This window comes from Corvus cornix, chromosome 1, assembly GCF_000738735.6.
Source record: "Corvus cornix cornix isolate S_Up_H32 chromosome 1, ASM73873v5, whole genome shotgun sequence".
In the NCBI taxonomy this organism is placed as follows: domain Eukaryota; kingdom Metazoa; phylum Chordata; class Aves; order Passeriformes; family Corvidae; genus Corvus; species Corvus cornix.
The window spans coordinates 22309350-22428436 of record NC_046332.1 but is presented as its reverse complement, the minus strand read 5'-3'; the positions used below and the strand labels follow the sequence as shown (position 1 = coordinate 22428436).

General features: G+C 44.3%; 2 protein-coding genes across 7 annotated transcripts; both read left to right on the top strand.

The window, feature by feature from the left end:
- Positions 1–13248: 13248 nt before the first annotated feature.
- Positions 13249–62218, top strand: SLC22A15 (solute carrier family 22 member 15). Of its 5 annotated transcripts, XM_039558676.1 has the most exons (14): positions 13490–13550; positions 15508–15611; positions 26164–26376; positions 29468–29600; positions 30648–30812; positions 31839–31968; positions 33679–33894; positions 35175–35315; positions 36055–36140; positions 37594–37714; positions 38592–38664; positions 41226–41414; positions 44384–44466; positions 44599–53467. In XM_039558676.1, exons 2-14 carry the CDS (start codon positions 15600–15602, stop codon positions 44609–44611), a joined length of 1575 nt encoding a protein of 524 aa, XP_039414610.1. In that variant the 5' UTR covers positions 13490–13550; positions 15508–15599; the 3' UTR covers positions 44612–53467. The 5 variants fall into 5 exon arrangements, with proteins under 5 accessions (XP_039414618.1, XP_010394262.2, XP_019139307.2 ...); XM_010395960.3 differs by lacking the exons at positions 15508–15611; positions 44599–53467 and adding an exon at positions 62194–62218 and having other exon boundaries at positions 13250–13550; XM_019283762.3 differs by lacking the exon at positions 15508–15611 and having other exon boundaries at positions 13250–13550.
- Positions 44626–86579, top strand: MAB21L3 (mab-21 like 3). Of its 2 annotated transcripts, XM_010395963.4 has the most exons (8): positions 44626–44713; positions 62119–62302; positions 66970–67110; positions 69179–69250; positions 71811–72102; positions 74426–74607; positions 75376–75570; positions 78356–86579. In XM_010395963.4, exons 2-8 carry the CDS (start codon positions 62255–62257, stop codon positions 78587–78589), a joined length of 1164 nt encoding a protein of 387 aa, XP_010394265.1. In that variant the 5' UTR covers positions 44626–44713; positions 62119–62254; the 3' UTR covers positions 78590–86579. The 2 variants fall into 2 exon arrangements, with proteins under 2 accessions (XP_010394265.1, XP_010394266.1); XM_010395964.4 differs by lacking the exon at positions 69179–69250.
- Positions 86580–119087: the final 32508 nt, after the last annotated feature.

Sequence of the window (119087 nt, the reverse complement as noted above, 5' to 3'; positions counted from 1 at the left end):
AAGAGGTAAACCCTTATAGCCTGGGAGACACCGAAGAAGCATTGCAGGATTTCTCTGTCTGGCAGGATTCCTTTCCAGAATTAACTAGTGCTGGATCTTCACCACAGAAAGATTCCTGTCAGGGTCTTATGCACTAAACAGAGACCTCAGCAGATCACTGTTAAACCAAACAGGACCGAAAAGGCCAGAAGCGCCTCCACGCTGTTTCCCTGCCTCAGCACTGATGAATGGCAAAAGCCGACAACCATTCATCAACACAGCTAAATGAATGCAAGGAGTTTAGACAATGCTAAAAGAAGGAGCAGAGTCATGGGGCCAATCTGCAGAGCTATTCTTGCTCCTGTGAAGTTTGGGTCAGTTCCCTGCCTGTGCTACCGATTCATTAGATAAATCTGAGCGCTTCTGAGGCTAACGGGAGGTTTCCTGTTGTCTGATGGGAGTTTGGCTTTAAACTGTCATTGCCTTCCCTGCTTAGGAAATATGGATACTTCTGCTCGCTAGGGAAGCTCTCTTTCGGCTTGCACTGCCTAGGATGTAACAAAAAGCTAAATCTCCCCGCCTGGATGCAATGCAGCTTGTCTATCAAGAAATATCCCTGAGAATAAACACTTCTGTTGAGTTGCTGCACTTCATTCCTAACAAAGCAGAACAATTTGCATTACAACTCAGTTGTTTTAGAAGACAATGGGTGAAATCTGGAGCTTGACACTTGGCTTTCACTCAGTCTGTCTTCTGTGGGACTATCGCCAGCTAAAGAAGGGATGGAAGACAGTGTAAGATGCAGTGGTACCAACAGTGCATTTTTACAGTGCTATTTGTCCAAAGGCTTCAGAGTGAGTATATTTATAAAGTAAGGTAAAGCTCAGGGAAATCAGTTGAAATCTTTGCATTGACCTTAAGTAGCTTTTGGGTCAGTGACAAAATAACAAAATATGCAGGTTCCAGAAAATCCTGGCATGTAGGCAAGAAGAATACTCTGTTTCGTCTTGGAGGATAGGGGGAGGAATGGAGGCACAGAGATGAAATGGCTTGTCTGGTGCTGCTTGGATAATCTGAGACTGACACTAGGTAAATGCATATATCTTAGAAGTACTGAGCATGGCATGAGGCTGTTCAGTTGATGTGAAATGAGATAAACTTCAAAGTGCAAATTCAAATTGCTTCAAGAAACTTTTCAATCTAAAAAATTCCCAAAGTCTCATATGGATTTGGTATAGCATGAATTAAGGAAAAACTTCTTTTAATTGAATCTAAAAAGCTCTCTTGACTATTCTCTCTTCCATTTCTGCCTTTCCCTTCCTTTGGTGTCTTTGTAGCTGTTATGTTTTATTTACAGATAATTGGGAATGGAACATAAATGAGCCCAACTGGAACTCCAAAGAAATCAGCAATTAATGAATGTATTTGAAATAGTCTTGCTTAGAGGCATTAATGATGGATGGGTGGATGGATGGATGGATGGATGGATGGACAGGGTGGTAAAAGGTACATTCTGACATGTAGGGTGAAAATATTTTAGATTATCCAGATCTGGCCCCAGATTTTCCTGGCTTAGAGAAAAACTAAATCCCCAGGCCTAAAATCTAGGAACTGACTTCCTCAAGTGTTTTAGTTTCTGCATAAGATTGACCTGCCTCTGATCACAGCTCTCAATTGACTCAATTGACAAGTCTTTACTGACTTTCAAATAGCTGAAAATATAGATCCTTGCCTGAATTATGGAGTGTGGTTCCTTCTTTTGGTATTAGGAATATAACTTAACTGATCATGTATAATGTAACTGGTAATATAATTAAAGTGGTCATGATGGGCCAGAACATGACAGAGGAGAACATAGGACTCTGGTCAGATGACTAAAGTCACAGAAAGTTTTGAAGAAGGGGGTGTTCCATTTTACCTCAAGTGTTGCATTCCCTTTCCTGGGAGGTGTTTCATCCATGCTGGCTGATAGCTAGTTTTCCTCTCCTTCCCGTGGGCAAATCCGTGGCTCTCACCTCTTGACTATTTGCTTGTAAGTTTAGCAGTGCATCTCTGCCAAAAAAAGACTCTCAATTTCCATTTTCGCCTTTTCCCTTTCAGTCTACATAGACATAGATGTAACTTTTCTCACCTAACTTCTTTCTGTTGATTTCTTTATTAGCAAGTATTAAACTATAGAGAAGTTTGTATTGAGGTCCATATGGCACATATGATAAAGTTGTTTCAAGTGGCACTGTGGACTAATCACTTCCCAACTGTTCTCCACTCACAAAGAGAAAAAGCAGCTCTGCCTGTATTCTTAGCAAATCTTTCCTTGCTTTTATTGGCAATGCTTCTGTTTTGGCAGCAACCTGTCAAGTTTAGAGCTGGCAACCACAGTTTTTTCGCATTCTCAGATGAAACGTAGGCAACATGTTTTCTATGAAAACACCCTTCCTACTCTTCATTAGTGCTTCCAACATTATTGTTCTTGGTACAGAAAGCAAACATTGGTAGCTTTCCCTCTCCCAGCACTGTAACTTGAATGGAACAGGGCTGAACTGACATGAAGTTTTTGAGTAAGAAAAAATGTTCAGTGAAGTAACAACAAGCAAAGTCCCCCTTAGCAAGCCCAGAATGGCTGAGTCTGTTATGCAAGTGCATATCAAGTCTAAGAGTTGTAAGCTGGTTTTGAATGAACTGCCAGGTCCACACTCTGCTGTGCAGAGATACTCAGTTCAGAGTACTGGAAATGTTATGATGTGTTAGCTTCACTGCACCATGTTCCATTCATGTCCCACGCATCTCTTTCAGCTCCACAAACTGATCCTTAAAAACACATTACACAGGAAGCAAAGCAAGTCAAGTCCAAGAAGTTGGGTTTCTTTTTCCACTTGGTATAAAAAACGTGGCACAACAGGCTCAGGATACTTTTTGATTGAGAAATGAGCTTGTCCCTACAATCTTTGTTTAAAACCCATCTGGCTTCCTGTGCATCTCGCAAATTACTTAAAATCCAAATCCCTGTAGGGATTTTATCCTCCTAGATCTCTGCCATCCTACTGTGTCTGTGCTTATTGTGAGTTTTCTACCTTTGGTCCCCTTCTTGCAGGAAGGTTGCCAGCCCAGACTTTGCAAAAAGACCTGGGATAGTGACAGTCCACAGCTGTATCTGGAAAAAGACCTCATAACATCTTTCAGTACTGCTGCTGACTCCCTGTGCATCTCACAGAGCTTACAAAAATCAGCTTTGCTCATGGCCTCCATTTCCCTAAGACTCCTAAAACTGACTTTTAGGTACTTGCACCACTCTAGCCCCTAGGACATCTGGTAATTTAGGGTGGGATTCAGTTCCCCATACTCACACATGAGGGTTTTAAAAATAAACTGTGAGGCAGTGAGGAAGTTAATCTCTGCTGAGAAGCTTGGAGCCCTTTCTCTTGCCCATCCTGGGGTTAGGATGTATATCCCAGCCCCAGTGAGGAGTAACGCAGCTGTTCACACTTGTGCTTCCTTTATCTGTCCAAATGGAGCCTTTGCCCCCTTGACACAATGCACTTCAGTGGCTGCAATCATTAAAGGCGTTGGAAATAGGGTCTGAGACTTATGCAAACTCCTGCCTCAGGTGTCATGACCAACGAACCGATCAAAAATGCCAGCTCCTCTTAGAATGCCATCCCTGAATTCATACCCCACGGCAGATCTGTCACACAGTAGCCAAACATGTTAATACAACTGAAGCCTTTAGGTACACTTGTACCCTCAAAACTCAGTGGAGTTGCTGCCATTCTCCAACTGTTCAGTGGCCTAGATGAAATTAGTTAGAAGTCTAAGTGCAGCTGCTAATAAAGACACTGTATTTCCACCTCAGAAAAAGCACCAGCTCCCTTTGCTACCAGATGTCCTCTTTGGCAGTTTGAGTCAATGAGGAGCTAAGTGATGGAGAATGAACCCAGTTTCCAAGAGGAGGCCTCAGGCCCTGAATGTCAGTCATGGAAACTGAAGAAGGGAATTTCTCTATTGCTGCTCCCTACTGGGGCTTGGAGTTGATGTCAGTGCCTACTGATGCTGTTCGTCACCAGAATCTAATATAGTTGCTTGTGTGAACTGTCCCCTTCCCAGGAAACTTCTTGCCTTGGCTCCACACAGGTCTCCTGGAAATCGGTCTGGGCGTGAATCAGCAGAGCAAAACCATCAAGAATTGCAGGGTCTGAGGCCAGCTGACAAGTACATTTTGTGGATAACGAGATTTTGGGGAGGACTAATGTGTATCCTACCTTCTCTGCCTGCTTGTTACTACCAGAATTAGACTGGTAAACCAGACTCAGCTGGATGGACTGTTCTCACAGTCCAGAGCTCCCACAGAGGGAGGAAATCGAGCAGGAGCATTGCCTGCAACCTTTTCTGAGAAGTCTGTACATATGAAGGCTCTGAATTCAGCACCACCACCACCACCTTTGGCAGCAAAACTGCTCTCCAGCTTTTACTTCATTTACATCAACAGTCCTAAATCAGATTGCTCCAAATGGCCAGCTGTGGACTGAAAGAAGTGCTTTGGGAGCTGGTTACAGAAAATCACACATCCTAGAACATTTTATACACTTTCTCCCTGCATTTCTAGCTGAGGAGCTTTCCCAGATAATTCTTCCTTGGTGCACTGTCCCAGAAGAATAGCAGGACATCTAACAAAGTAGACGATCTCAGAGGGTTGGGGCTGTTCAGCCTGGAGAAGAAAATGCTTTGGGGAGACCTTAGAGCACTTTCCAGTACCTGATGAAGGGGGCCTAAAAGACAGCTGGAGAGGGACTTTTCACCAGGGCAGGTAGTGAAAGGCCAAGGGAGAATGGCTTCAGACTGAAAGAGGAGAGATTTAGATTGGATATTAGGAAGAAATTCTTTACTGTCAGGGTGGTGAGGCACAGGAACAAACAGGTTGCCTAGAGAAGGGTGGATGCCCCATCCCTGGAAGTTTTCAGTATCAGGCTGGGTGAAGCTCTGAGAACCCTGGTCTGCTGGAAGACCATGGTGGGGTGATCTTTAAGGTCCTTTCCAACCCAAACCATTCTATGATTCTGTGAAAGTTTACAGAACTACAAGTGGTATGGAAGATGCAAACTCTCATCCATTTCACCAAATGAAGAACAAGGCATTGGCAGGTGATGGGCGTCAGGACAACCACAGGAGGTCTTCTTTCAAAGAACATTGAGTTACACAGTGGAAATCCTTGCTACAAGACACAGTGAATGAAAGAGTGAGCAGCACTTCCCAAGGGGACTGGACAATGGAAGAGAACCTCTCCAGACCTACTAAGCATGAAGGCATCAGCTAGGGCTGAACCAGCCACACATTGCAAGAAGCCTGGGAAAGGGGCCTGGGAAATCTTGGGGTATACTCTCCACCTTCACTATAGTCTTCCCTTGATATCTGCAACTCGACAGTCGTAGAGACCTTACTGATTTTTGTTGAGACACACTACAGTTACTTCTATATGAGGTGCATACTAATGATACTGGCAAGGGTTAATGGGACTAGTCAGGTGTTAGAATGAGCTCATTTCAAAGTCAGACAGCCCACCCTGGCCAGCATAGGTAGAGTGGGCTTTCCCTGTGGCCATAAGACACTTACAGGAACTGAAGTGCAGGCACTCATGGCCTTTGACTCTGGATTGAGGAAGACATCCAAACCCACCCCCACAGAGCTGTGCAATAACTTTTACTGAAATCCACCCAGAACAGCAACATGAAGTTTTGGAGAGACATCCACATTTCCAGCAGATCTACAGAATACAGAATCTGTCTTGGAATGAGTGCATCAGAGTCACCAAGTTTGTTCACGGAATCACCCACAATTTTCCAGGATAGAAATATTAGTGGAAATAAGATCTCTCTTTCCTTTATCATACAAATCCAGAAAGACCAGAAATGTGGTTGCCTGTTGCTGAATGTATTTTAAATTCCTCTAGAATGCATTGATTCAGAAGATCATGTATTTTTAACGTGGAGAAATCCTTCTCTATTTGGAGGACAAGGATGACTCTCAGATTTTAACATCATCCAGATTTTCTAAAAAGTCTTTGAATTTGCTGCATAAGACTTGGATCCTTCCCTTTCAGTTTTCTAAAAGGATTTCTCCCATTCAGCCTATGCTAACTCAAGACAAATTTGCTTCTGTGCAGTAACCCAGAGACTTAAAAACATATAAAACTGCCACACGCATTTACCTCCAGGAATTCAACTATGTGATTTAGACTTGGGAATGGTCTCATTCTGCCCTTCTCCCAGGTTTTGCCAACATACACAAATTTTGCAGCTACTCTGTACCTGTTATGGCAATTTAAAACTCCCCAGCAGTCTGGAAAATGTGACCATCATGGCCAAATGACAATATACTGGTAAGACTGGTACTTATCATTGCCATGTTGAGGAAGTCAATCTTTTGTAGAGCAGCTGCTGCTCCCACCTCTGGTAGAAAAATGTTCTTTGGCTTTTGTCGTATATTACAGCTCCATGCTGGTATAGAGTGATGTAGTGATGGGCACAGTGACTAATAGTCAGAGCAATTAAGAACTAGATCTTTACAAGTCTGAATGGCAAATTTGCATATCTTTTGCCAGAAACATCCGACGAGACTGCTTTCATATTCTGACAAAGATTAATCCCGGCTATAGCATCCAACCCCAGATTTCAGCCGTGCCTTATTTAAATAGCACATTTAAGCAGCAAGATGTGCAAGTTGCTGTCATGCCCTATGCTTCAGGAGACACGCCAAGAGGGCTGCTGCTCGAGTGCCGCCCTGGATAAGCGCCTTGCACGGACCGCGGAACTAATTAGCAGCGGTTCAAGGCCCCGCGCAGCGGATCGCGGCCCCTCCGCGCCTCTCCGCCGCTTCCCCCGGCGCGGCAGCGCTCGGCCGCCCCCTGCGGGCCCCCGCCGGCGCCGCAGCCGCTCTTTGTTCCCGGCGCGGAGGGAACCTCCGCCAGCTGTTCATTTATTGATGGGTTTTGTCCCGTCCTGAAAAGAGATTTAGGCATCTTCCTCGGTTCCTGCCTTCTGTTGGTGGAAGGGTTCCGCCCTCCCGTTTGTTTCACCCGCGTCGAGCCAGCGCTGGGGGCCGGGAGGGAGCCTCTGACCACAGAGGGGCTCGCCTTTGCCTTCTTCCTACCCTGCTTTTTTTCCCTAAGTGCCAGTTGCTGGGGGTGCCGAGCAGAAACATGAGAAACGTGGCACCAGGGCAGGTTTAGATTGGATATTAGGAAAAAATTCTTCACTGAAGGGATGGTCAGGCATTGGAACAGGCTGCCCAGGGACCTGGAAGTGTTCCTAACCATCTAGAAGTGGCACTTAGGGACATGGCCTTGTGGTGAAGATGGCGGTGCTGAGCTAACAGTTTGACTCAATGATCTTAGAGGTCTTTTCCAACCTTAACAATTCTATGATTCTATGAAACTGTGCCCTGTGTGTCTTTTTTCTACCCATAAATGAACGGGGATGTCGGAACACAAGGATAACTTGAAACCTCCTTTTTCCTTGGGTAATGGGAAGCATCTGGGATTCTCTTTTTCCACAGCCTAGCTGCACAAGTTTCAAAAGTGTTCTTTGCTGCAAAACATGGATTGTGTCACTGTCCCTTCCTGGTACTATTGAGTGAGGGTCTTCCCTTGCAGACATCTTTTGTAGATGCTCTACAGGATTCCAAGATCACTTTGAGAACTACAGATCCTTGGAGAAATAAAGTCCACAAGACCTTTGTGTCTTTGGAGCTCTCCCAAGGTGCAAATCTGTTTGCTGGAGAAATGCACTACTACTACCTATAAAAAACCTCTTTGTGGAATTCTGGTTATTCACGTAACGAGTATCCCCTACCTCCCATGTCTAGGGCTAAATATACGGAATCCCATCATCCATGGATGCTTCCTCTGTTTTGTGCAGAAGCCTAAGGTACGTCTACATGGTTCATTAGATCATACTTAGCATAGCCCTGAGCTAGTGCCAGTCAGAGCCTGGCAGTCCATATGGCACAGTCTGTGCCTGCCCATCAGGTCCCACAAGTAGGGCCTCATGAGAATTTCCATGGTCCTGCCACAGTGCTCCTAGATCTCCAAACTTCTGATAATTTTGACTATGTGCTTCTGCCTTATACTCAGCAGCACTTGCCTGGTGTCTGGCTGTCTTTACACCTTCCTTTTTGAGGGGGTGTTCCTAAGTTATCGCACTTCTTTTGCAAGAGCAGGACAGGAACAAACGCCTTATTTTTCAGTTTGGAGTTGCTGTTGAAGGACAAAATTCTCCTGTGATAACCTGCAGCAGTGGTGATTAAGAAATTTAATGGGGGGTCAAACATACTGAGCAGAATACCAGTACTGCATTACATGGCAGACCTGGGATAGAAATAGCTGCTGAAATAGATGAGGTTGTCCTTATTTTTTGTATTTTGAGGGAATTGTGAAAAAACTATCAGTTGCCAAATGCCCTCTCTGCCTCCAAATCCAGAGTGCTGTTGCCTCTGCCAGACAAACCACCTGTAAGGGCTTCTGCTTACTTCTGTGGGATCTTCATCAGTCTCCAGAGCAAGAGACATGGTCCAAAAAGTCTTTTGTATGCTGGTGATATGGCAGAGAATGAATGGTATAAATGTCAAGATTATGAGCAGTACTCCAGCCAAATGATGACTGCTTGGAAAGAAAAGAGCCTACAGAGAACACATGGGTTCTCTCAAAGGCAGTGTGGCTCAACTGCTCAAGAGAGCCATTTTGAGTTAAAAGCACTCACCTTTATGTTCAATATTGTTATCCCTGTCCCAGTCACTGCTGGGAGGCCACAGAGGCCAATCCTGCTTCTTAAGACTACACTAGGTTCTTTTTAATGTCTAAGATTTTAGTATGTTTAAGCACAGAGGTGTGCTTCATAAACTCCTTTGCTCAACCTGAAACCCCTGACAGTGTTTGTGATGAAAGCAGAGCTCCCACCCCAGGATGGACACTGCAGGCAATGTCTAAGTGATGGGAGATTGAGCAGGATTGAGAGTTACAGAGGCTGTTGGCCAAGAAGGTGTTGGCCACAGATGTGCACTTTGGGGTGTGACCAGGGGAGACATCCTGAGAGAAACTATTCACTGCCACAGATACATGGTATGTGAGCAAGCTCAGATTTCTCAGGAACCTGAACTGGATCTGTTTTGAAACAGACAACTGTCCATCTAGGAAGGGATAGGGAATCAGCTTTTCACACCATTCACGGTTCAGACAGAAATTCAGTATCCCCAAGCCTCATCTAAAATTGAAAAGCGCCTCCAAAGGAATTGTTTGTTGCTTTGTTTGCAGAAAGTGCAAACAACACATCAGAGAAGCAAAAATGCCTTGGTGGATTGTTTGGCTGCATACTTAGTCAGGGTATATTGTAATGAGCCATATGCTAGCTTTGCATAGTATTATGGGGTAAGCCAGCTGCAACGTGCAGCTGATTAGTCTGGTTGGAAAAAATCTTCATTTTCCATAACAGGGGGCCAGCAAAGGCAAGCATTGTGGCAGATACTGTCAACCCTCTGCTCCTGTCATCTTGCTGTGGACCAGATGAAGATAAGAGGTCAAGAGAACCTCTGCTTTATTTTCATCCTAGAGGAGGGACCTCCTCTTAGCCCTGGGCTTGTTTAATAGTAATGGGTTTCATGAACCATAACCCTTTAATATTATTGTGAAAGAGATATCCACCACTCTTCCCACAGCTGCCATTCTCACTGCCGCAGTCAGAGCTCAGTCTTTTACCATTCAGTGTTCAGCATTCAGCTCAGCTGACGTGGTGGAAACCTCCTGTAAGGTAGGGGGATGGAGGCCACGAGGGGATGGGAACCTGATGAAGTGCAAGATCACAAAAGTGACTGTGCAACAGGACAGCCAATGTCCTTTCTGGCCCAAATGCCATCTCTTGCTGTGGCCAAAAGCTAATGCCTACACAGGAGTATCACAACAGAGGGTAAGTATTTCCTTCAGATATCAGCTTTGCACATTTTGTGTCCTGGGGACTCTTCAGAGACAGAGGTGTTTCCTCTTTTAGATAAACCTCAGAGGAATTTTGTACTTGTTGGTACTTGTTGATCCTTCACTTGAACCCACTTATCTTCTGTCATCCACAGCAGCCTCGGCTACAGAGTTTCATATCTAACTCAAAATATCCACTCATGGATGACCTGAAATTTCCTCCATCAGGAACAGAACTTCTTTAGATCTCATCTGTGCTAACTGCTGAATCAACAATTTGTGTGGACACCCTTTGAATGGATAAGAAATCCCCAGCCAGAAGGTGGGAACATCAAAAGTCCTTTTAAGGTCTTTTCTGAAACTACTATGGCTCATGTTTCCAAAGAAAAATTACCAGCTGTTGTCAGAATCTACTACTAATGAATATAGAAAATCTGGAAAGACAATGTCAATGAACTAGAATGAGTTTTTAGCTCTAAGATATCCAATTTCCTCTTTTTTTTTTTTTTGCTTTTTTCCCCAGAGAGGAACATAGCTTAGGATTATCCCTTTGCATTTACATATATCTAGTACTTTGAATGCTCTGGGTAATCATTACATACAGACAGAAAAGGCAGAATGTATCTGGAACAGTTATTTCAGAAAGGCTGAAAAAGAAGCCATACAGCTGTCTCAGTTTTGGGGTGCCCAGATGAATTTGATGTGTAAGCCTCTAATGGCAACAAACCCATGAAGCAGCAGTAACAGAGAGGGGGTTGGGAGCGACGTGGAAAAACCTAGGGGGCACTGTGTTTCTGGCTGAGTAAGAAGCCTGATTTGCTCTCTTTAAAAGAAAAATTCCCCACAGACAGGATTATTAAGAGTATTCTTATTTGACATGGTTATTAATGAGGAGGAGGAGGGAGCAAATTGTACATTAATGAACTTCACAGACAATAATACTCTGAGAAGATCTGAGGGCTCCAGCAAGGACAGATCATTGGCCAAGTGGAGTGCTGTTGTTACGTTGACTGAAACCTCTAAACATTACATCCAATCCTCTCCAAAACCACTGGCCTCATGGGACAGACATCTTTTATTGCCAGTGAGTTTTTTTTAACTGGTCCCCATTGCCTCTTGTCCTGTTGGAAGGCAGCACTGAGAAGAGCATGGGCTCCTCCTCTTCATTCCTTTCCATCAGGTTATTTACACACATTGTGAAGTTCTTCCCTGAACCTTCTTAGCTTTAGGCTAGACAGTCCCAGTCTTAGCCTTTCCAGTCCCTTAATCACCTTCACGGTTCTCTGCTGGACTCAGTTTGGGAAGTAGCAGCACAAGAGGAGACAGCTCCCTGACAGCTGTCTTCCCCAGGCACAGGGCATTGTTGCACGGTTGATATGCTTAAGGCCAATGCTGTAACTTCCATATGGTCAGGACTGGAAGCTGCGGGAGTCAGAGGTGTTATCTCAGCAGAGGCGTGGCAGGAGCAGAGCAGAAGCATCATCTGGAAGGCAGCACCCCATGGAGGTGAATACAGAAAGCTGACAGTTCTTAATTGCTGCCCATATAGCAGGCAGAGCCTGGAGCTTGGGTGGCTGTAAGCAAGCAGGGAACATAGGGAGGAAAGCCCCAGGCAGGAGTGCTGGAGGTCCCAAGTGAGACAGAGATGAGAAGAGCCTGGGGAACTCAAGGTGCACACAGCAATTCGGGAGGCAGTACCATCCCGACAGGGAGCCATGTACCACCTCCTTCCCCAGGGTCTGTTCACCTTTGCTCAAGAGTCAAGGAGGAGCTGGGTGTTGAAGGTAAAGGCAACAGCCCTCCCTGTTACTGAGCAAGCTGGAATAAAGCTGTGGTTGCCATCGAGTGTGGCTGAACTGGCTTGGAGAGTGGGAATGATGCAGGGGAGATGAATGCAGAGTTCCCAAATGCTAGAACATCTTCTCCACATCTTAGCTGAGCAATAAAATGAGACAAGCGCAGTTGGGTGAACAGCAGAAAGGTCCTGACATTTCAAAAATCCTTTTCTGTTTTGCCTTTAATCAATCTGTACTAAGCCTCAAATATGAAAAGAAGTGCTTAGGGCAAAGGTGAATTTAATTTTAAGAGTAAATTGCTTTGATGATTGTCAATTTGCCAAGATTTTTTCAGCCCAGAAATGGTATTATTTCCCAGGCTCCTGGCATGGTCCTAAAGGTCACAGCTCACAACAACTCTCTTCCTTTCTATTGTTCATACAATAAAAGCTACAAGCATAAAGATGTTGCTGCTGCTTCTTGGTATCACTAGGTAAAAAAAAATCTCAACAATCTAAATTGTTTCATGTTCCTGGAGCTTTATTGTAAAGGTGTAACGAAAATGGACCATGAAAAGCTCATTGCCATTTTGCAAGATTACTATTTCACATGTATTTATCTCCCTTCCCTTCTCTATGCAGTAGAGTTCATGCTCCCTCCCAAACCAGTCCCATTACTTCTAAGTGAGAACTTCTACCCCATGTTCACAATGAAGGCTCTCCAAATTCTTTTCATAAAATACACAACTACAGTTTCATGGAGACTGGTGTAATGGAGAGAGGCATGTCCTCACCAGGCATCAAATCAAGAACAGTAAGATTTGTGTAGGTCCAGAACTGATCTCTACTGGCACCTACACAATAGCCTTATACCAGATTCGGCTTCCCCCCCCCCCCCCCAACTATCGGCAGGTAGGAGATGAAGTATCATTACAGAATATTCCACAGCTGAGGTGTGTCAGCATTTTGGCGTCCTCTGTGAACTGACAGAACTTAAGCAGCGTGCACTATGTGGGTACAGCTTCCCAGACACAGGGCTAATAACCCTGTTCAGTAGTACGGTGCAAACCCGCTGAGCGCACACTGTAACTCCACTGTGCTTGATGGATGAAACCTGACGATGAGAGCCCAGCTGCTGCATGGACAATGCCATAAAACCCGAACACCTCGCCAGCACGGACCCAGCGCAGGCTTCTCGCCCAGCCCGCAGGGCCAGCCTGCTGCCTTGGTCTAACCGAGGGTCCAGACATAGCACCTCTCTGCCCTTTCCCCTTCCCCAGAACTGTGACCAGGTGTGACCTGAGCAGGCGCATCGCCCCGCGCACCTGGCACGCACCTCCCCAGTGCCCAGCCCGCTCACTGTAAGGGACCCTGCCCGAGGCACCTCGGCGCTGCCTCCCTGAGAGCGCTCCCACACAGCCCCATCCCAACCGCTCTGCGCACGGCTCCTCACACAGCCCCATCCCAAATAATTTAATCCCGGGCCGTGCGCCTGCGCTAAGGTCGAGTGCGTTTCCGCTTCCCCAGCGGCCGCCCGGGAAGGAGGGAGGCGGCCGCATCCCGGCTGCTCTCCCCGGAACCTGCGCATGAGCACCGCATCTCGCCTCCCGCCCTTCCCTCCTCTTTCTCCTCCTCCTCCTTCCTCTCCTTCTGCTCCAGCTCCGCGAGGGCCCGGCCGCCGCTCCGCGCCCCGTCTCGCCCCGGGGATGCACTGCTCGGCGGCCGCTCGTAGGAGCTGCGCGGCGGGCGGGGAGCGGGATGGAGGTGGAGGAGGCATTCCCGCTGGTGGGGCAGATGGGCCCTTATCAAGTGTACCTGTGCGTTCTGCTGGCCGTGCTCCTCCAGGTGAGAGGCCGCCCTTCCCGCCCGCTCTTGTCCCGAGGGGGAAGCAGTGCCGGGAGGGCAATGCTCTGGGTGCAGTGGACAGCTGTTCCCAAGGTGTTGGGTGGATGTCCATGCGGTGAGTGCTGCCTGGTGCGAAGGCTGGTGTGGGAGGGCTTCTGCTGAGGGCTGCTGGTGGCAGTAACAAGTCTTCCCCTCTGGGTCTGTCCTGCAGTATCGTGCTGCGCTCCTGGGACACAGGTGACCTCTGCCCAAAGGCAGTGCTCAGTTCTGCAGAGTGTATTTGGGGCAAGCAGCTGATGCTCTCTGTGCCGCATTGCCTGAGTGGTTACACCTTGTGTCACTCGTGGAACATATTAGGAGCTGGTCAGGTGAAGGGCTGGGTGAAGTTCAACCGAGGCTTCCATGACCTGGACTGGACAACATTGACTTCTGTGAGAAGCTCTGCTGGGAATCCTGCGCAACCTGGAGTTAATGGCCTAGACTGGGGATTTCTAGGTTGCGTGTGGTTTGATTGTCACTGATAAAGTGACAGGTGGCCACTGAGACCTCTGTGTGCAGAAGCTCTCATGTAACCAGCTGACAGGTGTTGATTGCTTATGGTGCTTTGATTAGCCTCGACTTAACTCTTGGAATACAGGGACAGTGTCTCCATTAGTTATTTGGATGAAGCCCTACATTTTGGGTAGTCAGGTTTGGGAGATACAAATCTGGAACTCTCTTAAATTTTGTGATAAAAGTGGAGTCCAAAGTAACAGTAGAGTGCTAGAAGAGAGCACTCTTCCAGTGCTCTAGAAGAGACTCTCTTTGGAGAGAGTTTCAGAGATTGCATGAGCAAGTGATGTGCTCTGCAGCCATGTTTGTTGCCTTTCAGTTTTGCTTCATCTTTGTGAGGACAGGAAGGAAGGAAGGAAGACAAGAATAATAAGTACACCTTCACAGTCAGGCCTAGGACTGAAGTATGGTTTGAATGTGGCAAAAGTCTGGTTTACTCCATGTTAGCATCAAAATCTTCATTGTCATGAATTCAGCTAGGTTGACAAGTGCTGGGTTACTTCCACTGTGGAAGTTTAATGGTTGCAGGAAGGAAGAGGGGAACTTAACTGTCCTCCCACCTCTGCTGACCCATATTTTGTAGTAATCAAGAACTTCCAGTCATGAGCTTTGAGACTGAAGATGTCTTCTCCTGGCAAACCCTAGTTCCCCTAGACTGACCGAAATATTAAGAAGCTTTATGAGATGACCAAAGAAATTTCAGATGCCCAGTCCTGTTGGATGGGAACTCTATACTTGGTTGTAAAGTTACAATGATAATCAGCAAAAGCTTTGTAGGGTTCTATTTCCTTGTACTGTTTTTTTTTTCTTTTTTTTTTTTTTTTTTTACTGATTTAGCTATTTAATTCCTTAATATTAGACATTGCTTAGAGCTTGTTCTGCTGGCTGGCTGGCTAGCTAGAAAATGTATATGTTCACTGAAGATTAGGAATCAAGGAAGCAATAGTTACTTTTTCTTCCAGTGCTGGTCGTGTTCTGGAATGTACTGCAAACCCTGACAAGTGCTCTGTGTTTTCAGAATTTTAAGTAGTATGGGTCAGCTGTTCTGTAATGTTTGTGTTCGTTTGTTTTGTTTTTAATGGATTAACTTGCATTTCTCATGGGAGAAGTAAACAGAAGGATCTTTGCAAATCGTGGAACTAATTCAGAATAACTAAAGAAGGAAAGATAGCAGGTTTGCAGGTCTGCTTTTTTTTCTTCTCATGTTATCTTTAATTCTTGAACTGTACCAATGAGGATAGTCCTCTGACTGGTAGGTTTTCTTCAGATCATGCAGGCAAAGGCGTCTGTAAAGAATTTAGATGTGAAGCTTGTTGTCTTTCAGTTCATGAATAGATGTGGACTTTTTCAACTGGTTTCTGCTTGGGTGGTTGATTGCTTTTTGTGTTCCTTTATTGGTGCCAAGTTACGTAATGTGTCACTGGGATGTGCGAGAGCAAGACTGAAGGCAGATTTCACAACTGGTGTTAGTGTTTTGTCTGGTCCAGCCTTTGGAGGATGGACCTGAAGGTAAGTAATGTATCTTGTGTGTGTGGTGTAGATCTAGGTAGTCGTGGGCTCCTTTAGTGGATTAGATGCAGCATATGGCAGCAGAACGAGAACTCCTGGTAGTCTATGTCACTGGCTGTGCCACAGACTGATTATTCCATTTTATTGCTAGTTTCCTTGTCCCTTTCCATGTGCTCCCTCAGTTGGCCTATATTTTCATATTGGCCTGTAGGTATAAAACATATTTTTACATTCTTAAAGATAAGAATACCTGATGTGTGAAAAATATTTGTCTGCTGTGTCAAGTCCCTTCATCTTTGTTGCCAATATCCAGAGTTTAGACTCTGTGCTTTCCCTTCCCAGTGAGATTCCCAGCAGGTGCACTTGCTTTCTTTGTGGGCTTTTGTGCTTTTTCATCTCTGCATGTTACTAATCTCTTTGAGTTTCATACTTTATAAGTACTTCCCCTCATTTTAGTGGGGTTTTTTTAAATATAAATTTCTACAGTAAGCTACTTCCACCATGTAGTCTTACTGATATGCTAATGTATCTGGTCTCTGAATTCTAATTACAGACATGGTTTAGCTTCTTTGAGGCAAACTCTACCAAACAATTCTGTGTATAGGGGTGCACGAGTCCATTTTCACGTGGGCTTGAGTGAACTAGTTCTTAATATGTGGAATGAGCTTACTGACAATTCTGACAAAAACCTCCAGGTTGCTTGCAATTAGAAAAATGTTCTTCTATGTTATCAGTGTAAAACTAGATTAAGTATAAGTCTTGCGGGCTCCTTCTTTCATCTTCCCTGATTTCTGTTATTCCTCTGCTACCTGCTGCTGTTATTTGTTAACCTGCTGAGCTGTTACTGTATTAAGGTATGCCTGGCTTATCCACTACCAGCTTAACAGGAATTTGGAAGATCTTTAGGTATATTCTGTAGCAGTGGTTGCTAACTTTATAATGGACTGACAACAGCTACTGTAGAGAAAAAAATTTCCAAATTATCTGGAATTACACAAAGACCGGACTTACCTGAAGAACGTGAAGATTGACTAATGATGTGAATTTGAGGCTGGATTAATCCTGCATTTCTAGTATACCTTTAAAAAAGTGAGGAAGAAACAAAGGGAGCTGACAACACTTAAAATACTTAGGAGTTTATTTTGAGCTAAAAGTGAGTACTTGATACCTGTTGATTACTGGTTGTCGCAATCTTTTGAAGAAATTATGTTGAAGTATTATTAAAGAATAGTCTTGGTGTTTGTTGAGTGTGTGTAGCAACGTGAGACAAAATCCCACACCTTGATCAGACACTTAAGAGCACACAAACATATTTAAAAATGAAAAGTTTCTTTGTCTCTTGTGATTCAAAATATGTGGTTGAACGAGTCTGCCCTTTGCCAGTGAATCCGAGCCACAGGATTGCCCAAGTCCAAACTGAGAATGGAAATGTGCTCTTACTGTATTTCTACTGAAAGGCTTTTAAAAACATGTTTAAGTTTAAAAGGGAGTTCTTGTTTGCGCAGCTGAAAAGGCTTTGCCTTAATTTGAGTAATGTGCATTGCCCAGCAATATGGATAATTACCAAGGGTGGCTGTTCCATCCATCTTGGGAACTCCTTACTAACAGAAAGGAGGATGTAAAAACAGTTAAGATAGTTTTATCAAGTTGCTTGAATTATACCTTTGCCTTGAAACAAACTATTTGTGATGCAGTGCAGCTGTAATGAGTGGTGTTGCTAGCATCACTTTACCTTTGACAACAATATCTTGTATGACTTCTGTCATTACAATATTCCAGTGCAGAAAGATGGTCTTTAATCGTCCCATCTGCACAAATGTTTTGAGGGAAAGCTCATTCTGGGGCATGTGGCTTAAGTAAGGCAGGCTTCCACATTCCAAATCTCTAGAAATAATTCAGAAGAAATAGTGTGTGTCTTCAGACAGGATGCAGATGTGATCCCCTATGTAGCCTTGCTTAATTGTTTCTTGACATTTCTTATCTACACCCTGTACATACTCTACCTCTTTTAATGGCATGAGACATCACGCTGTAGTTGCAATGACAGTCATGAAATACTTTGTCAGTGAATCTTCTTTTAATATTTACATTTGCATTAATCTCTTAAACTGTTCTTTGAACTAGCCAGATTTGATCTGACATTGAACAGCTTATTCCCAGTCCTTGACGATGTATGCTATTCAGACTTTATCTGAGCAGGAAAAGCGAAACAAATTGGAAATATAATGAACAATTTAAAATTAAGGAAGGAGGGGCATACTACACAAATTGCATTACAACTGATGGCGTATTGTGCTGCAGTTGTTACAGGGGCATCATGACAGGTATGGTGTTTATCCAAAGTTACTTGTGCTGTAACTTAGACACAATTCAGCTACAAGTGTCTGTAAGTAAGTGAGCAATGTGGCAGGTGCAAAAAGGATTTTCAGAATTTCTGTGTAACCTTTTTTGAGTTTGATTACCTCAGTGTTCAGGGGTTTTTTTGTATGTCTGTGGGATAAGAGTTTCAAGTCCCTCTGATTCTCAATAAAGCAGATGCAGAATGTGTGTCAGACATGTGCAGCCACTTCTGTGGGAGAGAGGTTTCAAATGTGGCATGAGTACAAACAAAAGAAGTAGGGACCGAAATGTTCTTCTTGAGGAAAGCTTTGTATTCCCACGTCTTTTTGTGCATTGTATCTTACTCAGAACGTGCTTATGCTGAAGGATGGTGTTGCTTTCCTTGTAAATGTGATGAAGGCTTTTAGAGTACTTGCATCACTGCATATAAATCCTTGATCTGGTATAGCATACTTCTGTTTGGGAGGACAAATAAATGAGGTGGGTATGAGTATGTAAACTATTGATGCATAAAGATGTGCTGCTACTCATTTAGCTAAGAATATTTCCATCTGAAAGTTGATGGAACTTCTAAGTGAAGACAAATCCTACCATTTACTTCAACTGGGTGGGGGAAATCTTTCAAGAAAAAAAGGTAGTTGTTTGTTCATGTGTGACATTTGATTTCAGTGGTGCTAACCAACAATCCTTGGTCTCTTAGTCCTTTACTTCTTTCATATCCATAACTAGCTGTCCCTTAAGAGAGACAATCACCTACCTTTAATGATACCACATTTATAACCTTTAAAAACATGAATGCAGCTGATGCAGACATTGTGCTATTTTCTGCAGAAGACCTGAACTAACAATGCTGGGCTGTAACATGCCTTATTAGGAATGGGGTCCTTAACTCTCAGATACAGCACAGAAGTCTGGATGCTAACAACAGCTTCCTTACCGATTACTTTGAAATAGCTAACTTGCTTTTGTTTGGTTTTTTTTCCAAAATAATTCTTAGTGGAGGGAAGGTAAAAATACCTAATCAGGTGCTGACATCTTCATCTTCCCTCCAAGTTACGTTGTGTCTTAATCAAACCACAGAGCAAGCTTGGGGTAGAGAAGAAATGTTAGTTATAACTCTAAGACCTTCCCTTCTTTAGCTGCATCCAAACTGCAAAGCACATGCAATTGAGCTCATATTTAAGTGTTTTTAAGTGTCATTTGCAGTTGCTGGGTGTTCTTGCTCTTCTAATGACCACAACATTCACTCTGACACTAAACCAGACATTCTATGCATGGGTATCTGTATCAACACCTCTACTCAGCTTTTGCGATTTAACTTAGAAGGCCGACATCAGCTTCTGTGCAGTTCAGTCCGAGAAGATGCCTGTTCAATGTGCTGTTGTGAAGACCTTAACAGAATTATTGCTGATGGGCATAGCAAGAAGCATGAGTTTTGGGAGAGGCACAAAGTAGGCATTCTGAAGGCTTACCAACAGAGGGAAGGTAGCAGAGTATTCTGCCTATTTAAAAAAAAAAAAAAACAAAAGCAACCCCAAAAGCAAACCAAAACCCAATTTTCTTTTTTTTTAGAGGAAGGTGGCTACATACTGTGTAGAGTGAAGTTGTCCGAAGGAAATTGCTCTGGGCTCTTTACTGGAGCTGTGGCTGAATGCCTTGATTTTTGCAAAGTCTTTTTAACAACGGGGAAGGGAAGGTGCCTGGGAGGCACTGTGCCAATAGTGATTGTCGTCTTTGTGTAGGCTGTGGGTAAAACATACGGGGAGATGTTTTCAGATTATTAATAATAAAGTTATTAGGTATAATGTTTGGTGCAATGGGATGGTATTTAGATTCAGTGGGAGCTGAAGCAATCCCATCTTCTGCTATTTGCCTTTCAGCCCGGCAAACTACAATCCATCTAGCCAGTCTGTCCTCTGAGCGCCCTTGGAAGAGCAGCCTGGGAGTTAACAGGCATAATTCTACTAGGTAGCAAACACTGTGGGTTAAAAATATTTGTATTATGACACATTATTTCCCATTCCTTCTTTCCTGCCTCTGTGTACACACAGTTTCTAACTTCCCGTGTTTTATAGGCAATAAATTACCTGTGTTTTTCCACTAGGAATATCAAGGCACTTCTCACTGACACGTCGCCATTTTAGAGGCTCTAATTTCCTTTCCTCTTGGGTGAGAGAATTAGTAGGTGTGTAACTGAACTCAGAATAGTTGTTTCCAACTTGAATGAGATAGTTGCTCCTTATTTCTGACATAGATAAAGTTTTGTGTTCTCAAATATCTTTGTTATTTTAACTGGAGCAGTTAATATAATTACTTCTGCAAGATAGCGCTTCATGTGTATTGTTTGCATTAAGCAAAACCTCTGTTTGCTTTTTCCAAGTGTTAGCCCAGTGGGACTGGAGTCCCTCTGGAGCAATAACATCTGTTTTTTAGGTCTCGTCTGTTTACAGTTTGATCTCTGACTAAGTTTGCAATTTAACCTGGTTAAACATTGTGTTCACTTGGTCATTTTCAGGCTCAGGATGAAAGAGTATTAAGAATTTGCCTTGGAAGGCTCAGTGAAACTTTTGAGATCTTCATATAGGGGAAGATGGAAAGAGTTGTATGTATAGCTTATCAGACTTTGTGGTGTGATGTTTAGTTACTGGTGTCTTAAAAATAGATAAATACCAGAGTTCTTTAATGTATTTTAATTTGTAGACCCCTGATGGACTTCCTACTGAAGGAGTTAAGAGCTTTTACAGTAAATTTAAGAATGCTGAAATTTGTAATTCTTAATTATTTTTCTGAACACTTTTGAGAAATAATTCTGGGAATTCTGAGGCCTATAGGCTCTGAGCTTAAAATCAGTGGTTTAGTAAGTTCCACGATGAATCTGGAAAAAATATATCTTTTCAGCTCTGGAGCATCATGTTGTTCTGAAATAGTAGTAAACAGAAGATATTTTTCAGTTTAAAAAAACCCACAAACAAAACACAAGTAGATCTAATTGCTTACCCTCAGACATGTCCTTAAAATTAATAAATAAATCAAAGTAGCTTGTACAAATGGCAGCATTGTCCTTTAGTCTGGATACTTAAACAAAAACTTTGGAAGTACTCAGTGAATTACCAAGTTAAATGCTTTAGCCAAGAATATGCTCTTACAGTCTTCGGAAAACTGCCTCTGTGGGACCAGGATGCTCACCCAGTATTCCTTGGCAGTGTCCCGAAACAGCATGGAAAGATGAGGACTTTGATCTCTTAAAATACTGCCTGTGACTCAGATAAGTTCATAGCCAACACAGGCTGGAAATTATGGAAAGAAAGAGGGTCAAACATGAAATGTAGACAAAAGAATAATCATGCTTGTGGAAACAGGTCTGAACCATGATACTTGTCAGCCCACAGTTCCTGCTTTCTTTTTGCCAGCAGTTGCTGACTTTTTTTTTCCTGTTATCCTATAATGCCATTGAGACAGTCCAATCCTGGGCTGCTTTGCATTGAATACATAAATTGGAATAGGACCTTACAGCGCTTCCTTACTTTGTCCTGTTGTAAGTCCTTTTCCTCATAGGAAGAGGGGAGTGGCACTTTCGATGTCATATTGGTGAAACCATATAGCTGGTATTTGACTGCAGAGCCTTGGCGCTTGATTGCACATGAATGTAGTTTGACTTCCTTGAATATTCCTGTTGAAGCAGAGGTAGTGTTAACAGTGCTTTTTGTAATTTTGGTTCATATGTGTTGCCTTGTTTCTCTAGCTTATCTGTCTGTGAGCTTTCTTTTTGCCTTGTGTTTTTAAAGGCAGAAAAATAACACTTCCAGCTTCATTGTTCGTGTTCAGAGGCCTGTCGACCTGTGATGTGAGTGAGGGTGCTGTGTTCCCTTGGCTCTGTCAGACAGAGATGTGTACCTCTGACTGAGTCACTTGGACTGCTGTTGCAGAAAGCTTGTGCAATGAAGGTATTTGCTCTTCAGATGCCAGTGTTTGCCCCTGGAAAGTAAAGCAGCCCTTGTCTGTGTATGGCAGCAGTCACCTGACTAATGGGCACATGCTCCTGCCAGGCTGAGCAGGAGCAACAAATCCCTGCTGCTGCCACTGCCCACCAAAATAACACTGAGTGTGAAACAGAGCTGAGAGGTGTATGTTTGGATATTTGGAACACGAAGGGGAAGCTAGAGGGATATTTTCCACAAACCTGTAGGAGGGGAGGCTCTAAGAGTTGGCATCTGCTGTGCAGAGTTTGTCTTCATTGTAGATGTTAAAGAATTTCTAGAATGAAGTTATGTAAGGTTTTGGACAGACTTTGGACTTTTTGCTGTGGATTCTGGAGGCCAGCAATTTCAGGCTGAAAAACTCTAAACTGTGTAGGTTTTCTCTGTGCTCTGCAGAAACCCTAAATTCTTTCAAAATCTGTGTCTGCTCTGTCATTGATAAGTCACAGGTAATAACCAACAATGGTTCCATTCTTCATGGGAAATATTCCCTCTCAGACTGGGTCTGGGCTTGGTAAGTAACTGAGATGTGATGTTCTTCTGCACATGGGGGTTCTTTGCTTTAACTATGACAGCCTTTTCTTCTCTCTTATGGTGTTCTCTTACCATGCCACCAAGAAGGGAAGAATAGTTTCGTAGAGGAATATGTTGTCAGCAGCAAATAATAATTTTGCAGTAAGAAGACATTTTAGGGCTTTTCTACATAGGAGTTATTGAGGAGAAAAAATAATGTGAATTTAAAGCCATATCACCCTTTAGAAATGACTTGGAGCAGATGAGATCATCAGATTTTCAGAAATTAGGTTGCCCTCCAGCTTTTCAGCTGCTTGTCATGGGTTCAGAAGAAATTACTCTAATCCTGAACTGTAACCGTGTCTTTATCAAAGGCCAGAGCAAGGTCATTCATTGTTCTTCCTTAATTTGTCTTTCCTCAGGGTGCAGTTTTAATGTTTCTGTATTCCAAAGGTCAGAAGTTACTGTCTTACTCATTTTTTTGTTCAGCAGTGAATGCTTCAGCTGATACTTGTCTAGGATGACCAGGCTAGTTGGGAATTGCTGATGAGCTGACTAAAAACGTTGAAAGCTCCTCTTCCTAGAATTGAAGTCTTGCTTTTGTTTTTTCATTTGTGCTTCATAATGGGTAAATTATGAGCACTAAAAGACTTTCTTAAATTATTTTTGTGTTCGTTTTCACTATACACAAGTGAAGCTTTAAATTCATTCTCCCCCTTCCTTGCTAGTCTTATTAGAGATTCTACATCTTTCTTGCATATAATTTATTATGAAAACGAACATCAGGAAAGCTGGTCAAGACATGTCAGCCACTTCTATTAATAATAATTTTAAGTTAATTTCAAAATCAGTTAGTGAAATAGCTTTGACTGGCTAACTAAAATCCCTTCTACTTAACGGGGAATGTGAAAGTTCACAGGTTATTAGGGCATTGCCTTTTAATAAATTCCCTAACACCACAGTCTTCTAATTTAGGCAGACTATAAAATTTTAACCTAAAGAGAATTTTAACAAACAGGAGAAACCTCAACTAACAGAACTCTAAGCATCGCATCATCAGTGACTGTGAGTGGGTGCCTTGTCCCCATGTGCTTGGTATTCATCTTGATTAATACAGATCAGTGTAGGGAATTTGGTAGGGAACTGTTAACATCCATATAGAGCCAATTAAAATGTTCTATGAATAGGAACTATAGACTAAATGACATATATTTGGCTTGACTTGGGTTACAGAACAAATGAAAAATGAAGGGCTTTGTTTGCCGCAGTGCATATAATGTAGCCATTTTATATTTTATACAGCTGTTATATAACATTTCTATTTGATTTGTTAGTGTTTTGTGTTGTTCACCAGTCTGCACAACTATGTTACTGTTAAGTGCAAGCATTTAGAATTCTTAAAGGAGGAATCTTCAGATTCATTAGCACAACTCTTACTTAAATGAAAACTTTATTTTGTAATTAAGCCTAAAGTTTCCTTCATCATGTTTTTAAGATCACATCTAGAAACTATTTCTGACCTTCAGAATTGTAAATGAATTTTTGGGGGTGTTTTGTGGGCTTTGGTTTGTTTCCACAATGAAATTAATAGGGTTTACTGTATCTCTTACCCAAAATACAAGGCAGGTGTTTACTAGGAAGGAGAATTTTGTGTCAGCAGTGACTTAGTGAACTTGAGTATAGAACAGTACTATTTGATAACATCAAAACACGTCTCCATCTTCATATGGTTTGCTGATTGCACAAACCAATTGAAAGTATTTCTATCTTTGTGATATCCTTGGTTGCTGCAGCCACTAGGATGCTTAAGGCTGATTGTTGGTTTTTTTAATCGAAAAAAGCCCTGTAGTGTTTCTTCATGTGCCTGCAATCGCTTATTTTTCTATTCAGTTTTCTGTAGCTAGAATGGGTTTCACCTAGAGTAAAAATGAAAAGTGTTATGTTTTCCTTCTTTAAACCAAGCGCCTTGAGGACTTCATTTCCTGATCTACTTCAAAAGTATGTTTATTATTTCACAAGACAAAAGCAAGGATGTTTTCCCTTAGTCCTGACACATAAGTGTCTGAGCGAGTCAGAGGAGGGATGCACCACGCATCATGACCTGTAATTCTCATTTCTCAGTAATTTCAAGCTGTTCTTGAGAGTACCGTATCCACACATCCCTAGCAACATGGCCGCTCAGCTTTTTAAAACCTCTTTTCCCATGTGATCTTAGTCCTTGCCTTCTTTCCCAGATGAGTTCTTTTACTTTTCATTGTTGTTGATTTAGAAGTTGTTCTTTAGCTTAAATAAATAGCAGTTAACTGGTTTTTTCCCAATTTCTTCTGATATTTGATAATTTTAATGGAAAATGGAAGAAGAATTATTTAAAAAAATATTTATCTACCTGCTGTTACTAAAGTAGCAGTTTCTCATGTAGAATACAAAAAGGGGCTGATGGGGAAAAATGCTTTTCAGGGGGGCTCTGTTTCAGTTTAATAATAATTCTCATTTAGATCTGCGTGTAACTCCAGCTGCTCAGCTGTTGTACAGAACAGAGCAGTATTATCTGGTGTTGCTTCCGTCAGAATTTAGAGGTCCTCAGGCTGCTTTTTTTGTGCCTATGGTCCTCCCAGTTTTGGCAATTATTTGTGTAGCAGCCTTCAAAGAGAACACACTTCTTGTGGATACATTCTTCCCAAGAACATGGGGAGGAGATGCTGGGAGCAGAGCAGGGACTGTTCAGGCGGTGCCTAGGTAGGGTTTATAGAATGGAGAGGGTTGGAATGAGGGTTTTTTATGGAGGAAGGGTGGTTTTTTTTGTTTGTTTGTTTTGTCAAGAACCATTGTGCCGTGTTATAGTTCCTCAGTGAGGGCTTGAGACGAAGCAGTTTTATTTGAAGAGTGTGTGGCGTTGTTACTAGCAACTCCTTTCGTCTCTCTGAAGACTTAATGATCCGTCTTCTGTTGCAGAATTTGTGCCACTTCTATGTTCAAACAGGTCTCAAACCACCAGATTTTAAACTGTAGCTGTAATGTGACCTATGAATGTTCTTCTGAGCAAGCAGCAGTAACCCAGCTCTACACCAGGCTTGAACTGTCTGGGTTTCCAGCAGTTTTATTTATTCTTTCCTAAACAAAAGGTGCTGTTGATCACTATTTAGACCTTGTGTGTATCTGTAAATGTGTAGGTATATAAAAAATGTGTATGTGTGTTCACATGGTTGTCTCTTCTGAGAGTAAAACAGGTCCACAGAAGATAGACAGCCAGCAAGGAATTTTGTTAAAACTGGGAAAGATTAGGTATGAAACCATGGGGAGATCTATTCCAAATACCAAATTAGAGGGAAGTGAACAACACAGGTGGAAGAAGAGGATATAAGAGTAATGTACTTGCATTAAAGAATAGGGGTTTTTTCCTCCTTAGGACTTCTAATGACTCTTCCTCCATCCAGGATCTGTACCTGCTGTGGGTGGGAGTTTGGGGCCCTCTGACTGAGTGAAAGGTGTCAGTAGGGGAACTTCTCTCAAATATCCAACACATAAAACGTGCAAGAACCACTTTGTTAAAGCTGTGGTTCTTCAGTGTGTGCTGTTTGATAAGACAGGGGCTATACAAGACATCTCGTAGTGGTAGAAGGCAAATATAAAAGTAGGAATATTTTTAATACTAATTTGATCCAGTGGAGGAGACATTGCTTGGATGTAAGTTGAGCAGTGATGTTTTTTGTCTTTCATGCCAGCTCTATGTGGCCACTGAAGCCATCCTCATTGCGTTGGTGGGTGCAACTCCTCCCTACCACTGGGATCTCCAAGAGCTCTCAGCTAATCAGAGCCATGGCAACCGTTCAGTGAGCGAGCAGAGAGCTTTTGGGGAATGGCTTCTGATTGCCAATGGCAGTGAGGTGCGCAAGCATGTACACTTTGGCAGCAGCTTCACATCCATAGTCTCTGAGGTAAGTCTGAAATGTGTTTTGCAGCCTCGTGTGTAAATCTTACTGAGGTGGTTCTGGGGGACTCGTTGTACTGCTTTTGTCTTGCATACTAATGCATGTTTTGATTAGCAAATGAAACACGTGCTACCTCCAGTTAGAGAACAGGTAATGTGCTCATGTCTTTACTGGCAACAAAAGCTAGCTTTATATAGCTGTGCAGATCTTGACCAGCATTGTGCTCCGAAACTTTCCACCTTTTCTGTGTGGAAGTTACATACTGCATCCTGCAGCCTGGTTCCACGTTTGAGCTGGAATCATGGCATTCATTTTACTAATACGTTTAAAATGCTTTATGGACCCTGAGCTTTTTCTGGGCACCTCTTGAAATTCCCCTGCTGAGCTCCAGTGCATGTACTGCATCCATCATGGAGTTAGCAAGCACTGGAGGAAGTGGCTCCTGCAGTCTTTGCAACTCCAGATATGAGAACATTGGCAGTGGGGAGTCAGGTGGACAAAGCAGCTCCCTCACATTCTATTCCAAAACAAGCTTTAGCTTCGTTGGCACAGCCTCTGTGTGTTTTAAGCAATTTCTCTCATGATCTAGCCACAGTCCCTACAGGAATGATTCCAGACTCTGTGTTTATGTGTGTAGCACCTGCCCTTCCTGGGGCTGTCAGTATCTGTTAATGTCAAATTGTTCTGTACAACAGCCCTGGTTACAAGGCCTGAATGTAGAGCTGAACTGTGGAGTCAAGTGTAGTACCACTTGATAGTTTGTGGCTATTGTCCAGAGGTATTACTGCTATCCAAATTACTCCTGTGAAGCGCTTTATTGGTTAGGACCATATTAATAAAAATGGCCAGCTTTGGAATAGTACCAAGCCATTGTGTACAAAAGGCATTGCTTCGTATTCTGGCAATAAAGAGGATGAGTACTTATGATACCATTTAAATTAAAATTTTAATGGATGGTGGATTTCTTAAGCATTATTTAAAATTCAGTCAGGTTTTTGAATTTTCTCTGGGGTTTTTCTTTTTTGTTTTTTTTAACTTATCCAAGAATCTTTTACTCTCTTAAACTTGACAAGTCAGACATGCTTGTAGACCCTAGCATATGAGATAGGTTTTGTACAGATTTTTATACTTTTTGGTTGCATAAGTAAGAAATGCAGGTAAAGAACAAAACCTGCATGAGCAATAAAAAAACCTAAAAAATCTCCTCAACCAAAACAAGCCAAAACCCCCAAACCCAAGGCAACTTGTATAGATTCTGCTTTCTAATTCTTTAGCATGTGTTTTAGTAAAGGCCCATTTGAATAAAATCTTCTTATGTCTTTTGTTTCCCTCTATTAAAATACAGCTTTTATTAATTTGTTAGCTGAATATTTGGTATATTTGGAAGTTATGTGCTAAGCACAACAAGATTTTGAGAGAGAACATATATATTTGGGGAATATTTCACCACTAATTCGTTATTAATCTGATTTCATGAGTGATTGTAAAGAAGTTTTTTCCTACATTTGAGGAGGACATGTCAGTGCTTAACCTTGTGGCATCACTGATAACGTAACCATTACGAATTTACACTGAAAAATATTCTGATGTAAAAAGCTTGATTTGTGAATAAGCATAAATGCAGTATGTTTTTATGTAGAAGAGAAAAGCCTTGAGCTCTCTAAAGGGCTTAGATGTTGAGATAAATTTTCAGAACAAATTTTGCTTTGCAACCAAATTATCCCTTAATCCCTGAATGATTCAGAAAGCATCTCATGTCAACAATTTTCATGTTGCCAGCTTTTTAAATTTTTATACCAAAAGTTAGGGCATGATTCTTGTAGCAGTTCTAAAACAAACTGACCGTGTTATTTCAGGATAAAATTAATCTCATATGCAATTATTTTACAAATGTATTTTTCTGAGAATTGTTTTTAAAGTCTGCAGAAGCTTTAAAAGCTTCTGTCATGTTGGTTTCAGTTGAATTTTGTCAGTTTTGGTGCTTTAGGGGTGCATTTCCTACTGTATTAGTAACCACCTCCCTGTTAAAGTAACAATTCAAAATGAAGCAGTTTTAGAAAGTAAGCAAGTTATTTTCTTGGAGCTTATGAATGATGTTTTGTTAGCATCCTAATCTTTGTGAGGTTTAATTGCATCGCTCTGTTCTCCTGATGAGGTAGTTTATAACTGAGCTTTGAAATAATATAAGCTTTGCTAGAAAGGATATTTAATGGGATTTTGGTAGCGGAAGAGGAGATTATGAAGAGAAGATTAGAGTGTTATTGCAGGGATAATGACATAATCACCAGCTTACCAGCACAGGAAGAAGAGTTGGTTGTCACTAAAAGGAAACATTATCTCAAGGTGCAAGAGGAATAGAAAAAGAACAGAAGATGTGGAGTGTTTAGAATACAAAAGGAAATAACTTTTGAACAATGAGAGCATGGCATATTTTCATTCTACACTTCTGAGGGACAAAGAATTTTGTGAGGTTCAACTTGAGACGTTAAGCCTGTACGAATCAAACTTTTCAAGATCAGCTTTGTATTTGGAATTGAAAAGAACTGGAAATTACAAAGTACACTGTAAAAAAGATGTGTGTGCAGAAAACATGACTAACCTGTCTAATTCTACCAAAGTATTTCTCAGGGACAAGACAGTTCATAAAGAGGAGCATGTGCAGGATTATCTTCAGACATAAACCACAACTATTTTTTCACACTGTGTGCCTACACACTGCAGTGACACATCAATAAGTAGAACTGAGTCTATTTAGATTAATAGCTTTATGTGAAAGAAGGCAGAAAAAGGGAAAGTGGGAGAAAGCTGCAAAAATTAGAGTATTGTGAGGAATCTGTTCTTGATTTCAGATTCAAAGACTGCATTTGATTTGGGAGAACTGTGCAGTTGTTAGTATCCTGCAGTGACTTTGGGAGACAACAGTGGGGACTGGTGATTTACTGAATATGATGCTTAGGAGATTTATGCAGAGTTTGAGCTTCTTTAAAATATGTATCATCCCCTCCAGCTATTAGCTGTTGGTGAATTGTTTGGATTCTGGTTAATTTGCCTTTTTGTTGTTTTGTTATTCCTGGTTTTTTCTTCCCCCTCCATCCAGTGGTTTTTAATTGGCAATGCATCATACAAAGTCAGTGCTGCCAGTTCTTTCTACTTCAGTGGTGTGTTTGTTGGAGCCATCTCCTTTGGCCAGCTCTCCGATCGCTTCGGGAGGAAGAAAGTCTATCTCACAGGTAACCACTGCCACTCAACAAAATGAATGACGTGGAGGTGTCATGTCCCTGAAGATCAGTGGCAAGAGCCCAGTTTCTGCTGGGAGTTTGATATGCAGCTGTAAATCATGTGCTATGATTTTGGTTTTTTTGGCATTCCAATATACTGGTGCCGTGTAAGTTGAGACAAGAAATTAATATTTCACTATTCAGTTACTGTTTGAATATCCACAAAGTGTTCTGGCTTTGTGAGTCATGCCATAAAGGCTTTCACTCATGCAACTTTGTGCTCATGGGATCTCTGCAAGTTGCAATTATTATTTTTAGTAGTTTTTTAACAGCGTCCTTACATGTATAACCTGTCAGGAATTTGTTGCACCTTTTCTTTCCTGTCTGCATGATTTATTTTTTATGTATTTTTGATCCTCATACTGTTTTGAAGCTCATAAGCTTTCTAACTGTCCCTGGATCAAACAACATTTGAAACAGCACGTTTTGTGTATGTATAAAGTTGTGTGTCAATGGATGAGCATGTAGAGTTTAAAAAATGTTTTATGTTTGTTGTTTTTCTTTTAAGGAACAACCGTCATTCAAAGCACATAAAGGTGGGCCTGCTGTGCAGTGCAAACCCACCATGTATTGTCCCCTGGCAATGTTTCTCTTCTGTGGTTTCTATACACTGGTCTCTGAAAATCTCTCTCTCTCTGAGGAGAGATATTTGGTCATATATTTAACCTGTGGCTTCTGGGTCGGGGACAAATATAAAGCCATCTTTAACAGGAGTCAGACAATGGTTCTGAGTGTATAAAAAAAATTGTCTGCCATGAACTGAATTTAAAGGTTCAAACTGCAAGCTGCTTATCAAAAAACCACTCCTTTTGTGTCCCCTCCTTTTTTGATATTGACCCTGTGTATTTAAATTTTTTTTGAAAAAATACTGCCTGCGATAGTATTGTTGACTGTGATGGCTTAGGACAGATGCCAGTGGGGATCAAGTAAAGATATCAGTAAATGCTTCTGCTTCTTCGGGTACCCTTCTAAAACGAAACTTTTTGCCTTATTTTCCAGGTTTTGCTCTTGACATCTTGTTTGCCATTGCAAACGGATTCTCACCCTCGTATGAATTCTTTGCCATTTCTCGATTCTTGGTAGGGGTGATGAATGGTGGGATGTCACTGGTAGCCTTTGTTCTACTGAATGAGTGTGTGGGTACAGCCTACTGGGCATTAGCAGGTAAAGTGCCTTTATTGTCAGAATTCATAGATTTCAGTCTCACACACCGTTTGAGGCACACAAAGCTAACACCATAGCAGTTGCAAATTCAGCTCCACTGGAGCATACCTGTGATCACAGTCTTTGAACTCTGCTTGTTTAATATGAACCATGGACAAGCAGAGTAGATGACGTGGGGCCATTCCGATCTCTGCATCACTCAAGCTGACAAAGATCCAGCTGAAATATCTCCCATGAATGTCACCCAGCTAAATACTCATCTGAAGTTTGCCACAGCTGAGCTGTATCAGACTGTTGGACTCTGCTAGAACTAAGTGTTCGTATGCTAAATATCAATTCTTTCCTTCCTGGCAGTTCTTAAAAAGAAATCAAAAGTGTTTTTATATCATAGGAGGATGAGACAACTCTTGCTTATATGTTAAAAAAAAAAAAAAAAGTTGTCCCAGTAATTGCCCTTTGAATTTAGAAGGTGCAGACACCCTTAACTGTTTCGATTGCTAATGTTGGACCTGTCCTTCACATATGGTGTGTGTAACCTGTACTGCTACAGCTCCAGGGCCTGACTTACAAAGCCCAAGAAGTGCTGTGCTGAGACTGTTTTAAACAGGGTATCTTACAAATCATGGGATCTACAAATGAATACTACATATTCCTAAAACTAGCAGTTTTTCAATGTTTTGTAGTATTTAGGTTTACACATAGAAAGCTGCATACTTATGCTGCATACACACACGTACTCATATTTGGAATTAGAAGACTTAATTGTTCACAGGGCTTTGTTGGGTGTGGAGGATGTAGAAGAGCACTTTTTGAGCTTTTATTGATCTTTCCAATTAGACATATACCTCTGCTCTGCATGAGTGAAGGACAGGGTATTCTTTGATCAAAGAGCCATGGCTTTGCCTGAATTGCTGAATGAATTTTTGTTAATGAAGACTTAGTTCTTGTCTGATCGCATGTGTTGGGATTTGCTAATGTTTCTTACAGAAGTGATAATGTTCTGTTTTGTTTTTAATTGTACGTTAGGTTCTATTGGTGGCTTGTTCTTTGCAGTGGGAATTGCCCAGTATGCTTTATTAGGGTACTTCATTCGTTCCTGGAGGACTCTGGCTGTTGTGGTTAACCTGGAAGGAACACTCGTCTTTCTTCTCTCTCTGTAAGTTGTTTTTCAAACTGAGTTTCATAAAGAAAGATGTCAAAAAAAACCCCAAAACAACAAAACGGAGTAACCATACTATTAAGTCAAGTGCCTTTCTAGGATGGCATGAAATTATGTAAATAAGGTATTTCTCTCAACTTGTAGCCCTCTCCCTCCCCTCCCCCAATGGTCTGTGGTTTCTTCAAATAGTAGTGCTGCAATGTTTGAGCTTGTAAGTCTACATTGTACTGTATGTGCTGTATTACTGTAGATGGGAACAGTCTCTAGAGTAGGAGAGAAGCACATCCTATTCTTCAGCTGGTGTATGTAGATGATCTAAACTGATGTGCTCCAAGGCACTATAAATACGTGGGAAAAGATACAGGAATGGTTTCATGGTTTTGTGATAATGTGATGCTTGTGTTCACACAGAAGGAACAGCATCAAAATTGCTTGCCTTTTCAGTCTTAAAGGTGGCATGCAAAAAAAAAAAATGGGAAGCTCCCTTTAATTTTTCAAATGTGGTATTTTTGAAGATAGTAGGGACTTTGTCAATTTCAACACTGAAAGCTTTGTGACGCAGTGTGCTCTTTTCTTACATACTTCCTGACATCTAAATCTCAGTAACTGAAAGAATGAAATTACTTTAGCTGCTGTTTAAACTAGAGGATTTTTCCTTTCCAATATCTACTTCACTTCAGTAACTCTTTGAATAAAGCTTTTTTTGCTTCTCAAAAAGTCCTTACACCCTTTCAAAGGAAGCATCAGAACTCAGGGAAAGGTCTTTGAGGCTGTTCTTGAGGTCAAAGGCAGAGATGACACATTAGATATTTCAAAACCTTGTGGTGCTTGGGACCCTTGGGGAAAAAAATTAACTTTCAGATTGATATGTTCAACTTTTTAAAGTGAGTTATGCTTGCAACTTCAAAGCTGTGCTCAGAGGCCTATCTTTCCTCTAAGAAAAAGGTTTTTTAGTTCCAAATTTCACACTGCCTCCCTGCCATATTGCTTAAAAATTACTCTATGTAGAAAATACTATCAGATTTTTATCCTGGGGAAGAAAATACGTTCCTTTCTAAGCCTTTTTCTTTGGTGAAAACACAGAATCACATTCTTTTAAACTTAGAGGAAAAATATAATTTTAGATCAGAGGCAAAAATCTTAAAAAGCTTCTGGCAAAAGGCTAAAGTTTAAATTACTCCTGGAAGTCTGAAAGTAATAGAAGATCTGTTTAGTAGACAATGTTGGAGTTACAGACCTGTCAAGTGAACAGTGCACATGAGGAGCATGACCTTTGCAGAGTTTCTGCCTTCTTGTCTATGGGAGAGAATTTGGGAAAAAGCTGGAAAATGGGAAATGAAAGCTGGTCTTACGGAAAATGAGAAATAGGTCTTACAAAAACATCCTGTGTTACTTGTAGTAATGTGTCCCTCCTTAATTCTGAATTCTCCAAAGACAGGATCCTAATCATACTATAACTTGTAATATTGTGCTATGTGTGTATATGTGTATGCACTCAATGTAATTTCTTGGTATCTAAATTATGTATGACATATGTTTCCTTTCAACATGCTTTGCTTCTGTTTCAATAAGTGAATTTTATACCTGAAGGGTTGTTTGAAAAACTCTTTATTATACTGAAGTGTATTTCAGCCTTATTCCTTTAGACAAGTTCAGCTTCATAGAGAAGAAAATCCCTAAAGGTGTCTGTGTGTGTGTGTGTTTCAGATTCATTCCCGAGTCCCCCCGCTGGCTCTATTCCCAGGGCCGTCTGAATGAGGCAGAAGATGCCCTCTACCTCATTGCAAAGAGGAACCGCAAGCAGAAATGCACTTTCTCATTAAAACTCCCAGCAGAGAGGAGCTCCAGAGAGGCTGGCAGCTTTCTGGACCTGTTCCGATACAGGATTCTCTTGGGACGCACCTTGATCATGATGTTCACCTGGTACTTGAAATACTTTGTAGGCCCAGCTGTGCTACTGCGACCTCTTTAAGTCTTTGAGAGAATATGGTGCTGAGAATTGGCTCGTCCTACAGATTGTTAGGGGCAACGTACCTAAAAAGGATCCTAACACAAAGCTGTTTTTACAGTCCAGTTCTGAGGTGTTTTGTGTCTGCATTTCTATCTTGCTTTTTGAGTATCAAAATAGTTGAGAACTACCTCTTCTGTTCTGACCCTCAAGGCTGCTGAGATTAGTCACACTGTCCTCCTCTTAGGCCCAGTGCTGTCAGTATCTTGTCACATGGATTATTCCTTGTTTTGTAAGGAGCCCATTAGCAGGTGGGTGGCCTACCTTGTCTAATGAGCATGTTTGTTTTCTTAAGAGAAAGTGCTGCCAGTGCTGGCAGTTGGCATAGTGAGGAGCAGGAGCCTGTGATGCTCCCTCTAGTCACTAGCAGAAATTTAACTCCGAAAGGGCCTGGTTTTTTTCAGATACCTCCCTAGCCCTGAGGTCTTTTGGTGGTACTTTAAAGAAATCTTATGTGGTGCATGGTATGCAGGTCCTCAGGCATTACTGCTCATATAGTTGCTTTTATAATGCATATATTTGGGAAAGACGTATTAAGAATAAAATTATTTTGCCAGCATACAACACTGAGCTGTTTTCCTGTTGCTTTTCCAAATGCTTACTACAGAATAAATAGCTGATTGTTCTCTTCCTTAAATGAGAATTGCTGATTTACTGCAGAATGAATTAGTGACCAGTTTCTTTCCTCTCTGTAAAGACAACTGCCTTTACTGACATGGGGGCTAACATGACAATAGGGTTACAAAAGAAAAGTTAAACAGTTGGAGAATGAGTAAAACTGGATCAGGGTGTAGAAATTAAAAGAAGGGTGAAGTGTTACTTGAACTGCTTGAGAAATTTGGTTTACACACAATTGGAAAAAGTGTGGATGAAAGTGTAACCTGATAAAAACAAAAGAGACAAAGACATTTCTGAAGTCAAATAATACAGTTGTGATTGTGTTTTAACTGTATTCTGGTTTATGCACATTCTTCTTAAGTGTAGTCTTAAGTTTTACTCAGTAGTAAGTCAGGAATTGGGTCTGTGCTGAGACATAATGGTTTATTTGCCTAGAAAGCATCATACAGAGAAACATTTTAGACCTATCTGCTGAACACTAAATATAGTTTGTCATATATTCTGCCAGACCAGTGCTTCAATTTGGCAGGCAGTGTCAGCTTTGATTTTACTTTTTTTTTTTTCATGTCTTTTGCAGGTTTGTGTGCAGCTTGGTTTACTATGGTCTTACCCTTAATGTGGGTGACTTAGGTGGAAGTATTTATGCCAATTTAGCCCTGTCAGGCTTGATAGAAATCCCAGCGTACCCAATCTGTATTTACTTGATTAACCAAAAGTGGTAAGTGTGGAATTTATTAACCCATTCAGGATTTCATTATAACTTTTCTCAAAGATAGGTTTCCTATGTATCACACCTCCTAGCTTATATCTGTTGTGTGGGGCTTCCCACTTCAATGTGAAAGTGCCATTGATTTATCTCTATTTCAGATAGCAGTTCAACTTGTTTTCAGTCGCTCATCTAATGGTGAGGCATGTCTCTGGCTCAGACGGGGTTGATGTAGCTCGGTGGAAGCTGCGCTGACTGCAGGCTAACACTAGATAGCGTCCTTCCCACCGCTGCCCCGTGATCCCGTCCTCTCTGCTGGGACAGAGCTACGCGACTCCACTCTGCTGGAGCTGTGTGTGGTCTCCTGCAATAGCAGTACCTGTGTGAACTACTGTGTGAGGAGAGCAGACACTCAGCTTTTTCCTGAACCACGATACTCTGGACAATGTCTCTCAGTTTTTTCCTCCCAACCTCTCTTCTGTGTCTCCTGAGGAGGTTTACAAATGTCACACACAGCGAGAGGCAACTCCAAATCCTAGAAATTGTCAGTCGCTGTATAAAGTTGGCACTCATTTTGTTAAGTGTGCAGCAGAAGCTTGTTTAAAAACGGTGTGAGAGGAAGTGTTGGTGGAAGATGGTATTCAGAATTCCCAACTGCAAATAAAGAGTCAGTGTGAATTTAGAGGATTCATTACTTTGCAACGCACAAACCCAATGCAGAATATAAACCTTTGTTATCTTTGCGTATCAGGTTTGGTCGGAAGCGAACATTGAGTGCGTTTCTGTTCCTGGGAGGATTGGCTTGTCTTATTGTCATGTTTCTGCCTAAGAAGAAAGGTAAGTATTGTTTCGTTTCTGGAGTATGTGGTAACAATTGGTAAAGGCAGCATCCTACAGCCTAAGAGTTTGATGGTTGCTGGAAGATTAGGCTCATACCACATGCGAGTCTCAATTTTTGAAGCCAGAGAAGCCAACTCAAAAAAAAGAATAAGCTGTAACCTTCTTAAGACATTAGATAAAACTTGTATTAGAAAGGTTTGGATTTGAATTTTTGCCTTTGGATTCTGCCCTTTACTTCTGTTCGCATCAGTTGCTCATTTCGAGTGTTTCTGATGTAATCGCAATGAACGATGTTTTGTGTGGTATCTCCATTAGCCAGGTGATATCTTAGTGTAAGTAGTACCCATGCGACTTGGGTGTATCTCTCCAAATGGAAGATCAATGTCAGAAGATCAGAAGAATTGAGTGATGGGGCAAGTCTCCATCTTTCCCTCACTGCTCTGTAATGTTCAAGAGTAGTGTGATTGTTGTAATAGTAATGTGACCACATAACTTACAGCTCAGAGAACATTCTGATAAACTTCTGAATTGGGGGGGTTCTTTAAGAAATGTGAAGTTAAACTCAAATTGTTTAAAGATGCACTAATGTTAATTTTCAGATTACGTAGCAATTTTTCTTTTTAAGACCAGATAGATAAATTCACCTTGCTTGTAAGGTTTGTGGATGTATATTACCTTTCATAAAGTGAGAGAATCTTTCGAACACTTGAAGAGTGATTCAAGAAATTAAACATCTATGACAGAGTACAGAAGTTGCTCTAGATGGCAGTGGGTCTAATAGGTAAAGCTTTTTTAAAGCAGTACAACTCAAGTTTTCAGAAATATTCCAGATGCTAGAGCGTGGACACTTTGCGATATTCTGGTTTGGCTGGTACCAGTCATCAAGTAGTTTTTGCATTTAGTTCCAAACTTAACATGTGAAAAGAGGGGACAGAACTGTGAGACCCCAGGAAATCAGCTGTATACTGGACTGCCCAAGTCAGGCAAGGGTGAAGTGCCTTAGGAAGTGGAATGGCTCACTGGCCGGAAGGAGGCACTTGTCTTCACTGGGCATGAGCTCCGATTTGCCTAATACAAGCAAATAAGCACTGGCTGTTCTGACAAACTAAGCTGGGTGGGAAATTTGGTATGGTTCTTTACAGCATCTTCCTTTCAATGTAAAAATGTTAGAAACATGCTGTCATCCTATAGAAATGACAGTGAACAGGACTCTTGTTAAAAAAAAAAGGGATAACTTTTGGAAAATGTATCTGTTATACTTTTCTTCAACTTTCTGATAGAATTAATTTAGTATCTAAGTAGTGGTAGACTCTGAAAATACTGAGTTGTAGTTTCAGCTTTTAGATTCTTCACTAAATTCCTTTTCACACCATACTGTTGTGTGATTGAAATTATTAGAGGTGTATTTGAGTGCTCAAAAGCGTTACAAGGGTCACATTTTCTCTCTCAGATACTGGAGTGTTTGCAGTGGTGAATAGTCACTCTCTGTCTTTGCTGGGAAAACTGACAATCAGTGCTGCTTTTAACATTGTCTACATCTACACATCAGAACTTTATCCTACAGTCATCAGGTAACACAAGTTAATTTCAAGTCTTCATTTTTCTGGTTCTCTTACATGATCATCTTTTATTTGTCTTAATTTTTTTCTATTAACTGTAATTTTTAACTTGAATTTTTCAGTTACGTATAATGATTATATGTAGTTTTACATCTGAGAATTCTTCCCTTATCCTCTTCTCACTTCTTCTTCCATCAAATTTGCAGTGTTCTCTTCACACTAACCATATTTTTATGTAACAGTAAAATAGACCTCTAGCTGCTTGGCCTGCTTACAACTCCCCTTCTAGTAATGAGGATAACAATAGCACTGCTGATATTTCTTTTAATTAGTGCTTTATAAAACCAGACAACTCTATCATCATACTTGCTAAACCAGGAACATCGAAGATGACTGGTCAGTAAGCTTTGTAAAAGTAACTTGATGCTTCATAGGCTGTGTGTAAGCAACAGTAAGGTTTCATTCACTAGAGGCAAAAGTACCCTGTGCTTGTGCTGACAGAGCAGACAGAAGATTCTGCCATATGGGTGCATATGATGGTCAGCCACCAGTGAAACTGTACTGTGGTGTTTTTCACGAGTGGGTAAATCTGCTGATAAATAGGATTTGTATAAGTACATTCTGCCAGAGTTTCAGACAGAGGCAAGATGCACAAATTGAAATCACACTTGTTCTGCCTCACTATGTGTGTATGTAAAAATTCTGAATGTAAAGGGGATTTTTGCTTCATTTTAATCACAAAAACATGTTTCATTCCTGTCCTCAGATGCTTTCAGTTGCATTTGACTTTTCTTTGCCAGTTAATGTGCTCGGGGTGATGACTGATGAGTCTTTTTCCTTGCTCAATAACACTTTGCAAAAGATTAATTATTTTTGGTTTTTTTCATAGGAATGTTGGAATGGGTGCCTGCTCCATGTTTTCCCGTGTTGGTGGAATCATTGCGCCTTTTGTCCCTTCATTGGTTTGTCTGAACTTCTGTTATGTATATTTTTGTTTCGTGGTTCTGGTGCATCAGAGGCTTATAGAGATGGGAATGTTTGGGATAAATGATATATATGAACTAAGATACATAAATTGCCTATCTTAACAGTATCATGGTAGGCCAAAGGCATTGCAGTATCATCTGTGTGATTAGACAAAATCTCAGCATTATTTAATTTAGAAGGTATTTTAGCTCAGTTAGAATTTTGGGACCTAGCTAGGGGACCTTAAAATACAATAATTTCAAATCACCAAGATGGTGATACCAATTTCAAATGCTACGTAAGCGATAGCAAAAGACCCATGTGGTTAAAAGAATTACTGCATCAAAATTAAGCATATGGGCTCAATAACTCATATTTTTGAGAAAAAATGAGTTTTACTGTCAGTGCACTTCATTAAATATCCATGGATTATTAAATATCAGCCAAGCAGTTCATCTTTCAGTAAATGAAGATGATGTGGAGATCTGATACACTGGCAAGACAAAGAAGGATTCTGAAGAACAAAACGTGGGGATGATACTGTTACTTTCCTCAGCTTAGAGTGTTAAGTGTATGCAGGTAAAAGTGTGCCAGTTTTTCCCAGCTGTTTGCTGAGGCCCAGTGACAATTCCTTTAATGTGACAGATTTCATCTCAGATAATTTTCCTCTCTGCCATTTGCCATCTTACATGTGAGGCAGAAGGTTAGCAAAAGGGCAGGTGAGCACAGGGAGCCTTTTAATCTGCAGAATGAAGCACTGGGCAGGTGAGAGCGTGAGCACCTCTAGGGAACAACAGGCAAAGCCAAGACTGCTGCCAGTCTACCAGGTGGATTTAATAGGCAGCTTTTATGTAGCAGTTGGGGCATCCATTATATTGTGTCAGAGATTTGATACTGCATGAGACACAAATCTTGGATCATAATGTTTGAAAAGGTTCCATGAAAATGAAAATAGTTCTGGTTAAATAACAAATGAACATTGATTTGAGAAAACAATCAATTATTTTTGTGTTTTGCAATTCCTTCCAGTATTTTAATACCTTTTCAGTGTCTTTTGTCTGGAGCTCTATCTTAATAGTAAGAATAGGAAAAGTTAACTGCTGAGATAAGAGATGAAATGTTGGTCTTTTAGTTGATCATAGCCTGTTATTTTCCTCAGCTTAGAATTGCTCTTTACAAGGTGAATTTTTGAAACAAATTGCTAAACTCTCCCTTTTTAAAAATAAGCCTTCTTTGCTGTGAAAACAGGGGTAGTCATCAGAAGAAGAGTATAAACATTGCTTAGGCTGTCAGAGGTGATGCCAGGAATGCCAAAGCTCAGTTGAAGCTAAAACTAGCAAGGAACATAAATAGGAATTCTGTCAGCTAAAGGAAATTCAGTGAAAATGCCTGTTGATGAATGGGATGGGCATCCATGCCATTGGTGGGTGACATGGAATTAGCTGAAATACTTGTACTTCAGTTTTGAAAGACAAAGCTTGCCTCCAAGACTCTCTGCCTGTCAGCACAGTTGAGGAAGCAGAAGGCCACCAAACAGTAGGAGGAGCAATAGGTTCAAGAACACTTAGAGCTGAAAGCTTTCCATTCCATGGGATAAGATTCTGTAAGAATGGTCGGGATAGTGAAGCAAGTGTCCATCTGTGATAAGCAACTATTGTAGTGAAGGATCACTGGTAGCTGTGGGAGGAAAAAGGCTAATCCTGTGTGTGTCTTAAATATCAGATAGTGGCACCAGGAACCTCTGATTCAGTCTGTGGGAAGATTGAGACATGACCTCCCAGAGTCTGTTTATAAGCACGTGAAGGCAAGGAAGGTAACTAGGATCACTGAACATGGATTTATTAAGGACAATTCCTTCTCAGCCAGTTTGATTTGATAGTCAGCCATTTCATCACAGAAGGCAATATGGATGAGGAAAGGGAGGAGTACAGGGAAGGCTTTTGTAAGGCTTTTGACACTCACCAACATTGTTAGCGTATGTTTATCACAAGTTTTGGCTTGGGGGTTAGATAGGAAATTTGGAAAATAATGTTCTTGAGAGGCTTAATGCAGCCTGGAACAATCTACTTGGAGGGGAAATTGCTGTCCTTGGCATTTTGTTGATATTTGATTGTGTGGAGTGGTGACTAACCTGGTCTAGTTGTGGCTGTAGTTGTGCTTAGAGTAGGTGGTTGGCCTAGATGACCTCAAGAGATTTCCACGCAGCATGCCTGTGTTCCTGTGATATCTATTCCCTTCTACAAAGGGATGTTGCATTTGTTAAAAAGTACGTATGTTAGAGGCAAGAATTGAGCTCAAATTTAGCAGATATTTCTTTTAAAGTTCATGACAAAATCTGTGGAGTTGTAACAGTATTGACAAGATACAATTGACAATACTGGTAAAAAGCCCAACCAACCAACCAACCAAAAAAGCCCACAGCAGAAGGATTGGTGACTTTTGTACTAAACAGGAACACAAACACTGCCAGATAGAATGGTTGTAAAGGCTAGCTCCTTTAATATGCAATATGAACTACAAGGAACCAATCTCAACCTAACTCTGTTATTTTTTCCAGAAATCTGTACAGTGGTCTCTGCCTTACATTGTGTTTGGAGCAACAGGTCTGTTGTCTGGGCTCTTAAGCTTATTGTTGCCAGAGACCTTAAACAGCCCTTTGCTAGAAACTATATCAGACCTGCAAGTGTGCTCATACTGGAGGCTGGGTGATGAAGCCATGTCATTACAAGCCCTAGATGGCTCACAGGTATACTAATTCTTTTCCTAGTACTTTTCTGTTGTGTTTATTTCAGCTGTCAGCTTGAATCTGCCACTCTAAATAGATTAGGATAGTGATTCTTGGCCTGTGGAGTATAGGCCCCAAGGAGAAGATGGTGTAGCAACCCTACCATCATGTCTGAAATGTTTTCTGGAAACGCAGGCTGAAATATAGCTGGATTAATTCATCCCTTCAAGGCCACAAGCTTACAACATTTCCCTTTAGGATAAAATGATGTCTGTGCGTCTCTAATCTCTAAGACTGATTGCTGCAGTTTGCTTCATCCAGAGCTGGACACAGAAGCTTGAGAAGCCTTAGATGTTAACAGAACCAGAAGCCTGTTCGTGAAGGGCTGCTCTCAAAGGCAGCACACTGCTTCTGAGCTGCCCCAGTTATCAGGTCTGTCCTGCAGAGGCTCTAAATGGGTTAAAGCCAGCCTAGCCTCTGAGATCTCTCCCACTATTGACTCTGGGAAATGAGATGAATTGAAAACACTGGAACTACAAAACTTCCAGGTATAAGCATAAATAAAAGCAGGATGTTTTTCAATGAAGTTTCCTTGAATTGTGTTTTTCATATCGCTTTATTTTGTTAAACTCCTGGACACCTCTTCAGGTGTCTGCCAGTCATGTGGAGGTTTTTTGACATGGTTGTTCCTCTGTGAATTAAGTGGGATTAGAAAGAAGTAGCTAGAGAGATGGAAGGGGGGTGTTTGAATTTGGGTAAAGTTTTAAAGTTTAAATCCTGGTCCCAAAACTTTTAAGTATCGAGGGACTTACAGAAATAGAATAAGTAGTCAGAAGACTTGAAGGGAAACTCATAACAAAAAATGTTAGTTGCCCCATTAGGCTGAGATGAAACAGGATCCTTTTAACACCTTTTACTTTCATTTGAATAGTTTTTGGCAAGCCCTACGAGATTCACAGGTAGTCATACTTATTTTCACAGCCATCACATATTTCTAGAATGGGGACATTTGCTTCCTATCAGAAATTTCAATATGTTGCCTTGTTTACAAAGTTTAGCTGTAATAGTTGTTGACAGGACAGCACCCTTGAAGAAAGGTTGAAAGAGGCAGCCCTGTAACCATTAATTTTGTACTTTAGCTACTTTACATGTGTATTTTATAAACATTTTCAACCATACTGGATAATGTGTTATGGCACCACATTCTTGCTGACTACACAAATCCATCATACACGTTTACGTGAGCCGTTATTTTGGTAATGACATTATTACGTCTTAATTGTGCAGATGGTTTACCAACAAAAGCAATTCTTGCAAGCAGTGCAGGTGTTACGACTTAGAGATGGGAAGTCACATTTTTATTACCCTTTGAGGTGACAAATATTGTCTGTTAGTATTCCCACAAATTGGTTCACTTACGTTAGTCAGTCTTCTCAGGTTTAAATCTTCTTTGTGCTTCTTTAGGCTTCTTAAAAATTCCAACTGAACAGGACCCACGAAAGGAAAAAAAAATTGAATGTTCTTCAGAAACATTTTGCCCAGATGGATTAAAATTACTGAATCCAAATTAAAAAGTCATTGGTTCGGGCCTTAACTAATCCTGTAACTTCAGTGAAGTTATATCTGGAATGTCTGTGACACATTAGGGATTTATTTTAAAGCTCACAAAGAAAGTGCTGATAAAAAAGCTGTTAAACATTAACCCTATTTGACAAGGCCGTGAGAGGTCTTACTAAGCTGTTGTGAGAAAGATTTAGAATTTATTTGGCATACCCTGAATTCCCCCTGTGGAATCCATTGTCCTTTTGTACCATTTTCAAGATAACATGTGTTCTGATTGCCCAGAATGGAGGGTTTTGTTCCTGTTAACATACATGAATGTGATATTCAAGTTGGACAGCATCCAGTGATAGCCTGACTTTCCTCAAATAGTTTTAGAAGTCTAGAAAAAAGCCTAACATGGTTCCCTTTACATCTTCTGACAGGTCGTAGTGCTCAAACTGCTTGAAATTCCTTTGCAGTTAACGCACACTGCTGTAGCAAAGCTCCTCTGCAGAGAGATCTAAAGCTACAGATTTTGCTTGCATGGTACTGTCAGTCAGGAACACTATTTCCATTTCTCTATTTTTCACCTTCTCTCTCAACCTTCTTAGCATATGACTAGGCAGGCAGAAGTCTTACGACAGATACAAGCATACTGGGGAAAAAATCCTAAATAATCAGACTAGATGGAGTTTATACTAGCAGGAGAATCTTTTTTAACTGGAATCATTTGTGCCAGTTCCATGGAAAAATGCTTCACTGGCCAAATAAAAATCAATTAGCTGTAATAGCTGGTTTTATTTTGGGGTATGTGGTATAAATTGTGTTGTGAAAAGGACACAGTAAGTATGCCTGTAATAGGGACTTCACTGTCTGAAAATACAGCATGGTAATGGTTTTTCCCTTTTCTGTAACACTTTCACTTAGTATTGCATGGGGATCTTTTATTAAAACTTGCACAGTAAAATGTCTGTGCTACCCAGGGAAAAGTATTAATTCTGGATGGAGAAGCTTTTACCTCATCAAGTAATCTGCATGTTCTGAGCTGTGGTGTGAGCTACTGTGTTTCCAGTAGCTCTCCACAGAGTAGGCACCTTAGAATAAATTTAAGAAAGTTTAGTAGATTATCACTTCAGAACCACTCTAGCCAGTCTCTCCTGCATATATTCCCTAGTGTACTGGTGGAGCAGAGGAAGTCCATCCACTAAACCCCCCTCTCTTTTAAAGATACTTTGAAGAGCCAAGGACTTAAAGAAATCTTAATTCATGTAATGTCTTTTACAAAGTTTTAATAGAGTGGTCTGACCTGTGTTTTCTTACTTTTTCTCTACCAGCATTCCACAGAAGTATAATGGTTCATGTATGTTGAGATTGATTTAGTCTAACAGTCTAGTCTAGTCTAACAGTTTAGTCTTCAGTCTAACTAATGACTTCCTTTTTGCTTCTAGTCTGGAGACAAAGACAGTTCTACAGGGAGTGGAAGTGAAGATGAGGAGTTCTATGATGCTGATGAAGAGACTCATATGATCAAGTAATGCAAAGAAGAAACACTGGCTTATTTTATGGTTCTTCTTGTCCAGTCAGTTCAGCTATATGACAAGTACTGGGGACCTTGCTTGTCAGGGAATGTAGTTGGACAAGTGCCTGTGTTTTTCCTTATTAGGAGAGGGATTTGAGTACTGTTCAGACTGATGATGTCACTGATGCGCTCCATACGAGGCAGCCATTCCAAATCTTGTGGTTCAGAATGACAGTGCATGGACTGCATTTGAAGCCAGGTGAGACAGCAAGAGTGGGATGATGTATTTCAGAAGCCCAGGAAGTAACCTAGGCTTAGACAGATTTGGACAGATCATCAGTGCACATGTTGGTATTTTATTTTCAACGTGGTGGATTTTGTTCCAGTACAAATTGATAAACTTGAAAACAACCACTGTATTTTTCCATAGGGTGAAAGTGGTCAGAGAGAGTGCTGTGTGCTACTCCACTGGGAACAAATTGCCGAAATTGTATGTTAAAATGGCTTTTGCATATTCAGTAGAGGAGAGGCAGCTATGAACATAAGGTTTCTTTGTGTGCACACCTGTGCAGAGTTACAGGTGCAGCTGGTTGGTCATGAGCTGGGCTTTAACTTAGTGATAATGGAAGGCTGGGAGGAAGGACTACACAAAAGATCAACCACAAAGCCTGCAAATGTAAGGAATGTTACTCACTTTTTTCTTTCTTTTCATACACGAAAGCTTTTTCTTGGTCTGTCTTGTGCATATGTTTGCCACGTGTTCCCCACATCTCAGCACTGCTGTTCTTAGCTTTGCCTACTTTTACCTTGTCTTCACTTTTGCCATAAATATTGAAGCTCAGCAACTTCTCTGTGGAGTGAAATAATTCCGTGACAGATATCATTTCCTGGGTGTGACAAAGGTGAGGTATTTATCGCATACCGTGTGTGTGGTGTGTTAGAATGTATAGCTCACTTTTTTGGACCTATCTGGGTCTTTATTTCTGGAAAAGACTTAACTCTGAAGTGGTGAGAGGAACTGTGGGGTGCTGTTATATTTTGGGCATTATTGTCAGGAAGCTGCTAGTGTTTATTTTTAAATAATCTTGTGTGTAGATAAGGTTCTTATTTAAAAGGAAAGCAAATCTCTTTAGACTTTTTTGGTTATTTGATGTTTTTTAACTAGTGCTTGCTCAAGCACTTGGTTACTTGGCCTTGTTAAGGAAAACAACTTCACTTCCCTGTTTCCACTGAACTTTCTGTACGTGCTTCATTCGAGGGATATGGAATCATGAAATATGAAACATGAACATTTGAAATTCCAACTACAAAAATGAGGCTTTACAAAGATTCAGTTTTCTTGAGGACATTGTCATCTTCATCCTCTAACCTGTGGCTTTCTCTTTGTTAAGATTGGTTTCCATAAAATGTTTGTTAGTCTTCGTACTTGGAGTCCCTAGCAAAGTGCCACACAATGGCAGCAAATATATTTTCAGGCTCACTAGCCATTTTTGCAAATCTTAGAATTAAAAAAGGGTGTGTAAAAAATCAAAAAGCTGTCTGCTGAATACTTCCTGGTTAAACTGGGAAGTTCCTTTACTCTGCAAGGAAGTGCAAGTAAACAGCACCTAAAGTTTGCAGCTAGCTGCTTGAACTTTGTTCACTGGGAACTGTAATGCTGAGCCAAGTGCAACTACCCTGGCTGGTGCAGAGGGCAGCCCAGAGTCTGCACATGCAGGGTTCCCACTGGGTCTGAACTTGATCCAGGTGTTGACTAAAGAAAGTTGGGAACTTCAGTCCCTATGGACAGTGTATCAATATTGTTGTGATTTTTGCCTGTATTACAAGCTTTACTAGAAGAATTCTCACCCATGCTCTTCACTTTTTTTTCCGCCCCAGAATGTTGAGTAGTTGTTGTAGGTGTGGCACTTTTTAACCCAACTGGGCGGTCTTCCTGCCTTACTTGGCCCTTTTGTATATAAGAAAATTTCACCAAATAAGGTACTCAGTAGTTGAAAAGGTTGAATCTATTCAAATATTTTTAAATCTTTTATTCACATTTTAATTTATGGACAGCTGGGAAAATGACTTTTTGTTGCTGATGGCAAACAGCAGCAAGCCTGGCAGTATTAACATGTTGCCAATAGCCAACAGTTGTTTTTAGGTGTTTCTTGCCTCTGTTCCTCCTCGGGTGGTGGGTGGTATAAGTCAGGAACTGTCATTATCTACTCCTGGCAACCCTGTGTAATGCCACAAGACACCTCAATATAATTTTCATTAGCAGTAGGATCCTGTAATGGTTCAGGTGGAGAAGATCACTCTTTAGAGGACCTGAGCTAGATTTTGTTACAGTTTAAAATTAAATTTACCTCTCCACTCATGTACTTTTATATCATTGGTATACATATGTAAAATTGCAAAAAAATGAGTGAAGACAAAATTAGCAATTTTTTTGCATAGGAATTGCTGCTCTTTTTTTAACCTTGAATCTGTCCCATGTTTTCACCATTGGAATTTTAAAGTGAATATTTAAAAAGGAATATTACATCTTCCATTGTTACTTTCCTGTATCAGTTACATCAGAAAGCTTAGAGGAGAGAATCCCTGCAGGAGGAGCTCAGCAATGTAGCATCAGACTTTGCTCTCCAGCTTTGTGTTCTGAAGTTCACATCCATTAGGTGCATTAAGTTTCTTTTCTGAGGCCGTTCATTTTTAATATGAGCTGGCCTTCTGGTACAGAAACCTGCAGGATCACTTTTTTCCTTACCCATAATATGTAATGCTTTACAATATTGAGATAGTCATGCTCTTGTGTAGCATTCACTGGTGAGAGGTGCAACACAGTGTTCTGTAGCCCGTGTGCATTTCCTGTGTCTAGGTGGAGCACCATTGCTGAGCAGCTGTTCCTCACTGAACAGTGCCTGTTGTTGTGGGTCTCACAACCATGGTACTTTAAAGCCCAAGTCAGAAGGTCGGAGAGAACTTGTGATTTTGAAGTCTGAGCAGGCTCAGACTTCAATTGAATTTCAGTGTCTGGGTAGTAAATTTGCCATGAGGAGCTCCTGGAAAGCAGAGGATGATACAGCACTGGATACATCAGTTTACTACATGTTGTAGTGCTAAGAGTCTGAGGCCCAAGGCCCTTCTATGCTTCAGTGCAATATGATAATCTTCTCCCATGTTTTTTGCTAGAGTAGCTGGCACTGTTGGCTATTTTTGTGTTGTGCAAGCACTAAGATACCTTTTCCCAAGATGGAATTTCTTCTCTGGATTCCTTTGGCTGTGATTTTTTTTTTTTTTTTTTTTCAGGTAGCTCACTTAGTGGGATTATGTTAGAGAGGAGAGAGCCTTTCCCTTGGTGCTGATTAGTCAGGTGTTAATACTGTCTCAGCAGAATCCCAAACATACCTCACCTAGCTGGGGACCTCAAGTGATGAGTGAATACAGCTAAGAGTGAAGGAGAGTGACAGGTCATGTGAGGCATCATGGAAGAGAATGAGCTGGAAGAAGTAAAAAACAGTGGAGGATTCAGCTGAAACACTTTAGGGCAAGGGTAAGTGAAAACACAAAATAGCAGCTGGTGGGTAGAAATACCCTTCTTGCTCCTTGTCTTCACTTGAAGCTTCTGCTTTCAGAGCTAGTATTGGTTCCAGGAGGTCATACTGGGCATATCAGTTTCATAATTTCCTTTTTGATGTCAGCTGTGTCCAGCGCTGCCTCTTTAGTGATGAAACGTTTCTTTGGATCAATATAAAATGTGGCCTGCCTGTTTTCTTTTGGACTCAGCTTCTTTATGAAATGGCATGGCACCAAAATAATTTTTTGGAGAGTGTTGTATAACTGGTCATTATGGCTTAATTTGCCAGCTTTCCTTTAGGACAGGAATGTTGGAATTATTTGATGTGTTTGTCATGCAACCTCTTGTGAAATTATACTTCAGCCTTCTAAAAGGATTTTACTACCTGGCTGTTTTTGATAGGCTGAAGAGAATACAATACAAGTGATTAGACAAGTTTATTTTTTTAAACGTCACCTGAAAACAAAGCTAGTGCTTTCTCTATAGGAATTGGGAAAGTGCTGCTCAGAGACCCCTGACATGCCAGAAACTTAGAAGCTCTGTGTTAAAGGAGGGCCAGAGATGACTCTCTGTTCAGGTCAGGATGCTGAGTGGAGAAGATGCCCGCACCCCTCCTGAGACACCTAATTAATGTGGAGCAGGTTGTAGCTTGTTTCCACCATAGTTACAGTCAAGGCTTTAAGGATGGGATCCACATGCTCATCAGCTCACAGTGTGCAATCCATGCCAGGGTTTCCAAACTGTGTGGACATACTGAGGTTAGTAGGGTATCATTTACAGAACCATGGGGAATGCAGTTGAGCCATGTATTTTCCAGTGTATTTCAGCTAAGCATATAAAAGCACTTTGCAACAGAATGTGTTTTTTGTACTGAGGTAAAGGGGAAAGTGCAGAATTTTTCCTGGAGTGTGTTAAAAGAAACATCTGAGCTAAAACTCTTGTTCCTGAGTCTTCTGCATAATCACGGAATGCAGATTTGTTAAGTAGTAGTTTGTTTTAACTGAAGCTATGTATCCCTTTTCCCACCCTGTTAGAGTTTCCCTGGTCATGCTCTTTGACCCAGCTGAAACTGTGACTGCAAACTGTGAGCCTTGCAGTAAAGATGTCAGAAAAGCCCAAGAGCGGTGCTGTCATTTGATGGTGGAAGTTAGTCTGGCCTGACACAGTGTCTGTGTCAGAAATGTCTATATTCAGCTGTTTACCAAACAGGAGACTTAGGGTATAGCTGTATTTTGAGTCTCATTCATTTTATCTTACTGAGAGATTGTTACATGGAAGAAAGACACCTACATAAGAAAACCTCTCTGGCAGATCTAAATGTAGAATTGGAGGGCAAACAAACTTATACATAATTTTTCCATGCTGTGTATTTTTAATGCCTTGTCTAGTCTGTTGTAGCCTTCAGATTTTCCAGGTGCTACTGTTATTTAAGGCTAAAGGAGCTGGGTAAAACTTTTACCCCAACAGTCTGAATTTACTGAACTTTCTTATCTTAATTTTAGTACTACTTTCTGTTTCTGTCATTCTGAAAAGTGCTCCTATATGTGCCTAATAGGGAACGGGGTTCTTTGTTCTAATTTGAAGTGCCTGTTTTATAAAAGCAGTCTTTAATTTCCTCAGTAAATTTTATATGGGACTATGTGTAAAGTAGCATCATAGAATTGGATTATTTAAGTGCCAAAGACAGTTTTTGCTGGAAAGCAATAGCCCAAAACTAGTTCTAGCTGCCTTCATTTAGAATTCTTCCATGCAGCCTGCCAGAACTGGTATTTACAAGCATCCCTGAAACTATAGGGACAGAGAGTTACCTTTGTTTGCTTGTCTTTCATTGCTCAGTTCACTTAAGTAGCTTTTGTTTCTGAGAAACCAAAGAAATTAAATGAAGGATTAAAGTGTTCATTTTGTACGACGTTCAGAATTTATACCATGGAGCTATTACAGGGAAATCTGCTGAGCCTGTTTGATTCTGAGTTGCAAATGTCAAAGTTTACTTAAAGACTGATAAAACCTGGTTAAAAACTACACACTGGAATTTGTTTGTTCATTCATCAGTCTTAAAAATTAACATTGCTAGTAAACAGCTTGCCTGCAGCTTCGTGGAATCTAGCATATTTTTATAAAATGCACACTCTGAGGCATTTGTAAATAATAATGTATAAATTTTAAATCCCTATTACAACTAATATTGACTGCAAGTCAGCCTTGTCATGCCTGCATATTTGTCAGTAAAAAAGCAGGTGGATAAAACTTTGTGCAGCAAGGGCTGATTACCCCCAGAAGAAAGATTATTTCTTTTAAACCATTCTCTACTGTGTGTACAGAATGAAGGGGGACCATGGGGTGTCAGGGTATTCTCATGTGTAGCAAGATTGTAGGTTGGAGTATGTTCAAGTACTTGCCCACCCTCATTTACTAAAGGTTTCTAGAGGAAATCTGTCTTTATCATGCTGTTACTGCTTCCCACCAACAGATCTGAGGTGCTCATATTATACCTACCTTGTCAGGAGCCAGGCAAAAAGTATGGCAGTAAGAAAACCTTTGCCATTATTGAAAGTTGTATTTACTTAAACATATCCTGGGAGAGAGATCTGGTACATCTGTTTTGAAACAAAATGTTTTTAAATTATGGAAACCTGATTGGGAGACAGGCATTTCTGATGTTAGTTTGTAGGAAAAATCAGTTTTGCAGATACTGATGAAAACTGTTATAGAACAAACAACTGCTAGGTGATTTGTGATGACAGTTGTGCATGCTGTGATTTCAAGTATGCCTCTAAAATACTGGTTTCTAATATTTGATCCCTTTCACTCCTCAAAATCCAAACCAAGTTTTATTTTGTTCTTGTTAAAATTTGAGTAATGTGGGAAAGGGAAGTATATTTTTCATATGGATACTTTTTTTGCACTACCTTTGCCTCCTGAGTCAAATAATAGTTTGATTTTTTTAAGCTACCTCTTTATGTTGAGCTTTTTTTGTCACTTTTGTATTTTACTGATTTTTGGGAAACTACAAAATATTTCCTTTTATATTTGTGTGGGAATTCATGGCTTAAAGTCCTCAAGTCATCCTTCTCTTTAAAGTTTTTCTCAAAGGCTTTTTAAATTTAGTTAAAAGACTTATGACTTTCAAGGAGCATAATAATTACACGGTTAGAACTTGGCTTTTCTGTATATACTGTTTGCCTCTAAAAGGGCCAGAAAGCCCTTAATTTTTTACTAATGTCAGTTGAGGACATGACTTTTCAGGGGCAGTAAGTTTTGAATTGGGGGGCTTTAATCAATTTAATTTATTGCCAATTCGAGTTTTTAGTTTCTGCTTTGGTATTTGAATTAAAAATAATTAAAACACTTAAGAAAGACACTGCTGCTTTTCTCCAGACACTGGTCTTCCTTCTCTCTCCCCATGCCATCCTCAAATTCCTTGACTGCTTGTCATGCTCAATCCCTTCAGCAAGGCAACAGGCAGCACAGGAGACTGGGATCAGTCTGTTGTGCTTCTGTTTATTCACTGCTCTTCATTTCTTGTTCCGCTGCTCTCTTGTGGGTTTCAGCACCAGGCACAGTCCCTTTAGAGTTGTAGCTCCTTTTGAGTCTGCTCTCGGCCTCTGCTCAGGCTATGATTTTCCTTTGGTGTTTCTCCTGCTCAGCTGTCTCTCAGTTTCTCTTGTGCTGGCGTGGGCTTATCCTTTTTTCCTCTTCATGTTGCAGCACTGTAATCTCTTTTTCTTGGCATTTACAACCCTGTCTTAAACATGCTTTTGTCAAAGTGCCAGCTGCTCCTCTGGCAGTGTTGGAGTGCAGAGGGTCAGTGCTCACTGGGCCCAAGAGGCAGTGGGCACTATGTGAAACACAGGAGGATCCATCTGAACGTAAGGAAGCACTTTTTTAATGTCAGGGAGATGGAGCACTGGCACAGGTTGGCTGGAGAGGTTGTGGAGTCTCCATTTGTGCAGATACTCAGGAGTCATCTGGACATGGTCCTAAGCAGTCTGCTTTAGTAGTTGGTTCTGCTTGAGCAGGGAGGTTGGACCCGGTGACCTCCAGAGGTCCCTTCCATCCTCAGCCATTTTGTGATTCCTATGCTGGCTGCTGCTGAGCTGTCTGGGACCAGCACAGGCAGTCCCTGGCATCTTCCCTTACAAGACACCCTGCAGCCCCCTCACTGCCAAGGCCCTGACAGCTGTGCTCGTACACTGCTCTACAGGGTTTTCTTGCAAATCAAGTCCTTAGCTTGGGCTGACAGTTTGAGAGTGGTGGTTGGTACTGTATTGCCTTTCTGTGTTGCTGTTGTCTTAGGTCAAGTAACTGAAACTCCTAAGGATATAATCAGACATTTACAGCCAAGTTCTGTGTCTGTTTGCATTTACATCCTTGCTAATTTCAGAAGACAGAACTTGGACCTCCTCTTGACCAGAGGACCAGCCAAAGGAGTAACTCACTTTTTTACTGCTCCACCCTTCATCATAATGAAAACAAATCTTTGTATAGTCTCTATATCCTGTAGACTTTGCATTGTTTTTTTACTCCCATTTAATTTGATCTAACAATCTAAAGTCCTTGCCACTTGAGAGCTGAGTAACAGGAAATTGGTGGCAGGGGCAGGGGGAGCAGATTCAGTTCAAAAATGAAGTTTGTATATAGTTGATGTGTGTATTGTTGAATATTTAATTTGGATTAATGGAATACTGAGTGTTATGAGCCTTCCCATGTTAAAATGAGGACTGATATATTTCAGAAGTACTTTCTCTTCTTTAACTGTATTGGTGTGCTGTTGTTAACTCAGAGCTGTACTGCTGAAAACTCTGTTGGTAGAATACTTCATCTGAGAAGTCACAACTGAAGACAGCATAAGCTTTTCCACAGTAGACCTTTTATGGTGATATAATCATATGTTCTGTGAACAGCTGTTGGATCCATCTTTTTAAGATGTTCTTTGCCATAGGTGAGGGGCCATAACAAATGTTGAAATATTCAAAATAATTGCACTTATCTATTCTGTTTTCTTAATGTATTTCGTATGCATACTGCCTTACCTGTATGTATTGTACTTCACCGGAGGCACAAAAGTAAATACCAGGTTTTTAATTTACAATATGTTAATGAGTTTTTAAAATAATTCTGTAATACTAAATATTTTTCAGTGATCTCTGTCTATCAAGAGAGGGTGATGGTGGGTAAGCCCAGGTGAATTTAGTCAAAAGTTAATATTGGTGGTCTTTGCATTCTCTTTTAATTTCTGAATTACTTTGATAATTTTAAATACATCTTTTCTTTTAGGAATTTTGTAGAGGCTGACCTATGTTAGTAAGCCAACTTTTAGGTGATTTGTAACAGCTCTGATACTGCCTCTGACTCGTACCGTTCATCCAATGTCTTTGTAACTTATTTTGTGCCTTTTCTTCCCCTGACACAAAATGTCTCAATAAAAACAACTTATTTTGCAACACTCCAAACCTATCTTATTGTACTGATTTTTTTACTTGCCTGACCCTTTTGTTTTGTTGTCTGGAGGGGCATGAAGCTCTCAGAATAGAATAGATATTTATAATGGACTCTGCAGAAGAAAATTGACAAGGTGGAAAGCAGGTCATTTTGGAAAGGCAGTGCTACAAAGCGCCTGGGAAACTGGGACTGTCAGTACTAATCAATATATTCCACCATATCTATCACAAGTCATTTCTAACAAAAACTGGCACCAGTGGAATGTGAGAATCAATTTACTACTGGCTTCAGTTGTGCTGATTGATGTTGAGAGACTGGAAACACTTTGGGGGGTTTAGCATAGCAAAATGTCTGTGGTGGTGTTACTAACATGTACTGGGGGAGTTCCCACAAGCGCTAGTTGTCACTTAAACACCACTTCTTTAAAATGGGATGCAAATGTACAAGGCCATAGTCACTGTCCTCAGTGCTCCTGCCAAAACATCTTGTCGGGGAATGGCGGAATTTGAACATTTGTCTTCATTACGTGGCAATCAGGTGATAAATAGATTGACTGCGTTTCCTGTCCCCTGTCCAGTGGCAAAGAAAACATTGTCAGAATCTGGGAAAAGTCACTGTGGGAAATAGGGATCAGTGCTCTGTTTTAAACTGCCATTTGATTGTTTTCTCTGGCAGCCTTTGCTTTGTTTGAGAGCAGTTCATGGAGTCCCTGGTAGAAGAAACTGAATAATTCTCTGTTCCCATGAATGCTGTTCTTCCCTCCTGACCCAAACTGCCCCTCTCCTACCAGACAACTGGTAGCATTATTCACCTCATTTTCCATTTGAAGCACATCTGCCCATTTCCCTCCCTTCAGAAAAACCCAAGGAGCAGAGAGATGGCTTGCTCCTTCATGCACTAGCCTGGCCAAACGACTTGTTCTGCATGTTCCCAGTGGTTTCTCCTCCGCCACTCCTGTTTTCAGTGCCTTTAATCTGCATTTAACTAGTTCTGGCCCTGAACATCTATCCCGTGGCCTGTCACTGCCTGGAGCAGATGCAGCACAAACGATTGACCCTCTCCCTTTGGCAGTTTGGTTTTGACTGCACAAAACAGCCAATAAACTGGAAAGGGCTGGGCAGCTGATTATGGGAATTAGCTTGAAGCTGTATAGTTTTATGGGTCTGAGAGGAGGAAGTGTTCGCTTAAGAATGAAATTGCATTCTTCTTTCTTTCTCCTGCTGCCTCCTCTTGAGGATGACTGTCGGCGATTGAATGACGGGCACACACTGGCAGGGAATCTCAATCGTTTGCTCAAACGAGTGAGTTGGTTTCACACACTTTTCTAAGGCACCGTATTTCCTTATGTGGCGTGCCCTATCTCGTGTTGCCACATCAGCAACACACTTCCTAAATATCTTTCTATGGGGTGGTCACTCGCTGTTCACCCGCCTGTCAGCCTCCGGCTCCTCTCTGTAGGGGTCTGCTGTGTGACACCTCCTCCCCCAGGGTCCGGTGGCGACAAGCCTCTCTGTGCCACCATGTGCTCTTTTGTTCTGCCATGTGCCTCTGTAGGCAGGTTTTACAGCTCACAACCCAATTCTATCTTATAATTCCCCATAGATGACAAATTTCAGAAGTTACAGAATAAAAGAATAGCATGTATATTAGCCAGACACAGCTTGGACTGGAGGCTGTTAGCTCATTTTCCAGTGACTGAAGCTGGAGTGTGTAGCTATGCCAGTCATTATCTGATCTGCTTAGAAATATTGTGAAAAGACTTGACTGAAGCCTCTGTAGAGATTCTTTCTCAGTCAAGGCTTGTTCTCACTAGTGTGCTGATTATCTTGCTCTGCTTTGTGGTACATACATCATGCAATTAATAAAAAGCAAATTTTTTCTCACTTCTGCTGGTGCTCTTATTGTATAGTAATTGTTCCCTCATGGCGATTGTTTCCCTCTGGGCCCATGCATTGCTGAGTCTCAGTGACTGTCCTCCCCTCCCTTCTTCCCACACAGAGCATGCAGGTGTCTGGGCCTTCCCCTGCTTTTCTTGAGACACTTCTACAGGTACATTGGCAAAATATTCCTTTATCCTGATTGCTTCTTCAGCTTCTCCTTTCCATCCTCTCCACCATGCCATGGTAGCCCCAGGACACAACACAGTGTCCAAGTTGGCATATCCTAAGGATCACCTAGGAAGTTTGGTATCTCTGACCTTTGTGTATAGGGTGGCAAGCTATAGGTCAGACAGCTTTTATAGTAGATTGACCATACTGCTAACCAAGATCATACAAAGACACATCTGCTTTTAGAGTGGTTCAGACAGAATGTGGTTGTCAGCTGTCTTCACTCTGTTGGGGGCTTTTTTTGGGTTTTTGTTTTGGGTGGGAGGGGATGGGAATGTTTGCTTTGTTGTTGGGGGTATTTTGTTGTTTTGTTTGTTGGGTTTGTTTGGTTTAGCTTTGTTTTTTTTAATCTCACTCTCCTCCCACACCAGTATTTCTTCCAGCACTCTGAAATAGCTCCTGGGGACCAGGCTTTCTTGGGTGTGGAGACCCTTCTCAGTTTGCTTGCTGACACTGACCTGTTTGTTCTGCAATAGTTGTATTTTGATCAAGAGAAAGCAATAGATCTTACGGGTGTGTAACTGTGATAGATGAGACCTAGTTTCAAGCTCTGGCTCCAGTAAATTCTTGCACATTTTTATTAGTCAGTGACTGGATGAAGCACATAAACAGGGATGCCAGTCTGAGTCTTCTCTATCCCAAGTGAGTTTGTATTGGAGTGACTATTCTCACTTAGCACTGGTAATTTACTCAATTTGCTTCAAACTGCCATAGACTCAAGCAGTAAGTTCTGAATCGGGTCAATTTGGACATAACAGCAAAGTGTAAAAATAATACGAGCTAACATTGTGCTCTGGAGAGCAGTCATGAAAAAAAAATACCAGCTCCTGGAAATGCAGTCATCCAGTCTCATTCAGCCATTCATGTTGACAGAACATCGTTGCAAGCATGCTTCTTGGTCTGGCTCTTTTAAATCTTGGGCTTGGTCTGTCTGTCCCAAAGTTACTGTGCCTCTAGATTTAAAATCCTTTTCTTGACACCTGAAAATAACCAGCAAACCTATGCTGAGATCAAAAATGAGGCAGCTTTTTCTCACCTGAAAAGACTTCCACTGCTAAAAGTTTTCCTGGTTGCACTGTGCTCTGCCAAACACATTTTTTCCAGATGCTGTTTTTCTAACCATGTGTTTAAATCGGTGGTATTGAGTATTTCCTTTCTGGCATGCTGGCTGTTTACCTAGGCATATAAATAAAAGTGCTGGAAGGCTCCTGTTTTTGTGGATGTTGGCTGCAGGTAGGTTTTCAAGATGGTTGGACATCCTGATTGAAACAGTAGAACAGTAGTTGTAGTTTAGTGATGGATAAAACATGGAGAGGAAAAATATCCTTAGAAATGCCTGGAAATGGGCTAGTAGAATATTTTATGTTTAAATTATGATGCACTGAACTTAGACTATTTCAGTCAACTTTCAGAGGACAGTACATGGATTCAGAACTCAAAATGCCAATTTCCCTGCCCGACATCTCAGTAGACTCTCCTGGAAGCCTCAGAGCTGATGCAGCCAGGGCTCCCAGCTTCCTGCCTCTCCTGCCATCCTCTGAGCTATCCATTTTAAACTTGGAAATTTCCAGACCCTGAACACATCACCAGACTGGGTCTCAGTGATCTTGGCAATACTAGAAGCACTGCTGTATGATTTATGTTTGCTGCCCAGTGGCTTGATGTTTAACAGCAGCTACAAAATGGACTGGATTCTTACAAATTTCCTAGTTGAGGCTGGTCAGTGGTGGGTAGCAGCATTATAATCTCAGCATTTTTCAGAATTTCCCGTATCCTCAGACAGCAATCCTGGAGTGATCAATTTCTTTGGAAATACTACACTGCAGCATGAAAAGGTTCAGTTTGTAAATAATTCTGGGTTTCAAATCTCTTCCCAGGTTAAGAGAACTCACTTCTAGCAAAAGCTATCTGCCTTTTTCTGACACGTCTGGTATGACCATGAATGAAAAAAGGATATCAGGTTTTATAAACCACTGGACCTGATCCAATGCTGTGCTTAGTTTGGAAAGGATATAAACCTTTAACTTGCTTGATATGAAGTGCAGGCCCAAGGCTAATGTGAGAACGTGTGGCAGTGAGAACGAGCAGCATAGGCATTCGGAGCATTTTTGAGCCTGCCAGGTATTGATTGGTAACAGGAGGGAATGAGTGGAGAAGCATTTCAATTTGGCACCCATATGTGATTTTGATGCTGTCACAGTGAATTAGCAGCACTTTCTTTTCCCTTTAGTCCATCGCAGGCTTTTATCGTTGAAGTATCCCCTTTGCTCATATCAACTTATTAAAAGACAAAGTGGAAAAAAACCCAAATAAATTCCCAGAACTTTTGCCCCCAAAAAGCCTGATTATGTTATGCTACTATCCTCTGAATGGAGGCTGAACAGTACTAACGACTGTCACACATAAATGTTGTAGGGGATTCAAGCTACAATTACTCATTTTGTACAGTCACTTAATCCACTAATGGGGAGAAATGGGACAGCAGTTTAAGAAGGCAAGAGAACTGTCAGAGATTATTAAATCTGTTGGGATCATTTGGTTTAGTAGTCTGTCTTGACCCAAGTACATGCTTCAGCTAATGCAACAGACTTAATGCCTCTGGTAATTAGAGCAAGAAGAGATGGGTCATCATTAGCAACTAGAAATTCAGAGTTGTATTTCATCTGGAAGGCAGCATTTTCAACAGGGCTTATTTGTTGCCACTGCAGATCATCGGTGAGTCACGAGTGGTACATTGGACTGACTCATTTGTGTGATTTAGTAGGGGCTTTTTAATACTTGCTCACTGTTCCGTATGAATAGTTTTTCTAAATAGTTGCCCAACAGAAAAAGGCACAATATTGGACAATCCTGTGCAGTTAATACTACTGCTCTTACTTATAAGATGTTGGTGATTTCTTTATTGTTGTGCAGTTCACAGTTCAGATTACTTTTGATTGTAGGTTTGCAATGTCTTTGTCATATCTGTGAAACTGAAGAGTGAAGAAAGGAAAGCCAAGCAAGCATGGAAAGCATCAGTAATTGGCATCTTCAGAAGATATAAGAGCCAATCTAATACCATTCAAGGCATGTATTCACAGAATACTTTTACAAGGGTTTCACAGATCCACAATCATATTCAGTCCTGCATATTGCCAACAGCATGAATGAAAATGATATATCACAGATTCAGAGTTTTTGCAGATACTAGGAAATTTCTAAATTCTCTTCAAAGATGAGTAAATGTATCTGCAGGTACAAAGGAAATCAGCCATGATGTGAACTCTGTTACAAGGTACTATGAAGTGGGAACTGAAATAATATTAACGGGGGGATGTAATATAGCTGAATCATTTCCGATGACCTTATGCAGATCAGCAGGCAGGGAACTGTGACTTGAGAAGACCGAAGTATTAGTGTGGCTTGAAAATGCTTGAGAGAAACCAGATAAATCAATGGATGCTAATCAAGCAGAATTTGGATGTCTGTGGTTGGCTAATTACGTAACTGATGCTGAAAACCTCCTCAGGGACACCACCAAAGAGGGAGGGAAGGTTGCAGTGCTTCAGCAAGAACTGCCTGGAGAAACTGTCTCTCAGAAATATGCCCAGACTCCAGTGGGGGCTTAAGGCACTTCTAACAATCAATAGAAAAGAAAGGGATTCAGAGGTGTCTAAAAGACAGGCATTCTCAGTGTGGATGGGAATTTCCTTAGAAACAAGTATACTTTAGAGTTTAATTTGCCAAATCAGCAAAGTTCAAAAGCTCTCAACAGTGCTCACATCCATGATATCTGATGGATTGTGAGCTAACTAGAACTGAAGAGACCTTTTGTGGTTTTGTCTTCACATGGTTGCATGGCTTCGGCTGAGTGCTTTTTGTCTCCATGAAGCTGTTTTGAGCTTTTCACAAAACAATGGGTCAGGTTGCAAGACACCACAGTTGGGTCATCTTTCCAACCTCCCTGCTCAAGCAGGGTCCTCCTAGAGCACATTGCACAGATTGCATCCAGACAGTTCTGGAATATTCCCAGTGAGGGGGACTCCACAACCTCTCTGGGCAACCTGTTCCCATGCTCGGTCACTCCTGCATTTAAGTTCTTTCTTATTCAGGTGGCACTTCCTGTGCATCAGTTTCTACCCATTGTCTCTTGTCCTGTTGCTTGAAACCACTGAGAAGAGCCTGGCTTCATCCTCTTGACACCCTCCTTCTTTACTTCTGTGCTTCTTAGAGTGGGGAAGAAATAGCCATTCTTCACTCCCTCTTGCTGGTGTGCCCGGGGAATTAAGTTGTTGTAGGCTCAGAGGAAATGTTTTCTCAGGAAATTGTGTTTATCAGCCTTTAGAGATTGGATCCATCTCAGGTCTTCTCCATCTTAGTTTTACTTTATACAAGCACTGTCATGATAGAAGGTTCCTGAGAGGGACCAATCTGATGGAGGTTTCACTGCAGTAACACTACATCAGCTCAGTAGGCCTCACTGGAGAAGCCTGGATTCTTCCCACTGTGTGTCTATGTCCTCTTTTATCTATGCAGATGTTTGGATTTCTGGACTCTCCTTTGTCTTTTCTCTTTCCCTCTGATGCAGGTTTTTCCCAAGTAATATTCCCTCCTCACACATGGCCATCTGCTGCTACTTTTCTGCTGTGTTCTGTGCTAACTGGTCGTCATGTGACAAACGCAAGTTCTTGTGATGTCTGTTTTCCTCTGTGAGGTCATGACTGGCTGCTGCCTCCCTTACCACTCTAATCTGTATTTTGCTGGTGGTATAAGGGCCTTTATCAGTTGTAGTATTTTCTGTCAGCCAAATAGCACTCTTCCCATCCTATAAGTAGTGTAATATGTGCTACTTACAGGATGGAAATGATGGATTATAATAATAAGTATTATGAACATAAGGTATGTTATTATATAAAAGAAAAATGACCAAAACTACTTCATTTCTCTGCCAGTACCATGTCTCTGGACAACTGTCGTGAGGAGAGACCTTATAAGTGCAAGAAAGACCCTTAATGTCTCCTTGCTTCATAATACATGTCTGAGATGTTCTGGGTATTAAAGTAATGTGTGGTGGTGTCAAGAGCTTTAGGGAAGTTGTCTGCTGTCTGTGCAACTGGCTGTCTGAGGGGGCACAAGGGAGTTAATGTTTTAGGGGCATGCTTTTAATGGAATCTGACCATTTAAAAGGCTTAATTCTTCTCCTTTGTACGCCCTGCTTGGGTATGATCCCATCCAACCTGCTCCTAATAAGTCCTTCTCAACCTATTGTTCCACTCGACTTCTTTCAGACCCTGCCTTTTATCTGGCTTCCCTAGCAGAGCTCACATAAACTGCAGGCCTCTCAGGGGAAAGACAGCCAGTAAGTCTTGAAGTGGGCAAGAATGTGGTATGGGTCTCTAAACACTGGGGAACCAAGAAAATCTTTTTAGTGCCCAACTCTCATGGAAGCTGGTTTGGGAAGTAAATGCCTGCATGTCTTTGTGAAGGAGTCCTCAAGTCCCTCAGCAAAAAGACAATGGCAGATGTCTGGCAGAGAAAGGTTTGCTTTGTAGGTGCTGGGGAAGCAGATGTCCTGCAGGTATTGGTGCTCCAATTAATTACTTAAATTAATGTACTTAGTATTTGTTAATGAAGGACATCATGAAGGATAACTAGCAACAGCAGTGCCTGTCCTGAGGTAGCATCTAGTGCCCACCCAAGTGCTGTCTTTTGCCAGCTGCTGCAGAGGCAATAAATCAGTCAAGGGATGTGAAAGTTCATTTTCAAGGGGGAAACTGATTTTACTCAGAAGTGGAGTGTGCCTTCCTTAATAAGGAATGCTTAGCAGCATGGGATCTCATCTCTATACTCTGTCACTCCCTTCCATGTGCTGATGTACCCTTCTTTCTAAACACCACCAAGCCTCACTGGATCAATGAAGCCTGATCAATTGTTTTTGCTTCTGAATCATCCATATGGGGTTGTTAGCTGAGCTGCTGGCAGAAAACGAGAGGCAGCTTTCTGTCTGTTTACTGTAAAGAAAGTGAAGCAAGCTACGGGAGGGGACAGGCTGCACAATATTTACTGTCAATACAGCCGGAGAGAGAGAGGACATATAAGGAGAGGAGGGGAGGAGAGGGGAGCAGGGGCTGCAGACTGCAACCCCAGCAAATGATCTGAATGTAAAAATACCCATGCATTTTCAGATGGAAAGAGAGTGGATTAAAGTCAGCAAGGGATAACTGAGAGCGTTTAAGGAAGGGTGTAGTGAAGGTCTAGCGAGGCAGGAACATACCAGTGGCATGCATGCAGAGTAATAATGCTGTGCATGAGTGTACTGAACCTGCACTGCAATCTGAAAAGCACTTTCAGATCTGCCCTGAGACAGAGCAGTAGCTGGGATATTTTTGTGTACGCCTGCATGCAAGATCCACCATTTTAAAGTAATAAGATGAATAATAACAATTGAACTTGGAGAATAATATTTGGAGCTAGTTTTCCAAAGCAGCTGGATGTCACCATTGTAGCTCAGACCGCAAGAAGAAAATTATTAAAAATAGACATACTTCCTTGCTTCTCTCTCCTCTTATTCATCCACAGAGGTATTAGGTGACCTGAGCTTCACAGGGCAAGAAGGTTCTGAGCAGCTTTCTCTGAGTGTTCCTCTACTTCCAGAGGCAGGTGAACAAGTGAAGAGTGAATTCACACTTTAAAGAGCAGCAAAGACCATCTTGCCATGAAACCATTCACAGATGAAGATGTAGAAATCTACATCCAGAGCAAGGTAAGACTTTATCTGACCAGATTTTCTGTCTCCCACACTAGGTGTTGATTCTGAAGGGTGCCAAATTTGACAGTTAGTTGCTCGCCTGCTGTCTTCCTTTTTGAGACAAGATTGGGTGAAGTTTCATGAGAACTGTATTTCTAATGAGATTTCTAGGTTTCCGTTGCAAAATCTAATCAGCTGGTAGCCTAATTTTTCAAGGTGCTTGTCCTCTTCTTCTTGGTGTCCTGAATTTTTGTTCTGATCTGGAATTTCAGATGTGAGACTAGCTGTAATTGCCAGCGTTTAAATCTAAGGAAAGGTCCTTGCCTCTCTCCCTGTTTGGTGGTCTTGGCTTGACCGAAGCAAGACCAACACCAGGCATTGCCTCTAAGAAAGATTCATGTAGGAACTGCAAAGACAGACAGATATTGTTAGAATTCAGTCATCAGTCTGTCACCTCAGCTTAGGATACTCCTCTATATACCGTGATTAAAATAACATGTCTCATTAGCACATGCAAACTGGAATCACATTTTCTCTTTTATGAGATACTCCAGCACTCAATTTTTCCCCCATTATGAAATGAAATAAAACAGAATAAAATCCTCTGTGAAACAATACTGTTTAATAAAACCTCTAAGTGAGCCATAACATTTTTTTAACGCTGACGTGTTTCATGGCAGTACTTAGCTAAATCCTGTTTCATAGTCTGCTTTCCCCAACAAAATGCAAGATACCAAAGTGACAAATAGTTTCAAAATGGAAAAGTTTAAGGCTTTACGTAAAGGATTACATATTCTAGTACAATGAAGGGGCTGGTCAGAAAGGTTTGTTTTCTCTATGGAAATGTTTTGGTGACAAGTATGAAAGTTCTCACAGAAATACACCTTCTTCAGCCGTGCAGTGTTGTGCACAGGAAAATTATTCCATGAGAATCTGTTCAGTAAGCTATAACAGCGAATGCTTCTCTGAAGATTTAAAAAGCAGAGCTACAAAGGAGGGAACAGAGGGAAGCCATGCACAGGAAGATGCTCATATGACAGCCATAAGTACAAGGAACAGAAGCAGAGTGTAGTTAAGTGAGGCTCATAGTTGCCAATATTTTAGGTTATACTGAAAGGCTGTTTTCTAGCAGCTCTCCAGCTCTGATGGATTCCTAGTTTCTGCCTGCTCCTGAGTCTCTTGTCCAAGTGAGGCTGCCTAACCTTCAAGCAGTTCAGCTTGTCAAATGCTGCCTGTTTTTGGAAATAGGTCAATCACCTGGTGCAATGAATCTCTATAATACCAGAGATTTCATCCTTAAGCCACTCATCAAAGGAAAAATTCAAATGCATATGGAGCGGATGTGGCTGGGTAGATAAGAGAAAACCCAAATATTCTTAACAGTTCCTAATAAATCCCAATCCTACTTCTTTCCTCCTTAATAAAACCTTAGTTTACTTTGTTGTTCAGGGTTTGTGCATTTGTTTTGGCTTGATTCTCCAAGTTAAGACCTGTTAAGGGGAATGCCAGTAAATCATAGAAGTGACTGTCCAGCAAAGACCTTATGATGTCTCTTCTCCCACTGTGTCTGTGCTGGTGCTAGAGGCATCTGAGATAAATGTCTTGGCTCTTCAGAATTATGATCTGTTTTCTGATTTTTTGCCCTCCCTTCTGTAGGAAGGTTGTATTTTCCAACAGCATGATTAGGGAGCTAATTATGGTTAGCTAATTATAGTGAGCACCCTCTGTCAATCACATGCCCGTTGTTCTTCTATCCCTGCTCCAGTGATGAGGAGTTTACATCGAAAGAGGTGTTTAGTGGTATGTGGATACAAAAATGCTGCTAGCAAGGATTTTCTTGCTATTTTCTAAGCCCATGAGAGACTTTTCTCTCTCACAGAAGAGGTAGCAGAGTTATGTAAACAACCAAACACCTGCAGCCTTGAAAAGTCTTGTTTATGGTATAGTAGAAAATATTTTGACAATGGATGTTTTAGGATTTTAGCCAATCACCCCAAGGGGTGGCTGATCCTTTGTCCAATTAGACTATGAAGAAAAAAGTCTATAAAAGAGTTTGTAAAATAATTAAATAAATCAATCTTGCTGCACAATTCCTGCCTGCTGGATCTTCTCCTCCCTACGGCTGAGGGACACGGTAATATACCATAGGGCATTTTTTTTTTTTTAATTAGTGGTACTCCCTCAATTGGGTTTTTGAGTGTGTACTCTTATAAAGAATTCATGACGACTGCTGTAGCCTAGCCAATAGGTGATGAAGGCAGAATTAAATGAGGCCAGGCTGGATTGGATGGCCTCTCCCAGGATACTGGAGGTAGCAAAAAATGTTTCCAGCAGGTGCTCCTTAGAGAGAACAGAGCATGAGCAGTGCATACAGAGGGCACTGTAGGTCTCCATTTGAGATGACCTACTGTGAGATTGTATACTTTCTACACTTTTCAGTAAAAAAAAGTCTTTTTTTTTGTCTAAAAGCTCTTAGAGATGGACAACTTTCTCTGCCACTCACCATTCGCTTGCTGGAGAAACCATTAGGTATCTTGTTGAGCAAGACAAGCTTATTGGACTGTTCTAAGGAGTTGTTCTGGATGAACAAAAATAAGGTGGAGAAAATATCTATAGATACAGATGGAGAAGTGCCATAAATGAAAGCTAAGGAGGTGAAAATGAATATGGGCTAAAATCTTTCAGTGCTAATTTATTTTTTATTTTAAGTACATGTAAGCTAGCTAAAACTGTTCTTAGAGAAAAGGATGAATTGGAATGAGGAGGAGGGTGACTTACCAGGGAAATTAAAGGGTATTACATAAACATAAAGGACTATGTGGTGTTAAGATAGCCAAAAAACAAGATGTCAAAGGTGGATGAGAGCCCAGTGAAGGGAATGTGGTGCTGCTAATCTGATGTATTTCCCACTTCCAAAAGTTATTCAGCCTTAGTAAAAGTACTGTTAACTTTGTTGTCTGAGGGAGGCAGGTATTCAAACTCTGCTGATCTTCATGTTCAGTATTAGGCAATTGCTGTTCATTGGTTAATGGATGTGAGGCAAGCACTAGTCCACTTTAGTCAATTGAATGGTCCCTTGTTGTGAAGAAGTGAATCTATTTGTCCCTGCCAGGGCCTGGGGACACATTTCAACACACTTGAGTGTTTTTGGCTGATGGTTGAACATTTGATATAATAAAGGTGTCCAGAAGGACTTATAAAGAAGTTCTTGTCAATGATATTTTTTAAGAGAAAAGAGAGTTGTTTAGATGCTGAAGAAGATGCTGAGTAAACAGGACATAGGAATTTTAGAAAGTCATAGGCTGGTTTGAGTTGGAAGGCACCTTTAAAGATCATATAGTGCAATCTCCCTGCTGTGGACAGTGACACCTTCCACTAGACCAAGCCCCATCCAGCCTGGCCTTGAACTCTTCCAGGAATGGGGCATCCACAGCTTCTCTGGGCAACCTGTGCCAGTGACTCACCACCTGCACAGTACGGAATTTTTAAATTATGCTTTTGCTTCCTTTTGGTCTTCGATAATAACAAAAGACTGTAACAATTATGTTTGACTGTGGCAATTATGCTTTATCATTCACTTTAGCCATGTGATGATCTCTGTTTCTGATTTTTTTTTCTTGCCTTCAAGCAATAAGATTTAGTAGAATATGGTGAGGAAAAAGAAAAATCAATAAGAAAGCAAAAGCTGCAAGCAAATGAGATGAAGCATAGGATCCAAAAAAGAACAGTAAACAGTCTTAATATTTCACTCCACATAAGTAATTCTGGTTGTATAAGTAATGAAAAATACGTTAATGAACTTCATTAACAGTAGCTGAATCTCCTCACTTTGGTAAGTGTGTAAGGATATTTGGGAAATATTAAATGTCCCTTACTAACATGGTTCCTTCATGCTCCTCCTGTTGAATCTCCTTGTTCAGATTGTGACCATCTCCTTATTCCCCCTTCATTTTTAGTCATAAATGAAGGTTAAGGTCCATTTTATATTCTTCTGAGTTGTCCACCCCTCACCTCAGTCCTTCCAAGACTCAGACATTTCACTGAAATAATTTTCATTAAGTAATTATGCTACTACTACTTGAATTGAAGAACTATCCTTTAAGCCACACAAACACCTAGTTCCCAACGAGACCAGCTTTGGAAAGATGCTTTCTCACTGTCTAGGAGTAGACTCTCATCTGTACTTCAGCCATAAAGATGGTGTGGATACTTTCAGTGTATAAGGCAGGCATCTAAATGATGTCACATCATCTACCACCTGACTAATGAACAGATCTGTAACTCTTGATGTCCTGTCAGTTCTTGGAATGAAACATATCCTGGCTTTGATAATGGCTACTGTATGCAGGGGAGTAGCTGGTATTCTGCATCAAATGGATAAAGAATTGAGACTGTAGCTGTAGTTGATAACACATTTATCCATGTAATGAACCCTTTTCCTTCCATCCAGTGGTGTTGGCATGGAAATACCAATTAATGCTCAGTAGTTTGAATATTGACCCTTTGGTATTCACAGCTCTGTCTCATGGTAAATTGGTTGCAACACACAGGGAACAATTTTTATTCCCAGTGCAGCACAGGCACAAATGTTTCAGGATGCTTTAAGCTGATTTGTCTGCTTCTCACTGGAGACAAAGACTGCAATTACCTGTAACATGAAGTGTCTTTCCTGGAACTGACAGGTGGAACAGCGACATTACCTGGTTTCCAAAGCAGTGGAGGAGGTGCAGAAAATCATCCAGCAGCTGACCACCGAAATCAGCTACAAGGCTGTGAGATTCCAGGCTATCTCCAACTCTGGCATTCACAATGAGAACATTAAGGTATGGACAAGAGCTCTAATGTACTCTCTGGCAGCCTGTAGGCAACCAGTAAGTGATTTCTCCATTATGTAAGTGTTTGTATGGGCAGGTACCTCGCCCAATACACCGCAGACAATGTGCTGACACTTCACTGTGGAGTTCTAGTGACTGGGTCATTGGCACTTACTCGTGGACATCTCACAGCCAGAGGAGCATCGAAGAGAGATGGATAAATCAGGCAGAGCCTCTCTTTACAGCTGCTCTGTTTACAAAGAGCATCTATAGCCAGAGCTGTCAATCTGCAAGCAGAAGCCAAAGCTCTTTGGGAGACAGAAAGAAAAACTTATGCAGCAGTAACATAAGAAAAAATGCTCATGCCTTCATGAGCTATGACTCATATTTTTCACAGGTGGAAAAGCAGTCAACTCACTAAAAAAAAAAAAGAAAATCTAACGTCTTTCTTCTGCTATGAACATTAGAAAGCTCCTTCAGGAAAAATTTGTTTTTTCTTCATCATGGATCAGAATTGTGGGAGAAGTGAAATGCCTCCCCATTTTAGACCTTCAAACATGAAAATAATAATGTCCTGTCCCAGCTGCGACAGAAGGCTGCTTAATTCTTGTGACTCCATAACACAAAAGTAGCTAGTGTGTAAAGACACAAGAAACAATCACAGCAATGGCAGCTTCAGATGAAAACAATCTTTTTCATCTGCACTAGTTTAAATACTCTAATGTCAACCATTATACTAAACCACAGCCAGTTACAGATCAAAACACAGCAAATATGTAAAAGCATGAGGCACCTTTTGCAGCTCTCTAGGACTGAAAGGGAAGAAGTCTTTGTATCAAGCTGCTGGAGGGGTATGGATGTGGAGGCAAGATATAATCACCCAGTCTGAAATGTGGCTATTGTCCTGGGAACAAAGACATTCAGATTCATAGCTTGTCTGGAATTTTGTGTATCCCAGAGCATGTGGTCTTGCCAATAAGTATGGCCACAGTGACATAAAACAGTGCCACATCCTGGTCCATGTTTTCCTTAGAGCCAGTCTGCCAGCCACCTCTTGTGCTGGAACAAACCTGCTTGGCTAATGAAGTCTGACAGGACCAGGGTCAGGGTAAAATTGTTGCTCTGGAAAGCAAAGCAGAACAAAACCACCATCTATTATGAGCAGTGACTTGGAGTTACAGTAGGCTGATATGAACAAATTCTGCTTGAAAGAAATCCTCAAAGTACATTTCCTTAAAAGTGGCAGATTTGTTGTTCATGCTTAACAGAACCCAGTGTTATAAATCTGTGGAAAGTAACACTAGGAGGACTAATTGTCCTGTATGTATGGGGCATCAAAGAATGAGTTGATGAGAAATTATTTTGGTTTGGGCTGTCTGCTTTCAAAAACTGGAAACTTTAATATCACTGCTGACATAATTCAACATAGAGTAGACTTGTGTCAAGGGGAAGTGAATGTATTCAATGTGTTTAATTTTGCAACATCTTTTTTTCTGTCAGTTAAATCTACAGTAATTTTTCAGAACTTTCAGCTTCCGGTTAAAAGGAATTAATTTACCATGGTGAGAGATCCAGATTTGTTGAGAAGCCTCATGCTCCCTTCTAAATATGAAGGGCTGAGTGGAGAATAGTTAAGAAAAGTCTTTAGGTATTCAATGTTTTCCTGTAACCCACGTAACAAAAAGTCACGCTTTAATAAAAAACTTGAATTAAAATTCAGATGAACAAATCAGATTATTTAATTTTTAAAAGTTTTAAGTGTTTGTTTTTGTTGTGGCCTACCATTTTTGGAGCTGTAAACTGTGCAGGGCTGATGCAAGAGCTGTGGAGGCTGCAGTAAAGTTATAATGAAGAGGTCCAGACTAATCACTGGTACTGTACTGCCCAATGGCATTGCCAAGTGTTTAATCAAGGTGAGGGCAAGGAGGGGATTTTCCTTTAACAAACTCCAAGCATCCAAGGAAGCTTGCAGCTTTGCTCTGTGAATGAATGAATGAATGAATGAATGAATGAATGACCTAGCACATGCTTTCTCTCTGTTCTGCGTACTTCTTGTTTTCCTTTCTGCTTCTCTCAGGATCAGCCAGCTTTACTGGCCAAGTGGTCAGCTATGCTTCGGAGGAAGCGCCCATTCCACCCATCCATCCAGGTACAAAGCCCTCCTGCCACCTGGTGCCTGACAATCCCTGTGCTTGCTTCCTCCTCACCCACCATCTTCTCCAGACAACTTCACCCACCAAACTGATCCTTCCATGACTATTTCATCCTCTGCACAAGAGACTTGCTTTTTTTTTCTCAAAGCACAATTATTTTCTTTCTAACCTAATATTTCTGCCTCCCTGGAACAGCCTGGCCAGGTTCACAAGAATGAGGTTGTATTTAATTTGCCCAGGATACTTTAGACAGGATTTTAATACAGCAGAATCGGCCATAATTTATACCCCCAGAACTGGAGGCTCTTGCTCAAGCCTGTGACTTGCTGGGGCCCATGGTCTGCACTTAGCATGTGAGACCATTGTGTGACAGAGCATAGGTGTGGGACTGGGATTTGTTTAGGGCAAGAAGGCACCAACTGCCCAGCTTTACAGTGCTATTCCCAGCCTTGTGTATCCTGTTGTTTTCTGGTAAGCCCCAGGAGGAGGACTCTTGTGGCTTGGATTTGCAGGCACTCACATAACACCTTCAGCTCTTCCCTTTGCAGTCTGTTGGGTGCCAGTGCATACAAGACAGCATTTTGGTATGGGTGGGAATGGTTGTTTACCTGCAAATGTGGCTGAGGCAGTGAGAGGAGCCATAACTGCATGACAGCCATTGTATTTTTTCCTTATGGAGCCCAGTACTCTGTTTCTGAGCTGCTCACAGGATTTCTCAGCCCCACCAAACCTGGTGTATGCAGGTCAGCTTGATCTGCAATGTCATCCTTTCAGCATGCTCCTGCCTTTATGGTTTATATTTGACAAAAGAGCAGCTTCCTGGTGTTTTGTTTGCCATTTCTGTGCTTCTTGCTGGCCATCTTTTGTGTTCCAAATCTCTTCCCAGGGAGCAGAGAAGACCAGCTGCTCCATGTGGGAGAGACAGGAGGTGAGCGTAGCAAGGCAGCCCCCCTGCCCTATGGTCCCTGAGTGAGACAGACACAGGGAGGGCAGCTGGGTCAGCCAAGAGTCTGGATCATCACGCAAGTCCACTGATAAGTCAGGTCTGAGGTCAAGCCACTCCCCCACTCACTGGGGTCAGAATCAGCCTCAACAGTAACCAGGGCCAGACATGGTCTATTGATTCCAGGCAAGTCCAGAGTGGTCAGATAGGTCTGAGGCCAGGCTGGGAAGGCATTCTGCAGTTAGGACAACAAGGTCTATGGCCAGACACAGGCACAGCTGTCACAGAGTTCGAGACCAGCACTCCTATGGTATAGCCCAGGACTGACCTGAAATGGGGCATCCCAGACCTGTGGGCAGAAGGTGTGGGTAAAAGTCCCAGAAAGGCTGCTTCGGGACACTGCAGCCTGTTACTGCCCTTGGGGCCCTGGCACCTCTGTGGTAATACTTTCAATCAGCTGAGCTACGAGGAAGGCTACCAGAGTGTTTTGGATTATCACAGGAGAGTGACAAGAGTGTTTCATTCACTCTGGGTGTAACCACCTCGCAGCAGCAGCAGTCACTTCACATCCTGCTCATGCAGCAGCTTCACCTTACTTATGCCAGAGTAAGTTAGGCTTGGTAGTAAGTGGCCTTGAAAAGCTCCTAAGCCAACATGGTAAAAATCTGAAGGAATTTGAACACCCCTTCTAGAGCCACAACTGCCAGATGCTTCCAAAGTAGCACCTGGACATATCTGGCTATGCCCTGGGCCAGTGTGATGTTTTGTGGTATTTGAGTCACCTTATTCTTTCCTTGCAAGCACTGTCTCAGAACTGGTTTTTATTGGAAAATGGTTGTTCCCCAAGTGAGGCAAATTAACTGGCTTGCAAACAAGCCTGTTTAAGGCTTCCTTGTCCATTGGTTGCTCCTTCTATCCTTACACTGTTTTTGTCATGCTCAAAAGGAGATGCAGTTCCATACATTACAGCTGGCCAAGAGCTGGGCTTATTTCCGAGAGTGCCACTGCCTGAGTAGGCTCAGGCATGTCACTTGCCTTGTGTCTCTGTCCCTTTAAAGGCCAGTCAAACAGAGTGAAACACTTGTAAAATTAATGGGCCATAGCCTTATTTTGCTACTGTCTGTAGTGGACTTAGAAACAGATCAGAAAGGTTATAGTTATTACTAGTATTGGACTCTAGGCTTATCTCAAGTAACAATTCTGTGATCATAACTAGTGCTATTTGGGTTTCCCTTGGCTGGATCCCAGAACATATTCTCTCATGCCTTCCTGCACCTTGGAAGCTGCTGGTTATTACATCTCATGCAATTGCAGGCTAAAAATAACAAGCAAAGGGGGAAACCATGGCAAATGGTGGCAAATCAGCCAGTGAGCTCTTGTCTTTGAAGAGCTTCACATCAGACTCCTTCTAAGACAATTTCCCTTTAGTCTGCATGCCTCCAAGGTAGCCCTTAGACAGGTCTTGGCTGTGTTGAATTGGTTCCATCATACCACAGTTTTTCCTTCTTTTCAAAGCCCCCAGTTCTACATATTACTTTCTCAACCCTGTTTTCCTTACTTTAGCTCATGGATCTGTCCTTGTGTCCTCTCTCAATCTCTCTGAACTCTCCTAGGTCTTAGCACCCAGCCAGTTCCTCATCACAGTTCCTCTGCGTGGCCTGTCCGGGTACAGGGAGTGCCAGGTACGGCACTGGCGCTATTACACTGTGAATGGGACCAAGCTCCTCTCCTCCGTGCGGGACCCTGAGGAGCTGCATCAGTGGCTAGAGGTGGAGCAGTTCTCAAAAAGCCTTCAGCAGTGGCATGAAGAGGATGTGAACATCGAAGGTGATCTGGTTCCAGCCAAAGTCCTTATCGTCTTCCGGGAGCTGGTGGAGAAGTCGATTGTCTCCTGTAACCTCTCCAGTGAGTTTGGTGGGGATACTTGTAAAGGAAACCATCACACACACAAAGTGTTTGGCTTGCATGCTCAGAATCTGAGCAAAACCCTCCAAAATCAGGAAGCCTTCAAGTGATTGCAGTGATGTACATAGACCTGCATTGAAGATAGAATTCAGTAGTTCCTGGCTTCTTCATACCCAAGATGTTACTCCTTTCTTAGGGATTTGGGTAGGGTCTCCAGCAACATCACCCTCACAGTTCAACCAAGAGGCAGCCCTGATTTTTAGAACATTTAAGAGTTTGTTTCGGGAAAAAATCTTTCTCTGCTACAGCACCTGCAATATATTTAGATTATCAAGGAAGATAGTATAGGAAAATTGGATACCAGAAAGATATGTACATCTGAGGAGAATGTGTTTGAAGATATTTATAGGGCAGATAATGTTCTGGGGAAACCTTAGCTGCTCACAGCTTTCCAGCATGGGATGGTAGGAACTAAGTAGAAGGACTTCTGCTGAAGCAAAGTGTGTTGGACAAGTGCTCTTTTCCCTAGTGTCCAGGCTACTCCTGTGGTGCCTGTTCCCATAGTATGTTTCCAGGATGACTTTACTTATCAGCAGCCTAATGAGTCTTCTGTATTTCAGAGCAATAGAAGCCATGTCCACTCATCTGATCGTACTCTGAATTGTAGTCACGGGAAAAAAAAATGTGTTAAAGTCAAGCTCTGCTAGATAATGGCATTTTTTCAGAAAATACTTGTTATCATAGCAATGGAAAGGTGGATAGGAATGAAATTTCACCATTGAGGCTTACAAGACCAGCTGGAATGTGCTTGCTTCTGAGGCTTTACTTATGTGAAAGTTACTGTGTTGAGCAGCAGTCACATCAAGCTGTTGAGTCAGGAAGGGTACTTGCAAGGACCCCAAGAGTGATGTTTGGGTTGATGATTCTGATGCCTTTTTTGTAATGTCCGCAGGGAGGAGATGAGCTGGGAGGAGAGGAGATGAGTCAGGAGAAGCAGTTACCATTTTTGTTAGTTTCTGTGAGGAACAGACTTCCTTCATCTCCCACAGTATGGCTAAAGTTACAGAAAAACTGCACTGATTTCATTGCTTCCCTGTTTTTTAATTCTTTGAGCACCAGCAAAATCAGTTTTTGAGGTGTCTCACTTTTCATTAGTGGAAAAATAGGTATAAGCATTGCAATACTTTCAGAAATGCTGTGAACATATTTGCGTGCTGACACAGCGGTTGCTGTAACATTTTTCAGCTGCTAGGGATCCTTGTTGGGAACTTGGGAGCAGGACAGTTCCTGTTTTGATGCCAGGCTTGGCTCAGCAGGGAAATAGCATGTAGATTTTCTGAGGCTTATGAAGTTCTGGTTGGGTTGGACTCTACTCTTGGCAAGGTAATTCACCCCATGAATTGTTCCTTAGCCCATGCCAGTCAGCATGAGGTGGGATAACACACTGCTCTTTAAACTGCTTATGTTCATCTGCTCAGGCTGTTACTTCAGCGGGTTAGAGGATGAACATGCTCAGATGGCAGAGCTGAAGGGACAGTGATCCTGCCAGAGTGACAGGGACAGAAACTTCTTCCATGAACATAACTGGACCAACAAGAAATATCTCACAAAGTCCATTAGTTGCAGCTTTCTTTCCTTTCTGTACTCTTAGATTGTGTTGTTCCTGGAGATGAGTCACTCTTCTTTTACGCTGAGGAAACTTCTTTCCTCCAAATCACCTTGGAACTAACTCTTCTTAACACTCAGCACTCACAGTGATGTAGCAGTTAGCCTTTTCTGTGTGACTGCTTGGCACAGCAGACCATAATTTCTGGTATTGTCATCTGTGCATCTCCAGAAACAAAACTTACAGATACCCCACAAAATATTCTGAATGACTGGCAGTGGTCAGTGTGATCTGGCAAGGGTCTGATCTCAGGTTCTCTGAAGGAAGAAGAACATCTTTAGATAGGAAGCGTTAATCTGGTCCTCTCTAACCTGCAGTGATTTTGTGCTGTACCGTTAGAAATGTTAGGTTGCACCACTTGTCTTGCTTTATTTTTAAGAAGCTGATCCTAGGATTTAAGAGGACCTACAAAGGAAGAAAAAAGCATGGTAATTGAGTATAAAGTTGAGAACTTAGTTGTTCTTTCATCTTCTTCCTGTTCCCATTCCCTGGGGTAGATTTAGGTGGATTTAGGTTTTTCTTATATTCCGCATGTGGCATGGAAGAGGAAGTGTTAAGGCAGACCAATAGAACTGCAAGGTCCTAGACAGCCTCTTGCCTGGCTTGTGGAAAAGGACCTTTTTATCTGTATTATCTTCTCTTGTTGTTCTTTCACAGATAAAGTGACAGTGCTGGAGAGCTTCAGCTCAGTGGTCCGGGTAGCTGTGGAGACATCAGAATCCCAGGTTGAGGTGGAGCTGGTCCCGGCTGTGGAGATTCCAACTTGCTGGCCCGAGAAAGCCCGGTGGCCTCGTTGCCTTAAGCGTTGGCCTTCTCAGGAAAAAGTGCAATGCATCAAGGTAAAAAGTGTAAAAAGCACCCTTAACTGTGGGATGGAATTTACCTGTCAGGTGTCTGACAGTGTTTTCCCAAAGGAAGAACTGCATGGTGATGGGTTAGAAGATGTATTCTCTAAAGAGAGAAGCAATGTTTCAAAATATTCTGTCAGATTTTCTTTGGATTTTGTTTTCCCCCCCTTACAGTGGTGAGTTCTATAGAAAAAATCTGAGTTAACTTTTTATTGCACGAGTCTCTAGCAAACAGTTCTGCGTGTGTCACACAGCTCTGACGTGCATCATTGTTGCTGTTCTGCTCTGCCTCCAGCAAATGGGCTGCTGTCTTGCAGTTTTCCCTTCAGCTCAATCCAGTCTTTCCCTACAACACTCATGGCTGGATTCTGGCACTTCAGCTCAGCCCCAGTTGCCATGTTCCTGCAGGACCCATTCTGCCTTCCAGTCCTGCTGCCCTCTCGTGCACAACCTGCTGCTGCACAGCAAAGTGCCTGCAGAGCTGCACCTCCGCTTTAGTGGCACTGCTGGTACTGTGCCTGATGGCTCTAAAGCAGGATCTCCCAGCAGTAACTGATACCAGCACACAAGGAAACAATGCAAAATGTGTGTTTATTCAACTAAGAATTAAGATGGGAGCATGCCTCATGTTTGCTGTCTCTGCTAGCCCTGTTTAGAATAGGCTTTGAGAGATGTCACACATGCTTTTGTAACCTCTCTCTGCATTGCTGGGAGAAGTTTTTCTCTGATCTGCTGTCACGGTTCCCCTGTTGTTCACAGTCGCTGGGTTTTGACCTCCTGGCCCGCTCTAATTATCACTGGCAGCTGTGCTTCTCCCGTGCTGAGCACATCCTCATGGAGGGACTTGATGAAGATGGTGGTTGTCGCATGAAGTGCTTCAGAGTCATGAGGCAGATGAAGGAAGATGTCTGGTGTGCTGGAAATAAGCCTGTCATCACAGCTTATCACCTTCAGGTAGGCATCACCCTGATACCAACATGCAGTCGTGGGATCTGTTGCAGTGGCTTCCATCCAGTAATGTCAGAATGTTGTGGTGTAAATCACTGTAGCATCTGTGTCACTTCTAAGGTAACTGTCAAAACTGCTGTACCTTTTCATTGCTTTACGGTGGCAAGGAGTGCACTAAATATGTGTTCCAAACTTCACTAAGAAACTAAGGTGTGTGGGAACATTATGATTGCAGCAACATAAATAATTCTAGCGTCTTCATGTTGTACTGTTGTCTGTAATTGCACACTTACTTCCTGCTTCTTGACTATCCCAGCCATCTATATCCACCTGTCTCTCTGGTGGAAGATGGGGCTTTTTTTCTTTGTGGATATGCACCAAACAAAACTGTCTTAGGTGAGCATTATTAATGAATTAGGTGCAAACTACAGTTCTGGTGGTGTTTCACCTGGGGTAGGAAGGGAAGAAACAGGTAAAGGGGTGGTGGGATTCTCCCTGCACCTACTTCAGGGTTCAAGATGGCTTCAAACAAGATTTGTGAAGAAGAGAGAGAAGACTCTGGTCTGACTTGTGTCGCCACATCTGACAGCTGCAGACACTGACGGGCCACAGGCAGCACCATTTATCAGACTATTGAGCAATCCTGTTTTCTGGGACTTCATCCTCCTGGAGTTGCCAGGGGAGAGGGTGTACTTTTCCTGCCTTGAAGCCTCAAGCCACTAGGTTCCCACAGTAGTTACTGATCTTTTGGTGTCCAAAGCCAGATGCAGTGCTAAGATTCCTCCTAAAGAAAAAGCTGGTGACCATCAAATGTTGTTATAGTCATGGCACTACTCTTAAGTCAAGATGGAGTCAAAAAGAAATGATGAGGCTGATTATAGCTCAGCTAAATGCAAAACTCCTCAGTGCCTGTAAGAACAACCTGGCAGGAAAACTGTCATATGTAAGACAAAGTGGAAAACCATTTAACCAGTAGTAACTTTTTTTTTTCCTCTGGCTGAAGGAGCAGATGTGCAGGAAGTGCTGTTGCTTGGACCCTTGATCAAAGTAAAAAATTATTTGGAAGCTCTTCAGTTCTTTACTGTAACTGTACTTCAGGCTTTTATTGAAAGAGAGGATTGGTTTATCAGACAGAAAGAATTTTTCAAAATTACTCTCATTAAAAAGAAAAACAGGAAAAAAGAAAAGAAAAATGAAAGAAACAGTGGATAAACCACCAGTTGAGCAGAGGCCTAGTGTTAGGTTTCTTCATGTTCTCAGGTTCCTCCTGTCAGAGGTATCCAACAATTAGGATTAAACAAGACTCCATATGAGAAAGACCCTCTGTGACAGAGGAACTCTGCCTCCCAGAAGCTGAGAGAGCCAGAGAGGAGCAAGTAACTGCACTTCTTCTGCTTACCTCCATAGTAACGAAGTTCAAGATCCGGAAGCTCAGAAATACCTAGGTACATGCTGAAAGCCAGCTCTATGCTGTTGGTAGGCAGCTGGCAGTTAGGGACGTAAGTGCTGGGGATAAATCACCTGTTTGGCACCTGACTGAAAAAGCAGTGCTGTTTTCCTTGCCTCCAGAAACTTCATTGCAACTGCTGCTCATGGATCCTGCTGAAGTAGTTCTGGTGTGTCAGAAGGTAACTGCTCTGCAAGTCTTCAAGGAGCAGCTCTCAGAGAGTTACAGCTTGAATTCCTCACTATGTCTTTGTTCCCTGGTGACATTCAAAAAAAGGCTTTGTGGTTATTTCAGCTGTGAACAAAAAAATTTTCACATTTGAAAAACTGTTTGAGAATAAATTTGTCAGCAGTACAACTATAGATGACATTCTGCCTCTGTAGAAACAGACAAGTTGAAGGCTGTGGTTCCACCACCTCTCGCAATGTCTGTGAGTCTCTTTCTGCGTAGCTGAATTTGTAAAATAAAATTGGGATTCAGAGGACAGTTAAGGGACTTAGCAGAATTACTGAACCCAGGATAGGTGATTTTGTACTTAAAAAAAATTATTTCAGGCTGACCAAGGCAGTCAGTATGGCTTTTTTGGTACAATAAGTCTAGGTTCCTTCAGAAAATTCTTCTCAGTTATGGGAAAGTCTGAGAATATTCCACATGGGCAGTGTAAAAATAATACTATAAGAGCAATAACCATATGTATTTTGTTATTTTAACTATGTATTTCTCAAACCTTAAATTGCATAAAATACTCTTGGGGGAATAGAACATAAGGCATGCAGTAGGTATCACATGTCAGAAAAAAACAGGCAGCATCTGACCAGAAGGCAAGCCTTGCACCTGCAATAGCTTCTTGGAATCTCAGTCTGTTTAGGATGCAGATCTTTGTGCGTCTTCAGCACAAATACAGCTGAAGCTAACAAATAATTATGTTAATCTCATTATGCTCTGTCCCTCCTTGCACCTACTGGCTTCTACACTTGAATAACAGGCCATTTTCTACAGCCTAAAATGCCTGGCACATCTACAGAGGCTCCTGAAGGATGGCAAATAGGCTGAGATTATTTTAGCAAGATCATTTTCCTTGGGCTCCTGGCTCAGTCAGTGGAGAGTGGCTCCTCTGGGGAGAGATCCTAACCAGGAACCTCCAAGCTGCTCTGCCTGGTCCCCTGAAGAGACTTTAGCTGGGATCCCTCCATTGCAGAAATGTTAACACAGGGAGGTAGCAGCGTGAGTCTCTGTGATTTCCAAGGCTGTCAGCCATTCACCCGCATTAAAACTGCCTTAGTAAGCTGTGTGAGCCCTCGACAGAACCTCTAACACATCTTCTCTCCCATCTGCTTCTTGCAGACAGTGCTATTCTGGACGTGTGAAAAATACCCACGCACCAAGGATTGGCGCTGCTTCCCTGAAGCCTTTCTGAGGCTGGTACAGAAGCTGCACAAGTGTGTAAGCCAGCACTTCCTCAAGCATTACTTTCTCAAGAACACCAATCTGCTCAAATATGCCAACACCAGTGACCTGGATCTGGTGGCCAGCAAGCTTGCAGTCTTCTTGGAGAACCCCGTTTTCTCCCTGGACTAAGGCATGCAAAGGTCTCACCCCAACCCCGAGTCGATCCCCCAACTCCTCTCCCCACCTGTGGTTGTTCTCCGTGTCCTTCCAGTACTGTTGCAGCTGGTTTTGTGAGACAGTTGGCACATGCAGCGCGAAAGAGAAGTGTCGAGCTGGCAGCAGTGGGCGGTGAAAAGTGATGGGAGGTATCACTTGATGCCCAGCTGATCTAATTTGCTTTCAACAGTGACAGCCTGCCTGGAAGCTACAGCCAGTGAAACCCAACTTTCTGTGTCAGTCAGAGCAGGCAACTGCCTGGTTCTGTGTCTCCAGTCTTGTGGCACCTAAGCTGAAAGGCAGTGCGAAGGAGTCTCGCTCTGCTGCCTCTGTAACCTAGCACATGTATTGTTGCTGCGATCGCCTTTCTCACAAGGACAGCGGGTTTATTTGCCCTCTTACCTCACAGGTCAGCTCTGCAGAAGGGCAGAGGAACATTTCTGAGGTATTCTGAAGCTGGAAGCTTTCTCAGAGGCACTTTGATGCCTCCATCTGCAATTCAATGAGATCCTGCTCCAGTAGGATCCAGTAGGAATGTAACCATGCTGCTAGTGTTGAAGAGCTCAATGGAAGCAAGAGGAGGAACAGTGGGTTTTGCCTCTTCATTTTTCTCTCCTCCATTTATATTTTTCTTCCAATTTCTTCAAACAAGTCTTTTTCATGTTTGCCTTTGCCAGTTGTGTTAGTGCCATACAAACAGGGGACTTTGGCAGGGCTCATTTCACTCCCATCCCTGGCTCCATCCAGCAGGCTGGAGGAGGAGCAGGTCTTTCCGTAGTTGTTAGCACCCCCGTATTTTTGGGTGCCATGCAGAAGGAGAATATTTTTCAAAGGCTCTTAGCTTCAAGACCCCCAGTACTTTTAATTTTGTGGATGTTTCAAAAGAAAATGAATTTTAGTATTTCAAAAGAACAGAGCTGTAGAATTAATATAAAGAATGCTGCTTTTAATGTTATTAAATCACTGAAACGAAACCAAAATAGGGGGGTTTTGGGGGTTTGGTTTGGTTTGGTGGGGTTTTTTTGTCACACCTGTGCAGGAAAGTAAAGACGTCCTTTGCCAAGAGGGGCGGCGGAGGTGGGATTTGCATCCCGCGCTGCCGGGAGCTGCGCGAGGCGCATCCGCGGCGCGGCGTCTCCCCCTCGTGGCAGACTGCGGTACAACCACAGGTCTCCAGCGCAGCCTCTGGATTGTTCCCTGCCGCGGGCAGCGCTGGGCCTCGCCGCTCCCCGGGGACGGGGAGCGTCCTGCAAGGAGTCCAGGGCGTAGCAAAGCTGGTGGAAGGACTGGCAGGCGTGTCCTGTGAGGAGCAGCTGAGAACTTTGGGCTTGCCAAGTTCAGAGAGATGGAAGGTGAGTGGGGACCTCATGGCCCGCTACAGCACCCTGAGGAGGAGAGAAGAGTGAGATGCCTAATCCCATCTCCCTGGGATCCAGTGATAGAACACATGGAAATGACTCAACGCTTCCTAGGAAGGTAGTCTATGTTCCAAGCATGTTTAAGAGGCATTTGGACAACGTATTTTAACTTTGGTCAGCTCAGAAGGGCAGCTGGACTAGGTGAACATTGTAAGTCCCTTCCAACTCAAAGAGTCTGTTCTGTCCTAATGTCTATTCTATGCTGTCTTTTCCTTCACCCAAGTATAAGAGCAGGCTTTCTTCTACAATTCTTGAGCAGAGTAGATATGGATCAGGAAGGATCCCAACTGTGTGGTCCTGGTCTCCTGCACCAGATCCACCATGTACAGACCTGATCCTACCATGTAAACCGGCACCCTCTTTGCTCAGATCCTCAGAATACTCTCCAAATCACCTTTCCACGTGGGTAACTGCTTTCCACGTGGAACTGTTTTGAACAGTTAACTTCTCTTGCTAAGCCTTTGTTTTCCAGGCTCCCTAAATGGGACACAAGTGTCAGTTTCATGATGACACCTCCTGTTAAAGTGTGGCTTTCCTGTTTCCTGTGAGCTGAGCTGTTTTGGTAAAGTGCAAGGAGATGCCAGTCTGCCAGGCAGAGTCAGGCATCTGTGGCAATGAAGTAATGTCTCCTGTTTTCGTCTTGGTTTTGTCTTGTGGTTGAAGGGCTAGCTTCTGACGTTAGAGGAGGGCAAAAACAATTCAGACTGTTCAAGGACAGTGAAAAACATTCAGAGCTATTAATCCCAAATTTGATATTTTACTGCTCTGATGCATGATCCTTTTGGGATTTAGTTGTAGCTATTGAAGAATTTATCTCCCTTTATAGCTGGGTGAAAAAAATGTTTCAGTGGTGATACCTTAACTTGGATGCAGCTGTGTATCAGAGTCCTCAGCTGCTGTGGTTCACAGCCTGCTGTGAAGCAAAATCATGGGCATGCACCATGTGCCGCACAGCCATGACATGGAATGTTCTGCTGCTCTGCCAGAGTGGCAGCCTCTTATAGCCAGGAATGACAAAGCAAAGCCGGGAAATAAGCACAGAATGTGATGGGCCCCTGCTTTGAGCCAAGTCTGATCAGTTTGTGCTCTATTTTCTTCTTGTTTACACAAGCAAGTGCATCAGCTAGCATATGCTGCTGCAGAGAATATCCTTGTCACCACTGAGACATGGATGGTACATTACTATTGACCACAAAGACACAGGAACAATCCCCCAGCTTTTTCTCCAGAACAGCAAGATGTGATACAGCTGGCCACTAGCAAAGGCAAAGGGCTTTGAGGAAAGGACTAATGTGTTCATGGAAGTAGCTGAATACAATAATTATTTCCTCTCAGAGACATTCTTTGAGATTACTACCTTGTATCATCTTGTGCAGGTCTGCCTGGGTGTGTGGGGGTTTTGCTGTGAGGCAGTTTTTTGTGGTTGTGGGAGAGTTGTGCAGGAGGCCTCTTATTTAAAAAACCAAACTTGCCAAATACATTTATCACACTTCTTACCATAGTAAACTTTCTGCAGATAGCTTTTCACTTACACACCAAGCCTGATTGCAAAGTCATGGCCTCATCCCAAGATTTTCCTCCAAAAAGAGATACCACATTGTGTTTTGGCTACAGAATAAGTAGTTTCATATTTACAATTTTTCTTTTTAAAAGGTGAGCATCTGGACAAATACAGACTTTCTTGAAATAGGTTTAATCAAAAGTTTTGTCTTTGTTCAGAGCATCTGGAAGGAATGTGATGACCATTTTCTCTCCCTCTCTTTTTCATTGCTTTCATGAGTATTTGCTGCATTCTCAGCCCCCATCACAGTCAGCATCGCTCTGTCTGTCAGAAATTTCAATTGAATGTGTTGCTCTTCCATATAAAACCATACAAAACTCCTGATGTTTTAGTCTTTTTACACAGCCTGCCATCTAGTCACTAGAGGGCAATGTCTCTCTGAAGCACAAATCAGTGTTAAAATCAGTGTCTTACTATCATCGAGCTGAGACAAATGAGCTCGATTAATTTAATGCTGAATTCTGTTGCCAAAAAGGAGAGAAGAGACCATGGGAGAGGTTTCTAATAAATAGGAAGACTTCGGTAAAAAGTCTCTAAACTCTGGAAGTCACTCTAAGAGCCGGAATATGGACTTACTGTCTCTGATGGTCTTGCAGTAATTCCCAACAGCCTTCGATTGGGAAAGCACTAACAAGCAAAGTGCAGGCAGGGTTCTGGGAAGGAGGGAATTTGCAGGAATAGCCACTGCCCTGCTCCTTTAAGGTCCTGTCCTCTCTCTATGGAGGTAGGCCATGACTCCCATGTGTGCCTACGCCTCAGGCTCTGTCTCCCTCCTTTTTACACCCTCCTCCAGAAAAAAAAAAAAAAAGAAAGAAAGAAAAAAAAAGATATTTTCTCTGAACAAGTTTTCTGCTGCCACCCCTTTGGCTCTGGTGGGAATGGTCATTCCTCAGTGCACATCAACTCTCTTTTAGTTCATGGAACCCAGGTATACCCAGAGACCATTACAGACCATCTATTCACCCTCACTTATACTCCATCTTTAGTTTGAAATGATGCCCAGCAATGAAGTTAGGGTGCCTTGCAAACTATGTTCCCAGTGGAAGCAGTCTGGCTTCTCTGACCAAAGCTGGGACATAGACAGTGATAGATAACAGGATAATTCGGCCTTCACACTAAATATTTTTCTGCTTACCAATGCTAGGATTTCTGGTTTTGAGGAGAAACATATTTTTTATTATACCCCACCCCCACTCATCTGAGGTCCTTGCAATGTTGCATGAGATAGTGACACAGCAGCCAGTGCTCAAATCATGGTAAGAGATCCCACTCACCCTATAAGGCCAACCTGTGCCATTACTGTAGGAGGTGCCCTTGACCTCTGTGGGATCTGACTTCTCTGGCTGGAATAATAAGCACAATTTCAAAGCAAATTAAACAGCACCAGATAGCAAATGTGTTTTAGCCTGTTCTGACCCAAGCCATTGCAGCACAAAGAAATGGACAACACTTCCACTGTGTTACAGGTACTTGTCAGTTCTGCTCCAAGCAACATCTTTGAACTGAAAGAAAGGACAGGATCAGCACCTGGCTTTGAAAGCATCTCCTGGATAGGTGATGAAGAATGCAGAGATGCCACCAGACACCAAACCTATGGAGAGTACAGAATGTATTTTTCACAGGAAAGATTCTCTAATTTACCATTAGCATCTTCACAAATACAAATTACAAGGAAACGCATTAAGGAAGAATTAATCAGATTGAAAGGCTTTGTAGTAATTAGAAAAAAGAATGGCATCTTCATAGGCTCCCCTGGGTGGTGGTAATTACCAGCTGCACAACTGTGGTTTGTGCCACTTAAAAGATTTCTGGACTAAAAATCTTAGTATCTTTTAGTTTCCATTCTTAGAGAAACCACTGTTGGAATCAGGCAGCAACACAGGCCAAGAGCTCCGAGAAGCATGAACTGCGCCTCCTTCAGCCTGGGAGGGCACCACTTTACATGCAGGGTGGTCCAGAGCCTGATCCTCAACCATGGTTCAGTTGCATCTGGCCCAGCACATTTTTCCTGTTGCCTTGGAGGAGATGGATACCATTTGTTACCCAGCAACGTGAACAGCCAAACCTCTTCTGCCCCAGCTGCAGGCAGCCTTACACCCATCTGCTTCTGCAGCACATCCTAGCAGCAGAGGGCAGGCCATAGCCCCTTCTGGTTCCAGTATTGTCACAACACAGGCAGGGGACATGAAGGGCAAGCCTGCATTTAACCAGGGAAGAAGTTTGGTTAATTCAGGAGAGCTTAAGAAAGTCCAGTTCCAAGCTAGTAGCGAACCAAAACAAGAATGCAGCTCAGAGGAAATCTTTAAAAATCCATGGTAGAAATTGCTAAGGAAATGAACATCAATGTTGAATTCCTGGGATCCCATTTTAAAAGGGTGAGGACATGTAGCTGGGAGGAATGTCATCAGCCACTGAATTCATCTGCTGCTCTTCCTGGTCCTTTCCCCCAAATTAACCAAGAGCTGTTTCAAAGGTAGGTAAATACTTTGGCCCTGGCTCCTGAGGCAGGCAGATTATTTCAGACCCACACTGATCATTAGGAGCCTTCTTTGAACTTCCAGCCTAGATGTGTTCGCAGCCAGTGCAGTCTGGCTTGTACAGATCAAGCTGCTGCTCACCTTCCATAGGGTTTGCTGTCTGTGCAACCATCACAAGGGTAACCATAAGCTCCCCTGCCTTCAGCTGAGTGTGACCCGATGTGCCAAACTCTGTGGTCTCTTTTTCTCAGATAAAACCTCTGTTCCAGTGCTGCTCTATACTGAGTGTAATTCATCTCTGCACAGATAACCAGGGTGGTTTGCAGCCTTCCAGATGGAGCCTCACCAGTATCTGCTGTAATGGCATGTCACGTTGATAATACTAATCCCTGCAGTATATCCCCTGTGCTGAAGAGGAAAGAACACACAAAGGTCAAGTTCCCTTAAAAAATAACTGCAACTTCAAAGGAGGAGCAAGTATCATCAATTATTTCCTTCGGCAAACCAGGTTAAGCTGGTTGAAAGGCTTGCTGTGTCCTGGTTGTCTTGGAAGTGAACCATATTCCTGGGGCTATGGGCCAACAGCTTCATCATCTCCATAAGACCTGAGCTCAGGCCAGAATCAATGAGTCTGCTCCAGCCTGTTCCTCTCTGCCTTCCCCAGGCAACAACCGGCTCTGGCCTGTAATTCTCCCACATTTCTTCCCCTTGAGTTAGTGGTAGACACCATTCATCCTTGTAACACATACCCAGCTTTTACCACTAAGCTGAGGAGTTTGGCTGTTTTCTAGCTGTGTCATTAAAATGCCAGAGACTGGAGAGGCAACAGATCAGTGACCAGAGCTAATAGCAGCAAAAAGGATTAAATGAACAATAGATCTTGAGTGTAATTTATGAATGCCATTAGCCACTGACAGGGAATTATGTTTTGGCTGCAGTTCTGAGGGGGAAGGGTAGGTCTTATCTAGGCAGGAAGAAAAAAAGTGTCTGATTACATTTGGATTAACAAACAACTATATTGATTTGCCATGTGATACATCTTGGGCTTTTATGTTTAGATCAGATGTAATAACATCTGGCCAAAGACAAACTGTATTTTCTCTATCTTGTATTCAGACCCTCATGGCCAGACAACGTTGTGGTCACATCTCACAGCTGCCAGTCACCGAGCATCTGCCACCCTGCCTGACAGAACACAGTTCTCCATCAAAACTCTTGCAGAAAGGCAGGTCTTCTCTTAGAGAAGAGACACAACTTTAGTTACATCAGAGTTTCCTTGTAGCCCATGCCCCACGTCCTGGGGATGGGACTGAACAAGCAATGTCTTTGTTGGCAGTGTGTCTTCTGCCTTTCATTTGATAGCCGACACAGTATCTCATTAAACTGCTTAGCTTGGCAGCTGGGGCCATTTGTTATAGTGTGATATGAAGGATCATAATCAGATTAAACCTCAGGATCATATTGTGGAGACAGAGATTAGACTGGAGAAAAAAGAGAAAGTTTAATTTCATTTGACAGTGCAGAGTTGCCTCTGCTTGGGGTGGTAAGGAGGGTAAAAAGTGATTGTGGAGGCTCAAGCCTGAGGGGATTTTTTTTGATGCCTCCCTGCTCAGTTTTGAGCAGAAGGGTTTTAGCACCCACTTTGAAATAGGGGGTAGCTCTGCAGCCACTAGCCCCTCACTGCTTTCCTTCCCAAATGAGGGCCTGAATAGGGGGCTTGCATGGGGAAGGAAAGTTCAGAAGGTGTAAATGATGCCAGAAGCCAAAGCTTCGTGTGCACAGAAGCGTGGTACTTCTGGGAGGGGGTTGCCCTTGGGATGCAATGCACTTAATTATCATTATCTCTGTGCTGGAGGCCCAGGTCCTTGACTTGAACTGCTGTTCCCCAGTTCCTTCCTGTTCCAGTGCATTTAGCACAGCATCCTATGAGACTCCAGCAATCTGGGGACAGGAGACACTATCCAAAAGTCAGCAGGAGCCCCACAGTAAGAATATACATCTAGGAGGTCTTCTTGTGATCTCCTCTGAGCTGGTTTGGCTAGTATTAGAAATAGCAGTAAGAGAAAAGTTGGCAGGTTGGGAAAGGCAGCATATAGGTGGATTTCTGGCATCTGTGCCACCAGAGAGAAATGACCACAGGTCAGAGCAGCTCAGTCTCTGTTGTGAGCCCATTTAACAGACAGGTCTCAGGAAAGACCCCAGCTACCACCAGCTTTAGAATCAAACTCAGACCTCTGCAGTTCTATCCATGGACATCCCATCATCACCAGTGAAAACAGTGGGAATATATAAATATTCACATTTTCAAAAATGGTGTCTAGGCAGAGTCCTATCCCAAATGAAGTAAACAGATGTCAAAAAAAAGGAGAAAAAGGTGGGTATATAAATTTTTTAGAACTGTAGCTAAGACCATTGTAAGTTCTGTTCCTGCACTCCCTCTGTTACTTGTTCTGGAGATATACTTAATGAATAATATATTATCTCACTGGCTTGATCTTTTGCTCAGATATTGTACCCTCTTTCTTCTCTTTTGTCTGCTCTCCACTCCCCAGAGACTAAGTACTTAAGGGCAGGAGCCTGGCATATAAAGATCTTCAGTTTCATTGTGCTTCCTGAAACTTAACACAATGCAAACCCTTAGCAAAACCTCAGAGTAACAAAGGAGATCCTGATCTGAACAGCTGGAAAGACAACAGAGCCTTTCCAGCCACCCAAGATAACTCCTGGGGTGATAAGGAGGTACCTGGGGAGGAGCAGATGGATGAGTGCTCCTTGCGAGTGCCACAGCCATGCAGATCGCTAATGACATCCCCTGGTTTAGGATGATGAAGTGGCAGCATGCAGGGGATGGCAGTGCCAGATGCTCTATATGGCTTCGGGGAAATCACACCCGACATTAACAACCAAAAAAAGACGGCAGCAGACTGTCATCCCCTCCTGGTGCCTGACAGAAGGGCACTCGCACAGTTGGAAAGCACACACCTAGCTGTGACACTCCTCAGCCTTGCAGCAGGGTGGAGTGATTCTCTCTGCTTCCTCCGGGACAGACATAGTCCTGGGCTGTTCCCGGGACTTCTGCACAGCATGGTGACTTTGGGCAAGCTCCTGGACCCAGGAGGAGCCAGGGGAGCTGCTCAGGAGGCAGAGCCTTTTGACAATACTTGGAGGTTTTTCTGCTCAGCCTACAGCCATGGTGGGAGTGAGGTAGGAGCAGAAATCCTGCTCTGACTGGCCAAGCCCACCCCGGGTGTAGTGGAAGCCTGAGAAGTGTTGTACAGGATGACAGCAACTGTGTGCTCCCAGGAGCTGCTCCCGCTCTGGCACCACATGCTCCCAAAAGTATCCCTGATGATGAACGAGGCTGCTTCCAGCAATGGCACCTCGAGTCTTGATGAAGATTTTAATAAGTGGTGATGATCATATGCAATATGCATATGATAGGTGTTCTATAATGTATGCACCAATCCAGCCCGACCTGGACTGTGTTTTCCTTCATCACTCTCTAGAGGTACACAGGCGGCATGAATTTGGGGCAGAGCCCAAGCTCTCTCTGCCTGTGCTTCCAGCTGGAACTGAAGGCAGCTGCCCCTGTAAGTACAGTGCAAAATAAAGGCAGAGGAGCAGACCAGTCAAATGTTGTCTTCCTGTTGCCCTGGTGACTTTGTCAGCTAAGGTAGCCTGTGCTCAGGTGCTGTCCTTGTGTTAAAGGCTCCTAAATGCAGTGATGCTGCTCGAGCCCCCACGCGGAGAGGCCCTGGTCCTTACTGTGCCTCTTGGAACTGCTGCAAAACAAGAACTTATGTTCTATGTGGAAGTGTTTTCATTTAGGTTCCTCCAGGCACTGAGAGAGGGGAATCTGAGGCACAGTGGTGAGACATCAGAGCTGACAAAGTCAAACCACATGATACACATGGATTTGGGACCAATGGCAAGGGAACACCTAAAAACACGGGTACCAACACTCTGGCAAATTGAAATACTTCAAGAGCTGTTAAAGAAACCCCAAAACATGATCAAAGACCTAAGATGATCACTGGTCTTCCTGTTGCATATGAAACAGCCACATGGCAAACTGGACTGATGGAGGTTGGGATGTGACAGAGGTCAGGATGTGAGGATGGCTGGGGTTTGGAGGTGGCAGCAGCCTCATCATGCAGCCTGGGCAAAGCCATTAATGTGATCCCAGCATAGAGAGGCTGTAGCAACTGGTTGCTTTCATTTGCTGGGATTTAACAAGAGCAAAGTTTTTCCATTCAAAGTGGAGGACCACTTCCCTGTTTGTGTTCCAGTACTTAACATTCCCCTTTTGCTTAGGAAACCACAGCCAAGGCTGCTCCTGGTGTCGTAAAATTTAATCTCTGAACCTTCAACCTACAGTCAAAACAAGAAAATAGAAAATGACATTTCAACAAATAGTCACTGTTTACATCCAAAATACATGTAATTTATGAAAAGCATGCTAGCATCCAAACCCAGTGTTTGCTTCCTGAGCTCTGTGTAGCAGCTGGTTAGTGAATAGGAGGGCACTCGGGGCTTGGGGTGTTTCTCTAAACAGGAAACATCTCAGAAAACAAATAGAAGTTTTGGCAACACTCAGTAGTTGTTGAAATACAGCCTAAGGCAGTCAGGGAAAGCCCTAATACTCATTTCTGTTTTACCCAGGGCCCTTCAGGCATACCTCCTTGAGAGGCTGGTCAGGTACCCACAAACTTGCTGTGCTAAACCTTCACTGGAATTTCACACGAAACTCAAGGGTGTGAACAGGTACATCCCTTTCTCAGTTCACAGAGAGACTGATCTGGTCTGTGACCAGTAATAAAGGAAAAGTGTAATATGTGCCAGAGTCTAGGCCTTAGCAGGCAGAAGCACCAATGTCAGCCCAGCAAGCATCTTGTAATGCTGACAGCAGGGCTATGTGGGAACAATACAATGATTCTTACCTACGTACACTGGACAACAGCTCAATCTAGACCTCATTCTATTAGAGGCTGCAGTTCAAACTTAACTTTTATTGATTTTTTTTTTCCGGTGGTCTGCTCTTACAAGCTGGAAAAGCCATATAACAAGGCCTGGTCAAATGAAGTGCAGGGGCTGGGGTCTCATTTGAAACACTTGTAAAACAGACACATGGTAGTGCTTTGAAAGATGACCATTAAAATCAACAGGACTCCCTCTTTTTCTTCCTTCAATTTATCACTGCAACATCCTCAAAGGGATCTTCAGACCCTCTCCCTGGCCTGGGCAAGACAGGAACTGAACCCATATCAGCCCATCTTGGGAACTTGGAAGAACTGGGTAAAACTTGAGCTGGATTTAAGGTGAGGGATCTGTAGTTCTTCCTTCCAAGCATGACTATTTGGCACAGGTAGAAGTGCGCACCATTTTGGGAGGAGGGAGGGAGGTGTAATTGTGGTGTTGCATATTCCAGGCTTCTCCTTACTTTTATTGGTGCATAGGGAAAAAGGTGGTACACAGACCTGGACCCAGCTCTCCCAGCCTTCTGGCCTGACTCCTTAACGTGTGCTGAGCTGTGAAAGTCATCTGTGACTGCCTGGCTGCTCTGTAGGCAGAAAAGTTGCTGCTGCTGCTTGTGAGGCTGTGTTGTTTTTCTCTCTGTGGATATTTGATACCGTTAATGGTATGGTTTCCTTTCTGTTTGTTTGCTTGTTTAAATCCTTCTTGGTGATTATAGAGCCATCTCTTGCCAAATTGCAGTGCTCTGTCTGCACATTTTTTGTGCCTTGGATGTAAATATTATTTAGAATAGTTTCTGGCTGTAAATGCAGGAGTGTCATGAGGAAAGCATTTTTTATGCCACTGCCTCGGCCTCTGTTTCAAAAATGGTCCCTGCAACAGGGCAGTACTGACTGACAAGGTTGTATTCCTCAGACTGATCAGAAATAGCAGTATTTGCAGTAATTCTATTCCTCTGGCTTGGGCAGGAAGCTGTGCAAGTGTCTGGACTACTGTCACTATCTGCCCAGAAACACAGGGGCAGGTTGTCAGTGGATGCTATCACACTATCCTGCTGCGGGGAGGCGACACTTCTCTGCCCTCCCTTCTGCTGCCTGATCCAGCCAGCTCAGGTGGGAACCCTGCCATGTGTTGTCTGTGTCTCAGCTCCAGAAAAACACCAGCTATATTTGGGGACAGTTTCTGCACTGCAGCCACACCTCCAGGTGAAGGGGGTATTTATTTCTCCCCCATCGGGGGCAGGGCATCACTCCGGCCCCGCTGCTGGCAGCTGGGTGCTCTGGTGCCCTCAGGGTGACAGTAGGTGTGCAGCTTCAAGCTCTGTTCACAGCCTTCCAGGGAGAGCCCTTCTTGCTCTCCTTCCGTGCTCCTGAGCTTGCAGGGTCTGGTGTGTGCGAGCTGGCGAGGGCGCAGGTCATGCCCTACATCGAACGCATGTCAGCTGGTCCCGTCTAGAGTGTCACAGTGCCATCCCCCCGCTTCTTCCCCTGGATGAGCTGCAGGCACTGGGGAGAGGGGGCTGGGACGCTGCAGGTTGCCTTGGTTGTGTCCTCCCGTGTGCTCCATGTCTCTCTGGTGTGTAGGGAAGAAGGTGCCGCCAAGGGTCCTGCTCTGTTTCCTTACTTTACTCGTGTGTTCCTGTATCTGCTGCAAGCAGCTCCCCAAACCCTGTGCCGCAGTCCTTGTGCAAGCTTTTCCTCCGGCTGCAGTGTTACTGGAGGAAGACTGGGACAGAGGGGGAAGCACGATAACGGGAGGCACTAAAGTGGCTTTGTGACAGAGAGGCGCTGGGGAGGGCCAGGAGCTGTCGCAGTGGGAAGGCTGAGGACGGTCTGGGGGATGTGGGGGCAGCCCCGAGGATCCCTTTTCCCGGCGGGGATTCTGTTTGCGGGAGCTCGGCGGCCGCTGGGGTGCAGTGCAGCCCCGCCATCCGCCCTCCGCCCGCGGCTGGGCTCCGGCACCGCCTGGGGCCGCGAGTGCCCGCGGCACTTCCCGGCTCGGGTTCCCCTCTGAAGGCATGGGGGTGGCCGAGGGCTGCTTGAGAATAGCAGTCCGGGCACATATAAACCTCCTCCTTTCACCCCAAAACATGATGTGGGGAGAGTGGTCCTCTGTGAAGTGTGCCTTAGGAACAAGCCCCGCTCGTGGGGAGTGGCAGAAGGAGCTGGGGCAGGTAGAGCTAATCTTCCATCCCGTTTTAAGGAGGGGGGTCCTGGATTTGGGACAGTCCAGCACCTGGCAAGGCAGTAGGCACTTGCCCTTCCTGGGCAGAAGCCAGGGGTGATCATGTCTGCACCCCTGGGCAGACCTTGCTCACACAGTCAGGTAGTGCAGAGCATTGCTTCAGACATGGGTACCTCCACATGAATCGTCCTAAACAGTTTCTCGCACAATTTAATTTCATCTGAAGGTGCACAGGTTTGGGCTTTTTTTTCCCACCTGCTCTGATCCAAGCCTGAATTTTTCTCTGCGTTAGCTTTGCCAGGATGACTGAGCAGGCCCTCCCTGGGCAGCAGATGTGCCCATTGCTCCATGCCTGCCCCGTGTCCCTCCTTGGCCCTAGCCTGGGCCAAGAACATCATGTACCTGCTGGTGGGTGGTACTCATCAGTGATTCTGCTGCACTGTTATGTTCCTCAAGCCAACACCAAAAATTGTCCATTTTCTTTTCTTTCTTTTTTTTTTTTCCTTTTAAATGAATGCACTAGATTTATTGAGTAATGGAAACTTTCCATTCCAAATGACTCGAGTTACACTGGAAACTGAAACATTTAAATATTTCTCATCAGTCCTTTACACAGCTCCCTCACATTCCTTGTCTCTGGAAGGGCTTTTAAACCCACAGATGAACTGAGACCACTCACTGCCCCCCTGCTTCACCAGACCATGGTGCAGACTCCAGGCTGCTGAGCACAGCAGCTGCCCGTGCTGGGATCAAGGTGCCCTGAGGCAGCATGGGGTCCAGATGCAGCCAGGCACTTTGGATGCAGTCGCTAGTCCTAAAGCCAGACTTTCAGCCTGTGATGGCTGTATGTGCCTCCTTAAGAGTGTTTGCAATCAGATCCACTGGGTCCAAATTCCTTCCCACCCGCCCAGATACCAGCTCAGGAAGGCAGTGGGTGCTGTGCAGTCCAAAGGAAAGTCCAGGCACACAGGTAGCTGGCGTAGGGGGATGGGGGTGTCCTTTAATTGCTTATCATGGTGCTTCTACCCTCCTGCTCTGATTTGGAGCACCTCATGGCTCCCGTGGTCACACAGAGCAGTCCAACAAAGTCAGGATGATGTTGTGTGGAAAATGTAGGCAGTACCTTGGATCTGCTTTGAGCTTCATCCATCTCAAAAAGCTTGTCTCTAAATGGAGTTATTTCAGAGTAGAGGAAAAGCACTCACACTTTTTGCTACATGTGGTGTTACTCAGGCAGAGTAATTATCATGCAAATACTACTTGCATCCAAATAAATTGCTGGGCAAGGGCATGCCCTGTGTCAGTAAGTCAGCCCTACCCTGGGTTACATGATTTTTGAAGATAGTGCTTCCTGGGACAGGCAGCCAGGGCACAAAGAGCATTGGGCTGTTGGTGTGACTCCCTTCTGGCAGTCAGCACAGCTTGGCTCAGCCCTGGGGACAGCACCTGTGCCCTGTCAGCAATCCCTCATCCTGCCACCATCCCCAAACCTGCAGCAGCCCCTGGGTGCAGCTGGAGAGGGGTGGTCCCTGCAGGGATACCTCTGCTCCTGCGTACCCTTGCAGCACAGCAGCCAGCCCTGCCCAGTGTGTAAGGTGATGGGGTGTGGGAAATAGGATGCCAAGGGGGTCTGGCCCCTCCAAGTGCCTCCCAATGAAAAGAGTCACAGTAAAAATCATGTTCCCCTGCTTCAGAGAGGACCTCTTGTGAGCATGATGGTGTGCCGCTGGTACACACGTCTTCTGTCCCATAAGGCAGATTTCCAGTACCTAAAGGAGGCCTACAGGAAAGAGGAAGAGAGACTATTTGCAAGGGCACATAGTGATAGGACAAGAGGAAATGGCTTCAATCTGAAACAGGGTAGGTTGAGATTAGATACTAGGAAGAAATTCTTTACTCTGATGGTGGTGGGCACTGGAACAGGTTGCCCAGAGAAGTTGTGGATGCCCCATCCCTGGAATGTTCAAAACCAGGCTGGACAGGGTTTTGGGCAAACTGGTCTAGTGGAAGGTGTCCCTAGCCATGGCAGGGGGGTTGGAACAGCAACCAAACCAAACCATTTTATGATTGTCTCTGTCCTCATGTCATGGGCAGGTGCTTTTGGCTGCAGCCATGGGGACCACAGAGGATAAGCATGGCCCCATTGCAGCCAGCGGGCTGAGGATGGTCCATGCAGCTGAGCCAGCTGTGGGGAGCCCAAAGTGTTTGGCCTTATCCTGGTGTGACCAGATGACTCATGTCCCCCTGGTGTTCTGAAGAACAACAGGCGGCATTGGCCAGCCAGGGTGGGGCTGAATCACTGTGGCCAGAGCAGCTGTATGCAAAGTGCACCAGGCCATCTCGGATCCGTTCGCAGCAGGAGTGCCGCTGCAGTCAAATCCCTGCGGCCGTGGGCTGGGTGGGAGCAGGAGCAGGGGCTGGAGCTGCGCCACAGCAGGAACAGCATCGGAGCAGCGTGCTGCCTGTTGCAGCGCGGCTGGAGACTTGGCTCTGCCCGAGAGGTTAAAACAATCCCTCCCTGTCCTTCGGGGGGGCTGATTCCCCTGTGAGAAACATCGGCTTGGACAGGAGATTTCCGACTGAAGTGCTGCTTTGCCGCAGTTCCATAGGCGATGGAGAGAGCGAGTCATGATTGATGATTTATTTCCCAGCCCCCCCTTCTGAGCCCAGGCTCTGTGTATGCCATTTGCTGACTTCCCCTTACTCTGCACCCAGACCTTCTTCTGCATCCTGCTGGGGTTTTCTTTGCATTACATACAGGGCAGCTTTTAAATCTGGGTAGTTTCCCTCTGATAGTAATAGTTTAAAAAGACAAACCAACCCAAAACTCTTCCATTTGAGCTGTTTAGTACATCAAACCTGTATCAACCATCACAATTATTTGTAAATTGCTTCTAGGGTTTTCATAATAAATATTATCTCTCAAAGCCTGAAAGAGAAGATGAGAGACCCTGCTCTTCATCTTAAATTTAATAGAAACCTTGATTTTGCTGCGTGGGTGGCTGCACTGGGCAGCACTGAAGAACACCCACAGTTACTAGTTATTCCAGTAAAGCTCCATATTTTCATTTAAAAATAATAAAGTAACTTTCCAGGCCTGGGCTGTGTGTGGGGGAAGGTGTGAAAAATGAACCTACAAGCCTCACATTTTTCACACTAAGCAGCAAATAAACCCCCTACAGATTAATTTTAAAATAAAATCTCGACTTTTTTTATCCACCTTCATGACACTTCAAACTTCACATATGGGGTTTTTTTATTAGTTATTTTCCTCCTTCCTGCCTCTACCCCACCCCACCCCAAAGCTGGCAATAAAAAGGCAGCCATTAATCCACCCATCAAGTGGTTCTGAAAATGTGACCTGTGGCCATGTAGCTGAGATGGATGGTGGTGCCAGGCTGGCTGTGTACATAGCCAGGGAGCAGCCTTCTATATTTAAAAGGCTCATATGGTGGTCAGAGCAGAAAATAAGACAAGTGAGTCTGTTAATTAGGAATAGAAAGCCTCAGTCCCTGCAGCTCTGGTACACATCACACTTTCCTCTAGCCCTTGACTTCCTCTCCACCCTGGTTATTCCACCTTTCTTGTTTGTCTTACATTTGATTATGAGGTCTTGGAGCAAAGGCTTCCTTGTCGCAGCAGAGCAGAGTAGTCAGCTGTAATGGCCTTTTCTACTCCCCAGGTCACTTAGAGAGCTACTCAGTGCTTGATTCCTGACTCACATTGATGGAGAGCTAAAAATAATGGCCTGAAAGACTTAGCAGCTCTGGTCAGCTCCTCTGTCCCTAAGGGCAGTTTCCCAGGGGATCTCATCCGCTAATTCTTTAAACAGATAGAAGTTCACTCTTCCAAAGTTCACTTTGCTCCCCACCTGACCTGTGCTCCTCAAGATCATGGACTCACCCAGGGCCTGACTGCTACAGCCCAGACAGCCTCCACTTAACTTCTCTGAGGAGCTCATCAGCACATGTGAGCACCAAGTCCAGCAACAGTTCTCTGGCTGGTTTGTCCACTACCTGGACCGGTAGGTTGTCCTCTAGCCACTCCAGGAGTCTCCTGGATTGCTCTCAGCCAGCTGTACTGCTTTCCCAGTCTGGATGGTTGAAATCTTCCATCTGGATGAAATCATGTGGGTGTGAAGCTTCTGTAGCTGAAGCAAGAAGCCTTATCAGCTGATCAGGCAGCTGGAGCAGACCCCACCCACAAGCTGTCCTTTGGTGGTCCCATCCTTGATTTTCATCCACAAGTTCTCAACCTGTTTGTGGCTGTTTCTCAGAGGCAACTCTCCACAATCCATCCATTCCTTGATCTAGAGCACAACAACTCTCCGTCCTTCCCAGCCTGTCTCTTCTGGAAAGCTTGTAGACCTCAACTGTAGTGTTCCAGTTGTGCTACTCATCCCACAGGGTTTCTGGGATAGCAAATAGGTCATAGTTTTCTGACTGCACCATGGTTTCCAGCTCCTCTTGCTTGTTTCCCATGCTGTGTGCATTGGTGTAGAGACACTTCAGCTGGGCTATCACATTTCTTACCTTTTGGGAAGAACCTTCTCCAACTCCCTTGGGATGATTTGCAGGTGTAAATTTACCTAAATTTACCTAATTTACAGGTGATGATTTACCTAAAGTGTTGGTGTTTCATGGTTCCTCTCTGACACTCAGATAAACAAATTTTGTAATTTGTGGCTCCATGTGAGACTAAAAGAGTCATATTAAAATTTGGGAGAGAAGGTGTTGCTGTGTTGTGTTTGGCCTGGTATTCAAAGCAGGAAGTGCCCAAGGTCTCAGGAAGCCAGTTTCCACAAATCCAGCCTAATTTTGACAAATTCAGGACTCTTGGAAACAACAGCCAGCTCTTATATGACCTTAATCACGTGTAACCATGCAGTGGTGAGACAGGGAAAGGCTGTTTTGGGCTTATCCAGAAAAAGCAAAGGCTGGGTTTTGAGTGTTCTCATGGAATGGGGTGGGAGGGAGTATCTCTCCATTGCAGGCTCACTGTAATACTCCAAAATGCTGCAAAGGACTACCAAACCCAGTCGTTCCTTGGGGCAATAATGTACCACACTCACTCCAGCTGCTTGGGTTTGCTCCACAGCTGAGAAACCATTCTGTACCAATCAGGTGGTTTTCCATTAGAGGTCCATTACATTTAATATCATCCATTCGTAAAGCTCTCTGCTTCACCTGCAGCCTTAAGAGCTCTCTTCTCTTTAATAATTCAGTGTCCTTAGATATACACAGTAACAATTTAGCTCCTGTCAGTGGGGATTTTACCTTCCAAGCAGCAAGCAGAGGTCTCTCAGTGTAATGCTGCCCTTTTCCCTCTGGGATTGGCTTCCCTCAGCAGATACCAGCAGCAGAAATGCAGCTTTCCCTTGGCACTGGAGAGCTGCCATGCCCATCTGCCTTCCTGGAAAAGCCAATCTTAGCAAAGCTGTAGTCCTCCAGAATTGCTGTCTTGCTGTGATTGCTGGTGGAATTCAACATGGGACATCCCAGGGCTTCCCAACAACAGCTGATGTGGGGCTGTGCCGTTAGCTGGGGCTTCCTATGGCTGGTGGTGCTGAGCTGATTTATCAGCTGTTGTTCCCTGTGTCCCACAGCTGCTCCTGGCTGTGCCAGGGCCTGGAGTGAAAGAGCCCGTTGTTCCCCGCAAGGGGTACAGTCTTACCAGGTATATCATGTCCTCATTAAGAGAGGGCTGCTTATCTCCTAACCTGCAGTGGCGATTGCAGTGTGCCCTTTTTTTATGTCTCCATCCAACTGTACAAAGCAGCCAGGGACAGAGCCTGGAAACAGGGAGCACACACCCCCACTCCTTCCCTGCAGCTGGCCAAGGACTGGGACCTGCACAGCCCCCACACCAGCCTTCTGCCCTGAAACATGGTCATCTGAGGAAATTTAATTAGATAGCAAGGAACAAGCGGAAGGCATGGGGAGTTAAATGGGTGGTTGAAGGAAAGAAAAGTGATGAGTTTTGTTGGTTGTTTTTTTTTTTTTTTTAGCCTTCTCCCATGGGCAGTGAAAATGTCCCCTCTTGCTGCTGTACCTGAGAGCACTGGCAGCTGCAGGCATCCCTCTCTAGACCTTTAGCTGTGGCTGCACTGATTTTTAAAAAATTTCTCTTAAATTAACTGGCATCCATATGCCCTGCCCCAGCAGAAGGAAGCCAAGAGGATGAGCGGGAGGAGAGCTCTCTCTGCCCAAGGGCTCGTAGCTCTTCTTTGCAAGGTAACCTGGAGTCAGACCACCTGCCCCAGAAAACATCACACCCCTATGTCACGGACATCCACCTGCAGTCCCCATTTTCATTTCAGTTATGGCTTTGGAGGGGAGTCTCTTTGTCAAGAGCATTCCTGGGACCTCACTTCTGCTTGTGGGGTTTGCTCTTGATGTGGTGGCCAGGCCTCGCTGAGCTGGGGGGTGGGGACAAAGCCTGGGCTTGCTGGCTGGGTAATGTGGCTCTGGTGGCTGTGACGTCATGGAGGATGTGTCACCAGGGGCATCAGTAGGCAGCCCCAATTCCACCACAGCTGGACTCATGTAGGACTCACGAGATGGTGAGTGCTCATGCAGGGGGAAGGCCAGGCTGGATGGAGGACAGGGTGGATGCCAGGGGGTTCTGAAACAGAGAGAGAGCTGAGCCCCTCAGGAGAGGGCACAGTCCTGCCCTTGGGTCTGGGGGAGAGAGGCCCGGGGCTTCCAGAGATGGCAGGTACCCAGAGAGGCTTTGGGAATGTACTGGGTGCCCCCAGCTCCCTACTCTCTCCCACTCAGACCTGATGAGCCCCCTTTCCTCCTACCTCCTCCAGGCCATGGCTGCATCTGCTCTCTTCCTAGCTTCGCTGGCCAGAAACATCATCCAGCCTGGCCAGAAGCAGCATCACCACATCAGCAGAGCCACAGCCAAAGAGATGCTGGAGCGTGAACTGCATCTGCACCAGGAGTTGGTTCATCTGCTGCAGGAGATTGAGAATAGCAAGGATGCAGAGGAAGCCAGACTCTTTTCTGGGTGGCTGTTTTGGACCGCTGTAGTTGCCCTGGTCGTGCTTGCTGTCATCTGCTGGCGGGCCAGGCGAAGAAGGAAGCTTCAGGCATCTCCTCAATCGCTTACAGTCTTCTGTCCTGATCTCCCAGAAGACATCGCTGAGATTGAAATTGGATTAAGTACTTATAAGCGCAATCGCCCAAGGCGCAACAACTTGACCTTGGATTTGCCCCGTTCTTAAGTTTGCCCAGGTTGTCTGGATGGCATCCCTTGCTTCCATTGTGTCAACTGCTTCATTAAGGCTTCTTTGGCTCCATATAGGACTAAAGGAGTAGTATTAAAATTTGGGAAAGCAAGCACTGCTGTGTTGGTTTTGGCCCGGTATTCAAAGCAGGACTTGCGTGGTAACTTCTGCTGCAGTAGTTTTCCATCGAGGCTGGGTATTTTCCAGAAAGTGAGACAGAAATGTTGACATCTTCCAGGACCTCCCCTAGTCATTAGTGGTACAGCTGACTCATCGTGTGCCTGCCTCTGTGCCTCTTCCTGTCTCCCTGCACATGTGTACACTGCCGGCATTGCTGGTGCTCCAGGGTGGCTCTGGCCACTTGTGTGGCACATGCCATGCAAGAAGCAAGAACCAACCTGCTCCATCCATCCTCCCAGCTGTATCTCCAGAAACCTTGCCAGTCCCTCCTCTTCAGGGTTTCTCACCTGACCTCTCTGCTTCTTGTAATCTGGCCCATGAGGGTCCTCTGCACTCTTCAAAGCCCACAGCAGCCACAGCTCCCCTGCCCTTTGCAAACTGTTTTGGAAAGTCCCAAAATGCCTTTGCTGCAGCATCCTCCCCCTGCACCACCACACCTGTGGGCACAGCACAGAAGCTCCTCATGCAGGTGGCAGTTCATCTGGTGTGTGATGTGGTGGCCAGTGTGTAGGGGACGGATTTTTAAACAAGGCTCAGCAGGTATTTCCAAGCTGTGCTGGCTGCCCTCTGCCTGTGTAATGTTACTCCTATTTTAAACAGGCTTAATTGCACAACCTGCATTTTTCAGAAATTGGAGGATTTTTGCTTTGAGTCTGCATTTTCCAACCCCCTTGTAGCCCTCCCCTTTTGCCTGAGCTCTGATGTGCATCTGTGCCCCCACCCTTGATCCCCGTTAGCCCAAGAGGCAGCTGCCTTGGTTCATCCTTGTCCTTTCTTGTCTTGGAGAATGAAGGAGAGCTTCTCTTCACCTCCAGCTTGGTGGCTTGCAGGCACTAGGTCGTTATCTTAACAAGCAGGCTTATCTGAGGATCTTTTCCATGAGAGCAATGCAAAGGCAAAAAGAAGCTGGGTTGTCCCCTAGGCCTTTTCCAATAGTCCTTTCGCTCCCCTTCACTTCCCGCGCCCCTCCTCCTCTTCCCTGTCCTTGGTCTTGGCTCTCAGCCAGCGCAGTTCAAGCCGACTTGGGCGCACGGGGCCTGGATGCACGTGCCTGTCCTGTTTACCGGGATAAAAAGGGCCACTGGAGGCAGATGTGCAAATGCAAGCAAAGACGCAGGCAGGCGCTGGAAGGCGGACGCAGGGAGAGGTACACGAGCGTAACTGAGTAGAAAAACACAGATGGACGTAGATGTGCAGGCAGCCCCGGGCAACCTGAGCCGTTCCTGAGAGCAAGACAGCACTGGGGCTACGGGAGACACGCAGACAGGGCTTCACGTGCAGGCAGGCACATGGGGACGGGACACTGGCACACTGGCTGAGGATGACACAGAAGGACTGACAGACAAGCAGAGAAAAACCAGGCAGGTAATGAGGGAGCAGGGCAGGAGGAGCTGCAGAGGCCTGTGGTGAGGGGAAGCAGCAGGAGCTGCTGTGCGGGGTGTGCGCCCTAGTGTGTGCCACAGCCCCTCCTCCCAGGAGAAGGGGTGAGCGGCTGGATGAATCTGGCCTTCTCTCTCCTCTCTGGCTGGATCCAGACCGTAGACAGCAGCTGCTTTCACTGCTGGGACCCCACCTGGAGCAGTTATCCTCGTTTATAGACAGTTGCATGCCCTTGGCTGCCTTACAGACTTGTAGGGAAAATTATGGTGAAGGAAGTTTTTTGAATGTTGAATGCTGACCTGCACAAGGCCAAACCCAACAGCCCAGAAATGTGGGCTTATTAATACCACCGTGCATAATGAGCAGAGAAAGTAAAATCCTTTCTCAGTCAGGAAATTTTGAGACTGTTTCCTGGCTGGAATACTTGCTTGGCAGCTCCAGCCTCTTGATACAGACTTGACACGAATAATCCTTTTCCTCTTGGCTCCTTGATCTCCCTGACCTGTCTCCCCTCCCTCCACCAAGGAGAACAATAAAGTCCCAGTCTTCAACAAGATGGTTTATGGAGCCCCCTTGTAGCAGGGGCTCCAGACTATGTGAGAGGTGCGAGAGGGGCTCCCCGGAGATGTCCTGCCCAGAGCCTGCCTCACACACCTCCTCCTCCTCCTCCTCTTGCTGCTCTGGCATTGCAGATGGGAAACTAAATCCCTGTCACTCGTTCTGAGCCACCAGAGTCTGCTGCAGGTCACTTCCTGGAGACAATGGCTTTATTTCTTGGACCACTGGATGGCTTTTGGCAAGGGAGCCAAATCAGTGAATGGAAATCTCCTCCCTTCAAGCTGCAGTGACATCCTGCTATTGTTGGCACCCCTTGGCAGGTTTGTTCAGCTGCTTTGTACCCGTTGACATCTCCGGGCTTTCATCAGTGCGTCAGCATCACCCTAAGGCACACAGGCTTCCTGACCTAGTGCCCAAGGAAAGCCCTCTTCTCCTGTTTATGGAGGATGCAAAAGTAAAGGAAGCTGAAATGCTACTCAGGAATCCACTCCAGGCTTTAATCACCACTGTCACTGCTAGAAGATGTGGGGAATGTTGAAAAATAATCACTATGCTGTGTAATAGGATGCAGATGTTCAGGTTGTGATCTTTGCAGACACTGTGACCTCCTGGCTACTGGAAGACAAACCCTAATCAAAACTCTGGAACTGAAAAAAAATTTCTGTGCAAGCTTCCAAGAAATCTGGAAGACCTTTGTGTGTGATCAGTAGATGTACAATGGCTCTGAACACAACTTCAGTTAGGCTAGGACAGATCTCTCTGTTGACAGCACAAGAGAGCAGCATAGGGCAGACAGGGTTAACTGTGTCTGGAGATGGTTTGGAAAGGCTGTTGCCTGACAAGAAAATTAAAATTACAAGTGTCTTGTAAGCTGTAGGGTATTAAGGTACATACACACATTTGTACACATACAATATGTGTGCACTCACACCTCCCTGGGGAGGAGTGTGGGCTGATGAAGTCCTTTCCTTTCTGTTCATGGTTGGCCACGTTTGGCCCATGCTGCTCTTTCCCACACAGGAGCTGGCTGTCTGGGAGTTGCCAGTGCAGCTTTGGGAAGAGCAGAGGAAGTAAACTGCCTTCTTCTATGGACCATCATAGTCTCACCATGCCCTGGGAGGCAAAATTGTGCAGACCTCCTTCAGCTTCCATGAATTTTCCTGCAGCTACAAGAGTACTGGCATGGGAGAAGAGGTCGAACTGCAGCCAGTTGTGCCATCCATCCCAGTCTCCTTCTCCCCTCTTCACCTGCCCTCAGCACACCCAGAGGGATCTGCGCTGGGGACTGCTGAGCCACTGTGGACATCAATGCTCTCAGAAGAGGAAGAGGAAGCAGAGAGATGAGGGGATCAGAACTGCATCTTCCTGCGGTGCCCAGGTTCCCAGAAACGAGCACTGCACTGGCCAAAAATATCAGCCAAGCAGCACAGACGCTCTCCCTTCCACACACACCTCATTGGTTCAGACAGTTACAGCAAATCCCAAAATAGAGGAGTTAGATAAATACAGAGAAAAGGGTTTACAAATTTCCGAGAGGGTGACAAACAGCAGTGCTCGCTAAGGAGGGGAGCTCTTTTTAACTCAGGGGCTTTTTCTTTCTGAAGATCCTTTCCCCACACAGAATAAAAGATAAGGTACTTTTAAAACAAAGTGCCCCGTAACTTGAAGACTGACTGATAGGAAGTGATGCTGGGGGCTGCACTGAAGCAGAGAGGAAATTTTTGGCAAATACATGCCTGCAAGGCAGAGAACAGCCTGAGCCTCAAGTTTACTTTTTCACAGCTCCAATGCTTTCTGCCTTCTTAAAGCCTGAGAGAGTAGCTATTTAGGAAGCGTGTAGGAAAACAAGTATATGATGTAACTGGATCTGGGAATCAAGTTGCCTGCTTTTTCACCCAGCTCTGCTGAATGCTTCCTGCATTACCTAGCTTTGATGGACTTGCATGGATACAGATCACGGTACCAATATCACTGAAGTCAGCAAGGCACATTCACCTGCCATTTAAAGGCAGCAGCTCATGGAAAACCTTCCCACAGTGCAAATGACCTATTTTAAAATCAGAATTTTTGATCGTATCTGATCCTCATGCCATACCTGATGAGGATGAGGAAAACCTACTGCCATATGTTGCCTGCTGGGGATGCATCATCCTCTGCCAGAAGGTGCAGGGGTGCCGCTGAGGTTGGGGCGAGGGGGGAGAGGGACTGGACACCGTCCTCATTTTACTGTCAAATAGGCACTGGGTGCTTGTGCACACCCCAGCAGAGAAGCTGACACTCCTTCCTGAGCTCCTGCGCTTCCCATGGCGGGGGCACTGGGCCAGCAGCTGCTGCAACATGTAGAGGGCAGCCCAGGGGATGCTCGCCCGGCTGAGCTGCAGCTGGGCTTTCAAACCAGACTGGGAGCACTGGGAGTAACGGAGACCCTGCCGGTGCCCCTTTCTGAAAGGAGCATTGTTATTCCACGGAAATGACCTCTGGAGTCCAAACGTATTTATTTAAAATGAAACAACACCAACCCTACCCGCTCTTTAGGCAAAAACAAATTAGCTGTTATTGCTGCACAGCTCTAAATACGCTGTGGTGATCTTCTACACTTCTCTGTGAATGCCTGGTCGGTGAATACACGGGGCTGCCTTAACTCCCAGCTCCTGCTGCTCCCACGCAGGTGAGAATGACAGGAAAACAGTCAGGTCTCCTCCCGCGCTTTGTATTTAATTTCACCTCAGTGAAAAGAACTTGAAATGACCAGAAAAAGAGGAAAGCAGTTGGATTGGCTTAAAACTGTTGATCAGGAAGCAAAAACCACTGCAAGTCTGAAGTATATTATTTTATATTTTTAAAAAACCACTGTTGGTTCACCAGGGCTCTCCTCTTTCTTCTGGCCCTGCCAGGAGTTGCTGGCTTTTTTCAAGCATCTCCCTTTGCCGTCACTCCAGGAGAAGTTTGCAGGAGCTCTGCTTCATCTGCCTCTTGGCTGGGTAGTGAAAATGAGCCATAAAAAGCAAATTTGGAAATCAATTTCTCTGGCTACATGATTAGTTTGTTTTCTTTTTAGAGCACCTAACTCTTTTCTTGGACCTTTATGTCCACACAGAGCGAAGCGCAGAGTTTCCCAGCCAAGTTTGTGGTAGCAAAAATGGTGTGTGCTCATATCCTTCTCTACCTCCCTCCTCTTTTACAGTCCCAGCCAAACATGGCTTGTGTTAAAAGTTTGTGACCCTTGCATGGTATTTTCTGAGCCTTTCCAAGCCAAACCCAGAGACTTTGTTTCCAAACAAACTTGAATTTTCCATTGGGAGCTAGATAATCACAGTGCAGAGGAGGACACTAAAACCAGAGCTTGTGCTCTGGAGTTGCATATTTCCATAGCATCCTTCACCCAGGAAAATTCCAGAAGCCTACTGAAGGGTGCTAGCTGTGAGAGGTGGGCGGTCAAGCAACCTGCTTGCCTGGAGGACATTGGTATTTGATCAGTTGGTTTAAGAGGCAGGAGGGGGCTGCCCAGGGCAGCCAGGGGAGGAGGACTGACCCAGGAAAGGGGGCCTGGTATGACCGTGCTGCTGCAATGCAAGCACAAAGCAACGCAGACGTCTCATGCCAGCACTGGAGGGCAAAGCCCCTGCCCCTTGGAGGCACCGGTACTGCCAGTGTCTGCCCTTGGGGCTTCTGCCCCTGTCAGGGGTGCAAGTCAAAGGGGAGCTGTGTGTAGGGACACAGAGCAGGCAGTGGGTTTCTGCCCCAGCCCTTGCACGACCCTGCGTCCATGGCAGAAGGAGACTTCCCAGCCTGGGCAGACACGCTGTCTCCTCTCTCTAATTGCAGCCTTGTGCGTGTCCCAGAGTGGGAGCTGGCTCCTTCCCCTCCATCGCATTGTCTCTTCCCACAGTCCAGCTCCCACGGGGCTCACGGCTTTTCCTCTCCGGCTTGCAGCCCAGCTCTGTCTCACTGGCTCTGTCTTGCCCTTCGCATCTCAGCGTCATCTGCTCTCCCTTCCCCCTCCTATTCATTCAGTTTTCCTTTTTTTAGCCACCACCTTACTGTACTCCCTTATACCATCTTTTGCACAGAAGTCCAAAAAGCAGTGGGGCTGCACCATGGGGACACGAAGGTGGACTGCCTGCTCCAGAGGCTTGCACCCATCTCCTTCACCTTGTTGTCTGTGCTGCTGGGCTACAGAGGTCCTGGCTGTGCCTGCCTGGTGGGGATGAGAGGGCCCAGAGTCCAGCTGGACAATGGCAGCACTGTGCCAGAGAAAGCAGCTCTGTCCGGCTGCCACCGTGGTCCGCATCCACTGAGCACAGGGGAGGGGAAGGGTGTCCCTCCGTGCCCCTGCATGCCACTTGCTGGGCAAAATCAGGGAGAAGATGGAGGGATTGATGCCTGAGAGCAGCGTCACCCCGCTCCCCCACACAGTGTGAAGGCTGATGCAGGGAATAGGGTGGCTCTGCATTTGCCAGGCACTGGCTGGGTCACACAGAGCTCGGACGTTTGCTCTGCTGCAGCCCCTCAGGGGAACCTTGGGCAGGTCCTTTGGGCCATGCTGGTGCTTTGTGATCCCTGCAAGGCATGGAGGCTGCTCAGGCCAGCTGCACAGCTGGGTCCCTGCAGCTCCATGCTCGAGGTGTGGGCTGGGAGTCCAGGCATGGAGCCACATGGTGTGCCCAAAGCCCCGGACCAGCACTGCACACAGGGCCATGAGATGCACCAGTTCAGGGGTCTCTGAGGCAGCGCCCTGCTGTGTGGGTTGGGAAGACCCACAGACTATCCCTGTGTCCCTTGCCCAGGTGGCAGTGGAGGGGAAAGCAGCACAGCTCTGCTTTTGGGGGCCACCAGACAGACCTTCAGATTCTGGATGCACTTCTGGCACCACTGCTGGGCTGCTGTAAAAAGTGACTTTCTCATCCCTGTTGTAATCCATCAGCAGCACCTCACAAAGCAATGAGTTATCAAAAAGGAGCGATTGCAGCATCAAAACAATATTGCTGCCACTGGCAAAGCTGTGGTGGCACATAGCACCCCTGAAGAGGGCAGGAAGAGGGAGCTCCAGCTGCAAGCCAGAAAGGAAAGTTTTTAGTCACAACGTGGTGGCAGTAGGGGCTGGCTGCTTTGCTCTATGCCTTCCCGAAGCCCTGAGAGGGACAGGAGTGGGGAGCAATGCCCACATGAAGGCACTGCTATATGCCGCACCTAGAGAAAGAAAAGGCAGCTCTTTCCAAGCTGCCAGCAAGCTGCAATCACAGCTTGCTTCCTTCTGAGCTGTCTCTAAAGTGTAGTTTGTGCTGAGACAGATGCAACCTTGAACAGAGACTTTCCCATCAGAACTATAAGCCCCCTTCGAACCCTGGCTTGAAAAACACCCAGATTTCTGTTTCTTCCTCTAAGGTTGTCACCATAGAAAGAACCACATGGGCTCCACAAGCCCATGGCAAGAATGAAGGACCTGTTTGGATTTCCCTCCATGCCACAGTTCCTTCCATGCACATTTGTGCACATACATGCCATGGGCAACATCCCTATTAGAAAGCCTCCCCACAAGATTTCTTTTAGCTCTTAGAGAAAGAGAACATTTCCTTTGCTTCAATTCATGCACTGAATTGAAACTGGGCCTTCCTTCTTCTCCCCTGCAGGGACTAGAAGATCAGGCTGGGGGTTAGGGACCAGGAGGAAGTGCGGGGTCCTGGGTGTTCCATCCTATCCATGGTGGCTGTGGTGGAGCCATCCCCTTGCAGCCGCAGGTGTGCAGGGAAGCTCCTTCCTGCAGGGTGAGCACAGCTCATACTGGGACATCCCAGGGCCAGTCCTTCCCTTGGCCTCATCAAAATGAGTCCAAATCTAGCTGGCTTCCTGACAGCAGAGCTAGGAAAGGCCTGAGCAACTGCCAGGATGCAAGCCAGTCACTTTGTGATGGGGACACCTGAAAAGCCTGGTTCCTCAGCTCCTCTGTCTGGGACCAAAGCCCTGAAACAATAGTCTGGCTTCCCAGCAGTCACTGACCCAAAGGATGCCGTGTGCTGAGGTCGCCAAGCCCACAAGGATTAATGACAGCTAGAGGAAACCGCTCTCCGGACGCCTTGCTGTGGGATTTGGCAATACAATAGCCAGAAGGAGCATGCAGGCTCCTCCACTTTTTCTCAGGGCCTAGGTAAATAATCCCCTTCCATGGGAGCTGTATGGATTCCCATAAAGCTGAATAATAGAAGCAGTTCCCAGGCTTATGGTTAATAATAATTTTTTCCAGGCCACATAATTACTATTATTTTGAGAGTCAGGGACCTGGGAGAGAATGCACAGACACAGTATTTTCCCAATCAGCTCATGGTGAGCAATTTGATTTCACTTAGAAGGACCCAGCTATGAAACAGTAAGTACCCCTTGACCCTCAGGAAAGGAGCACTTGTGGACCCACTGCCCCTGCACTAGCCAGGACTCAGAGCTAAGAGCACGTGACAGAAACCACATCTCCACAGCTCATGAATTTGTCTCCAGGTCTTGGATGCCACAAAAATGCTTTGGAAATTGCTGCAGGGCAGAGTGAAGAAGCAAGAGAGGAAGGAATGTGCATAATCAGGCAGGGGAAAGCAAGACAGCTTCTTGCAAGGGCTAGAAAGGAGCATGGTGCAGGACCTTCTGCAGCCAAGATCCAAATATTTTGCATGGCTCATGCAGGAGAATGCAGCAAGAAACTGGTGGACATTTGTTCACAGCTGAACTGGCAATGTTGGAAGCCAGGTTTCTCTGTCTGAGGGTGGCAGGGCAGCTACATGGACCTGCCAATTGGGGGGTTTTCAGCAGGGAGAAAAGGAGGACAGGAATACCAGCAGCTCCAGCACAGGTAGGTGGTGCAGAGCACTGGTTAGACTTCTTGGTTACCAGCAAATTAATTTGCATGGCTGGAGAAAAACATGCTGTGGGCAAAATCCTGCCTTTACAGGTTGGAGCAGCTGCCCTGGCAGCCGGGGTGGGAGCAGCCTCAGACTTCACCTGAGGAGACAGGATGGCTCGAGGCTGTACAGTCCCACCACACAGTGCAGCACATGCCAGTGCAAGGAAACAGGATCCGTGCCCTGCTGCTCACATGTGCCAGAGCCAGCCTGCCTCAGCTAAACCCTGCCCTTGGGGAGCAGCGGGGCCCGGCTGGCGGAGGAGCCAGGCATGGCATGGCATGGCATGGCACTGCACACTAACCAGGCACAGCATGACATGGCACACTTACCAGGGCCACGAGTGGCAGGCTGCACCCTGTGGGGGTGCCTGGCACCCTCCCAGCTCTGCCTCAGGAGCCTCCTGTGTTTGCACGCTCCAGGGTAGCACTGGGAGAGGAAAGACAGGATGCAATTCAGTGAACACCTGGCTGACTTGACAGCTGTGGACACAAAAGGGTGATACTTGAAACATGTTCACAAGGGTGAACAGCATCTGCACAGGCCTGCTTTCTATTGGCTTTTCAGATTAAGGCAGTCTGGCTCGTCTCTTTTTCCAGCAGTGTCTTCACCTTGTTGTCCAGATCTGTCCACCCTTCATGGCAGAGATGGTCTGGGAGAACAACAGCAAGGAGGGAGACAGTCATGGGAGTGAGGGGTTGGAACTAGATGATCTTCAAGGTCCCTTCCAATCCAAACCATTCTATGATTCTATGACACCTGTATCTCCTCTCTCCCAGGCTTCTCGTGGGATGTGGTGTTCACCTCAGCAATTGGAGCCTCCCACTGGTATCTCTTTTCACATACCCCTGCCAAAAGGGTTTTACCTCCTGCATATTGCTTAACTGCTTTCCAGTGCCAGCATCAATTTTGTCTGCTCAGGTTACAGGAGGTTTGCAAGAGCCATTTGAAATATAGGAGCAGCATTTAAAGGGCTCAGGACACAGCTCCAGAGGGTCTACTTGGCCACATAAATGTGGAGCCTGGTATGTGCTGGGCTTGCAGAGGAATTCGTGTTCTTGGAGAGTTACAGCAAGACCAGGAAAGGTTACTTTTAGCAGGTTTGAGGTGCAGGCAACCAAGGCAGTTGCCTGAGGCTACACTCAGAGGCAGGGTGTACACACAGCCTCCTCCCTGGCACTAGGAAGAGTATCCTAACTTTGGGAGCCTGCTTTTGGCTGCAGCCTGGTTTCAAGGCAGTTCATGGTAACTGTGGTTCTCAGAGACATGCTATGGAGTGAAGAAATGTTGGTTTTTCTGTTTCCACGTCTGAGTAAAGGGTCCTTCAGCTTCAACACTTTTCTTGCAAGCAAGCTTATGATTGCTGTGAGGCTTTGGGAGCTGCAATTCCCTCAGCCCTTGCAGCTCTGCCAGTGAAGGGGGAGCCAGGTTCAGAGGTCTACCTTGTGCCCATTGCCAGTCAAATGTATAAAAATAAATACCTCTTCCATGTATTCAGTTCTAGGCCAGAACAGTTGTCATGGGTCCTGTGGGTGAGATTGTGGTTTAAAAGGGAATCTTCTCTACGTAGACCTCCAGGGACTTTCCTGGCATTCTGCCCTCTGTAAACCTTTCTCTGCAGCCCATGACACTGTCATGGAAATGGGCAATTGAAGTTGCCAGACTGTTGGTGTGGAGCACGGATAACCCCTGTCCTCTGGCTCTCCTGCTGCCCAGGGATGGATGGAGGCAGGTGCTGCAGGAGACATGCCAGTAGGGAAGGGTGAAGCACATGGTGTCCCTGAGCCCAACACTGCATGCATTGCCTTGGGCAGGTAGGGCACAGCCCAGAGGGTGGCAGAACAACCCTTCCCCATGCCAGTTCCTTTGCAGGACAGGACCTGTCTGGACCACTCACTCCTTGGACATTCAGCTGAGCCAGCCAGAAGAGGGGCTACGTTTGACTGGGTGGCAAGGGCTGTGTTTCTCTAGGGGAGGGAGGTGCCAATAAGATTCAGCTTCTGCCAGAAGTGGTTTGGAGGTGGTACTGCAGGAGGTCAGCACCTTCTACCCAGTTTGAGCTTTGAGGTCAATACCTCACCAGGACACTTGGCCCCTCTGAGCAGCCAGAGGCTGCTCCCAGCAGCTCAGATGACAGTAATATTCCTGTCACCTTCAATTGCTGTTGTATTTGAGCCATTGTATCTGTTGACAATATGCTGTGGGGAGAGCTGAGGTGCTTCCAAAAATGTCTCTTCAGGGCCAGCCTGTGAGTGATATAATTCCTCGGTACCCTGTCAAAGCACCAGCACAAACATGAGCCCAGCACCCTGAGAGGCAGTGGTGGTGGGATGCTGGAGGGAAAGCAGAGAGGGAAAAGACAGAGAAAAAGGTGAGTGGAAGGGTGGAGGCTATAACCCAGACCTTCTTGCTTTTGTCTTTTCAACAGTGCTCACCTCCTGTAGCACTTATGGTGAGATAACCCATTTATATTTTGATTCTATTCTGTTTCCCTCTTTGGGCTTGATAGAAAAAAAAAAAAAAAAAAAGCCAGCAGATGCAATGGAAAAATGAAGTGAGAACAGCAATCCTCCCAGGTCACCCTCTTTTTCCTTTCCACTGTGCTTGCCAAGCACAACCCATTTCAGTCTCTGCTGACAATGCTCCGTGCTGCACTATGGTGTGTCCCAGCCCTCTGGGGCATGAACTGAAAGAGAAACTCCTGGCAGCCCCCAGGAAATGCTGCAGTGAGGAACTCATATAACCTCCACAAGGCTCCTACCCTGACACAAAAGCTGTGCAGTGTCACTGTCCTGAGATATGTGTCAGGGAATTTTCTGAGGGTTGCAAATGGCCTAGGAAGACACCATGTCCCGTGTCTGAACTAAGGCCCAGCTACCTCCCTGAGTGCGTGGAAAATGGCAGGGCAGCCTGTGATGAGGTTTTTGACAAGCCCCAGGAGGGTTGTAGACCAGTCTGTCATTGTTAATCAAAAAGATTTTTTTTTCTCTCCACCTGTCCACAGCCCCCTTGACACGGAACTGCTTGTTTTCAGGTCTGTCCCAAAGAAGAGCTCCAAAATACAAAATGCTCCCTGGGAGCATAATCCAAGGCAGAGCCCCAGGCAATATCATGTTCAGATGCCTGATACCTTGCACTTGGTTTTGAAGAGACTAAATTGGAATTCTCTTCAGCAAAGTGCTCTTTGACCTGTGGCCTGCAGACCCTCTATTCTGAAAGGCAATTAGGGAGAGCAAGCCTTTTGCTGGCCACTTTAAATTCACTGTATGGGGCCTGCATCTTCAAAGGGAGAAAATCATGGGAAGATCTATAGTCAGAGAAGTTGAAAGCCACCAGTCCAAGAAACTGGAGGCACTTACAGGAGAGATTGCTGTGCTGGCTGTGGTTTATCTTTTTGTTCCCACAGGACAAGTTTTGCCTGCATTTAGAAAGCACTGCAGGACCTGGTTCCTCTTACAGTCCTTCCTTAAGCATTGACTACGGAATAAATAGAGGATGTTTTCCTTCCCTGAATATCTATTTCCTTCCTAAATAAACCATGCGTGAGTCTGTTTGGGTTTTTTAAAGTTTTTGTTTTGTTGTTGTTGTTTTTGATTTTTTTAATGGAAGAAACACAAACCAATAGGGATCTTACAAAGCTTTTAATAGCTGTGTTTGGTCCCTTGGTACCATGAGGAACAGGGAAATCACTGAACGCAGAATAAGACCTTGGGATCAGCTAACCCATCCTCCTCTCCAAGGCAGGATTAACTAAACCTAGCCCATGCCTGACAGATGCTTTTTGACATGTATTTAACAGCCCTGCAACCTTCCAGCCTACTCAGGAAGTGATTCACTCACCTTATTATTTAGAGAATGTTGATGGTATTGATGTGGGTCTTCTTACTGTGTTTAAGGCACCTAAGTTTGATTTCTCCCCAGTGGGAAAAGAGAACAGGTTCTTTTTTTTCCCCTTGGCTTTTGCAGTGACCTTCCACCTGATTGAAGCCTGTTGCAGTGGCTCCTCACAGTCTCCTCCAGGCTGGATGAAAACACAGCCCATGCTTTCTCACCTCCTGCCACAGTCAGAGTCGGGGAGGCAACTGAGCAACCCTTTGTGCAATTCTTTCAGTGTCTGTGATGGTGGTGATAGAGAGGGAGTGGATAAAATTCGGACTGGTCAAATGCCATCTGTGCTCTGTACTCACAGAGCTCAGCTGAGAGCAGTTCTCGTGCATCAGCACTGAGGTGCCTTCTTCGAACCCCCCAAAGGCCTGAAGCTGTCATTCTGCAAAACTGCCCTTGTCCTCATGAGTCACTGGACAAAGGAGCTGCTGGATTTGGACTCTGTTACCTGGCCTGAACCCGCTGCTGATATGAACCCTGGGATCTCTTCTGCTCTGACTCAACTTCTTACACCACTGAGCTTCCGGGAAGGCTTGGACTGAGACCCAAACACCCATTCTGCGTGGGCAAGTTCACAGGCAGGTTTTTGCAAGCCAGTCTTTGCTTCACCCATGGACTATTTTCATTTGGATGGTTTTCCTCCAGCCCCATCTGTTGTTGTGGCCTCACAGATACAGTTCATGGCTTGTTCTTGCCTCCTACTCCTTGGCCTGCCCAAGTCCCATCCCTGTTGGAAACACCACAGCCCTGAAGCAGCCAGGTACAGTATTCCCCTCATGGTACTGGAAAATCAATCCTTTTCATCCACAGAGAACTAGAACTGCATTTAACTATTTTCTGCTTCAGCACTACTCTTGAAGCTAGTGAAATGTCAGGATTTGGTCCATGATTTCTGTGAGGCTGCGATATGGTAAACTTAGGCTGATCCCTTTTGTGTAGGTGAGGCCAAACTGTTTATGACAGGACATTGCTCCATATCTAACCTATTGCATGGGCACACTTCCTATCTTTAGTGTTATTGTCTAACTCTCTTACACTTAAAACCCAGGTAACCTCAACAATATTGCACTGGAGTGCAATATTGTCTTGCTGTATTCAGCAAGACAAAATCATGTTTGCAGGTAATATTTCAACAGCTCTCCTAAGAGCTGAAGCCTGGGGCATTTTTAGGTGCCGGGGAGGTTCCGCCAGTATGAGGTCCCTGCACTGGAGCTTTTGCTGGGATACAGATGTCATTGCACAGGAGAACTTTGTGATTCACCCCAGTGAATGTGCTCATAGAGGCTTTCGAGAGCAGGTGAGCACTTTTCACTACCACAACAAGTGAGTGCTGCAGACCAGGGTGCACTTCATGTTGGTGCTGGGAGCCATCTCCCAATGAGAGTTTTTGGTTGTTCACTGACATGGGGACCACCCCATGACCTCACCAACCAGCACAGCAGTGCCTCTGGCAGCTCAGCCTCACTGTGCTCAGCACTGAATGGCTTCACCACTATCCCCAGAGCAGCTCTTTCACTGACCTTGGAGACCGGTCAAGTCAAACTCACAGGTCCCCACTCAGGCTGCATGCAAAGGAAACGTGCAAAATCATAAATGATCATATATTCCTTCTGTTGAGGGCATGACTCAGAGTCCCTGATATGGGAGTTTTTCAGTGGAGATCAGTGCAAAGAGATAGGGTCTGTGCTGGGTTTGCTTTCTACATGGGGTGGAAAAAGCCACATCTTGTAAGTCACACCTCTACTGCAGAAATGCAAATGCTACTACAAACTCTCCTGATGCGCACAGACCAAACATTGTCTTGTTAGGTTCCCAGCCCCAAATGATGGATTTTGAAGCTCCTGGCAGAATTTATTCTGAATTCATATTCTAAAAGGGCAGAAACTGTTCATGCATTCTCTTATTCCAGAAAAGGCTGAAAAACTCTTGGATGCTGACCTAGCCTTCAAGGTGCTGCTTTTGTTCAAAGGGTTTCTTACACTGAAAGCCAGGTTTGGTGCTTGCTTAGCTGCTTTGAGCAGCATTAAAATGTTGTATTATGTGGATGTCAGAAAACCATGATGAGGATTGCCCACTTGTGAAATTTTAGGGACGTAACTTCTTTGACTGCGTGAATTATGCTGGTGTAGCTAAACAGATGATAGACCTGACCACCTATGACATGTCATTCCTTAGCTAATACCATGCAAAGATTGCCAGTTGTGGGCAATACCTTGTTTTGATGTCTCTGGTCTGCATAGACTGTGGCTTCCTCAGACTGCAATCAAATCCCAAGATTGCACAAAGGTTATGGACTGCCTCCAAACTTCCAGTTTGGGACCACTGCTGTGTGCAGGGGTATAGTAATATCTAAACTATATAATTACATCTGATCGCATTCACTTCAGGGACTTCAGGACCTTCGCTACATCTGCTACCAGTTAGGGCTGTGCAAAAGCAGGATCTTTTGGTTACTGAGCTGTCAGCAAGCCCCTGCTGTGCTGTACGTGGAGGAGCTGAAATAAACTACAACTGGTAGTTGCTGTAAAGCCCCCCATGTTTTGCTGTACAACACAGCAGTGAGCTACATTGAGAAGGAGCTTCTTAGGACAGACTTGGCGAGAGAGTGGCCAGCCAAGAGAATTTTGAAGCTGGCAGCCTGTAATCAGTCTGCATGAACAAGAGTTTGGGGGTCTGAAGGGCAGTAGGTCCCAAAGCAACAGCATTCCACGAATACAAGCAGTGCTCAGATCCATGCAGTGATGACAGCAAAGCCTAACAACTCTTTGTATCCTGCCTGGTCCTCCCTGCCTATGGACACCTTGCCAGCTTCACTACCTGCTGGGGGAAGTCTCCCAGCAAAGAGAATTGATAGTCCTCTTCCACCCTGCTCAGTCCCAGGTCACTTAGCCTGACCAGCCCCATCTGGATCCCGATAGCTCTGGAGATGGGCAAGACAGAAACACACTAAAGTAGAAATGTCAGACATCTCTTTTTTTTCTGCAGCGAACAAGTAGACTCCTGTCTTTATCATTTGCTTATGCAAGAGGGATGATTAGGAAAGGGCAAAGCTGGGAGGCTGAGCAGCCCAGGTGTAATGGAGATCCACGTTACGCTAGCACAGAGCTCTGCACACACGGTGCCATTTGTTGTGCCGCTGTTTGGCCAGGCTCCTGCAGCTCAGCCGGTCACGCAACAACCTCTCACTCTCATTAATGCCAGATTGGGTTCCTGCTGCCGCTCCCCCGCTGCTTTTAATTATGTGGCCACCAGCCAAGGACTGCTGGGGAAAACCCTACCCCTTAGTTTGGGTGTCAGCTGATCCTAGCTGAAACATATGGCTCTTGGAGCGGGGAGAGGGCATAAAGGAAAACAACAGAAATAGGAACAATTCTTGGGAGAAAAAGGGTGAAGGTCAGAGGTTAAAAGTGCAAGAATAGGGAGCCAGGAGGGGACACAGAGCAGAACCCCACCACTTCTGCCCACCTCTCCCTACAAGCATCCAAAGTGCAGGGAGAGAAACAGCCACTATGGTCCCCTCTCTTCATCCTCCTCCTCCTGGGGCTGTAGGTGGTCAGTCTGACCAGGACAAAGAGGAGGCTGCCAAGGTCCTGTGGTATAGTGGGCCTGGAGGTGGAGAAGGTGCTGGTAGAAAGGCAGTGAGAAAAACACTCAGCCCTTGGGGAAGATGGGAGAGGTGCTGGGGCATGCCAGGTGCACGTGTGCCAGGTTCTCTCTCATGCTGCAGAAGGGATTTGTGTCCAGGAACCCCATAAACCATGCTGTGACCATGCCTGTGCCTGCTCCTTCTGCAGGGTGTGAAGTTGGCCCATGGAACTATCAGTCCCGCTGGTGTCCTTCAACATCTTCTGAGGGTAAGGGTTTATTCCCCTTAGGGATTGGAAAAATGAAGCTAGTGGAGTCTAATCACCCGTAGCTCAGAAAAGCTCCAATTTTGGTGACACCTGCCAGGACTGTTCTCTGGAGCACTTGAGTCTCTCTGCCACCTGCACACAAGATGTGGAGGATACACAGTGGGGACTGATCAAGGGCATCCCCCCTCTGCCCCTTGGTGGTTGCAGGAGACCTGGTTGCTCTGAGCTGGAAACAAATCAGTAGCAGAGACAGTCCTGGGCACCCTGGTGTCCTGGGATAACACAGAGCATAGGCAAAGGGACACACGTGGCTGGTGCTCTGAGCTGCACTGATGTGTGCAGGAGAGGCTGCCCTGGAGGTCTCCACACGCCCCAGGTCTGCTCTTTACTACATGCCAGGAGCAGCACCTCCAAGCCCCCCTCTCAGCAGCCACCTCTCCTCGCCACACAGAGAAGCAATGGTTCCTGGCAACTCAGAAATCCCAGTCTGGATCTTTCTCAAGGCCAGCCCAAAGGCACTTGCTGTACTGGGATATAGCACCAGTACTGGGTGGTATTTTCAGGGGCAATGACAGCTGTGTTCCCAGGCACGCAGACACAAGGTCAGTCTGACCCTGGTACTACTTCCTATTGCCCAGCCCCAGGCAGTTCCCCACACAGGCCCTCTGAATTGCTTACCAGCCTCCAAAGAATCTAAAAAATCCCTAACAAGTCCCTAAAAATCTCCACTGTCTGCACACAGGGTCTTGGGGAGGATACAGGCCACCTGAACGACAGGTCAGTGGTGCGCTGACCATGACCAGCTGCCAGATGCCCACTCAGCCACTCTCATTCCCCCCACCCCAACAGGTCAGGGGGAGAAAGTTAGATGAAAAAAATCCCCTTGTGGTCAAAATAATTACAGTTTACCAAAAAGAAGCAATAGAAGCAAAGCAAAACGAGGAATTCATTCACTCTCTTTGGGAGGCAGATGCACTACACAGGCTGCTGTGAAAAAAGTTAATTTCCTAACTCCATTCCTCACAGACCCAGCACAGACAGTAGACATGTCTTGTCTCTTTTGTACACACGCTTGCAACTGCTCACCTTTTAATTTTTCACACTCTTGCTATATCACTTGGACCTGGATCTGCTTCCCAAGTGATACCCAGTTCTTAAATACCATCACGTCAGCTCCATCATCTATTCAAGAAATGAACCATCCTCTGACATCCTCAACAACCTCAGGAGCACTCCCACCCACAAATACCCATTGCTGTTGTGCATGTTACCACAAACACCTGCAAATGGGCCATCACACAGCTCTGTGCTCATCCACATCCATTTGTTCCTACCACAAGTACAGCTCGGGTGTGAAGCTGAACCTCTGTGCTGGCAAGCTACTTAGCAACGTGAACTCTTAGCATAAATTAGGCTGACTGCACTGGTGAGCAGCTCTTACAATAAAAATCACGTTACCTTCCCTTCTGGCTTCCCATCCAGACAATGTGGCAGCCTGGGAGTCATGTTAGGTCAAGAGATGTAGAAGTCTGAACTAGCTGCAGCTGCCTCAAACAGCTCTGGAAGGATCTTTTTCTCTTTGTTCAGTTTTGATCCTGTTTTAATAGGCAAGAGTAACTGGTTTAAAGCAGCACACAGAGTCCCTGGGAAACCCATGGCTAGAGCAGACACTTGGCTTTGTCCGGTGCCTGGGCACCTCCTGCAGAATGGGGACTTTGTATTTGCTTTTAGAAGATAACCAATTCATATAGGAGGTTCATGAATATTCAGCTTGTGCTTAGGGTTGGGGAGAACAATCCCTAAAACAAAGAGGCAAATTCTTTTACCCTTCATTTGGGGGAATGTGTTTTTCAGCCTAAGGGCTGCAAGTACCCTGCAATCCGTTTCTGTGCAGGATCCATTAATGACCGGTGTTTTTCCAAGCCTGAGCGTGCATCACTGCTGAAAAATAGATGCAGTCAGCGAGGGCTTGGGGTTAATGTTTCTGGATGAAGGAGAGTTTGGAGGTGAGTCCAAGAGCATAAGGAGCCAGGCTGAAGTTAGTCAATCTTGCTGTTGTAGCCTCTCTGGCTTTGTCCCCTTTCTGTGGCTGTACCTGCCCTGGGAATTTGTAGCAGAGAAGTCTCCCAGCAGTGGGGAGACGTGGACACGTCTTATTCTGTGTAGCTACTGCAGTTATTCCTCTGTGCAGTGAAAAACAGCCAGTGAAGGTTCTGTCCTCCCCCAAAGAGGTTTGTCAATAGTTGCATGCTATTCCCAAAGTTGCATATAGCCTCCCCCTTCATTTTCCTTGCACAGCACATGTTTGAGTGCTTAGACACACTGTCTAGGTATGGTAACACACTACTAATAAATAATGATTGTACCTTGTTTGTCTATCTGCAATGACCCTGCGTGTGTTGTGAACTCAGATGTTCCACCCCAGGCAACATGCAGCTGATGAGCAGGAGTTTGCCATACCACAGTGACCTGGGTGCATATCTAGGCTCTTGTATACATTTCCACACAAGACAGTTGTTGGTGTTGTTTACAGGAATTTCCATGTGAAATAAGCTTTCCTTAAAAAAGTGAAATAAGCTTTCCTATTAAAAGTGCTCCTTTGCAGTGTAACTGTACCCATACTTGGGTTGTTACTGCTCTGGCAGAGTGCTGTCTTCCCTCCCCTTCCCAACCCCCTTCCAAAATGATTACACTGGTAACACTTTTAAATACAGCCTTGTTTTCCTTGTCTTCATCAGAGGAGGAACTCTCCTGTAACTGTTCCCTGTTGTCCAACCAAAGCAGCAAAACAAGTTGGATGACCACTGTGTGACTGATCACCACCCTGCCGTGGGGAAGACAAACAGCTGGGGCTGGAGCTGGGCAAAGTGGGCACTGTTTGCACCAAATGAAGGTGGTGTTACCCTTGTGGATCTCTGGCCTGGTCCCAAAACTGTTCCAGTGGTGTCAGGTGAAGAAGGTTGCTAACTGTGTGCATCAGTGCTACCAGGCACTTGCCTGGAGATGTGTGTGCTGGGAAAAAGGCTCTCTGTGACCTCTCATCTTTTCCCACTTGCCAGGAAATGTGTGCGATACCAGCTCCTACTGACAGGCCCTCCTCCATGCTTCCACGTGTAGCCTTTCTTTTGCAAGCATGTCTGTGCTCCTTTCTCCCCTTCCAGCTTTTACCTCAGGACCTCCATTTTGTCCTTCTGTTCAGCTCCAGAATTTCCATCCCACCCCCTGCAGCAACCCTCCATTCCCCCTGCCTTCCTCCAACCTTGTCCTCCCCTCTATCACCATTCCTCTTTTGTTTTTCCCAGGTGAGAGGCCGCTCAAGCTGTCCACCTGCTGACCAAGGAGGAGGAACAGGGATTAAGGAGAGACACGATCCATGGGCAGCAGGACCTGGTGCACCAGAGCTGCTTTAGCCCCCAGCGGTGATGGAGAGGGCTGTCAACGTTATTGTTGTGTTGGCATGGCAAAGGTGGGAGGAAGGAGAAAGGGGATGTGGGGAGGGAAGAGATTTGAAACTTCAACAGCCCCTTTGTCTTTTCACCTCCTCCAGTTTATCTGGTGCCCTGTGGAATTTATGATCCTCCCCCCTGCAAAGAGCTGTTGTATTTCAAGTCACAGAGTGCCTTCCAGCAGGGTGATAGACCGGCTAGCCTGCTCTTTAACAACCTCAAAGGGCATAACGAGCAAAGCCAAACTTTCTCCCAGCAACAGTTTTAGGAAGACTGATTATCTCTCTTTTACCAGTGGTAGAACAGTGTCAATCCATTCCAAATCCCCGTGGTGGAGTGGAGCAATGGATACAGCCCATTATTTCTTATATTCTAAGGCTGCTAACAATCTCTTTTCCTTTCTCCCTCTCCATGCTCAGCTGGACATTTGCCCGAT

Excerpts from the sequence above, each read along its gene's own strand:
- SLC22A15 (XM_019283762.3), top strand. The coding sequence starts at position 13,464 with ATGGAGGTGGAGGAGGCATTCCCGCTGGTGGGGCAGATGGGCCCTTAT. Across the intron at positions 29,601-30,647 it reads GAAGAAAGTCTATCTCACAG|GTTTTGCTCTTGACATCTTG; the intron begins GTAACCACTGCC and ends CTTATTTTCCAG. Across the intron at positions 38,665-41,225 it reads CGCCTTTTGTCCCTTCATTG|AAATCTGTACAGTGGTCTCT; the intron begins GTTTGTCTGAAC and ends TATTTTTTCCAG.
- MAB21L3 (XM_010395963.4), top strand. The coding sequence starts at position 62,255 with ATGAAACCATTCACAGATGAAGATGTAGAAATCTACATCCAGAGCAAG. Across the intron at positions 67,111-69,178 it reads TTCACAATGAGAACATTAAG|GATCAGCCAGCTTTACTGGC; the intron begins GTATGGACAAGA and ends TGCTTCTCTCAG. Across the intron at positions 75,571-78,355 it reads TCACAGCTTATCACCTTCAG|ACAGTGCTATTCTGGACGTG; the intron begins GTAGGCATCACC and ends TGCTTCTTGCAG.